Source organism: Bos mutus, chromosome 11 (genome assembly GCF_027580195.1).
Source record: "Bos mutus isolate GX-2022 chromosome 11, NWIPB_WYAK_1.1, whole genome shotgun sequence".
NCBI classification, from domain to species: Eukaryota; Metazoa; Chordata; class Mammalia; order Artiodactyla; family Bovidae; genus Bos; species Bos mutus.
This window is the reverse complement of record NC_091627.1, coordinates 5,515,459-5,637,354: the sequence shown is the minus strand read 5'-3', so window position 1 is coordinate 5,637,354 and position 121,896 is coordinate 5,515,459. Positions and strand designations below refer to the sequence as shown.

At 45.3% G+C, this 121,896-nt stretch overlaps 1 protein-coding gene and 2 non-coding genes across 4 annotated transcripts; 2 read left to right on the top strand and 1 right to left on the bottom strand.

The window, feature by feature from the left end:
• The first annotated feature begins 789 nt into the window (after window positions 1-789).
• On the top strand, window positions 790-89,864 carry NUP214 (nucleoporin 214). Of its 2 annotated transcripts, none has more exons than XM_070378830.1 (36): window positions 790-973; window positions 3,326-3,521; window positions 4,166-4,317; window positions 5,679-5,877; window positions 6,775-6,845; window positions 7,369-7,432; window positions 8,059-8,162; window positions 9,801-9,907; window positions 10,528-10,594; window positions 12,805-12,931; window positions 14,768-14,929; window positions 18,556-19,015; window positions 19,929-20,101; window positions 22,706-22,800; window positions 26,027-26,113; window positions 26,321-26,470; window positions 28,149-28,307; window positions 29,822-29,925; window positions 32,146-32,328; window positions 33,561-33,646; window positions 33,740-33,823; window positions 35,586-35,846; window positions 36,878-37,039; window positions 39,164-39,263; window positions 49,042-49,117; window positions 50,583-50,661; window positions 53,454-53,541; window positions 55,692-55,753; window positions 58,437-60,251; window positions 62,012-62,082; window positions 77,288-77,441; window positions 81,753-81,905; window positions 86,261-86,432; window positions 88,202-88,341; window positions 89,209-89,233; window positions 89,721-89,864. In XM_070378830.1, the coding sequence occupies exons 1-36, from the start codon at window positions 929-931 to the stop codon at window positions 89,752-89,754; spliced, it is 6,267 nt and encodes a 2,088-aa protein (XP_070234931.1). In that variant the 5' UTR covers window positions 790-928; the 3' UTR covers window positions 89,755-89,864. The 2 variants fall into 2 exon arrangements, with proteins under 2 accessions (XP_070234931.1, XP_070234930.1); XM_070378829.1 differs by having other exon boundaries at window positions 791-973; window positions 77,285-77,441.
• TRNAG-UCC (transfer RNA glycine (anticodon UCC)) lies at window positions 62,773-62,845 on the bottom strand. The gene has a single exon. It is a non-coding gene; the product is annotated as a tRNA-Gly (tRNA).
• On the top strand, window positions 67,889-68,019 carry LOC138990054 (small nucleolar RNA SNORA48). Its single transcript, XR_011466228.1, has one exon. It is a non-coding gene; the product is annotated as a small nucleolar RNA SNORA48 (small nucleolar RNA).
• Window positions 89,865-121,896: the final 32,032 nt, after the last annotated feature.

The following is a 121,896-nucleotide window of genomic DNA, read 5'->3' as shown; positions in this document are numbered from 1 at the left end:
TTGACTTTTCTGTGCTTCTAGTTGCCTCATCAGTTAAATGGCAACGATAATCCCTAGGTGACTAGGACGTCTTGAAGATTCAATTACACATGGCTCAGTTGGTAAAGAGACCGCCTGCAATGCGGAAGACCTGGGTTCAATCCCTGGGTTGGGAAGATTCCCTGGAGAAGGGAAAGGCTACCCACTGCAGTATTCTGGCCTGGAGAATTCCATGGACTGTATAGTCCATGGGGTCGCAAAGAGTCGGACACGATTGAGAGACTTTCACTTTCACGGGCTCTTGCTCCAGAAATGACTACCTTGAAAAAAGTAAACAAAGCTGATCGCTGGGGTCCTTTAATCTCCCCTTTCAGCCTTCAGAAACACCAGGGGCGAGGCCCCGTCCCATCAACTTTCTGAACAACTTTTCCTTCCACACCCCGTCCAAAGCCTTTCTCAGAAGCTGCCCCTTGGAAATACTTGTCAAGTTCCTAACACCTTTGAAATCGAAACTATTAATAACCACCTACATCCAAAGATTACTGTGAAGCCTCAACGAAACGAGCGTGGATATCTCGCGCTTGCACTACAGACTAAAGGAAACCCACACGAGGCGAACCCACGCCACCTGCAGACGACAGCGGCGGCCGGGGAGCAGCCGGGCGCAGGCGCAGTGACTGCCAGGCCACGCCTCCTACTCTTCCGAGCCGACCAATGGGAGACGGCTGCTAGGAGGCGGCCGCGCGACTTCAGAAGGTCCCCTCAGCTTTCCTCAGCCACGCCGCGGATCGAAATGTGTGCCGTCACCAAAAGCGCGCCGGAAGTGCGAGTTGTGCAGCTCGTCGCAAGCTCTGAGGGGAGGAAGTTGGCCTCGGAAAGACCTGGGCTGCGTGGGCCAGGCCGCGGGCGGCGGTGGTGGTGGCTCCTTTCACCAACTGAGGGCCGCGCGATGGGAGACGAAATGGATGCCGTGATCCCTGAGCGGGAGATGAAGGTCAGGTGTTGGCCAGGGCCTCCCACCCTTCCTTAATCCTGGTATTGCCTTGGCGCCTCCCTGACCCGGGAAGCGCGGGTGTCCGCTGCCCCGCCTCCTGGCTGAACGGTGTGAGGCGATGCAAGTTCTTGTTACCGCGTCCTGGAGCGCTCTGCCGTGCAGCGGGCGTGAAAGCCCCACGGAATGTACTTTCCGCGTCCCCTGTTGGTCTTGCGCGAGCTTCCTGAGTTATCGTAGTTACTTTAATGTGGTCGTCGGAGTATGGGAATAACTGTTGTTTATTGAGCGTTTGCTTGCATGCCAGGCACTGGTAACTATCACAGCGACCCTAGGAAGTACTTGTTAATGTAGAAGAGCAAATAGAGGCTCGGAAAGTAACTTACCCAAAGCCGCCTTTGACGGGCGGACTGAAATCTAGGTTGTTGTGAGCAGTTTTAAAGATTCTCTCCTCTGTCGCTGAACTAGTTCAAGCCTGTAACCCAGGCTTGCTTAACGCAGAGCAGGGATCATCCCTTATCCTACAGGCGCTTTTGTTTTTGTTGTGTTTAGTCGTTCCCGACTCCTTGGGACCCCATGGGCTGTAGCCCCCTGGATTCCTCCGTCCATGGGATTCTCAGGCAAGAATACTGGAGTGGGTTGCCAACCTCTCCTCCAGGGGATCTTCCTGACTCAGAAATTAAACCCATGTCTGCCGCCTTGCAGGCGGATTCTTTACTGTCTGAGCCACCAGGGAAGCCCACAGGTCCTTTAATTAACTAGAATTGGAGGTCCGTTTTTGGTACTGGAAATCCTCCTGAAGTCAGGAAACTTGAGAGGATCAGATGATCCCAATTTCAGCTCAGTTCAGTCGCTCGGGCATGTCCAACTCTTCGACCCCATGGACTGCGGCACTGCCAGGCTTCCCTGTCCATCACCAACTCCCAGAGCTTGCTCACACTCATGTCCATAGAAAGGAAATATTAATAAGTCATGGGAAGATTTTAGGCATTTGAACAACAACTCACTGAAATGCATTAGGAAGTAGTAATCCATACCATGTTAAGAGTAGAAGTCTCTTCTTGAGAATCTCTGCCAAGGGTGACCAACCCAGTGAGAGTGTGCCCTGTTCCTCATGTAGGTTGGGGCAGAAGGATAAAAAGGTTTTAGAACCACAGACTCAGAAAATGGTGGTCTCACATTGAGTTTCTGATTACCAAGACCCAGAGGTTATCAGGATGAGAATTAACAAAAAACTGAAAACTTTATGGTGCTGGAGAAGACTCTTAAGAGTCCCTTGGACAGCAAGGAGATCAAACCAGTCCATCCTAAAGGAAATCAGTCCTGAACATTTATTGGAAGAACTGATGCTAAAGTTGAAGCTCCAATTCTTTGGCCACCTGATGCGACTGACTCGTTGGAAAAGACCCTGATGCAGGGAAAGACTGAGGGCAGGAGGAAAAGGGGGCTACAGAGGATGAGATGGTTGGGTGGCATCACTGACTCAATGGACGAGTTTGAGCAAGCTCCAGGAGTTGGTGATGGACAGGGAAGCCTGGCATGCTGCAGTCCATAGGGTCGCAAAGAGTCACAGTGAGTGACTGAACTGAACTATGGTCTCACCTGGAAAGCCGTGTGGATTTCTCATCACCATATGCAGTTGTAATTAAGAAGATTATTTCAGTTACTCTTTTACCAAATATGTTTAAACCTCACATCCAAGTAAATTAGTATGTGGGGATCCTGTAGAAAACACCGTGTAGTGTAGTGAGTAAAAGGCGCTCGGTCGTGTCCGCCTCTTTGCGACCCTATGGACTATACAGTCCATGGAATTCTCCAGGCCAGAATACTGGAGTGGGTAGCCTGTCCCTTCTCCAGGGGATCTTCCCAACCCAGGTCTCCCGCATTGCAGGTAGATTCTTTCCCACCTGAGCCACAAAGGAAGCCATAGGAAACACTGTAAAGGTACACAAATGAAGGCTGAGAAAGGCTGTCTTTGGTTTTTATGTCTTTTAGAGTGTAAGCAAAAGGAGACTTACATTCTTTTCACTAAAACCTTGATTTAAAGATAGGTTTAGAGTTGAAGGGGAAAAAATATGTATAGTACAACTTAACGTGTGCATGCTCAGTCGCATCCAACTTTTGCAAGTCCATGGACTGTAGCCCACCAGGCTCCTCTTTCCATAGAATCTTCTAGGCAAGAATATTGGAGTGAGTTGGCATTGCCTCCTCCAGGGGATCTGCCCCACCCAGGGGTCAAACCGGCCACACAGTCTTTACTCGCAGGGTAATATATATTTTGGTGTACCAGAATATGACAGATAAGCTAATGTCCTGTTTTCCCTGAATTGATCTTGTTTTGACCCTGCACCATAGGATTTTCAGTTTAGAGCACTGAAGAAAGTGAGAATCTTTGATTCTCCTGAGGAGTTGCCCAAGGAACGCTCAAGTCTGCTTTCTGTGTCCAACAAATACGGCCTGGTCTTTGCTGGTGGAGCCAGTGGATTGCACGTTTTTTCTACTAAAAATCTTCTTATTCAGAATAAACCTGGAGATGATCCTAATAAGATAGGTAAGTTACTTGGTTTACGTTGCATGATAGAGAGAGGAGCATAGTGAAGTGCTAATGTCATTTGCTTCTCAAGTTTACATAGTAAAAGTAAAACTACTCTTAGTAGTTTTGGGGGTCCTGAGGTTGACCCCCAAGAAGAGGAAGTGCTAGATGGGCTGCTGGAAGCCTTCCTGGGTGTTCTCGCTGGTCCTTTGTATTTCTCTTCTGATGACTTGTTCCTCTGAACTCAGAGGGAAGAACGGCTTACCTTTGTGCCACACATTTTTTTTGTTGTTCAGTTCAACTTGGGTTCTGGCTCTCTAGGAGAAGAATTTTGCTGCATGGCCTTTTAGTTGTCACGACAGCATCATCCAAACACATGGGAACGTGTACTGTTTGGAGCATTGTTGCAGAAATATGGTACAGGACTAGATTGAACCAGGGCTGTGGTCACAGTTGGTTTCCCCAGGCCGTATGAGGGAGAGTCCCTACGATACTCAGTGCAGCATTAGCCATCTGTAAGGAAGCTGCAGTGCTTCTGCACAACGTGGTATCAGGGTGCGTACGTTTATGTAGATGCAAGAATGGTTTCACATAGACCTGAATAGAGTTTGTGGCTTATGCTTCAAACATTCCATTTTCTGCTCTCTGTTTTTTGTTTTCAGTCGATAAAGTTCAAAGCTTGCTGGTTCCTATGAAATTCCCGATACATCACCTGGCCCTGAGCTGCGATAGCCTCACACTGTCCGTGTGCATGACGTCCAGTGAATATGGTTCCGTTATTGCTTTTTTTGATGTTCGCACATTCTCAAATGAGGTACGCTGCCGGCAGATTCTAGGGACTTAGGAAGAGTGCCTGGTATTGAATCATAACCTAGAAGTTCCTGGTTGACCTTTGAATTCTTTTTCTAGATTTGAATTCGGGTTTTTAAGAGGTCCTTAATTATAGAATCATAAATCAAGATCTTTGCGATAATAGGGACTTCAAGAAATTATTTTGTAATACCATCTGCCCCAGGGTGCTATCATTTCTCATTTACACTTGAGACAGCCAGAGCTCAGGGACTCTAAGTGACTCGCCTGAGGCCACAGAGTTAGTAGACAGTGTCAGAAGTTCCTGCATGCTGGGTCTCTGGCCTCCTCCTGCAGTGTTCTTCCATCCCAGGCTGTTTAGTAATGGTAGTAGTAAGATTGAGTGTTTGTATTGACCGCATGCCAGGCCCTGTGCTAGTGCTTTGCGTGCCGTGTTTTCATTCACGCCTGCCCCTCTTGGCTCTATACTAGCCTTATACACTCGGTATCATGGTCTTCATCTCAGAGATAGAGAAACAGGCCCAAAGAGTTAAGTAACCATCCAAGAGTACAGCAGTACTTGGGGGGTTTTGTTTGTTTGAGGCACTTTTTTTTTTTTTTAAGTAGAAAGGAATTTCTTTATTCCTCTCCTGGGGAAAGGGGGATGCAGCAGGCTCGTGCCCCTGAAACACCATGCCTCAGCTCCAAAGGCTTTGGCAAGGAGTTTCGCAGCAATGGCTCAACGGCGGGGTTGCTGATAGAAGATTAGCGTGTGTGCGGGGCCTGCACGCCTTTAATGTGGCCTCAGGTGGTCTCTCTTTCTTTCTTGTTTTATTAAACATTTAATTTTGTTTTGGGATATAGCTGATTAGCAATGTTGTGATAGTTTCAGCTGAACGGTGAAGGGACTCAACCATACATATCGAAGCACCTTTTATATCATTAATCTTTCGTTAGCCTTCGACAGCAGATCGTTCACTGAGGCTATTTTGGAATTTTGAAGCCTGCTGGGGCTTCTGCATACCAATTAAAATAAGCTCAGTATTTTAAGATGAACACTCTCTAAAATTCAAGGACCCAACACTATTAAGAAGCAGAGTCTCAGTTTTTATTTTGTTTATGCTCTTTATCCATTATTTTGCATTTGCATATTCCCTGTTGAGAGTCCCTCTGAGTATGCTACAATAATTGATGGCCATTTTCAAAATTATGTTAAAATTGTCTGTAACAAATAGACTGTTGTGTAGAGCTACAGTTTTTTTTCATGGTCATGGGGAAAACCGAACTGTAATTTGAAAAAGCTTGCATATTCAATAATTTCCTTGGACCATTGAATGTCTCTGTATTTATCTGTTTATTTTTGCCTCTGGGCATTTGTTTTAAAAGGCTAAACAGCAGAAACGTCCGTTTGCATATCATAAGCTCTTGAAAGATGTGGGAGGCTTGGTGATTGACATGAAGTGGAACCCTGCGGTCTCCTCCATGGTGGCAGTTTGTCTGGCCGACGGCAGCATTGCAGTCCTACAAGTCACAGAGACAGTGAAAGTGTGTGCGACCCTTCCTTCCACAGTAGGAGTAACGTCTGGTGAGTAATGACGTCTTTTACTCTGTAACATATGGTAATGGTCATCTATTTAAAAATTAATCTCTGAGGAAAAAAGCAAATGGGGCTCTTTGTCATACTTGTTTTTTTGGTAGAAGTGGAGAGAGTGTATTTTATTTCTGTAGTTACTGTCCTTGAAGCCACACAGCACACATGATTCACCTTCAGTGTGCATGGGCTTTCTGGTGAAATGTTTGGGTATAGAAATGTTTGGTTTAGAACTGTGTTGTTGAAATAATTATTTTGACCTAAAAGATCAGACTCTGAAACGGTCATTTATACCTTAGGGGGAAAACATTAGAAAATATCCAATAGAAGCAAGAGAAAGATTTCTTGATATTTGAAAACCTTTTCTACCCTCCTCGATTTATCTAAAAATTGGAGTTTTCTGCACTTTACAGCTTTCTGGGCAATATTCCATTGAAAAAGCCTTTTTAGCAACTGATTCAGTGGCCCAGTAACAAATCACAATTCAACTGTGTCATCGACATGATGTTTCTTTTTTTACTTTGCCAAGTAAGGATGACCCCACAGTCTTCCATGGACTGACAGAAAGAGGAACACAAAGTGGTAATTGTTGTCATTTAGTCGCTAAGTCATGTCGGACCCTTTTGCAACCCCATGGACTGCAGCACGCCAGGCTCTTCTATCCATGGGATTTCCCAGGCAAGAATACTGGAGTAGGTTGCCATTTCCTTTTCCAAGAGATCTTCCTGAGCCAGGAATCAAACCTGCACCCCCTGCATTGGCAGGTGGATCTTTTACGCTAAGCCACCAGGGAAGCCTGAAGTGGTGATTACATGGCTGTTTTGGTACATATCTCATGGTTTGCTCCATTTTCTTCAGTTTTTAATTGGTAGTATTTTCTTCTCTGTCCAGTGTGCTGGAGCCCCAAAGGAAAGCAGCTGGCTGTGGGGAAGCAGAATGGAACTGTGGTCCAGTATCTTCCTGTAAGTCTTGCCTTGGGCTTCAGAGCGTTTTTATCAAGTAACTGTTTTGGGGTTGGTTTGGTAGTATTTTTGCTGTTTTTTCCTATTAAAATATAATTTATGTTCATTGCAAAAAATCTGTCTGTACCCAAGAGAATGCAGGAAAGAGTTGTCGCGTGTCCACTCTGTCATCCTTTTCCTGTGGTCTTCCAGAGATAATATTCATGAATACTCTTCAGTATAAATTGGCAGAGAATCTGTGTATGTCTGATCAGACCTGGTTGAGAAGGAGAGGCTCGCGGGCAGTGCCGAGGCCCGTGCTGTCGTGTGTTCCTCCTGTTCTCTGCAGGGTACAGGGTGGTGAACGTGGCGGAATAGGTTTGAGGTTCAGGTTCTGTTTCTTCTTTACCGTTTCAAAAAGTTGTTACATGAAATTTGGTACATGTTCTTTTAGGGCATTGGCCTGTAAAATGATAATACAGTTGTTGGATTTGCGGTCTGGGGATTGCTTTGTTTGACACTGTTTTTTTCAAATCTCTTTCAGACTTTGCAAGAAAAAAAAGTCATTCCTTGTCCTCCATTTTATGAGGCAGACCATCCCGTCAGAGGTAACACATCTGCCTTTCTTACTAGGCTGACGTCTAATGAGGCACTGTCTGTAGTGCAGAAATGTTAGACCGTGTGAGGTGCCTGCATACCGGCTCAGGAAAGTGCTGGTGTCCTGTGTGAAAACTGTCATTGTTTCAGTTAGCTAATTAGGTCTCGATCCCTGGGATGGGACGATCCCCTGGAGAAGGAAATGGCAACCCACTCCAGTCTTCTTGCCTGGGAAATCCCCTGGACAGAGAAGCCTGGTGGTCTACAGTCCACGGGTGGCAAAGAGTTGAACATGGCTACATGACTGAGCACAGCGTACACACACGATTAAGTCACTGTAACGGTAATTCTCTAGTAGGTACCTGTGTCACGTGGTAAATGACGTTAAATGGATCCTGACTTTTTTTTTTTTTTAATTAGAATTCTTCATTATTTGCTTTGATTATCATCTGCTGGGGGTAAAATACCCCTCTGGAATGAATTTGGGCTTTTTGAATCTTTGTGAATTATATTTAGTGAAGTCTAGACCTTTTTAAAAGCTATAGTAGTTGGATATTTATCTATGAGCTGATAGTTTTATAATGTACAGGGGTTATCCCAAGCACAAAGGTGGTTTATTAGGATGTGTGTCTTTCAGTTCTGGACGTTCTGTGGATCGGCACATACGAATTCACGATAGTGTATGCCGCGGCGGATGGGACCTTGGAAACGGCTCCAGATGTGGTGATGGCTCTGCTCCCGGTACGTGTGAAAGGGGTGTCTTGATTATTTGAGAATTATAGAAGTCTTCTAATAAAGTTAGAGGCTTTAGGCGTCTCTCTCCTTTCCTTACTGGCAGTGGTACCACTTGAGGTGTGAGATTTTTTTAATGCTGCACTAGGGGCCTGAGGACCAAAATGGTGGTGTCCACTTAGAGCACGTTCTATTGTTGAGTCACATGGTGAAAAAATCCTCAAACTTTAAGCTGTAAACTGTGAGTTGTGATAGGTGTTAATCTGATGAAGTCATTTTAGAAAAGCAAGAAAATACCTTGATTTTCAAAATTCATTCACTTTTTCAGCGACTGAACAACAAAGTGTGTCAATATGCAGTGGGACCATTTTTAATCTTTGCCAATTGGATATGAGAAAAAAGTGCCTCGTTTTTATTAACTCTTTTGGGTTCCTGACAATATCAAATTTTAAAAATAAGTTTGTTAAGGTGCCTTATTTCAAGATTCAGAGAAGGCAGTGGCACCCCACTCCAGTACTCTTGCCTGGAAAATCCCATGGACGGAGGAGCCCGGTAGGCTACAGTCCATGGGGTCGCTAAGAGTCGGACACGACTGAGCGACTTCACTTTCACTTTTCACTTTCATGCATTGCAGAAGGAAATCGCAACCCACTCCAGTGTTCTTGCCTGGAGAATTCCAGGGACGGGGGAGCCTGGTGGGCTACAGTCCATGGGGTCGCTAAGAGTCGGACACGACTGAGCGACTTCACTTTCACTTTTCACTTTCATTCATTGGAGAAGGAAATGGCAACCCACTCCAGTGTTCTTGCCTGGAGAATCCCAGGGACGGGGGAGCCTGGTAGGCTACCGTCTATGGGGTCACACAGAGTCAGACACAACTGAAGTGACTTAACGTAACGTATTTCAAGATTAAGATTTTCTATTCCCAGGGATAATACTAACACTAGCATTTGCTGAGTACCGTTTATGTTCCATGCACTGGATTAGAAACTTTCTATGTATCCTTTCATATCTCACTTAAAACAGCCTTTGATGTAGATTTTTTTAGGTTCATCATTTGTTGTTGCTGTTCAGTCGCTGAGTCGTGTCCAACTCTCTGCGACTGCTTGGACTGCAGCACGCCAGGCTTCCCTGTCCTTCACCATCTCCTGGAGCTTGCTCAGACTCATGTCCATTGGGTCGGTGATGCCATCCAACCATCTAACCCTCTGTTGTCCCCTTCTCCTCCTGCCTCTGATCTTTCCCAGCATGAGGGTCTTTTCTAGTGAGTTGGCTCTTTGCATCAGGTGGCCAGAGTATTGGTGCTTCAACTTCAGCATCAGTCCCTCCAGTGAGTATTCAGGATTGATTTCCTTTAGGTGTAGGTCCATCATACATAGGAGAAAGCATTATCAGAGAAGTTGAGTAATCTATCCATGCTGAAGTGATAGACAGGTTTGAATTCAGTTTGGTCCATGGCCAATGTTTCTGTTCTTTGTATTGTCTTTATAGTGTGTCTATGTATTTTGAGTGTATTTTCTTTTTTTTTTTTTTAGTATATTTTCTCATAAAACTTAAAGGATTTTATCTTTTGAGATTCTTAACTTTGTAGGATTAAAGAAAAATCACCCATGAGGTTTTTTTTTTTTCTCATTCTGTTCAATGTAGAAAAAAGAGGAAAAGCACCCTGAGGTGTTTATGAACTTCATGGAGCCCTGTTACGGCAGCTGTACGGAGAGGCAGCATCGTTACTACCTCAGCTACATTGAAGAGTGGTGAGCTGTGGGCGAGGGGGCACACCTGAGCCATTTTGTCCTGCTTGTTCTGCTTTGTCTCCTCTCTGTGAGAGAGGAGAATAGAGGTTGGAGATGCCCTAAACATATATTCAGCTCATGTTGGATAATGCCTTTCTGACTACTACATCTGTTTCCCCAGTCTTGAATTACATAGCGTGAATACACACTAAACTTAAAAATCCCATTTTCTCAATAAGTCCACTGATGACTTAAGAAAATACAGATATTTAAGGAACATATTAAAAGTTTCCCTCTGAGCTGAAGTGTCCCTTTGAAAGCTGGATTTCTTGAAACAAAGCTTCTCTTCCTTCAGTTAGGTTATTCTCTCCTAAGGGTGGTATATTTGCTGGGCTCTGAATTGATTCTGTAGTGTCTCCCCTTTGTCTTAAGTAAGGAGACAGTTGGCTGAGTCTCCAGGGCTCTGACCTATGAACTAAAAAGTAAAGCTTTATGTCCAAAATCTTACCTTCAACGAGGTATAAACGCTCGCCTTTCTCCTTGACATCTAGAGGGAAGCTTTGTAGGTGTCACCACTGACTCAAGTCAAGGTACAGCTATTGCGTTTGAATTTAATGGCCTTCCGGTTTTATTCTTTGAAGGGATTTAGTGCTGGCAGCATCCGCGGCTTCCACAGAAGTCAGCATCCTCGCGCGACAGAGCAGCCAGGTAAATGTTTCTCTTTTGCCACTTTTCTGTGATGTTGTTCTCAGAGATTTTGGAGGGTTTAACTGTGAGGTTAAGATTTAGCTGAAGTCACACCCCTTTTATTGAGTTTCCGGATGAGAGCACAGCTTAAAAAAGCTGTTGGCCAAATGGCTCGGGTATTGTGTTGGACAGACTTGGGTGTTAGATTCAACAGTTCCTTCAGTGTTATCTGAAGCCCTCTGTTTGCACCCTCCATGAATACCTCATAACCATGGTCATAATCAAATGTATTCCAATAGGAGTGTACCTGGGTGTGTAGGAGGCTTTTTCTGCTTTGTTCTGTTTAACTGTCTTTATTTTCTCCTTATTACTTGAATCTGCCTCTTCTATTCAGTGAACTATAACCCATCCTTGACTATGGAAGAGACATGCAAGTCAGACCAAACTGTGACTCTTCAGAAATACCTTGTTTGGAAAACCACCAGAAAGCTAAAAGCATCTGTGTAGACAAGCCCCATCTTCTTCTGCTTTGTGCTCCTTGCAGGCCAGAGTGGGCTGAGGTTGTCATGGTACACTACCCTTATGCAGAGTGACTACACAGGAGACACAGCTCCTCAGCCGAAAACTTTCCCGTTTTAAAAGTCTACCTGGAGTTTGAAAATGTTCTGTGCATCCTGTGCCTCTTCAACCATTCAACATTTATCCACCCTTCTCTTGAGTGGCAAGGCGGCCCACCATGAGTGCTTAGCTCTCAGAGTCCAGCACTCTTGATTCGCTGCTCTTGGGTTAACTTCAGTAACAGTCTCCTGATAGCACAAGTATTTTGTGTATTCACACATTAAGAAACTCTTTGATTTTTGCTTTTTATCAGAGTAATTTATGTTCATGGTTGAAAAGTCAGGTAGTGGAAAAGGGCTTATACGTGAAATATCAGCCCTTCCCATCCTGTCCTGGTCTGTCCCGTTCTCCAAAAGAGACTATTTTTAACTTGTGGTCTCTCTCTCTTAATGGTTATCTCCTTATCCCGAAATAATAATCTACTGCATCACTGGTTATCGATTGTTAACTTTAAATTATTGGCCATGATGCAAATGAGGATTTAGCTCACATGTGGCCTTTAGACTTCCCCGTCCTTCCTTTCAATAGGATTAAAGCACTGTTTTAGTCTCTTCTACTTGTTACCTTTGAACTTTAAGTGATCATTTTTACCTTCGATTCTTAAGGTTTTACCGCGTACACTGTGAGAGGACCATCTCAGTACCCACCCTTGCCTTTGGCACACCTGCTCCACGCCCACCTTTCAGCTGTTATCACCTGCATCTCATATTCCACAAAACCAAAGCTGAAATTGGTGTATTTTGCCCTGTAGTGATTAGCAAGCAGTCTTTGTTTTGTGTATTGTTGTATTGCCGATTGTTTTTCAAAGTTGGAACCCATTTCATTTACTAACGTTATTGTGAACGTGACTGTTCACTTCATGCCTAAGGCTTGGATCACGATTGTTTTCTTTCCTGAACAGTTTTTTTGTTTTTCTCTTTCTCGTTGAAAATTATTCCTCCTTTAATTCATGCTGCCCAGTTTTGAAAGCATTGAAAGTTAGACAAAATGTCCATGATTTTTAAAAACCAGGAGTCATTTGTTGTAGGGAACAGATCCCACGCAAGCAAACATGAGCCAAAGGGGAGTTTATTGGAAAGATGTGGTGGCTTCTCAAGGAATCCAGTGGCAGGAAGATTGACCAGTGTGAGGAAATACACTGAGAATTAGGAAGACGAGCTGAGGTCACCTTCTGTCTCTGTGGTCGAGTGAGCACAGGGCATCCAGCAGCTTTCTAGGCTGTGTGCTCACGGCCGCAGTCATTGTCACCTGGCGCTCCTGGTCCCCATCCAGATTCCTCAGCGCAGCTGCTGACTGGCTCCATGCGGCTGTTAGATGGTCCCCCTGTGTCAGGAGTCCACTTGGATGTGGAGGACACGTCAGAGAATGTTCGTGATAGTGATATTTATTCACCAGACAGGAGCTTTGTACACCAGGAACAGATAGAAAGACTTGGAAAAGGAGCCCCTTGCTTTCTGCGGGGTTCATAGCTTTTAGACTGTTTCCAGATTTTAGAGTCCCAGGGAATGCAATACTAAACCAAGTGAGTTCCCTTTTTCTCCTTTCCTGTTTGAACAGTGCTGGAGAAAGCTCTAACCAACACTGTATCTTCTTCTACTTGTTCTTTTTTCCAGAATAGTTGGGAATCTTGGCTGTTGGAGGATTCTAGTCGAGCTGAACTGCCTGTGACAGACAAGAGTGATGATTCCTTGCCCATGGGAGTTGCCATAGATTACACTAACCAAGTGGAAATCACCATCAGTAAGTATAGTCTGTCATAGCTAAGCTACGTGCAGAAATAGTCTTCTTCCCATCGTGGTTAATATTCAAATCCAGCTCTACATTTTCACGATGGAACTTTCTCTGCCATGCGCTTTAGCTTGTCGTAGCGTGTCTGTGTAAAGAGTGAGACAGTGTGCACTATACCACACTCGTCTGATTTAAGTGGATATTCATTGACCGAGGTCACACACTCTGTGTGTCTCTGTGTATGTAAGAATATGGCTAAAATACAGAACACCGACTTCATAACCTTGTTTCTTTGCCCCTCCCGGTTTCCCAGGGCCTCCCAGGCAGGTGGTGTATCCCAGTACTTGGTTCGATGGCTTGGATAAGAAAATGGAGGCCTCAAGCACAGACTTCCAAATGGGGCCTGAGCATGTGCTCTGAGTCTGTCTTCTCCCCTGCTGATATCTTGGCAGGGCTGCAGTCCCATGAAATGTGAACGTGAGAAACGGATCTAGAGAGCAAGCTAGTGGTTGCGAGCAGGGAGAGGGAAGCCGGGAGGGGCATTATAGGAGTTGGGGAGCAGGAGGTACGAACCGCTGGGTGTGAGACAGACTACAGGGAGGCGGGGCACGCGGCCAGTGTAAGTGGGGTGTAACCTGTAAAACTTGTGTAAAGAATTAAGAGAATTAAAAAAAAAAGAGCCAAGGAGACAGTATAATGAAAAGGCAGCGGAATGGAGTGGAAAAAAAATCTATAAAGCATGGATCTGATAAGGGGTTAATACCCAAAATATATAAGGAACCCATGCAACTCAATAGCAAAGCGAAACAAATAACCTGATTAGGAAATGGACAGAGGACCTGAATAGACATTTTTCTAAAGAAAGCATACAGATGGCCAACGTACATTAAAAGGTGCTCGACATTACTAATTACCAGCATAGGGAACTCTGCTCAATACTCTATAATGACCAAGTGGGAAAGCAATCTAAAAAAGTGGATGTGTGTGTGTATATATATACACACATATATATATGACTGATTCACTTTGCCATACAGCAGAAACTAATGCAACGTTGTCAATCAGCTACGCTCCAATAAAAACTTTTTAAAAGTTTTCACCACACACACAAAATGGTAACTACATGAGCTGAGCGATGTGTTTATTAGCTTGACTGTGGTAGTCATTTCACAGAATGTGTGTCCTTCAGATCATGTTATACACCCTAAGTACATAGCCATTTGTATTTGTCAGTTTTATGTGAATCAAAGTGGGAATGTGTATATATATTTTTAAAAAGGCATATACTATGTGCCTCATTTTAGAGAGGTATCTGCATCAGGCACCACTGAGTTCCTTGTCCTTTCCCTGACCAGACTGTTTGGTCTGATTCACTCAGTTACTTTTGATTCTCACGAAGACTTAATTGACAACATACGTGCTTATCATTCAACTGTGAAGGACTGTAAAGTAATTGGACTCACTTTGCCATGTCCTTCTGTGCGTTTTCCCCAAGAGTCTCTTCTGTCATTTTTCCTGGAGACTCCTGTGTTGGTCGGGGGAATGCTGAACCTGTCTCCCTGACACCAGGACACACACGAAAATCAGAGCTTTGGGAGAGTCAGAGCCACTACGCAACTGCTGGTGTTGCTCTGTGCAGCTGGCAGTACACTGGCTGGCTGATCGCAGCTCTGCTTTAAAGAGCAGATTCATAAGGGCTGTTCAGATCCAAATCAGAGTGAACCAACCGCGGCTTGTGTGCAGATGAGTCCAGTGAGACCCCTTGCACTTCAGGCTGTCTTCGCCTCCCACTCAGGGGCCCTTCCGTTGACTTGGCTCTTCTATTACCTTGGTTTTCTTTTTTAACAGATGAGGAGAAGACTCTTCCACCTGCTCCAGTGCTTATGTTACTTTCGACAGATGGTGTGCTTTGTCCTTTTTACATGATCAATCAAAATCCTGGCGTAAGGTCCCTCCTCAGGACACCGGAGCGGCTCTCGTTGGAAGGAGAGCGGCAACCCAAGTCATCAGGTGTGTGCCTCCACTGCCCGCTGCACCCCGGTTGTGGCCAAGAGGGGGTCCTGCAGGCTCGAACAGGAGTGTCTGCTGGGATGAACACTGTGAGGTCGCAAAGTGTTATCGTTGTCAGCCAGTCTGTCTCTTCAAGGCAGGACCAGTCTTCCCCTTGAACAAATGCACATACTTTCTGTCTCTCACCCCCAAGCTTTATTCACCAACCTTTACTTTAGAGAAAAAGGAAGCTCAACCCGATGGATCCCATTAGGTAATTTACTGACAATACCCTGTTGTAAGACCCCACATTATATGATCTGAAACCCAACATGTTTAATGTGAGAAATTGGTTAAGTGATTGTACATCCATACAGTGAAATGCCATGTAACAGTTAAAAATGTTATATTTATTAACAGAGAAAGGGCAGAACGTGCCATGAAAGAGCACTATGATTCCTTTTTTTGTGAGAAAAAATATACATTAAAAAACAACTTGTAAGATACTAAAAGGTAGATAGTGGCTACTGGTGAGAACATAGAAATTTTCTTTTCTCTTTGTATTTAATTTTCTTTAGTTCCTCCCCCCTGCACTCCCCCGTCCACCCCCGAAGGTATCGCTTAAGTGAAAGTGAAGTAAAAGTGAAGTCGCTCAGTCGTGTCCGACTCTTAGCGACCCCGTGGACTGCAGCCTACCAGGCTCCTCCGTCCATGGGATTTTCTAGGCAAAAGTATGCATGCATATAAATGCCAGTCTGCATTTTCAGCATTTTCTCAATGACAGTCACCTGTGAGAACAAAATAAACTTTTTTAGAAGGTCATTGTTTCATATTTTGGAATTTCACTTGTATTTCTCTTTTTGAATTCTGTGAGTATATAACTAGTAAGCTTTTTCTCTTCTAATATAGTTTTTAAAGCTCATAGTGTAACCAATTCTATATCTGGTAAGAAATATGTGGACCAGTGGGTTTGGATATGGTTGAGAACACTTAAGAGTGTCTTACCGCACTGCTTCCCAGTGCAGAGTGAATTGTACATCATAAATAGAGCCGCTTGGATACTTGGGCTCCTATCAACTGTCAGTGTGACCCCAAGTAATATACTAGGTGCCTTGCATAGACTGTATCGGTGCTGTTGTGTTGGAAAATCTCAATACAGTGTGTACTCTTGAGTTGTTTTCTTCCCTTTAAGTGGTCCTGAGTCCCCTGAACTCCCTACGCCCAGTTTCTGGGTCCATATGTAATAAGCAGTGTGCCCTGTGAAGTCAGGAGCCTGGGGAATGATGTTTGTTTCTTTTTCTTTCTTTCTTTTTTTTAAAATACTTATTTGACTGCTTCAGCTCTTTGTTGTGGCCTGTGAAATCTTCCGTTGCAGCCCACGGTCTCTCTAGTTGAGGCACACGGGCTTAGTTACTCTGTAGTATGTGAAATCTTAGTTCCCCAATCAGGGATTGAACCTGCACCCCCTACATTGCAAGGCGGATTCTTTACCACTGAACCACCAGGGAAGCCCCAGGAAGTATTCATAGATTTACTTGTATTTATACTTTCAAAGAAGTGTGAACATTTACTTGGGGTTCTCTGTTTTCAGAAAGTGGCATTTTTATGTGCTAAATCACTTCAGTCATGTCCGACTCTTTGAGACCCCATGGACTGTAGTCCACCAGGCTTCTCTGTCCTTGGGGATTCTCCAGGCAAGAATACTGGAGTGGGTTGCTCTGCCCTCCTGCAGGGAGCCTTTCCCGACCCAGAAATCGAACCTGCATCTCTTATGTCTCCTGCACTGGCAGGGGATTCTTTACCACTAGTACCACCTGGGAAGTCCAGCATTTTCATGGTTGTATCCTAAGCATTTCATTCTTTTAGATACAGTGAGGATAGACTGTCATCTCTGACAGTTTGAAAGAACCAAGACCTATAAATATTTGGATTGAAAAATATTGCTTTCTTAGTTATTTGGAGATTAATTTTGGAGAATTTAGAGAATTAACTTGTTTATAGAAAGTTTGGAAAATAGAAAAAAATTTAAACTTGTCTTTTTTCTTCCAGTGGTTTTTCATAAACGTCTTTCTTCATAGTTGTGATCATATTATATACATAGTTGGTATGCAGTTCATTTATTTAAATTTTAAGTGTTTTCCAGGTTCTTATGCAATTCTTATGATTTATTTAAGAATGTTTAATATTCTGTTGAATATATTTTACCATTGGGTTGTATTAAATATTTTTCATTTTTTAAGTTATTTCATAGGCATTATTCTTAGAATTGGGATTACAAGGTCCATTTTTTATGATTTTTTTGAGACTTAATGTTTTCTCAAAGATTGCTAAATTAGGTACCTGGTAACAAAAAGTTTCAGGTTTATTTTACCCCTTCACCTAGAGGATTATATGTATTTATATTTTGGTAATTTAGAGAACCAAAGTATGCCTCATTTAATTTGTGTTTGACTAGAGAGAATGTATATATTTTCTTCCTGTGAATTAGATTCCCAGCGTTTACCTGTTAAAGTCTCAGGACCTCCCTGGTGTTCCAGTGGTTGGGACTCTGTGCTTCCAATACAGGAGGTGTGGGTTCAATCCCTGGTGAGGGAACTAAGATCTCACATGCTTCGAGGCATGGCCAAAAAATTTGAGAAATAAATGAAAAATTTAAAGTCCCCAAAGTTTTTGTTGTTGCTTTTATATTTTTGTTTTTTTTTAATTGGTTAATTTTTGACTGCACCGGGTCTTCACTGCTGCGTGGGGTGAGCGATGCTGAGTTGTGGTGGGCAGGGGCTGCTCTTTAGTTACGGCGCTCGGGCTTCTCATTGTGGTGACTCCTTTTGTTGTGGAGCCCAGACTGTAGGGCACCAGGGCTTCAGCGGTTGTGGCGCATGGGGTTGGTTGCCCCAAGGCATGTGGAGTCTTTCCGGACTAGGGACCCAACCCGTTTGCCCTGCACCGGCAGGCAGACTCAACCACGGGACCATCAGAGAACTCCTCAAAAGTTTTTTAAAATCTCAATTTTTATTTAAAAAATAAAACATATTACTGTCATCTGCAGATTTTTTTCAGTATACCTTTTGGTTGTATGCCTATTTTTGTACTTAGTCAAATCTTTATCTTTTGTGATTTTGGGGGTCACTTTTAGGTTTACCGGCTTGTTAGACACTTGGACTTAATTCACTTTTTGCCGCCTTTGTTTTGAGATACAGTTTTATATATCCTTTTGTATATCTCAAAACAAAGGAGATATATCTTTGATTAAACTGGAGTTGTTTTAGTGACTATTAAAAGACGTAGGTCTGAGTTAAAGTTTTTTCCTGATAATAAAATATTGCAGAATGACTTACTTTTCACTGTGACATCGAGAAGTGTTTTTTCTATATTACTCAAGTTGATGTTTATGAAGACCTGTTAGTCTAATGTCTTTCTGCATTTTATTTTTCCTTCAAAGTTTTAGATATCTTGCCATATGGAATGTTTGCTATGGAAAGTTCAACATCAGCTCACATTTCTTCTCCCCACAACTTTTGGAATGAGGACCAATTATTTCTGGCTTCCTTCTTCCACCAACCCTTTTCCACTTGCTTCCTGCGATGTGAACCTCCAGTGTCATGGCGTTAACTTGTCTCTTCCCTTTTCCTCCCTGTGTTTCCTTGCAGGAAGTATTCCCACTACCCCCACCTCCCCTCAGGCCCCGCAGAAGCTCGATGTGCCGGCCGCCGCGGCGCCTGCCTCTGTGCTGCCTTCATCACAGGCCGCCCCCACCTCCACCTTCTCTCTGCCGTCAGCTGTGTTCTCCTTTGGTTCTTCATCTTTGAAGTCCTCTGGTTCTGTCCCTGGGGAGGCTCCTCTGAGTTCCAGTGGCTCTGACGGGGCCAAAGCAGCCCTGGTCTCTGGCACTTCGCCCTTCCCTTTTGCTCCTCCTTCTCAAGCCTCCCTCGCGCCCACGCCTGTGGCCTCTCCCATGATGCCCTCAGCTGCTTCATTCTCCTTTGGATCATCGGGTTTTAAGCCTACCCTGGAAAGCACACCAATGCCAAGTGTGTCAGCTCCAAATATGGGAATGAAGCCCACCTTCCCACCGTCAGCTCCTGCAGTCAAGGTCAACCTTAGCGAAAAGTGAGTAACACTTCAAGTTTGACAGGTAGAGATAGCGCTTGTTTTTCACTTTCATGTGGGATCTTAGTTCCCTGACCAGGGATCTAAGTTCCTCACATTGGAAGGCAGATTCTTAACCACTGGACCACCAGGGAAGTCCTACGTGTATCTTATTTTTTCACTTCTGTACCTGCTTGTTTTGTTCTCACCACCAGAATATAAACCTTTTGAGAAAAGTAGCCCTTATACCTTGTACCCTTTCACATAATTGCCATTGAGTATAAATACTACCAGCTTCCCCTTCCACTCTTCTGTATCTTCCCTTGTTACTGTGGAGGGGATGCCGGCCGCTGTCACTGTTGATAATAAGTTGTCATGCAGCCACTTCATTCTGAAGGTTGCCTAGTATTCCATTGTGTAACACTGATTTATTTCACTAGTCATCTGATACTGTATACTTATATTCTTTACAGACATTTGCTCTTCTAGGTGAAACTTACTTCCCCTTCCTAGCAGACCGTCAGCATCCCAGAGATAGTAACCTGCTCTCATCTTCCATTTTCCTTCCCCAGAGATGATCATCCCACGAGTCCTCAGTAATTTCCTTGACAAAGGGAGGGTACTAAACTCTCCAAAGTCCAGTTGAGTCCCACCTTCTCTTTTCACTCGGCCTGATAGGATAGACAGTAAATGTTTTATATCATGGTAAACTTAGTTTTGTCATCATATTAAGTATTATTTGATATTTTCATTCCAAATAAGCAGATGACGAATGTTTCCATGCAGCCTTCACCTTTTGTAAGAAATAGCTAAACATTTGCCCTTCCTAAAGGCAGAAGAGTCTAGGAAGTTACCTTTTGATGATCACTCATTACGGTTGCGAACAATCCCACAGCAGCAGGCTGTTCTGACCCACTCGGGCTGCCGTTTTCAGGTTCACAGCTGCAGCCACCTCGGCTCCTGTTCACAACTCACAGAGCACAGCCTCGATGCTGCCCTTCTCGGCCTCCAAGCCGGCTTCCTCTGGACCTCTCAGCCACCCTGCGCCCCTCTCGGCATCATCCAGTTCGTTGTCATCCAAGTCCTCAGCCACTCCGTCTGCATCAGGTATGATTTTAAGCAAACATCTTCAAAGCTCAGTCCCGAATTCCCAGATTAGCATTTCTCCAAGTTATTTAAAAATCCTAGCCAACATGGCTGGACTGGATTCCTTTTTCTTGCTTCCTGTAACTCACACTGAAGTCCAGTGCCTTTTGTACTCCAGTGTGGAAAAATTCATAGTGGCTTCAGTGCTTGTCTCTGTCTTGTGGGGCATTTGTCTTCACGTAGAGCTTGCTGTCCATGGAGGTCAGTCACCAAGCAAGTCTTGAAGACACATAGACGATAAGGAACCTGCAGAGGCTTTCTGCTTATTCCTCTGGTGACTGTCCTGGATTTTCACACTCAGCCCTACCATAAGCAGATTTTTTAAATAAAGATCATGATAATGGTTATATCCAGGTTGAAGTGCATTATACAGCTCAACGAGCAAATGTACCCACCCTGTCTTTTTCTTCTTTCAAACCTCGGAAAGGCTGCATATTATAATCTGAATACCATTCCTTTCCCTGAGAGTCAGCATCATGCACTGCTCCTTTATGTCTTTCTTTCTTTTTTAAATATGAATTTCTAGTTTGGTGAGCTTGGATTTTTTTTCTTTTTTTAAGACAAATTACTTTTTGGCTGCACTGGTGTTTGTGCTTTGTGCAAGCCCTCTCTAGCGGTGGTGCGCGGGCGTCTCATCACAGAGGTGTCTCTTGCTGCAGAGCGCAGGCTCTAGGGCACGCAGGCTCCAGTGGTTGCAGCACACTAACTCAGTTGCTCCCCAGCATTTGGAATCTTCCTGAACCAGAAATTGAACTCTTGTCCCCCACATTGGCAGGCAGATTCTTAACCACTGGGCCACCGGGGAAGTCCTGTGTCTTTCTTTTTTAATGTAAATTTTTTTCTAAAACATTGGAAAGTTAATCACAGATATGAAACACTTCACCCCTAAGAACTTCAGTGTCTCTCTCCTAAAAACAAGGGCACTCAATACATTATCACACTAAAGAAATTTAACAGTAATTCAGCCTGTAGCCCGATTCAGGTTTCCAGTGTTGTTCCTGTAATGTTCTTATAGCTTTGTTTTCCCCCTTTGTTTTTCTAAAAGCCACTCAAGGGCTACACGCTATATTCCGATTTTGTCTCGTTAGTCTCAAGCAGTCTTACCGTTTTTGTCTTCCTCAGCATTAACATTGGTGAGATCAGGCCAGTAGTTTTGTGGACTGTCCTTCAGTGGATTTGAGAGTTTCCACACAGTGAAATTTACATGAAACATTTTGAGCAGTAACACCACATAGTTGATGTGTGTGCCACATCACGTGATTTCCTTTTGTCCTGACATAAGTGACATCATTTCGCTCACAGTTGTGGTGGCGTCTGTCAGATATGTCTCTGTTTTTAAGTTTGTTGTTTGCTCATGCCAGTGATAATACCCAGCCAGACGTACCTGCATAGCCATTTGGTGTTTGAGTGCCAGGAATAATTTTATCTTGGTAGATACTGAGCAAGCATTGAGCTGTATAAATTCCTGAAATCCCTCTTAGCTTGATCAAGGACTGCCTTGTAGCATTTGTCAAAGTCACCTCATTCTGGGACTTTTCACCAGATTCTGGCAAGTACTTGTCTATGACCTGAAGAATTAACAATCCTTTTCACATCTCTTTACACTTTAGGGTAGAAGAAATGTACCACACCGCATATACACTTTCTCCCTGTCTGCTGCTCACCACCCATATCTCCCTACTGCCATTGCTGTTATTTAATTCTTAATAGTTTGGTGGCTCCTGGATCATTGGATTGTACTCTAGACCCACTGGGGGAGTCCCTTCTCTCACTGTTTAATCTGGTTCTCTTGAGATGAGGCTTGGATACAAGTTTTTGGTATATTTGTTTTTTAAAAGCTCCTGCTGCTCAGTCACTTCAGTCGTGTCTGACTCTGTGCGACCCCATAGATGGCAGCCCACCAGGCTCCCCAGTCCCTGGGATTCTCCAGGCAAGAACACTGGAGTGGGTTGCCATTTCCTTCTCCAATGCATGAAAGTGAAAAGGGAAAGTGAAGTTGCTCAGTCGTGTCCGACCCTCAGCGACCCCACGGACTGCAGCCTTCCAGGCTCCTCCGTCCATGGGGTTTTCCAGGCAAGAGTACTGGAGTGGGGTGCCATTGCTTTCTCTGTTAAAAGCTCCTAGGTGATTCTTATGTGCAACAGACTTGTCCTAGAGGATTCCAGGAGAGTCCCGAAGGCTCTGTGAGTTCTTCCTAGGGATGGGAATTGTTGCTCTCATGGTCTTTAAACTTTGTCCCCAGTTCCCAGAGGTCATCAGGCTCCTCTGTGAGGATTAGGGATGGGCTGAGGGGACTGCCTCCTGGGCCTGCACACCAGTGCGCATACCTGTTGTCGGAGACACTCCAGTTTACCTGCTTTACAAGGGAGCTTCCTGTTTTAAAATGTTATGTGTGTTTTTTAGGTATTTGGAAACCGTGGATATCTCTTTTGGTAACCAAGATCATAAATGGAGGCCAGGGACAGTGAAAAACTTATTTTATTAGATTTGAGGAAAGGATATTCGTGGTGGAAGAAATAATGGGAATGAATACTGTTTGTTTTGACTGACCTCTTGTTCTTACAGGGAGAGCTGCTCAGGGCAGTCCAAGTCCGGTGCCCTCAATGGTCCAGAAATCACCTAGGATAACCCCTCCAGTGACTAAGTCAGGCTCTCCTCAGGTATGTTTAAACTCAGCCTGCAATACTGTGTTTATTAATTTACTGCCCCAAACATACATGTTTATAAAGTGAGTTTTTTTTGGTTTTAGAATTCACACCTTTGCAAAAGTATTTCGGACTATGTGATAGGCAGTACCAAAGTGGGAGCTATGAATGTTTGTAATGCCTGCTCATAAAAGCCATGTAATGCGACCCTAGAATCTTAGGCCTGTTCTCTCTGCTGACTCCTGAGCTTATCCATGCTATGTCCCATTTGTGGAACCCTACTCATGTCTGAAGACTGTAGTACACCACCTGATTTTTTTCTGTCATTCCCAAAGTAATCAAGAAATCTCCCACTGCCCTCTTTTTTTTCTGCCTTTCCATTACGACTTGGTTCATTTTATTTAATTTTTTACTAACATAGAGTACACATAGGGGGAAGGAGGATACAGGTGACACATATCCACCTGGATGAATTGCCACCAGCTGAGTACACCTTGGTATCCCACACCCAGAACAAGAAACAGACCATACTGGGGTCCCTGAGTCCCCCTCCTGTGAGCCCTTCTAGACATTACCCTTGCCAAAGAGGTCTCACTGTCATGATTTCTAATAGCATAGCTTAGTTTAGCCTGTGAGTATCTTCTGTAGAATGGAATGATTCAGTATACATTCTGGTATCTGGCTGTTTGGCTCAGTGTTATGTCTGTGAGGTTTTTCCGTATCGTCGTTGCTGTCTGGAATTCACTGGGCGACTATTACTACAAGTTTCATCCCACCCTTGATGGACATTTGAGTAGTTTCGAGGTTGAAGTCATTGTGAATCGTGTTGTTATGACCACACCAGTTGATGTCTTTGGGTGAATATGTGTATGCGTTTCTAGCAGTGGAATTGTTAGGTCATAGAATATGCATATATTCCTTCTTAGTACATTCCCACTAGGCGTATTTGAGTTCAGCTGCACATCCTCACTCAGAGAAGGCAATGGCACCCCACTCCAGTACTCTTACCTGGAAAATCTCATGGGCAGAGGACCCTGGTGGGCTGCAGTCCATGGGGTTGCTAAGAGTCGGACACGACTGAGCGACTTCACTTTCATTTTTCACCTAAATGCATTAGAGAAGGAAATGGCAACCCACTCCAGTGTTCTTGCCTGGAGAATCCAAGGGACGGGGGAGCCTGGTGGGCTGCTGTCTCTGGGGTCGCACAGAGTCAGACACGACTGAAGTGACCTAGCAGCAGCAGCAGCAGCACATCCTCACTAGTTTTGTAGTTTACATTTTTACATTTTTATTTTTAATGTATTTTTATTTACATTTTACGTTTTTATTGTTGTTGTATTTTGTGGTTTTAATTAACATTTCACAGATGACTAGTAAAATTGAGCTTTTTTTCATCTGACTATCTTCTTTTCAGTGGTGTCTGTACAAGTCTTTTACCTGTTTTTCCATTGGGTTGTTTTTCTTATTGACTTGTAAGAGTTCATTCCTAATTGGATATGCATATGCATGTGTAAACACATAAACATATAATACAAATACTTTCTCACTCTCTGAATTGCCTTTACCTTCCCTTGAGGTCTCTTTTGATGACAAGTACTTAATTTTAATGTAATTTAATTATTTTTTTAAGATGAGTACTTTTTGTGTTCTGTTTTGAAAATAATTTCCTGTTTCAAGGTCAAAAAGATATTTTCCTAAAAGTTTTATTATTTTACTTTTCGTATTAGATCTACAGTCTATCATCTCAGTTTATTTTTATAGTTTAAAGAGAATTTTCTGTCCATTTCCCGCTTGATTATTTGAGTGCCCTCAGAACAGGAGTCGTATCTTTTCCTCTGTCTCTCTCCCAGTCTGCTTCCTTCCCCACCCCAGCACATACCTGTGCAGGCTTCACAGGAAATGCCCAGTTTACAGCTGTAGCTTTTGGCATAATACGTGACATGTGGCATTTATTAAATAAAGCTGTTCTACTGAATGCTTATGCAACCTAAAAACTCTTCTATATGTTCACTGGTGAAGGTAACAAATCACTTGAAGGTCCTGTCAAGTTATAACATCTCTAAAGCAGAATTCTTTTTTTTTTTTTCCCATTATTTATTTATTTGGTTGTTCTGGGTCTTAGTTGCAGCATGTGAACTCTTAAGTTGGGGCTTGTGGGATCTAACTCCCTGACCAGGGATCAAACCCAGGCCCCCTGCAATGGGAGCACAGAGTCTTAACCACTGGACCACCAAGGAAGTCCCAAAGCAGAATTCTTGATCTGTATTTCCCAGGAACCTGGCCTTGTTCTGGTAGTCCCATCTTGAAAAGCACTAACCTGGCAGTTTGCTCCAGCCCCTGGTGCGGAAGTCATCCTGGATCCCTCTCTGTAATAGCGCCTGCCGTGGTCCACACTAGCAGAGGTCTTGCCAGCTCTGCTCTGTGGTGTGTTATTTGTCATAAATCCACATCTCTGTCCCTGTTGATATTGAATTTCAGGCCATTATCATCTACCCTCAGTAGCCTCCTGACCACTCTGTTTCTTCGCCTGCCTGTCACTGTCATCCATGCTCTGTTGAATAGCAGGAGGACTCTTCTAATATCATAAATCAAAGGATAGTTTCAACTCTCCTAAAACTCCACTAGTAGTTTTCCAACACACAATAAAATCCGGACTCCTTGGTATAGTCTTCCATGACCTCCCTCTGCCTGCCCCCAACTCCCTCCCTGACTTCATGTGCCCACATTCACTTTTGCCCCGAACTTGCCAAAGTCTTTTTCTGCACTTGCTTTTCTTGCTGCCTGGAGGTGCTTACCTAAACTTGCCATAGCTTTCTCCCTTACTTCATATCTCAGTGCAGAGACAGTGCTCAGTGAAGGCTTTTGGGCCATCTCATCTGAAGCAGTGTTTTCACTTTTATTCTCTCTATATGTTCCTGTTCATTTTTTTCGCGTCACTTGCTGCAATTACTGAAGAATTGTTTACTTCTGATTATGTCTTGTCCCAGTGGAAGGTGAGTTCCGTGAGAGTAGGGACCTTATCTGCCTTGTTTACCTCCATCTCCACTGTCTAGAACATGCCTTATACCAAGAAGGTACCCAGCAAACACAGGTTCAAAAGACTGAATGGTGGAACGGTAACGGTATTGTGAGAGTGCTACACCTGTGGCAGACACTGAGCCACCTACTCCAGGAAGCCATTGCTTGTAACATCTTGCTTGGGGTGTGGGACGCATTTTTAAACCTTTGCCTTTCATTTCAGCCAAAATCACTTCAGCCTCCTGTTACAGAAAAGCAGGGACATCAGTGGAAAGAGTCAGATCCTGTGATGGCTGGAATTGGGGAGGAGGTAAATTTGTTCCTGCAGATTTTTTCCAGAAATAGCTCTGATAGTGAGACTTGAATGGCTCTGGGTGCTGACTCCTGTGTGACTGTTTTATTCTGGCATTGAGCCTTGGCGTGTCCTGGGAGTCTCTGCTATTAGTGGGCCCAGAAGCCGTGACAGGACTGCCACACCATTCAGACTGAGTCGTCTCCTCATTTGTGGCCTTGACAGATCGCTCACTTTCAAAAGGAGCTGGAAGAATTGAAAGCCCGAACATCGAAAGCCTGTTTCCAGGTGGGCACATCTGAGGAGATGAAGATGCTGCGAACAGAATCAGATGACCTACATGCCTTTCTCTTGGAGATTAAAGAGACCACAGAGGTTTGTGTTTTTGATGCTCTTCCTAAGTTAAACATTGTCATCCTGATACTCCATGGGCATATATATTTTCTCTCTTAAAGGACACTGGTAGTGTTTTTTATGTGGACGAGTGGCTCAGCCAGGAATGCCTGACTTCAAACCCTGCCTTTTGTTTTAGTCGCTAAGTCGTGTCCAACTCTTTGTGACCCTATGGATCGTAGCCCGCCAGGCTCTTTGGTCCATGTGATTTCCCATGGATACTGAACAATAAACTCTGTGACATTGTGCAAGTTATTCTAATAGCTCTATGTTTTATTTTTTTCATGTGGAAAATGGAATAATAAGTACTTTGTATCCCATTGGCACAAGGCATTCCATTAAAGTTTATTCTAGTTGTTAGTTTAGTTTAGGTATATTTGAAAATTTACTAGCTTTTTTTCTTGGTATAAAAGCAAACTTTAATGAAGATGTTGTGGGCATTTACAGGAGAAAACTTACTGTCTTTTATAGTCAATTGTTAGGTTATAAAGTGTTAAGTTTAAGAAAAAAGCAGGATACTCAAGAGCATATACAATGTAAAAATAACAAATGTTTGCTGTTCACTGTATTATTTACTGTGTTACTTTTTTTTTTTGGCTGCTCAGGGTCTTAGCTATGGCATGTGGGTCTAGTTCCCCAACCAGGGATCAAACCCAGGCCCCAGCATTGAGAGCTCTTAGCCACTAGACCACCAGGGGAGACCCATGTGTTTCTATTATTACTCTTTACTATGTGCCAGGCATCTCAATATTATCTCAATGAATCTTCACAGCTTTTCTGTGTGGTAGGCACTGTTGTTCTTTCTGTTTTGCAAGAACAGGAAACCTAGGCTTAGAGAGATGAAGTGTTTCCCCAAAGTCACCCAGTTACTGAGTGATGGTGCCCGGATCCCAATTCAGACTGCCTGACTCCAGAGTTCTTGTCTTAAATATCGAGCTTGGAAATAGGAAAGTTCTTGAGGGTGGGGGAGGGGTAAATTGGGAATTTGAGATTAAGAGATACACACTCTATATATCAAATAGATAGACCACAAGGACCTACCATATAGCACAGGGACCTGTATTCAATATCTTGTATTAATAATAACCCATAATGGAAAAAAATCTGAAAAAGAATTATATGTGTGTGTGTATATGTATGTAAAACTGAATCACTTTGCTGTACATTTGAAACATTTTAAATCAACTATACTTCAATAAAAATTTTAAAAGTTAAAAAAGGAGAATTCTCCAAGGTTTTAGCAGTGATCATCTTTATTTATTTATTTATTCTTTATTTTTCGACTGCACCCTGCAACATGTAGGATCTTAGTTCCCTGACCAGGGATTGAACCCACACCCTTGGCAGTGAAAACACCAAGCCCTTCCTTACCACTGAACTGCCAGAGAAATCCCAGTGGTCATCTTTAGATGGAAGGATTACCAGTATTTTTATTTTTCCTGAGTTTCTGATCATTAAGGTTGTATTTTTTTAATGAGAAAGGAAAAAGAAAAAAAAAATGAACGTTAGTATCTTTCTTTCCAAGCAGAGAAATCAGTTTTGGCTCTGTTCAGATGTTCATCTTGTTAAATATTTGAGAAGCACCACCTTGATCTAGCAAGAAAGGTTTATTTCTCAGAAATAGCACTTTTGTATCAGCCCATCCTTGTACCTTTTCTAGTCTCTTCATGGAGATATAAGTACCCTGAAGACAACTTTACTGGAGGGCTTTGCTGGTGTTGAAGAAGCCAGAGAACAGAATGAGAGGAACCGTGACTCTGCGTATCTGCACTTGCTCTACAAGAGGCCACTGGACCCCAGGAGTGAAGCTCAACTCCAGGTAGGAGAACCTCACCAGAGCTGCCGAAAACAGACACCTAGACGGGCACGCTTCTCTGGAAGGTCCAGGTTTGCAGGACTTCCTGGACAAAGTTGTTCATTTCCTCTGAGTGCTAACCCACTTCATATATACCTCCTTGACTGTAACAAAGAAAACAGCACTTTCCCCCTTGAGGTTTTTTGGATCAACAAAAACATAATTTTTAATTAAATCTTAAGCATGGTAGAAAGTAGCTGTTGAAAAAGATATATTTAGAAATCAAATCAGGAATAATAATAATTATTAATGTAACAGCTATTTATTGGCCTGAAAAGAAAAGGTGTTGTTTTCTGGGAAAGAAGGTTGGGAGAGCATTCAGAAGAAACAGCATGAGTTCATGCAGAGATACGGTCACATTTGAAGTGTCCATAGTCAAGGGCCTTCCTCTAGTCACAGAGTACTGAGTTGAAATTTGTGTTTGATGCTAAGGTTACTGCTGCTTCCTAGAATCAGCCTGACTCTTTTAAGTGACATTGTCATCTTCAGTTAGGGCACATACCCTTGTCCAAGAATGATTTTGAAAATACAGTTAAACACAATAAGATCTTGGTACAGATGTAAAAGTATTTCCCAGTGTATAGTACTTCATCTTCATTTGTATACACATTTAATGTAATGCTTCATTTTCATTAGTGGAATGCTCTATTTTATTTATTTTTTTTACCAATTATTTATTTATTTATTTATTTTTTAATTTTTGAGAGTTAAGTTATGGCGCCGTAAAGGTTAACACTAGATCACAATTTAAAGAAAATTATTGAAGGCCTAAAATGAATTAATAGGTAAGACTTTTAATAATGGTAAATTCCATTTCTAGTACTGATACTATTCTTTGTTTTTGAGAAATGACTTTACCCCCACTGGTGAGATGACTTATGCATTCTATTCTGTGAATAGATAGGTGCAGAATTATTTTCAGTGCTGTTTTGTAGGATAATTTTGTCTGTATTACAGTTAATTTCATGGGTGGGAGAGCAAAATCTAAATGGGTGTACTGTTGGAGTAGCAGAGTACAATGGAAAATTCCTAGGCCATGTGGAGCTACTTTACAAGAGCTGAAAAATGAGAACTAAGCCAGAACATCGGTTCCCTAGAGGCCCTGGGCTGACACACCCTTTCTGTTTCCCTTTTCTTAACACTATCTCTCTGTCACACACTTTAAAAGTTGGGTTTCTCTAACATTCTAATGATTATTTGTTGTTATTTAGTCACTAAGTTGTGTCTGACTCTTTTGTGACCCCGTGGACTATAGCCCACCAGACCCATCTGTCCATGGGATTTTCCAGGCAAGAATGATAGAGTGGATTGCCATTTCCTTCTCCATCTGGTGATTATATTAAAACGTGTTATGTTTTCCTTATTCCTTGTGGTTCTCAGTGTAAAAAGACTTCAAAGTCATTTTAACTGTTTTGAGACACAATCCTGCAAACTCCTAGAAAACCGAGTCATTTTGCCATTTCATTTTTTTCTTGCAGGAAATTCGGCGCCTTCATCAGTATGTGAAATTTGCTGTCCAAGATGTGAATGATGTTCTAGACTTGGAGTGGGATCGGCATCTGGAACAAAAGAAAAAACAAAAGTGAGCGAGATCTCTCACCCACCATCTTGATAGTGCTGTGGCCTTTTAAAAAGATCGTCTAAGAGGGTTTCTGAAAACCCTACACAGGTTCTTTCTCTTTGACACAGTCATTATACATCAAGAAATTCTATGGAATAATAACATTGTTCACAATAATACATAAAAGAATTTACAGCACAGTTAATGAGAGTGAAAAATTGGATTCAGCCTAGTTATGCAAAAGTTAAGAGTAGCTAAATCTGACCACATTTTTCTCTTAAACAAAATACTGTGTAACCGCTGAATCTCATATTCTCAAAAAAAAAAACATGTTAAATATCTTTTCTGAGAAGGCAATGGCACCCCACTCCAGTACTCTTGCCTGGAAAATCCCATGGACGGAAGAGCCTGGTAGGCTGCCGTCCATGAGGTCTTGAAGAGTCGGACATGACTGAGTGACTTCACTTTCACTTTTCACTTTCATGCATTGGAGAAGGAAATGGCAACCCATTCCAGTGTTCTTGCCTGGAGAATCCCAGGGATGGGGGAGCCTGGTGGGCTGCCGTCTATGGGGTTTCACAGAGTCAGACACGACTGAAGTGACTTAGCAGCATACAAAATATATAATTGTGTAACTGTAATTATTAGGTACAGCATATAAAAAATGAAAAAGTTAAGACATGAAGTCATACTAGATGACCTCAGTGTGGAAGTCTAATGTAAAAAAAGGCTGGTAATAAATCTATCAGAATACTCATTTAGAGCTGCAAGATGGGATTCAGAGGGGTTTTTCTTTTACACTTTCCTGTATATTCCAGATTTTCTTTTGCAGGAAACATTGCTAATTAGTTTGGATAACTAAAAGGATGAGAGGAATGACAACAGATAGAGGAAACCCTTCTCTTGTAATCTTCTGTCCATGGATGTTTGGTTTGATGCCTTGTGTTTTCCAGAAGGAATAGAATGCAGTACATTGTGAAAGCAATAAGGTGATGTGAAAAACAGGTCAGCCCTCCAAATGCTAGATTTCTGAAACACCTACACTTGATCAGTGTGATTAGCCTTGTAAGGAAATAAACAGGAAATGATCTGTTTATTTGTTTACAAAACTGTGAGGTCACAGACTTAAGTAGGCAGCCCGAGTGTTATGTCAGGGGCAGGGGTAGAATGTGTTTAAAATCCAGTAAACAGAATTTAATAGATGATACTGTACAGCGTGGAGAAAGGTTTTGTGCCTAACCTGAGGAACCTCAGAGCCTAGGTGTGGTAAGACAGAGGTGAAAATTGATCTTCCCAACACTGGCAGGGGCAGATTCTGTGGCCTGGAGCCCTTGTCCCTGGGGGCAGCTGGCCCCCTTTAGAAGAGGTTTCAGAGTGCACTCCCCTGTTGCCAAATTCATGTTCCTCCCCAAGTGAGAGAATGGCTTGACCTGACTGCGTGAACGTTCTGCTCAGCTTGACGTTGGAATACTGTTGTCTAATTAATACGTTGACTTTTTAAAAAGTGCATGAGGCTAACAAGAAAAGCCAGGCTTTCTTCTCCTTTAAACAACCCCATGGATTTTCTATTAATACTTAATGTGCCTTTTTTAAGTTTCCTTCCTGCAGAGTTCTGATTCTTAAATCTATACGGTTTGCTGGAACGTCTCTCTTTTAGACCCTTCTCTAAATATTATCTGGAACCCCACTGAAATGCCTTTTAAAAATGTATGTTGAGCTAATGACCTTGTCACCAGAAAGAAAGGGACCATTGTCCTTTTCTCCTTTTAATTCTTTTGGGTGGCGACCACCGGCTGCCAAGTCGTGTGCTGTCCTCTGTCTCTTGACGGCACTCTGAAGATCAGCTTTTTTTTTTAATTAATGAGTCTGTTTTTGGCTGTGCTGGGTCTTCACTGCTGCATGCAGGCTGTCTCTAGTTGTGGACAGTGGGAGCGACTTTCCAGTTGTGCTCGGCTTCTTACTGAGGTGGCTCCTCTTCTTACGCAGCACACGTTTCGTTGCTCCATGGCATGTGGAATCTTCCCGGACCAGGGATCGAACCCTTGTCTCCTGCATTGGCCGGTGGATTCTAAACGACTGGACCACCAAAAAAGTCCCTCTTAGTAACTTCTTGATGTTTCTTTCCCACTAGTGGTTCTTCATTTTATTATTTTCACTGTTACAGTCTTTTCTTTTCTTTCCAGTGGAAATTTCTTTTATTTGAACCATTCTCATACATTCTTTCCTCCTTGCTCTAAATAGGCGCCTGCTTGTGCCAGAACGAGAGACACTGTTTAATACTCTTGCCAACAACCGGGAAATCATCAACCAACAGAGGAAGAGGCTGAATCACCTGGTGGATAGTCTCCAGCAGCTCCGACTTTACAATCAGACCTCCCAGTGGAGCCTTCCCTTGGATGTTCCCTCCCAGAGCACCACACACAGGTGTGCAGGAGAACACGTCTGTTAATGCCGCGTGCACTCAGTAAATGAGGTGGGATGAGTGAATAAATACACAGAGCAAAGTGGACTAGTTGTCGAGTAGTTTAGATGTGCGTTTGAAAGTGACTCTGCTGTCTTTCATCTGTGTGATTGTGGTCAGATTCCTCACCCTCTCTGATCCTTTTTCCCTCTGCCAAAAAGTGGGGCTAACAATAGCCTTCTCAAGTAGCTCAATGGTAAAGAATACCCCTGCCAATGCAGGAGACGCAGGTTCGATCCCTGAGTCAGGAAGAGCCCCTGAAAAAGGAAATGGCACCCCACTCCAGTATTCTTGCCTGGACAGTCCCATGGGCAGAGGAGCCTGGCAGGCTACAGTCTGTGGGGTCGCAAAAGAGCTGGGCACGACTGAGCACTCGTGCACTCAGGGAACTAACAATGTGCACCTCATGGGGTTACTGGAGGGTTTAAGTCTTTAAAGCACCTAGTAGTATGCCTCGGAGAAGGCAATGGCACCCCACTCCAGTACTCTTGCCTGGAAAATCCCATGGACGGAAGAGCCTGGTAGGCTGCAGTCCATGGGGTTGCTAGGAGTCGGACATGACTGAGTGACTTCACTTTCATTTTTCACTTTCATGCCTTGGTGAAGGAAATGGCAACCCACTCCAGTGTTCTTGCCTGGAGAATCCCAGGGATGGGGGAGCCTGGTGGGCTGCCGTCTATGGGGTCTCACAGAGTCAGACACGACTGAAGCGATGCAGCAGCAGCAGCAGTAGTAGTGTGCCTGATGGAACAGGCCCTTGATAGATAATAGCTGGTACTATAGTCATAGCATTATTGTTTAATTGAAAATTAGCTGTTGGGATTAGGTTGATCAACTTGTCTGGAAACTCAGATTTGTCATTTTGCAAGTGTGGAGATTTCAGACCCTGCTTAGACAGTTTACCCCTGAAGTTACCAAAGTGGTAACTGCCTTTAGTCTAAATGTATAGATTTTAATTGCCCTTCCTTCTAGAGCCCTGTTGGGGTTGTGTTTGCTCTGGGGTGGGATGTGATAGTGAGACTGTGATCATTTTCCCTTTGGGTTAATTCGTTGTTTGGTCAGATTTTCCATTTCCATTTCAGGATGCTCTCATCTCTTGCCTTTGTATTTAGGAGGATAATGTGTCATCACCATTACCATGAGTCCCAATTTCTCAGATCATAGGTGGTTCATATGTAACATTGTCCTCTTTCAGTTTTGACAGCGACCTCGAAAGCCTGCGCAATGCTTTGTTGAAAACGACTCTAGAGGCTCACCCCAAACCATTGCCTAAAGTACCAGGTAAGTGCATTCTCCCCAGTCTTTAAACTCTGTTCTCTTTCTGACCTTAAAAACCAAGTTTTAAGCATTTACGGGTTCACGAATTTCTTGCAGCTAAACTGTCCCCCGTGAAACAGGCACAACTGAGAAATTTCTTGGCCAAGAGGAAGACCCCACCAGTGAGATCCACTGCTCCAGGTAGAGGAACCCGGGCCTGAATTTTTAGGATAAACTGTATAGTACATTGTGTGGGAGTAGGATGGGGTTTGTGTGTGTGTGTCTGTGCGTGTTTTTCTTTGGTTCTTAATGGGAGATAGAGGAAGTGTCTCCAGAATCTGTCATCCATCTGCATATGGGATTAAGAAGAAGCTTATACATAGTCAACTCGGGGTGGTTGTTTTGGCTTTTACACTGTGTTTTCCATAGTCCTCAGGTTCTGTGGCAGTGATTGCCAAGGATTTGGGGGGAAGCTGAACTGGTTCCATGGGTCCTAGCCTTCACTTTAGCTAGAAAAGCTTTACTTTTCTGATTCGTGTCGGATTTTGAGTAAGGCTGCATTTGAAAAAAGACATGCTCAGTAGACACGCGTGACTAGTGGCAGTCTAAAGAGAAATGCAGACATAGGGCATGCAGGTGCTGGTGGTTATGAATGGACTTGCTGAGGGACTGTGCTGCACGTTGACTTGCCTCAGAACACTTCGGTGTGGTGCTGTCCAGTAGAGCTTCCTGCAGTACTTGTGATGTTGGATCTGTGCTGTCCAATACAGCAGTTAACCGGTGGCCATTGGGTACTTTAAGGGGGATGGTACAACTTAGAGTTCAAATTTTTCATTTGTTTTTCATCTAAATAACCACACATGGCTGGTGGCTACCAAATTCACATTGCAGCCTAGCAGTAGCCCTAGTATGTTTTTTAATTAAAAAAATTCTTTTGGCTATGGCTGCCAGGCAAGACCACATGCGTGGTTTTCACTTGCAATTGTTTATATTACGTTTGAAAAAAGTGAACCCGTTAGTTGCTCAGTTGTGTTTGACTCTTTGCGCCCCCATAAACTATATAGCCGACCAGGCTCCTCTTGACCATGGGATTCTCCAGGCAAGAATACTGGAGTGGGTAGCCATTTCCTTCTCTAGGGCATCTTCCCGACCCAAGGATCGAACCTGGGTCTCCTGCATTGCAGGCAGATTCTTTACTGTGAGTCACCAGGGAAGCCCATGTTACACTCACATTATGACACGTAAAATCTTGTAGAGTGATGTGTCCGTAGGGCAAATAAGTCAGTAAGTATTAGCAATACTTTTTAAATAACTTGAGGAGGAGAGAGGGCTGTTTTTTGCTTGATTTTGGTGTTTCCAGTACACAGACAGTTACATGACTTCTGAAATTCATGGTAGAAAGTAACATGGCATAAAGCCTTGCCCTGTAGTTTATGGAAGGAGCAAAACAGGGAAAGTGAGAATCGATTTTAGTGATTTTTTTTTTTTTAAACTAATTGTCTCATTCAAAAGAAGCATTGGATTTACCTGGCATTGTTTGAGACCCTCGGAACTGAGGATGTGATGTCTTCTCCGGTTTGTATTAGGCCTGTTCTTAGAAGTTTGTTGTTGGAAGGCAGGGACACCATTGTGACTGCCTGTTCACTCTGCTGTGGGAGTTGGTTGCTTTTCTGAGGTGGCGTTGTTGCCCGTGAACTTCTGCTTTTACACCAATGTGCATCCTGTCTCCCACCTCACATTTTTTTTGCCTAACAGTCAAAATGTTCTTGTCCTATACAGCTCAGTTTTGCAAAACCCATTTAAGCAAAGACTATCTTTGTTCACGTTCAACTGCAGCTGCTTCCACTTAAAATAAGTAATAATTAAGTCGCTTTACAAATTGGATATTTCTCTAGCGACAGTGAAAATTACATAGCTTTTGGACTCGAATTGTCTCAGTTATCTTTTGTTTTGGGCTCTGTAGCCAGCCTGTCTCGGTCAGCCTTCCTGTCTCAGAGGTATTATGAAGACTTGGATGAAGCCAGCTCAACATCATCCATTTCCCAGTCTCTGGAGAGTGAAGACACACGGACATCCTGTAAGGATGACGACGCAGTGGTCCAGGTCCCCCGGCACGCTCCCGTGGTTCGAACACCTTCCATCCAGCCCAGTCTCTTGCCCCAGGCAACTCCTTTTGCTAAATCTCACCTGATTCATGGTTCGCAGGGTATGATGGGAACTTCAAGTAAGTAAACAGTGGGACCAGAAACAATCTTTTCCCTAAGAGGTTCCTAACTCATGAAGGAACTGTGGCTGGGTTTTATTACTAGCACATGCAGAAGTGGTGGGTTCTAGCCCATTTCTGCTGCTGCTGCTAAGTCGCTTCAGTCGTGTCCGACTCTCTGTGACCCCATAGACAGCAGCCCGCCAGGCTCCCCCATCCCTGGGATTCTCCAGGCAAGAACACTGGAGTGGGTTGCCATTTCCTTCTCCAATGCATGAAAGTGAAAAGTGAAAGTGAAGTCCCTCAGTCATGTCTGACTCCTAGTAACCCCGTGGACTGCAGCCTACCAGGCTCTTCCGTCCATGGGATTTTCCAGGCAAGAGTACTGGAGTGGGTTGCCATTGCCTTCTCCGCCATTTCTGCTAATCCTTTAGAAATTACGGACAGAGTCAAGAGATGTGTTCCCCTTGAAAGTGGTTGGTGGGACACTGTGAGGAAGAGGAGGCGCTTCAAGGCTCACGCTGTTGCCCCTTTACGTGGAAGACAGTGTGTGCCTTTCTGACCTCGGCTCATTTCAGCTTGAAGCCATGTCCTGTCTCAGGGCTTACCAGCCATGGTGCTCATTATCTCTGGTGGCTTGTTGACGGGACCTATGTTAGGCTGTTAGATCTTCAGCTCAGAGTGTCAGGACTTTGTACTGAAGTGACTCCTAAGTAGACCAACCTAGGCATGAGGTACTAGAATGGAGAGATTTGTGAGAGAAGAGCTAACCATTCATTGCTCTGTATGGGCATAGAAGTTATATCTCACTCAGTGTCAGAGGAAATGATCATGTAACATATTTTCTCCAGTAGAAGTGGGCAGACAGCATCCAGCATCCTTGAAAGATAAAAGTGCCAACCTGTCAGTTTGCCAGTATTTTCTGTTAATGCTTAAGGATATTAAATCTTCGCATTTTCCCTGCAACCTAACATGGAGAATTTACCATTTTAATTTTTGTGTGTGCTTCTGTTCTGACCCACTGTATCACTTAACTTTACTTTTTCCCTCAGTGTCTACACCTGCTAGCAAAATTATTCCCCAAGGAGCTGATAGCACCATGCTTGCAACAAAAACAGTGAAGCATGGCGCACCTGGCCCTTCGCACCCCATCTCTGCCCCGCAGGCGGCCGCCGCAGCAGCACTGAGACGGCAGATGGCCAGTCAGGCGCCAGGTAAGAGCACCGGTGCAGGGGCTGATGCTGAGCTGTCTGAGCCACAGGCCAGGACATGGGGGCCAAGAAACGGCGGGCCCTTCGCTGCCTTTCAGAAAAGAGGACTGATGTGACAGCTCTCGCCTTCGCGGGGAGACTTCTGAGAGGGCAGCGACTCAGTTGGAAACTTGCCCTTAAAGGGCTGTATAAGATCTACCATGTTCAGTTAAGTTCATTTGCATCATTTCTTTTTAGATTCAACACAAGGATTCATCCCTGTTTTTGAATAATGTCTGCTTTAAGCCCCAGAATTAATCTTTGCTGTTAGATCACCTAATAATGTTAGAGTTGTCTCGTAGTATTTTAAGGCTCCGAGCCACCCTTTGCAATGAGTGTACGTGTGCCCATTTTGCTTTTGAGTAATGCTCGGTTTGGAGAGGCGAAGGTCACCAACCAATATGTAACAAAGCCCAGACTCCAACCCTGTGTTCTTTGTACTGAAGTACAGCTTTTTCTTAAGATTGCAGTTTTAACCTGGAAACGTGAAGCTCTAAGGAACTAATCAGCTCTTGCATTTTGTCAGTGGTTTGTGGCTCTCCATAATCTTCTACATTAAGATTTCTAGGTAATTTGCCTTGGAACTTCAGTTAATCAGTTTTTACAAGCCAGTGCTTCTCAACCAGAGGCTTTTTTACTCTGCCTGCTTCCCCTCCAACAGTTGGCAGTGTTGCTGCCCTGTAGTGGGTAGAGGCCAGTAATGCTGCAAAGAAACTGCCAAAAGCACAAGAGAACCCTACAACAAAGGATTATCCATCCCCAAACGTCAGTAGTGCCAAGAGTGAGAAACTTGGCTATAAATCATATTTTTGTTTTAGCTGAATGAAGTTTTTTAGTTTTATAACATATGCCAATTTACACTAAAATTTTAAAAGATGGAAAAGACATGGTGGTTTGATTTAGCCAAAAATAGTTGCCGTTAGATGATTATAGATCTCTAGGGAAAGTTCAGATTAAAACCCTTACTAAGACATCTCAAATAGATATGAAACAGCAAAAACAAGAGAACTTTTTAAGGTACTTTTGAGCATTCTGAAAAATATAAGAAACCCTTGATGTTGTAAATATTAGTTGGACCAAGCAGGATCTTAGCATTGTACTGAACAGATCCTAAATCAAGCTGATTGATTATTTATCAACTTCTAGTCTATCAGGATTTAGGATTAGTCCATTCTCAGCAGGAGGTGGTGTGATCTCTATTATCATTTCAGAAGACATTATTCAAAAACAGGTTTCGAAGGTGTGGGCACCTGTGAGTGTTAAGGATGAAGTATGTGCAGTCATAAGCAGGGCATCCCTGGTGACTCCTGAAGGAAGGGGTGAAGTGAGCTGCCATAGAGCCACCATCCCACCTGGGCTACAAGTTCACCTGTGCCCCACAGTAGTTGGAGAAGATCCAAAAGCTTTGCTTAGGCCTTCTTAATAGTTATTTATAACATGTCATAAAGTCCTGGGCTACAGTTTTAAATTATAAGACACATACAAAAAAGGTATGAAAGCTGATAAGCCTAAGGTAAGTAGGTGTCAAATCAGTCCCTGTTACCATTCCTTAATTCAGGCCTTTTGGCCTCCTTCTCCATTCTGGTTCAATCTCCATTTTTCATATTTTATTCACTGTGTCTGTCTCACTAAAGCATGAACTTCTTTAAAGAAGAAACTATATTTTAGACATTTTTTGTATTCCCAGCACCTAACAGAGTCTGACAGTAATAAGCTCATGTGAAAGAGTGGTTGAATGAATGAATGCACGGTGGAGGCAGAAACACTGGTAATCCTCTAGCTGTTTCTGCCCTTTTCTAGGACAAGCCAACAATATGGCAAGCATCTCAGCTCTGCTCTATAAAAGCTGGCTGGTGAATTCCTTTTTTCTGAACTAGTACATTTGATTAAATTGCACAAGCTTCATTGAATGATCTTTATGAAGGGCGTAGGCCAGGTGTTCTATTCAGCACAGTGCTGCAGAACTACCTAAATTTCCTTTATATAATAAGTTTGTGTTCTGCTTGTGTCCTAGTTATTCATTAGACCTGGCTAGAATTTTGATCCTGTATTGCAATTAACGTGCCTTTCTCTTCTCTATTTAAATAGCTGTCAGTACGTTGACTGAATCAACTTTGAAGAATGTCCCTCAAGTGGTAAATGTGCAGGAATTGAAGAATAATGCTACAGCCCCCTCTGCAGCAGTGGGGTATGTTACTGCCTCATTAGCGTGTTTAAGCCAATGAATCATTCTGCATAGCGTAGGGCTGCCTGCAGGGAGCAGCAGTGCTGTTGTCCCAGTGTGACTTCTTCCTGCAGAACTTGAGGTCCCAAGAGGAGCGGAATGGACAGCTAATCTCAGGCACACAATTGGGTTTCAGGAAATTGTCCTCTCCAACTGGCAGTAACAGTTGCCTCATAAACTTTCAAAGTCTTGGTGTTACGTACTCAGTGTGCCGTTTGCCGTATATAAGTCTGCATGTGGTACACGTTACAGTTATTAAGTCAGGTAAGGTGGACGGTTTGATTTATTTTTTTAAATACTCTTGGGGCTCCTGAGTTGACACTTCAACTCTAACGCAGACTATTGATTGTAAAAACCCAATGATGGTCTCTCCTCCCTTCCTTCCCCTCTCCAGGCATTCGTGTTTTTTCAAGTTTCTCATATTGTTTGTATGAAAAAGCAGTGGTTTAAAAGGCAGAAGCTCTGTTTGGAGACTTCCAGTTTCTCCCATGCCACATCTAAGAGCTGGATCATTGCTGCCAGAACTGACTTTTAAGTGTGAATGTGTGTTTAGAATTCAAGGCATTGACTCCCTCCCACTGGTGTGGGCGGCACGGTTCATAGAACATGCCCGTGTCCTGTTGCTCCCAAGTATTTTGTAGCCAGGAGCTGTGCAGTGTGGCTCAGGGAAGAGTTGAGGGCTGTATCCTCAGTTTGAATGTAGAGATCATGAGGACCAGGGTCATTCAGGGAGTTAGTGTCTGGTGCCTGTGACTAGTCCAACTGCAAGAAGAACAGCCACTAACCCTGTGTTTTTTCCAGTTCACATGAGCCCTCTCCTCCCCCACCCCAGGTCTGCTCACTGTTCTGTTTTGGCTTTATCAAGTGGCCCTACTTCACTAGTCCACTGGCCTTCTCTTTTTTCCACATTGGCCCATTTATCAACACTGCCAGGAATTTCTTAGTTATCTCAGGGCCATGCTAACAGCCAAAAACAAGCCTAGCTTTCCTATCTTATAGTGACCTTGAAGCTTCGGTATGCTGTTTAGACCAAGATGGCATTTGTGGTTGTTGTGAATTTCTCAAGGGAAAGAACTATGCATTAGAGTTTGGGAATTATAGCCAGATTCCTAGTGTAGGGTAGGCAAGGAAAAGCCACCGCAAGGCAGAATCTTACATAAGACAGGAAAAGCCAGCTTAATGGTGAAAGAAACATGGTCTGGTATTTCTGGAATATTTTAGCTGTTCTCACAATATGTGAGAAGCACCTCTTGATGATTTCCTTTATCTTATCTCAGGCTGTGTTTTCCTCCAGTGATTCATCTGAGCTAATCATCGATATGAGCTTTGTTAAAGGAGCAATTCTGGGTTTGCCCTTTTTTCTGACTTAAGAAAAATAGGCATAGAAGTTTAAAAAGAGTTGAAGAAACTCTTCTTTTCTCCACAGAATTGGACTCTGGTTATTATTTAACTTGTATGCCCACCATGGCACCTGGAATGTTGTTTCTTTTTATTATTCTTGTTGAATTCTTGTTGAATAATAGGTGAACTAAGCACAGTTGGTAAGTGGAAACTGATATTTACCACCTTCCCTAATAAGAAAGCTTGAGAGGGAATTATACTCATTATAAAATCACTTACTTTCAGATTCTGTTAAGCAGTAGTTTCCTGAGTGTTTTTTGTATTTGCTTGTTTTGTTTTTGTTTTTGGTGGCACCTCACGCCTTTGTGGGATCTTAGTTCCCTGACCAGGGTGGAACCCATGCTTCCTGCAGTGGAAGCATAGTCTTAACCACTGGACTACCAGGGAGGTCCCTCCTAAGTGTATTTTAACTGTTTAATTTTGCATTTCACTTCTCCTGAGTAACATCTTAAAGAGATTTATTATAGGATGAGGTTATATGTTTCTGCCATTGATATAGCTTATGTTCACTGGCCTCACCCCACTCACCCCTTATATTCACTGACCAGCCATCCTGTTTGCAGGAAGAGGGCTTATCTGGGGCACACTCATGCTAGTTAGACTCCTCTCCAGCACTCAGGCCCTTGATTCAGCAGATTCCCAAGGGGTGTCTGCCATGAACATGATAACGCCCTGGGTATTTGGGGTCCAGTAGTCAGTAAGACCAGAGAAGGCGATGGCACCCCACTCCAGTACTCTTGCCTGGAAAATCCTGTGGACGGAGGAGCCCAGTAGGCTGCAGTCCATGGGGTCGCTCAGAGTTGGACAGGACTGAGCTACTTCACTTTCACTTTTCACCTTCATGCATTGGAGAAGGAAATGGCAACCCACTCCAGTATTCTTGCCTGGAGAATCCCAGGGACAGGGGAGCCTGGTGGGCTGCTGTCTATGGGGTCGCACAGAGTCGGACACAACCGAAGCGACTTAGCAGCAGCAGCAGCAGCAGTCAGTAAAACATACCAAGTCCCCACGTTCACGACACTTAGATGTTAGCAAGAAGGCAGCCCTAAGCTACCCATTTCACATCAGTTATTTAACTGTAGTATAATGAGTTTGATGAAGGAGAGGTACAGGGTGCTAAGAAGGCTCACAGTGAGGCAGTCTGGGGCTGACGAGGTTGGGAAGGAAAGATGTTTCAGCTGGAAGTTGAGCGGTGACCAGAAGTTGCCAGGCAAAGTGGAAGAAGAGTGTTATAAACAGGAGGTGCAGGATCTGTGAAAGCCCAGACCTGGGAAAGGGCAGAGCAAGTCTGAGTGCAGGTGAAAGGCCAGTTTGTCTAGAGTTCTGGCAGGAAATGGAAGGTAAATGAAACAGGGCCAAATGAGGTGAGAAATATGGTGGAATTTTTTATTGGTTTGTTGTTTTCCAAAACACACCCAGATCATCATTCCTTTCAAGAATTTTGGCATTCGTTTCTTCGTTCTTTCTACAAATACTTAAGTAGCATTTTATATATGCCACACACTGTTGTAGGTGCTGAGAATAACACAGTTAACAAAACAGACCCTGCCCCCCAAAATCCCCAAACCCTGCCCTAGTCACAGAGAGACAGATGACAAGTAAAATTCATCTAAATACAGTATTTTAGAAGGGGATAGGTATGACGGAGAAAATTAAAGCAGAAAAGGGGTTTAGGGGCTTTTGTCCAGACATGGTTGCAGTTTTAAATAGAGGCAAAGAAGGTGCTTCTCCTACGTGACTAATGACTAACATGTCTCAGAAATACCAGACCATATTTTTTTCACCACAAAACTGGGGATTCTCCTGTCTTATATGTTGATAATACTCTGCCTTGCAGTGGCTTTTGACATTTTACATTTGAATAAAGACCAGAGAGCAGGCTCATGAATATCCTAAGGAAGAAAGCCCCAAGCACCAGGCCTGTAGTGAGAGCTTGTCTGGCAGGTTCAGGATGAAGCCAGGCAGCCCCTGGTGGCTGGAGGGAAAGAGGAGGAGAGTGGGGTAGGGCCGGGTTACAAATCCAATAACATCTGGTAAGCCTGGTTGAGGACCTAGCTGACAGCTGGATGCTGAGTAACCTGATCTAATTTACATTTGCTTTTTTAAAGCAATTTTAGCAATTTTTAAAAATACTGGGCCATAATTAACACACAGTAAAATTTACCTTTTTGTAGTCTAAAATTCCACGAGCTATGATAAATGCAGATTATTTTGTTGACCTGTGGGTTTGGCAGGAAGTTTCTGGTTCTTATATTTAGAATAGATGAGAAGGGCTGGAATGAAGAAGAATAAAAAAAGGGAGAACAGTTAAGAAGCTTTTTCTTTTTTTATTGTGGGTAAATATATGTATAACAAAATTTATTATTTTAACCATTTTTAAGTGTCCAATTCAGAGACATTAAGTATGTTTACAGTGTTGTATAACTGTCACCCTATCTGTTCCAGAACTTTTTCATTATCTCATACAGCAATTGTACCCATTAAATATTAACTCTTTATTCCACCTTACTTCTAGTCCCTGGTAACCTCTAATCTACTTTCTGTTGCTAAGAATTTGCCCTATATGTAGTATTTGTCCTTTTATATCTGGCTTATTTCACTCACATTTTTAAGATTTATCCATGTTGTGAAGTGTTAGTCGCTCAGTCATGTCTGATTCTTTGTGACCCCATGGACTGTTTGTTATCCACCAGGCTTCTCTGTCCATGGAATTCTTCAGGCGAGAATACTGGAGTGGGGAGCCATTCCCTTCTCCAGAGGATCTTCCAAATCCAGAGATTGAACCCAGGTCTCAGGCATTGGAACAGATTCTTTAGTGTCTAAACCACCAGGGAGGCCCATGTTGTAGCATATATCAGAATTTCATTCCTTTTATGACTGAATAACATTCCACTGTATATATATATCCTGTTTTACTTATCCATTCATCTGAAAGTGGACACTTGGGTTGAGTTGACTACTGTGAATAATGCTGCAGTGAGCATTGTTGTACAGCCCTGAGTCCCTGCTTTTCAGTTATTCTGGGTAATGTTTTAGGAGTAGAATTGCTGGAGCATATGGCAGTCTACTTTCTGAGCTAAGTGTAGTTCAAACTTTTCCAAAGTAGCTGCACCATTTTACATTCCCAATAGCAATGTATGAAGTTCCAGTTTCTCCACATCCTCACTAATATGTGTTATTGTCCATCTTTTTGATTATAGCTATCCTAATGGATGGACACGGTATCTCCTTGTGGTTTTGATATGTTTCCCTGTGACTAATGATATTGGATGTCTGTGTGCATATTAGCCATTGTGTCTTCTTTAGAGAAATATCTCTTTAAATCCTTTGCCTGTTTTTAAATTGGGTTCTTTATCTTAATTGTTGAGGTGTCATTTTCTTTTCTTTTTTTTTTTTAATATTTATTTTTATTTATTTGGCTGCACCAGGTCTTAGTTGAGGCACATAGGATCTTTGATCTTCGTTGAGGAAGATTTCTTTTTAGTTGGAGCATGCAAACTCTTAGTTGCAGGATATGGGATCTAGTTCTCTGACCAGGGATTGAACCTGGGACCCCTGCGTTGGGAGCAAGGAGTCAGCCACTGGGCCGCCAGGGAAGTCCCAGGGTGTCATATTATTTATGTAATCTAGATTCAAGTCTCTTATCAGATATATGATTTGCAAATATGTTCTCCCATTCTTTGTGTGGTTTTCACTTTCTTAATGGTGTCCTTTGAAACAACAGTTTTTAATTTTGATGAAATTCAATTTATTTTTTTCTTTTATTGCTTGCACTGTTGGTGTCTGTTATATGTTTAAGAAACTATTGCTTCATGCAGGATCATAAAGATTTACTCCTGTGTTTTCTTCCAAGTTTTGTAGTTTGAACTCTTACATTTAGGTCTTTGATATGCTTTGAGTTAATTTTTGTAAAATACTGTAATTTGTGGTCCAATATCTTTCTTTTGCATGTGGATACCCAGTTGTCCCAGGGCCTGTCTGGTGGCTCAGTGGTAAAGAATCTGCCTGCCAATGCAGGAGACATGGTGCCATCCCTGGGTTGAGAAGATCCCCTGGAGAAGGAAATGGCAGCCCACTCAAGTGTTCTTGCTGGGAAATCCCATGGACAGAGGAGCCTGGGGAACTACAGTCCATGGGGTCGCAAAGACACGGCTTAGTGACTGAACCACCACCACCCAGTTGTGCGGCACCATTTTTGGAAAAACCTTTTTCCCCTTGGATTGTCTTGGTACCCTCGCCACACTGATTGGTTTTCTAATGTTAAACCAATCGTCAGTAATAATGTATTCAACTTTTTAATATATGGTTGGACTCAATTTGCCAAAATTTTGTTGATAGTTTTGCCTCTGTCTTAATGAGGGATATTGGTCTGTAGATTTTCTTTTCTGGTAATGTCTTTCTTGCATTTTAACTTCAGAGTAATACTACCCTTATAGAATGAGTCAGAAAGTGTTCCTTCCTCTTCAATTTCCACTAAGAGTTTCTGTAGCTTGGTTACTATTTCATCCTTAAATTTTTGTAGAATTCACCAGTAAAGTTATTTTGGCTTGGAAATTTCAGTTTCTTTAGTACATATATGACTGTTAAGCTTATCTACTTCTTTGGTAGTTTGTATATTTCAAGAAATTCATTTCACTTGACTTGTTGAATTTATTGGCATGTTTTTCATTAATAGTCACTGATTATCATCCTTTAAATGTATATAGATTTTATTTTCCTCTTAATAGTAATTTGGGTCTTTTTTTTAACCTCATCAGTCTAACTAGAGTTTTATCAATTTTATTGATCTCAAAGAAGCCAGCTTTTGGCTTCATTGATTTTTTTTTTTCCCCTTCTTGATCTTTATTTCATTTTCCTGCTTACTTTGGATTTTATTTACTCTTCTAGTTTCTTAAGGTGAAAGCTAAGGTCATTAATCTGATGCTGCTCTCTTACAACACAGGCATTTGGTGCTATAAAGTTCTGTCTAAGAACTGCTTTGGCTACCTCCCACAGATTTGAATGTTATTTTTTCATTTTCATTTAGTTCAAAACATTTTGGGTTCTTTGTATACATATGGGATATTTAAAAGTGTGTTTCTAAATAATTGGGCATTTTCTTGATATCTTTTTGTTATTGATTTTTAATTTAATTTCATCATGGTTAGACATGTTTTGTATGACTTGAATTCTTTAGGTTTTATGGAGACTTCTTCTATGACCCAGAACTGGGGTCAACAAGGTTTTTCTTTTTTAAAGGCCATACAGTAAATAATTTAAGCTTTTGGGAGATACAGTCTCTGCCTCAACTACTCAACTCTGCCATTGTAGCCTGAATGCAGCCATAAACAAAACGTAAATGAATGGGCATGGCTTTATTACAGTTCAACTTTATTTACAAAAGCAGGCAGCTGGTCTATTGTTTCTAGTTTGCCAATCTTTGATCTAGAATGTCAGTCATCTTGGTAAATGTTCTGTGCCACTGCTCTTATTGGGTGGCATGTTCTATAAATGTCAATTAAAGTACTTCAGTTCAGTTCAGTCACTCAGTCTTGTCCGATTCTTTGCGACGCCATGGACTGCAGCACGCCAGGCCTCCCTGTTCATCACCAACTCCCGGAGTTTATCCATTGAGTCAGTGATGCCATCCAACCATCTCATCCTCTGTTGTCCCCTTCTCCTCCTGCCTTCAATCTTTCCCAGCATCAGAAGCTTTTCAAATGAGTCAGCTCTTCCAATCAGGTGACCAAAGTATTGAAGTTTCAGCTTCAACATCAGTCCTGCCGATGAACACTTAGGACTGATTTCCTTTAGGATGGACTGGTTAGATCTCCTTGCAGTTCAAGGGACTCTCAAGAGTCTTCTCCAACACCATAGTTTAGAAGCATCCATTCTTCGGTGCTCAGCTTTCTTTATAGTCCAATTCTCACATCCACACATGACTACTGGAAAAACCATAACCTTGACTAGATGGACCTTTGTTGGCAAAGTAATGTCTCTGCTTTTTAATATGCTGTCTAGATTGGTCATAACTTTCCTTCCAAGGAGTAAGCGTCTTTTAATTTCATGGCTGCAGTCACCATCTGTAGTAGATGATGATAATCTTCTGTCTGATTATTCCATCAGTTAATGAGAATAGTGTTGGTATTTTCAAGTGTAGCTATGGATTTGCTTATTTTTCTTTCAGTTCTAGCTTTTTTTTTTTGCCTCATTTGTAGTTCTGTTGTTAGTTGCATAAATGTTTAGGATTGTCACATACTTTTGATGAAATGGAGGTAGATGTATGTTACAGTGCCATTTTCTGCCTGTGGTCCTTTGATTTCTGTTTTCAGTTGTGGAACAGAACATTTCAGGTGAATTTCTGATGATCTCTTCTCAGGTGCATACTGCTAGTAGAATACCGTCATCCAGAATATGATAATTCCAAGTTTGGTGTTTGCATCTCCTCCTGAACATGTCTAGCTGTTGATTTCCATTGTTTTGGTTCATGATCATGTACAAGTCTTTGAACACATTTATTTAGCAGTATACTGTCCTTTTCTGCTTGCTCCGTTAGATCATGGTGGATCTGACTTAATCAGTTCGTTTACTAGCTGAGTGCATGAACAGCATTTATTTCTCTGCTGGGTCGTCATGTGGCCCAGTGTGTAAATACTGTGAATCCTATTTTGCATGTTTGGGGATTTAGGACACCCAAGAGATTTACGGCTTTATCACAAATAAACAGAAGAATAATTGCACTTAGTCTGCTTCATGCATGATTTAATCTACCATCATATCATAACTAAGTTTGAGATATAAATGTTCTAAAGTCGGGTAAATTGCTGCTTTTATTTTTATTCGTAGTTTTTTTTAGCTCATCTTTGAGAAAGCATGAAAGATTTGTACCTCCCTTGTGACTCTCATGAGCTGCAGTCATTTTCCCACCTAAGGTTGCTGTGTCTGCCCAGGGATTTCTCAGTCCCAGCCTCTCATGCATACATTCCTTTTCTTGTTGGAGTGTAAGCAGATGGGGGGGCGTCCCTGTGTACCTGCTCGGTTGAGTATCTCGGGGGACCAGTGTGCATTTCTTCAGAGAGGCGCACATTTGTAGTTGCTTCTCTCTTCAGTAGGAAAATAAAGAGGGTTTTATTGAAAACAACTGCATTTTTTTTCCTTCTCTCTGAATCTAATAAAGTTTGGGAAGATTTTCGTGTTATTCCAAGAGAGTATCCTGAGGTAACTGTAAGATTATTAAGATGTTTGGTAATTTTTTCCCATAAAGCATGGGTTTATTTTTGTCTTTTCTCTCACAAGTTAACTTTTTAATGGAAAATTGTTAATCCTCCTTAAGCGAAAGTTCTGAGAAATAAAACCAGATGCTACAGTTGTTACTGCTATACCTATCAGTCAGAGGAGCTCTGGACAGAGGACAGATACATTGATGAAAAGAGTTGCTCCCTGGAGCCACGAATAGAGCTTTGTGTTGAACAGGGGATTTTTTTTTCCCTCACATATTTACACTAAGTGGGCTTCCCTGATGGTTCAGTGGTAAAGAATCTGTCTGCAGATGCAGGAGATCCAGGTTCAATCCCTGGGTCAGGAAGATCCACTGGGGAAGGAAATGGCAACCCACTCTAGTATTCTTGCCTGGGAAATCCCATGGACAGAGGAACCTGGCAATCCATGGGGTCGCAAAGAGTCAGACATGACTGAGCAACTAAACAACAGCAACAACAAAATTAACACTAAGTAGTTATTAAAATAACAGTTCCATGCATACTATGTTCACGGATAACAAAAGATGGTGAGAACTCTTTCTACGTAGACAGGATGCACTTTTCGTATTGACACTACAACAAAAGTGCAGGTTGGGCACGGAGCTGTGGTTGGTTTAACTCTCCTGTGTGCTGACGTGGTGAGCTCTCGGGGCTGGTTGCTATGAGAAGCTGAGAGCTCTGCTTTGAGAAGATCATATACACCCCGTCGATCCTGATGAACATTTTCTGAGACTTGGAAAAGAGAATCAGGAATTTCCCACATGGTCTGGAATGGTGGTGGGTGATGGGGAGGAGGTGGAGAAAGCTTTCTCTGCAAATAAGAAAAAGATCTACTTCTGAATATCCATAACTTTTTTTCCTTAAAATTTCAGGAAGAAGATACATTTTAAGGTCATTGCTTTGACTTTTGCTAAAGACCAAATTTCATGTAAAGAATTTATTCTTCAATCAGAAACATGTCAAATGATTTTGATTAGGGTCTGAGACATCTGTGTTCTACCCCAAAACTGGTATTACCTTTTTGCACAGAAGGTGGCTCGGGGTTGAGGATGAATTTCCCCCAGTCATGCCTTGCTCCTGAGCGCTTGCTTTGTGTTTTCCAGTTCTTCAGGGCCATACTCTGCAGCCAAAACGCCTCACCCGGTGTTGACTCCAGCGCCTGCCAACCAAGCTAAGCAGGTAAATTGCTGATTTTTGCTTTGCTAATGTGACATGCAGTGACTGTCCTTGTAACTGAAGACAATCTGGTACTAAGTCCCCGCACTGTTTATTTTTTATTTTACTTTAAAAAATTTTTCCCACGTCTTTTAAATGAACTCTGAAAAAAACCTGTGATCCTTTCCCCACAATTTATGATGGTTTTGAGCTAGTAGGTCAGTCAGGACCCGATGATGTCTTTGTTGACCATGTAATATTCTGCATCTGGTAATCTTGGGTCATAATTCTCTGTATGGAGGGTATCTGTATGGAGTTCAAGTTTACTTTCATTTGTCTTAGTTAACCCATACAACAGCCGTATAGACAAGACAGATGTTCAGCTACGTTTCACTAATGAAGAAACCAGGGCTCAAGTGACTGACGCAGGCTTCCACCGGTAGTGAATGATGGAACCAGGGCTGGAACCCATCTTGCAGCTTCTCCCTGCCCACTGCTTTGTTCATTGGACCTTTCAGTATCAGCCTCCAGGGAACAGAGTCTTCTGCTTTCTCCTATCATCCCTGTTTTTCATACTTTGCATCTTCAGTGATGTTTGTTATGTCTACTTGCAGGCTTTTGCCTGATAAACATGGTCTCTTACAAAAATAGGTTATATTGTAGACACTTAAACAATCCAGAAAAAAATAATAGGAGATGGCGGAAAGGCAGATCAAGCCCTCTCTGAAACTTTCCCTAAAAAAACCTGGTTTCTCTGCTACTCAACTCTGTCTCTAGAAAGGTCATTTTAGACTGTGTTTGAGATTGACCCTCAGAACTTGCCTAATGTGAGTTCTCAGACATGGCCGTCTCCTCCGTAGTTTGCCCTGACTTAACATGGCGCTTCAGCAGTTCTCAGACGTGGCCGTCTCCTCCGTAGTTTGCCCTGACTTAACATGGTGCTTCAGCAGTTCTCAGACGTGGCCGTCTCCTCCGTAGTTTGCCCTGACTTAACATGGCACTTCAGCAGTTGGCACTGGTCTTTCTCCTGGAGCTTCCCATCTTCACCTTGGAGGACACGTGGCGAGGCACAAATCGTAACAAACGAGAAAAAGAACATTGACTGGAGATGGAGAAGTTGGGCAGTCCGGCTTCTTAAGCTTACTATGAGTTTTGTTGAGAGCCAGGATGTATTTCATTCATTTACTTCTTCCTTCATTTGTGTTTCAAACACGCTGATGCCTTTCATGTGCTGAGCAGTGCGTTAGGCGCTGCGGACGGAACTGCAGGCTCGGCAAGCAGGACCCTGTATTCTTGTGCTTGTGGAGTATCCCCGTCTCTGAAGTGATATTACATTTAAACATACTGACCTAAATTGAAACTGAAGAACAAAACTTAACTAAATAGAAGTGTTTGTGCTTGCTTATTTTAAATTATGTTATCATTTCACATGTTCCTTTATTCCAGAGACTGTTTTGTAGGTCACATAAATGTTTTCCTCCTATTACAGGGATCGCTGATAAATGCCCTAAAGCCATCTGGGCCCCCACCAGCATCCAGTCAGTTGTCATCTGGTGATAAAGCTTCAGGTCAGTTTGCACTTTTGTTTTAGTGAAAATAAAAGGTGAAAGATGTTTTCCACAGAAGAATTTAATTGTTCTAGATCACAAAGGCAGTTAATGTGAAATAAAGTAAAGACATATTTGAAAAGCCTCAGGGGATGTAGAATCTCCAGAAAGTGCCCTTTGGCAGCCCTGTAGACTTCTGAAATAGGAGAGCAGTAGGAGAAAGCCTGCCTTTAAACGTTTTTCCTAAAAGAAGCACCTGCCTTGTTGGATATCGAAGTTTTGAGAGAAGTGGATCCAAACATTGAACTCTTATTTCTTCTACTAAAGGGAAAGAAAAACTCTCTGGGTTTTTAAGGACAATTCAAAAGCCAGTAAAATATAGAAAGTAAAATGGATCCGTTACAATATAAATGGAGAGCCTCCCTGGTGGTTCAGATAGTAAAGAATCCACCTGCAATACGGAGACCTGGATTCGATCCCTGGGTTGGGAATATCCCCTGAAGGAGGGCATGGCAACCCACTCCAGTATTCTTGCCTGGAGAATCCCATGGACAGAGGAGCCTGGTGGGCTACAGTCCATGGGGTCACAAAGAGTGGGACATGACTGAGTGACTAAGCATAGTACACGATAAGAGGATATAATCCAGTATTGAAAGACTGTAGCTTCACATGCTTCCAACACTCAGGCCTCTTCACTGAAATTAGCCTTTACAGTCACCATAAAGTGCTCTGAGCAGGCATCCTTGCTGGCCTGAGCCCACCTCATGCAGAAGCGTGCTTGTGCATCCAGCCTAGCTTAATGTAGGCCTCTTCTGTTGGCTCCTGTCAGAGCCCACTTCACTTGGCGTGTGTCACTTTTTGCTTCAGGGCTCTTGTGCCACCCACAGCCCAGCATTCTCCCTGTGCTCTGAACTCCAGCTTTTATTTTGATTCTTGCTCTCAAGTGGGTCTTTAAGCTAATAAATTCTGTCAGAGATGCTGAACTTCACATGAGTAGTCTGCCTACCATAATCTCTACATAGTCATGCTATCATCCCAACTTCCTCTGTAGTCAGAAGCTTTCTCATTGCATATTGGGTTTATCCTCAGTAAATATTCCTTACACTCAGAAGAAAATCATTGTGTAGCCAATGCTGTATTCTAGAATTCAGACTAATGCACAGTTTTTATCATATAAGCCTTCCATGAGAAGGCCGTATGTAGCACTTCTCGACTAGGAGCTAAAACTTTAACTTAGAAGCGAAATTTTAGTGCAGTTGTCAAAGACTTTTGAATCATTTAAGATTCAAATTAAGAAGTTTGTTTCTATTTCTGGCTAATATTTTAGAAGAAAGTTTGAAAGATTATATATCCTAACCTCTTTCAAGGATTTTATTGGAGAGTTTTTTGTCACTCTTGAAATTAAGAATCAAGAACATCTCAGGGGCAGTTAGCATGACTTGGAAAGAAATTTCTAAGATTCGTCATTCAATGATGATTGTGAAACATTCGCTCTCATTGCTAGATGTCCTTCTGTTTCTACTTGCCAGAAACAGACTTTTTTTGAGCAGGAAAATTTCCCTGAAAAACACTATTTAAGAGTTTGCAAAAACTTCTAACAGCAACAAAAAGTCATCTCTGAAACCTCTATAGAATAATTCCCGTATTAATTAATAATGGAAATACCTTCATTGTTTTCCTGATTTTAAAACTGTTACAGGACCACAAAAAGTCTATGGTGTGGAACTATATAATGTAGAAAATGTGTAAGTTCCCTATTCCAGAGATAACAGCCCTCAAAGAATTGATGTGTATCTGTTGGTTTCTTTAAACAAAGATAGCCATATCCTGTATATACTGATCTGTAATCTGTCCCCTCTCCTCCCTCCCCCCAGGAAAATATCATGTTTATCTTTTCAGATCTGGTACAAGTCTGCCTCTCTCATTTTAATCCATTCGCTGTACAGTTGTACCCTGTTAAGTTTTTACCAATACTCTGCTGATAGTTCAGATTGTTCTTAACTTTTCAAAATTATAAGTGAGGCTACATTAGACATCCTTGTACACATCACATTGTGCTATAGTAGTGTTTTAGATAATTTTGCAAATCTTTACTCCATACTTATATAAAGAGAAGATGCTTTTTCGTATTGTTTGGGTTGGTTTGATTTAGGCTTCTCAAATATCATTCCCCCAGCCCCCTTCTCCTTTTAGAAAGAGAGGGAAAGGTGGGGGAGAGAGTGTGGGTAATGCCCCAGCCTGTTAGCAAGCAGCCACAGTACACCAGATGTGGGGAAGATGACGGATTACACTTTAACTCTCCACATTTCTCTGTGTGACAGCAGTCGAGTTACCTCTGTAATAAAAAACAAAGAAGCAGACCTGTGATTAACTAATAGTAATACAAGAAGTCTCTGGAAAATACAGAGATGCGGCAAGAAAGCCAATAGCCGTGAAGTTGCTACTCAGAGATATTTCACATGACCTGTTTCCCCTTGGAGTTTCTTTTCCTTTGATATATATCACATTTCAGTATTTGCAAAATCTACTTTTAAAGCCTTAGATTTGAACTGCACTCCAGTTACTTTGAGGTCTTTCCTGGAAAGGTAAAGTGGCATGCCTTGGTTTGAAATTGACAGTGATGGAGCCAGAGAGCCCATTCAGAGACCGTGAGCACGGCTGAGTCCTCACTCGCCCCTTGACTGCCGACCTACAGGAAGCACGTGACCTGGGGCTGCACTTTGCACGGCACTACGCATTCAGTGCCGCAGAGAATTAAACTAAAATGGTGTTTGGTTTTTTGTAATGCTCTTATTTTTTTCCCCTAATTCCAGGACCAGTGGCAACCAAGATAGAAACAGCTGTGACTTCTACCCCGTCTACTGTTGGGCAGTTCAGCAAGCCTTTCTCATTTTCATCAGGGTCAGTTGTGAACTTAAGTTTTGTGGCAGATCACCAGCATCCTTATAGATTGCTTCTCAAATCTTATAGTCAGTGGGTATACTTATATGAAGCCAGAGTTCTTATCTCCACAATGACACATTTAATGATAGTGGGAGTAGCTTAGTGTCCTAATATAAATCTGTTTCCCCTTTTCCGTTCAATTCTATATGTGTGTTCTTACTGACTTGTTTGTTTTGTTGTTTAGGATAAGGCTTGTTTGGGTAGTGGGTCTGTGGTTGCTCTAGTTTATCACACAGATCTTTTCATTCTGACACCATCTGGCAGCTGGGTGAGACCTTGGATTGGCTTCGCTGCCCTGAGGGGTCATGTTGTACTAGACTGCTGAGCAATCAAAACAGTGGCCATTTAAGAATTTGGGTTTTATATAGATGTGCGGAAGTCCATTTCTGTTTCATTTTTTTAAAAGTGATGATGTCTGTACTTGTCAAATTGAGTTACTTTTAAAAACAAAAGGGTCTTCTAACCCTCAGTCCAAAGGAAGTTCTTATTAACGTTGGAGGGGGTGTACCTTTTCACTATGCTGTGAACACTCATCATGAAACCGGTGAGAGTTGGCAGAGCCTCTCTCTGCTTGGGGTGGAGTTAGTCTCTGTGTGGCTGAGATAAATACTCATCCAAAGATTGTTTTCACCGTGAAGGGTTGCACATTCAGTTCCGTTAGAAAAGCCTCAAGCTCTTCCAGTTTATGCTTTGTAACTGGAATCACACTAACCACAGTCTCTTTTCCCTGCTGTGAGTTTGTTTCTTGAACACCCTTCTGCCTAACACATTACGAGAAAGGAGGGTGTTTGAATAGAATTTCAAGGGGGACATTATATATATTTTCCTGTAAATCATTATGTTTTCTACTCCCCAAAGGTAGTTTGGAGCACAATTTTAGAGAGTAGGTCAGTTCCAGGAGCTATTGCATCTTTTAATTAATCTTTACTTCTGTGAACCTGATAATCTTCTTCCCGTCTTTAAAATAACCTGCAGAGGTTTGGGTCATGGGTCAGTTGCTTACCTCTGTTACATCAAATTTCTTTACCAGAGTTGAGACAAAGAAAGAGATTTGTTTTCTTTTTTTTTTAAGGTGAAAAAATATTTAACACATCTTAGGTGGTCTTGGACCATTTGATGAAGCCAGTGACGAATTTAAAAAAAGAAACCTAACTCTACTCTTTACTGTTACTCTGTTTGATATGCTTGGCCCCTTCTGTTTTAAAGCTTTTTATCAGGTTGGCCAAAAAGTTCATTTGGGGTTTTCCATAACATCTTACAGAAACACCCAAATGAACTTTTTGACCAATCCAATAGTTTTTAATTTGCTATTTGAACTTTTCTCAGAATGAGTACTCCATTCTGGCTTAACTGGTGCTGGGTTTTCTTCTTTGGCTGTAGTGTCTTCACTCACAGTGTGAAGAAAATGTACAGAAAGAGAGGAGAGGATGAAAAGAGTCGGAAAGGTTTTTGAGGGACGTTTCCTGGCAGCCTAATGGTTAGGGTACAGCTACAGCGCTTTCATTTCTGTGGGCTGGGTGCGGTGTGGGTCAGGGAAGTGAGATCCCACAAGCCACTTGGTGCAACCAAAATTTTTTTTTTAAAGTTTTTGAACCAAATTTCCCAGCCAAGGACTAAGCGTTTTATCCGAACAGCAGAGACGGTGGCTTCCATTTCATACTGTCTGTTGTCTCCCCCAGTGGCATGTGCTGTCCTGATGTGCTCCCTGGGTGGGTCATAGGCTCCTCCTCATCTAGCCCGTCCCGTCTCCCTCACTAGGCAAGACACCCGCTCTGGCCACCATCCCAAGGCACAGTCCTAGTGCTCCTTCACTTTCCTTGAAATAGGTCCCCACCCCCTCTACCATGGAAAGCCTGGATGTTCCGCCAAGGCCTCCTCACTTGCTGCTCCCCTCTCACCTCACGCACAAATCGCTTCCCCTCCCCACCACCCCAGCTTTGAGAGCTCTGCTCTGCTGCTTCAGAGTCAATGTGCTTGTTGATATTTATCTATGGATTGCAGGTCCCTGGAGAGTAGATTATGTGAATGAATTATAAAATGTACTGTTAAAAGGGCAATGTTGTGCCTTAAGTCTGTTCATTTTTAACTTCTTTTCTTCCACCCCCTAGGACTGGCTTTAATTTTGGGATAGTCACACCAACACCGTCTTCTAACTTCACTGCCACACAAGGTACAGTCTCTGCAGAGTCGCCTCACTTTGGTGTTTCCCTCTAAACAAGTGCAGGTTTGAGGGGGGCAGGTTGGTTGACATTTTACTTGCTGCCGCATCTTGCTTAAAGTATCTGCAGTGAACTTGGTGTTGATATTATGCATTAGAAATAGGCTAGATTTTAGAAACTAGGGAATGACTTTTGTCTTCATAGTTAAAAACTCAGAAAGGGTTTGCTTTGAGAAAGGCAAGGCTGTGCTTTAAATGTGAATGTTTACATGCAAATTAAAATTTCTTTCTCCATCTTTGTCTTATGGTATTTAAAATTATATCAATTTTTAATAATCATAATATGTAGTGAAACTATATGTAACTTTGTTCTGTATTTTCCCAGTTTCCTGTAAAGTGTTATCATACTTCCATAATTTAAAAAAAATTTTTAAATGAAGTCAAAATTGTATCAATTTGTAGGTTGAGATAGGCAATGGTAAAGAATCCACCTGCCAAGGCAGGAGAGACACAGAGATGCTGGTTCGATCCTTGGGTTGGGAAGATCCCTTGGAAGAGGAAATGGCAACCCACTCCAGTATTCTTGCCTGGGAAATTCCATTGACAGAGGAGCCTGGTGGGCTACAGTCCATGGAGTCCGACAGGACTGAGTGACTGAACACACACACAGTACTACAGAAATGAAAGACTAAACGCATCTTTTTTCCTTGATAACCTATCAGGAAGCACACTTGTCTCGTGCATGTCGGTGCATCTGCCAACATCTGTTGTTGCTGTTCAGTCACTGCGTCGCGTCTAACTCTTGCAGCCCCATGGACTGTAGCCCGCCAGACTCCTCCTGTCCATGGCATTTTCCGGGAGTTGGTTGCCATTTCCTTTTCCTGGGGATTTTCCCGACCTGGGGATCGAACCTGAGTCTCTTGCGTTGCAGGCAAATTCTTTACCACTGAGCCAGCTGGGAAGCTCAGACCGACATCTCCCAGCATGTTTTTAATGTTTAAAAGACTTTGAGGACCTATTAGAAACCAGATGTATTTTTTAAGTGCCTTCAAGTTCTCAGTTCAAAGTAAATGAGTTTACTTCTGTTTTAAAAAGAAAGCTTTTATTATAAGTGTTTATATTTTTTATTAAAGTAATATGTTCTAGAATCACACATTGTACCCTTAACCATTGCAGTTCTATTTCCTTTTGGGGTTTTTGCTTCTACCTTTTCATTTAACACAATCCTTGTGAGTTTTCCAATATTAATGAGTCTTGTTTAAATGTCTTGCGGATGTGCCATAATTTATTTAACCATCCCCCTCTTGGACGGTTCAGGCTTTTTCCAGGTTTTCCTATAATAAATAAGACAATGACCATCTTTCAACTTTTCCTTCAGCACCTATTTTTATGAGTGCTTTTCTTTGTGTCAGCCCAAGTGATGAACGTTTTTTGGTAAAAAAGGGATCTCTTAAAATCTGCTAGAGGGATATTCGGGAGCTGAAAGCATACCAGACATCCTAAACCCAGTCTTTGTGCGGCACTTAAAAGGTTGTTGATTTCATTCTATCTTTTCTGTCTGGAGCAGTGATTCCTAAACGGTTCTGCCCACTTAGATGTGGCAGAATACCGTTGAGGCCCACTCCTCTCCCCAGTCTCACTTTCTAAAAGAAAAACAGCTCAATGGTATAAAAAGATTGGCAAGAACAAAATAATTGTCAGAAATCCTAAATGAAATACATTAGGAATAAAACACAACAGAAATTCCATAACCATTGTCATTAATACCAGAACAGACAGCAATCCAAAATCACAAGCAACTCAGTACAACGCCAGTGACACAAAGCGGGGTTTCTGGAAGCTACCTGCAGATAGCAGGGCCTTTGCAGTGCTCCCAGGCGTTTGTGATAGCCAGACTTCTTAAAAGTCTGGCACTTGCAACAGACCAGTTTCCGTTTATAAATATCAAATTTTAGTCTTCTTTGTTGACCACTTTTTTGACCAGGCTTTGTGAGTACTTTACCTACATTTTATTTCATCTTTGCAACAACTCTATGAGGTGTGGCTATTATTATCTGTCTTCCAAATGGAGACACTGAAGCCCAGAGAAGTCAATTAACTTTTCCAGAGTGGCACAGCCAGCAAGTGGCAGAGCCCTCAGCCTCAGCCCCTCATGTCCTTGCCCAGCAGACCACAGTGCCACTGTGAGAGCACTCTGTGAGGAGAGCACTAGGAAGTAGCCCTTAATTGTAGGTAAGAAAGATGACCTGTGGCTTGACACTTTGTCCATAAAAGCAAAGGAAAAACTACCATATGGAATCAATTCCTTGTCTTGTCAAGAAGAGGTCCATAGGCTAGCATGTGCTGAGAATGTTATTCCTGAGACACACACGCGGGAGGAAATGTGCCTGAGGTCTTTTCGTTTCTCTTGTGGACAACTAGGTTAACTTCAGGTACTCTAGATATAGGTGTGTTTGTTGTGACTTAATGGTGATAAAAAGAACGTGCGTTCGTCTCACCTCAGTGAGACAACTCAGAGGTCATGTCCCCACGGAGAAGCACACATTCTGTCCCCGTCAAGGACGGTGCTGTCAGAACAGGCTGTCCTGATGAGGTCAAGTGAGGAGAGAGGCCCTGGCTTAGAGAAGTCAGTGAGGCTGTGATCGGTCATATTTTGTGACAGCCAACCCATCTCCTAATTTCTTTTTCTTGCCAGGGTCAGCACCCCCCACCAAAGAGTCAAGCCAGCTTGATGCGTTCTCCTTTGGCGGGGGAGGCAAGCCTTTCTATGAGACCGTTCCTGAAAGCTTACCTTCCACGGGGACGATGACATCAGGTAGCACGGGAGCAGCTGGTGCCACGCCAGGAGAGTCCGCCCCATCCAGCAGCAGACCTGCAGCCCCTTCTGGAATTTCTCTCTCCACCCCTGCTGGCAAGCTGGAGGCGCCACCGTCCAAGCTGGGTGAGCTGCTGTTCCCAAGCTCCCTGGCGGGAGAGACTCTGGGAAGTTTCTCAGGATTGCGGGTCGGCCAAGCAGACGAGCCCACCAAGCCAGCCAGCAAGGCGCCGTCCCCAGGCGTGACCAGTGCCGGTGCACAGCCCACCAAGACCCCTGCCGCCCCCTCCGGGTTCAGTTCTCCCAGCCCTGCGGCGCTGGGGAAGCCTGCAGAGCCCCCCGAGTCCACCTCTGCGGCGGCACCAACAGCAGCAGCCAGTCCCAGCCCCAGCAGCTCCTCAACGGGCGTCTTTGGCAACCTGCCACTCACCAGTGCAGGCTCCTCCGGGGCGATCAGTTTTGGGGGCCTGTTTTTCAGTGGTAGCAAGACCAGCTTTTCATTTGGAGGCCAACCAACGAGCAGCACAGCACCCTCCTCCACCCCGCAGTCCACCGCCACGCCCCTGCCCACGTCACTCCCCACCTTGCCGTTTGGCAGCCCCCTGAGCTCAGGGTCTGCCCCCACCCTGCCCACGGGCTCTGGTAAAAGCTCAGAAGCAGCCGCGTCATCAGCTCTGCCCGAGAAGCCAGGCAGTAATGAGGCCTCGGCATCAACTGCCTCCCTCCTGGGGCAGCAGCCACCAACCCCGCTTCCCCAGGCTCCGCTTCAAACTCCCGACTCTGGGAAGAAAGAGCCTGTTCTTACCCAGCCTGCCGTCAGCAGCCCTAGCACCGAAGCGGCCAGTACCAGTGTCCTGGTGTCTACGGCTGAGGCTGCTCCAGCAGCCCCTGGGGTCCCAGACGTCAAGACGGAACTGCCGTCCCCAGGCCCCACCGTCTCTGTGCCTGGGCCAGCCACCATCTCAGCACCTGGAGCCTCAAGCAGCATCCCTGTGGCCCCAGAAACATCCAGACCTGCCACCACCTCCAGTGCTGTTTGCAGTGCTGCTCCAGGCCCAGCCACGGAGACCCCGGTGTTTGGGATGGCCACTTATGACTCCTCTGTCTTCACTCAGCCTTCCGCTGCCAGTTCCAGCTCGGCTTTCAGCCAGCTCACCAGCCACACAGCCACCGCCCCTTCGGCGACCCCCATGTTTGGGCACGTGGCCGCCAGCACTGCCCCCAGCCTGTTTGGGCAGCAGACAGGCAGCATGGCCAGCACAGCGGCCGCCGCGCCACAGGTCAGCAGCTCAGGGTTTGGCAGCCCTGCCTTTGGCACCTCCACCCCAGGGGTCTTCGGACAGCCGGGCTTTGGGCAGGCCCCGGCCTTCGGGCAGTCGACCAGCAGCCCCACGAGCAGCTTTTCCTTCAGTCAGCCTGGGTTCAGCTCTGTGCCTGCTTTTGGTCAGTCCGTGTCCTCCACCCCTACGTCCACCAGCGGGAATGTCTTCGGAGCCTCTTCGAGCACCAGTAGCTCCAGCTCCTTCTCTTTTGGACAGTCATCTACCAACAACGGAGGTGGGCTCTTTGGCCAGAACAACCCTCCTGCTTTTGGTCAGAGTCCTGGCTTTGGGCAGGGAGGCTCCGTGTTTGGTGGCACCTCGGCCGCCACCACAACAGCATCATCCTCTGGCTTTAGCTTCTGTCAAGCTTCAGGTAAGAACTTACAGGAGATTTTTCCTTGGTTGTCCTCCGTATATGAAACATTTGCAACAAGTCTACATTGCTTTGGAAATGAAAAGGAAGTGAGGGAAAACAGAAGAGGTTCTGTAAAGTCTGTAAGAGGGCTTGGACACTGGCGGCCCTGGGCGTTTCTTTGGTCTAATCACTGTGGCTCCAGTCTTGCTTCTCCGCAAGTTCTCCACCAGAGTGCCAATTTCATGGGGGAGAAAAACAAGTTTAAAGTCATGGCAAGTAATGAATGATTCATGAGTATGAAATGTTAAATTTGGAAGGTGTTTTAGAGGTCATTATGTCCAAAACTGTCAAGCCTGGAGGTGACTGATCTAATGTCTTTCGGTGCCAGTGGTGGAACCAGACCCAGACTCCAGAGCTCCTCACCCTAGCCCTTTGTTTCATTGTCTTCTGACACCATCTTGCATCCTAGAAGAGCAGATAGTGACATTTGAAAAGTTGGGTTTTTTTTCTATTTTCAGTATAATTTTTTAAAAATCATTTAAGTTTTATAGTTTTTTCAAGTAAAACATAATCCTCACTATTGCATGTCCCATCTTAGCAGCTGCTTTTACTCCAAAAACCAATAGATGGGACACTCCCAGAATCTTTTCTAATCTTCCTTTCTCCATGGTTATCTTATGAAAGGCATTTCTTTAGCAGTCAGGCTCAGAGGGTGAGGGGGGAATCAAAGGTCATTGACTTCTTGGTGGGCAGGGTTACAAACAACTGCTAGTTCATTCCTTTGATGAGAATGTATTTGAAGCTGGCTCATAATTTATTAGAAAGGAAGTCTGTTCCTTCCTGTCTTCAATAACTATTTGCTGAACTCCCAGTATGTTCCACTACAATAAAGGATGCAAGACACAGTGATGCCCGAGAGTTTTGAGATCCACCTAGTGCCTTGTGCAGAGGCTGGTCAGCCTGCTTGAGTGATGGGAAGTGTGGCGGGTTGGTCTAAAGCACAGGCAGAGACAAGGCCTTGTGGGTCTTAAAAGAGAATAGGATATTTACCTATCTCTAGCGCATCTTTTGTTCTGCAGTCAAAACTTGAGAATCCTTGTCTGCAATCAAAACTATTTCAATACAACCGAGAACCTCTGAAAAACTCTTCCTTCCTGTGATAACTAGGAGGAAAGATGCCTGCACAGCCTCCTCCAGCTGTGATTGAGGCACTGAGACCTGCCTGAGCTCCCCTACCCAGGCCAGTAGCAGGAATTAAGACTGGAACTCTTGCTGTCTAGCTCCTTGTCTGGGGCTCTTCTGTTACAATATATAGTTCTGCCTGGTTTCCCAGGCCCCGTTCAACCCAGCACCTAGAAGGAAGATAAACAGCTCTGAAAGAATCTGGCGCTTGAGATTAGAGGAAACCAGAGAGTAGTCATACTCATGATATTAAGTCAGTCATTGGAAACACTTCTTAGCAGCTATGAGTCTAGGGAAAAGCTACTCAGAATCCTCAACCCCACCCCCTGGGGTTTGGTAGAGACAAGGATTCAGTCCCTGAGGCTTTGAGACTTTTTTTTTAACTGTTATAAAATTTCAACAGTGAAAAAAAAGGTTTCAAAACTATTTGCCCGTAATTTTCTCCATTTCCTTGGTAGGGAAACAGATTTTACTCTTGAAATGATTTATTCTGAGGTACTTTCACATACCTGAATGGCATTTAAAAACCAAAAAACAAAACTTTGATGTATAGAAGTTTCATTCGAATTAAACTTCTGTTTTCTTTTATTTTATAGGTTTTGGGTCTAGTAATACTGGTTCTTTGTTTGGTCAAGCAGCCAGTACCAGTGGAACAGTCTTTGGCCAGGTAATGTGGATATTTGCCTCTATTCGGGCCAACACAATCAGTCCCGTTTGCGTTGTGCCTGTATATAGGATGTAATGTGTTGTGTGTCCAGCAAACAACGCTGAGGTTCTCAAGCTCTGCCTTCCGTAGCTTCATTGGGGGCACAAAAGTCTCTGCTTCTGATTTGAGAGAATCATTCCAGTGTTGATCCTCGTTTGAAAGTCCTCTCGGAAAGTGTTTTAAAGCACATTGCCTGGTTTCTGTCAATCTTCTGCCTATTGTGACGTCAGGGATTGGCATCTATGGCCTGTAATCGAAATCTGCTCCTCGGCCCATTTTTTTTTTGAAGTGGTTGTTTAAACAATAATAAGAATATGCAACAGAAATTGTGTATGGCCCCTGTGCTAAGCAACATGTAGTCCAGGAGCTCCTTTTGGTGATTGTCTGGCTAGTGGTTATCTGTGTGCTGGGCCTGGTTTTTAGTGATGCACACACATAGACTTAAAATCATCAGTGCTTGAATAAGGCAAGTGCTGTCATTATCCCCATTTGACAGATGAGAACACTGAGAACCCAAAGGGGTTAAATTTACTGTTATAGAAGCCAGCTGCTTTTACTTTTGTTTGTTTGTAAATATTTGTTTATGTACTTGGTTGCTTCAGATCTTAGTTGTGGCATGCAGAATCTTTAGTTGCAGCACGCGGGACCTAGTTCCCTGACCAGGGATTGAACCTGGGCTCCCTGCATTGGACGTGCAGAGTCTTGGCCGCTGGACCACCAGGGAAGTCCCCAGTCCAGCTGCTTTTATTTATTTATTTGTAATTAATTATTTTGGTTTTGGTTGCACTGGGTCTCTGTTGCTGCTCTTGGGCTACTCTCTAGTTGCAGTGTGCAGGCTCCTCATGGCAATGGCTTCTCTTGTTGCGGAGCACAGGTTCTAGATACACAGGCTCAGTAGTTGTGGCGCAGGAGCTTAGTTGCCCCCCTGGCATGTGGAATCTTCCCAGACCAGGGATCGAACCTGTGTCCCCTGCATTGGCAGGCAGATGCTGCTTTTAGATCAAGGACCTTCACAAGGAGTCCTTCCGAAGAAAGGTGCTCTGACATATTGGAAATGACTGACTTTCTAAAGGTAGAATTGACGTTTGTGCAGAAGCTGGAGAAAGTGGTGGCCATGTTATATGCTTCTTCCAAGTCCTCAGTAGGAGATTTTCTTTTTCACCTTTCTCCTAAGAAGATGGGCTCTGCCCTAGTCAGTGATCTTTGACAGAAAGAAACAGAACTTTTGATTTTCAAGTTCCCCAGTGAAAACAGCTAAAAATGGCTAGATAAACCAAATAAACCATAGATTGGAAAGCACTTATAAGCTAACAAGGTATTTTACCACACCTTATTAGAGGCGAAATGGGAACTTGTAGAAGTGAGTGGCGCACAGAAGCCAGTTCTGCCCTGAGAGCATCACTAGTCTGAGAGCACTCGGACTTCCTGTGTTACCAACCCCAAAGGACAGAGGGGCAGGCTTCACTCTCCCGGGCATGTGCAAAGTGGGAGGGCTGAAGAGCCCCTGTCATGGTCAGCTGTGACTGCACCTCTCTGGTCTTGTAATAAACACGCAGCCTGACCTGCTCCAGGGATGGTAGTGTCTCCAAGACGTCTGGCGGGACAGCACAGGCCACACTGAAGAAGAGTGACTCTAGGCCTCCAGTAATTTTTAAGGACATTGATTCCCACACGTAAATTCGTCACAGCAGGAAATAAGGAGCTATGATCAAGAGCCAGAACAAACATGAGACACACATTTGCAAAGACTCCCTAGAATATAAAACAGCTGTGTTTTACATGTTGCAAGAAATAAAGGACAAACTTGAAAATACCAGTCAAGAATCAGAAGTTACAAGAAGAGTCATAGCAGCTTGGAAAAAGAAAGGAATAGAACTTCAAGGAAACTGTTACAATTAAAATTTTAACTCAGCAGATCAGACCCAGCTGAAGAGAATAGTAATATACTAGATCACAGATCAGAGAACTTTCTCTGTGAAGGACCAGATAATGAATATTTTAGACTCTGAGAGCTTATACTGCTTCTGTCGCAACTACTCAACTCCACCGTTGTGGCACAAAAGCAGCCACATGAGAGACTGAGGACAGTTATTTTCCCATGAAGCCTTATTTATAAAAACAGACGGCAGGCTAGATTTGGCCCATGGGCTGGAGGTTGCTGACCCTTGAACTAGAAGGTCAGAGTAGGTTATCTGGAATTCATCATGGAGAGCATAAAAGATGGAAAATACAAAAGAGAAAGCAAAAACGCTAAAAGAGAAAATCTAATGTACATTTAATCAGAAGGAGAAGAAAAAGAATGTATGCTATTAGAAGAGAAAAAGATAAGATTTCTAAAACCAACAGCAAATAGTAACCCATAGATTCTGAAGTCCAACATATACCAAGCAGAATGTATAAAAGGAAATTGAATCTAAGACCTGCCATAGTGAAACTGTGGAACTACCAATATAAAATATTAAAAGCACTCAGAAAAAGGACAGGTTCCCTTCAAGGCAGCAACGCTTGGACTAACAGCAGAGTTCTCAATGGTGGCAATGAAAGCCAGACATAACCTATCTACCCAGAATTTTTGAACCCCCCAAAAAATCTGTAAAATGCAAAAAAAAAAAAAAAACATCTGTACATAATGAGGTGAAATCAAGACACTTTTCGGGCAGATCCTGAGAGGATATATGCCCAGCAGACCTGAAGGAAATTCTAAAGGATATTCTTCAGGCAGAAGGAAAATGTGACCTCGCTAAAATTACAGCTTTCTTAATTTTAGGGTAAAACAAGCCATGAAATAGGAAAATTGTAGCCTATATAACCAACAGAGTAATCATATTCAGATATAAACAATACAAGTCAAAAGGAAAAAAGACAACTGCACCCCCACCAGAATGGCTAAAATTGAACGGCTGGTGGTACCCCAGTACCTGGGAGGAAGCAGAGCAGCTGTAATAGAAACACTCACAGCAGGAGTGAAAGTTCATAGAATCACTTTTCTATCAAAACTAGATACATGGAACACCTGTGTATCTACTCCAGATAAGCAGACTGTATCTACTCTAGATAAGTAATGCACAAAATCAGAATGCTGATTAGTCTTAGGACATAAAAAGTGAGGTCTGGGGGAGCCACCCAAAGTACTAACAGTGTTTGATGTCTTAAATGTTGAACATCATAAACACTTATATGCCAAAATTCATTGAGCTTGCTACACATAAGATTGGGACAGCGGAGAAGCGCACTGGCTGCGACGGACCACAGAAAGACTCTGCACTTGGACATTACCAGATGGTCAACACTGAAATCAGATTGATTATATTCTTTGCAGCCAAAGATGGAGAAGCTCTATACAGTCAGCCAAAACAAGACCAGGAGCTGACTGTGGCTCAGATCATGAACTCCTTATTGGCAAATTCAGACTTAAATTGAAGAAAGTAGGAAAAACCACTAGACCATTCAGGTATGACCTAAATCAAATCCCTTACGATTATACAGTGGAAGTGAGAAATAGATTTAAAGGACTAGATCTGATAGAGTGCCTGATGAACTATGGATGGAGGTTCGTGACATTGTACAGGAGACAGGGATCAAGACCATCCGCATGGAAAAGAAATGCAAAAAAGCAAAATGGCTGTCTGGGGAGGCCTTACAAATAGCTGTGAAAAGAAGAGAAATGAAAAGCAAAGGAGAAAAGGAAAGATATACCCATCTGAATGCAGAGTTCCAAAGAATAGCAATAAGAGATAAGAAAGCCTTCCTCAGCGATCAATGCAAGGAAATACAGGAAAACAACAGAATGGGAAAGACTAGAGAGCTCTTCAAGAAAATTAGAGACACCAAAAGAACATTTCATGCAAAGATGGGCTCGATAAAGGACAGAAATGGTATGGACCTAACAGAAGCAGAAGATATTAAGAAGAGGTGACAAGAATACACAGAAGAACTGTACAAAAAAGACCTTCAAGACCAAGATAGTCACGATGGTGTGATCACTCACCTAGAGCAAGACATCCTGGACTGTGAAGTCAAGTGGGCCTTAGAAAGCATCACTATGAACAAAGCTAGTGAAAGTGATGGAATTCCAGTTGAGCTATTTCAAATCCTGAAAGATGATGCTGTGAAAGTACTGCACTCAATATGCCAGCAAATTTGGAAAACTCAGCAGTGACCACAGGACTGGAAAAGGTCAGTTTTCATTCCAATCCCAAAGAAAGGCAATGCCAAAGAATGCTCAAACTACCGCACAATTGTACTCGTCTCACATGCTAGTAAAATAATGCTCAAAATTCTCCAAGCCAGGCTTCAGCAGTACGTGAACCATGAACTTCCAGATGTTCAAGCTGGTTTTAGAAAAGGCAGAGGAACCAGAGATCAAATTGCCAACATCCGTTGGATCATTGAAAAAGCAAGAGAGTTCCAGAAAAATATCTATTTCTGCTTTATTGACTATACCAACGCCTTTGACTATGTGGATCACAATAAACTGTGGAAAATTCTGAAAGAGATGGGAATACCAGACCACTGACCTGCCTCTTGAGAAATTTGTATGCAGGTCAGGAAGCAGCAGTTAGAACTGGACATGGAACAGCAGACTGGATCCAAATAGGAAAAGGAGTACGTCAAGGCTGTATATTGTCATCCTGCTTATTTAACTTATATGCAGAGTACATCATGAGAAAAGCTGGACTGGAAGAAGCACAAGCTGGAATCAAGATTGCCAGGAGAAATATCAATACCCTTAGATATGCAGATGACACCATCCTTATAGCAGAAAGTGAAGAGGAACTAAAAAGCCTCTTGATGAAAGTGAAAGAGGAGAGTGAAAAAGTTGGCTTAAAGCTCAACATTCAGAAAACGAAGATCATGGCATCTGGTCCCATCACTTCATGGGAAATAGATGGGGAAACAGTGGAAACAGTGTCAGACTTTATTTTTGGGGGGGCTCCAAAATCACTGCAGATGGTGATTGCAGCCATGAAATTAAAAGACGCTTACTCCTTGGAAGGAAAGTTATGACCAACCTGCTGCTGCTACTGCTGCTAAGTCGCTTCAGTTGTGTCCAACTCTGTGCGACCCCATAGACGGCAGGCCACCAGGCTTCCCCGTCTCTGGGATTCTTCAGGCAAGAACACTGGAGTGGGTTGCCATTTCCTTCTCCTAGATAGCATATTAAAAAGCAGAGACATTACTTTTCCAACAAAGGTCCGTCTAGTCAAGGCTATGGTTTTTCCAGTGGTCATATATGGATGTGAGAGTTGGACTGTGAAGAAAGCTGAGCGCCGAAGAATTGATATTTTTGAACTGTGGTGCTGGAGAAGACTCTTGAGAGTCCCTTGGACTGCAAGGAGATCCAGCCAGTCCATTCTAAAGGAAATCAGTCCTGGGTGCTCATTGGAAGGACTGATGCTAAAGCTGAAACTCCAATACTCTGGCCACCTCATGCGAAGAGTTGACTCATTGGAAAAGACTCTGATGCTGGGAGGGATTGGGGGCAGGAGGAGAAGGGGACGACAGAGGATGAGATGGTTGGATGGCATCACCGACTCGATGGACATGAGTTTGAGTGAACTCCGGGAGTTGGTGATGGATAGGGAGGCCTGGCGTGCTGTGATTCATGGGGTTGCAAAGAGTCGGACACTACTGAGCGACTGAACTGAACTGAACACACAAGATTTGTGAACTCAATAGAAAATGGATGAGAGACTTCTTAAAAAAGGATAGTGTTAGTTACACAATTTTGTGGAATGTACTTAATGCCTGAATCATACAGGTAAAATGCTTAAAATGGTGCACCCTACCTGGTTGGTGGTGCCTGTCTCATACGAGCCAGGGACAGAGCAACTCCTTGTTTATCTGAGCTTGGCGTTTGGCCTGTGCCCATGCCTGGTGCATGCCCTGGACACATAGTGGAGGGGAAGCTTAAAATGGGAAGTTTTATATACATTTTGCCACAATATAGAAAAAGAAATAAAATATTTTTTGAAAAAGGATAGCCAGAGGACCATAAGTATATTCAACTGAATTAGTAACAGAAACAAAAACCTCAAAGAGCTACCCTCCTGGAAGACAGCACACGTTTTAAAGCCCAGCAATACCAAATGCCAGCGAGCGTGCAAAGCAGCAGAGCTTACATACACTCTTAGTCGGTGGTATGTTGGCACAATCACCTTGGAAAATAGTCTGGCATGATCGGGTAAAGCCCTGCAGTTCCACTCCTAGTTTGTTCTGTAGAGAAACTCATCTGTGCACCGGGATACAGTGTAATAAAAACTACAGACTGGAAGCAAGTCAAATGGTTATGGATATACCATTGGGCAGATAAACTTAGATTATCCTGTAATAGAATGTTACTACATTGTGAAATATGGCTGTGAAAATGAACACATTAGAGCTGCATGGGTGACTTTCACAGGCCTTAGTTTTTTCTCTCTCTCACAGGCATACTTTGAGCCAAGAGATTTAAAGCCTATACTGTGATAAACTCCATAATGGTTATTCCCCCACCCCACCACCACTTCATGTTCTTCTTTCACAGAAATTAGGTTTGCCATTGGAAAGGCTGGAAATTCAAATCAGTGGGTTTTTTTTTTTTTTTTTTCCTATCATGGCAGGGGCCTTATCTGTTATAGTCATTACTGTATCCCCAGTGCTTCAGACTATGGGTAGCACAAGATGAGTGTTGTAAAAATGAATGAATTTTCAGGTCGTAGGGGTATTCTCAGAAGACTTTAAGGATACAAGGTAGATTCTGGCCAGGATATAGAACTTCATTTTCTTCATAACCAAGAAAAATCCAGTTAGTATGACTATCACACTGGTTTTACGAGTGTTAGAATTATCTAGTGCTGTTTAACAAATTACCCCCAAATGTAGTAGCATTCTCTAGAGGTTGGCTTGGTGGTTATTTCCCACCTTAACTGGAACTCATGGCATCTATATGTGGCTTCTCTGTGTGACCTGGGCTTCCTTACAACATGGTGGCTGGATTCCAAGGAAGACTATTCCAAGAAAAAGGGAGCCATACAGAAGCTATCCTCAGAAGTTGCAAGCATCATTTATACTGCATCTTCTTATTTAAGGCTGTCACAGACTCCCACCAAGCTCAAGGGGAGAGGACTAAACTTCAGCTCTTGCTCTGGAAGAGCATTTAGGTCTGGAAATATTACTGTGACCATCTTTGGAAAATATAATCTGTCACATGGCCTATCAAGGCATGGCAGAGAGCCTGTCGAATTGATTTCTAGAGAGGGGAGTTAGGTGTAGGTGAGCTTGATGGTACAGCAGCCTCTGGGAGTAACTGTCAGGACTGGGTTTCGAAAAGTGGAAGACAGGCCTTGCTGAAGGAAGTATACTGGCTGGGTAAGAAGCCAGAGGACAGTCTTGGCAACAATGAGGGCAAACACGTGACCAACAAACACGAAAGGTGATCAATAGTGTTAGAAGCGTTAGGAAAATGAGGACCAAAACCACAGTGAGACACCACTCCACATTCACTAGGAAGACTATAATTTAAAAGCAAACCAAAGAATAACATGCATTGACAAAGATATGAAGAGACTGGAACCTTCATGTACTTCTGGTTGAAACAGAAAATGGTACAGCAGTTATGGAAAACAGGTTCCTCAAAAAGCTAAACATAGAACTGTCATCAGTTCAGTTCAGTCACTCAGTCGTGTCCAACTCTTTGCAACCCCATGGACTGCAGCACGCCAGGCCTCCCTGTCCATTACCAACTCCCGGAGTTCACTCAGACTCACCTCCATCGAGTCAGTGATGCCATACATCCATCTCATCCTCTGTCGTCCCCTTCTCCTCCTGCCCTCAATCTTTCCCAGCATCAGGATCTTTTCAGATGAGTCAGTTCTTTGCATCAGGTGGCCAAAATATTGGAATTTCAGTTTCAACATCAGTCCTTCTAGTGAACACTCAGGACTGATCTCCTTGCTGTGCAAGGGACTCTCAAGAGTCTTCTCCAACACCACAGTTCAAAAACATCAATTCTTTGGCGCTCAGCTTTCTTTATCGTCCAACTCTGTCATATGAGCCAGAAATGGTGCTCAGACACATGTTCCCCAACGCTCATTGCAGCATTATTCACAATGGCCAAAAGATGGAAACAGCTCAGTGTTCATCAGTAGATGATTGGATAGCCAAATATGGTATATTCATACAGTGGAATATTATTCAGTCTTCAAAATGAATGAAGTTGTTCTTCATGTCACATCACAGATAGATAAATTGTGAATACATTATGTTAAGTAAAATAAACCATAGATAAAAGGACAACTATTATATGGTTCCACTTATATGAAATACTTAGAATAGGTAAATCCATAGAGCTGGAAAGTAGATCAGAGTCTACCAGGGGCTGGGGGAAGGCGGGACCAGAGAGTGAGTTACTGGTTATAGAATTTCGGTCATGTGATGAAAGAATTTTGGACATAGTATTAATTGTTGCATAACATTGTGAACATAATTAATGCCATTCGGCTGTATATGAGAAAATGATTAAAATGGTAAGTTTTATGTCGTATATATTTTACCTCAGTTTTTAAAACTTAGATGTAATATACCATAACCGTGGAATTTTATACTTTAAATCAGTGAGTTGTGTGGTACGTGCATTGTATCCCAATAAAGTTACTTTAAAAAAGACTGGAGTCTGAAAGACTTGCAGGTTCAATGTAAAACTGCTCTATTCACCCCTCCCACCCTTTGCTAAGAGTAAGCAGGTAAAGCAGAAAGAACTTGCAGTCTTGCGTCCTCCTGCTCCCTAGAACTGTTTAACCCAAGGATGACACTGCAACTCAGCTGCCTCCTGGCTCCAGGCTCCAGCACGTATACAACAAATAACCCAAATCCTAAGCAAAGACAGTGCTGGGCTTACCAGGGGTGAGTTCATTCTAAATCTGTGAACCATTAGCTCCTCACTTTAGGACAGAGATGAAAGAGTGGTCTCTCACTCTCTGGGGAAATTATTAGCAGTCCTCAGTCACCACAACACTGTTCTTCTATGGTAAGCCTGCTGTACCTAACAAAAAAATTTTGTAATGTATGAAGAGGTAAAACAAAAAGGGGGACCTGCAGTCATATTTTAGAAATCATCAAAAAAATAATAATAACCTTCAGATGACCCACGCATTGGAACAAGCAGGTATAATAACTATTGTGCTCAGGTATTTACAGGAAAATAAAAGAATGGTTGAATAAGGAATCTGAGCAGAGAAATGGGAATTACGAAAACAGTCAATCCGTATCTGAAGTTTCAATACAGTATCCAAAATAGAAAATGATTCGTTTAACAGCAGAGGGAATACTACAGGAGAACAATGAACTTGAAAACATGTCAGTAGAAATTACCTAAACTGAAGCTTAGGGAGACGGAAAAAAAGATTGGACAGAACATCCGTAACCTGTGCAACAGTGTACGGCAATTCAGCGAGGTGTCATCAAGAGTCCCGAAGGAGAGGAGACAGAATGGGAGAGGAGAACATTTTTTGAAGAGACAATGGCCAAGCTTTTTCTTATTTGTTGAAAAACTGGAACCCACAAATGCAATAAACTCTGTGACTCTGAAACAGAGTAAATATCAGAAAACCACCCTTGAACACATTTAGTTAAACTTCTGAAAACCAAATACAAAAAGAACTTTTAAAGCAGCTAAAGAAAAAAAGACTGATGACATAAAGAGAAATATTGTGCAGTTAATAACAAGGCATTAAATATATGACAACCATAGCAAAAAAGCAAAAAAAAAAAGTTTGCTACCCTGGAGTAAATCAGTGCTGCTCAACTGGTGTCTGTTTCCACCCCTAAAGGAATTTCACAATCACAGTGTCTGGAAACTTGTTTGAGCTTCATGAGTGGGGATGCTACTGTAGCCATCTAGCCAGGGATGCTGCTGGACATTCTGTAGCCCTCCAAAGAATGATGTGGCCAAGAATGTCAGTAATGTCATTGTGAAGAAACCATTAGAAAGACAGAGATTTTTCAGAACATGAACCATAAAAGAAGAAACTGAAAAGTTTGTTGGTGTTTAGTCACTAAGATGTATCCGACTCTTTGTGACCCCGTGGACTGCAGCACAGCAGGCTTCCCTGTCCTTCACTGTCTCCTGGAATTTGCTCAAACTCATGTCCATTGAGTCAGTGGTGCTATCCAGCCACCTCATCCTCTACAACCCCTTCTCCTTTTTCCCTTACTCTTTCCCAGTATTGGGGTCTTTTCCAGTGAATCGACTCTTAGCATCAGGTGGCCGAAGTATTGAAGCTTCAGCTTCATCATCAGTCCTTCCAGTGAGTATTCGGGGTTGAATTCCTTTAGGATTGACTGGTTTGATCTCCTTGTTGTCCAAGGGACTCTCAAGAGCCTTCTCCAGCACCACAATACAAAAGCACCAATTTTTTGGTGTTCAGCCTTCTTTATGGTCCAACTCCCACATCCATACATGACTACTGGAAAAACCATAGCTTTGACTATATGGACCTTTGTCAGCAAGGTGATGTCTCTGCTCTTTAATATTCTCCCTAGGTTTATCATAGCTTTCCTTCCAAGGAGCAGTCTTTGAATTTCATGGCTGCAGCCTATGTCATATCTGTAGAATTACTGAAACTTAAGAACCAGCCAGGAGAAATATCAGTAACCTCAGATATGCAGATGATACCACCCTTATGGCAGAAAGTGAAGAACTAAAGAGCCTCTTGATGAAAGTTAAAGAGGAGAGTGAAAAAGCTGGCTTCAAACTCAACATTCAGAAAACTAAGATCATGGCATCCGGTCCCATCACTTCATGGCAAATAGATGGGGAAACAGTGGCTGACTTTATTTTTGGGGGCTCCAAAATCACTGCAGATGGTGATTGCAGCCATAAAATTAAAAGATGCTTACTCCTGGAAAGAAAAGTTATGACCAACCTAGACAGCATATTAAGAAGCAGAGACACTACTTTGCCAACAAAGGTCCATCTAGTCAAGGCTATAGTTTTTCCAGTGGTCATGTATGGATGTGAGACTTGGACTATAAAGAAAGCTGAGTGCCAAAGAATTGAGGCTTTTGAACTGTGGTGTCGGAGTAGACTCTTGAGCGTCCCTTGGACTGCAAGGAGATCCAACCAGTCCATCCTAAAGGAGATCAGTCCTGGGTGTTCATTGGAAGGACTGATGTTGAAGCTGAAACTCCAATACTTTGGCCACCTGATGCGAAGAGCTGACTCATTTGAAAAGATCCTGATGCTGGGAAAGATTGAAGGGGGGAGGAGAAAGGGACGACAGAGGATAAGACGGTTGGATGACATCACTGACTCAACGGACATGGGTTTGGGTGGACTGGGAGTTGGTGATGGACAGGGAGGCCTGGCGTGCTGTGGTTCATGGGGTCGCAAAGAGTGGGACACGACTGAGCGACTGAACTGAACTGAAGAACCAGCAAGACCAAACGTGGACAAGATGTAGAGCAACTTGATCTCTTAATGCACTGCTGGTGGGAATGCAAAATGGTGGGATCACTTTGGAAAACCATTTGGCAATTTCTCAGTAAGTTAAATATACACTAATTTTTATGGTTAGCACTTCTAGGTGTGTACCCAAAGGAAATGAAAATATATGTTCACAGGCAGACTGGTATCAGAATGTTCCTAGCAGCTTTGTGATAGCCCAGATGTTCATCATGAGGAGAATAGTAGACCCTGTCATCCTCACGCAGTGGAATACTACTCAACCGTAAAAAGGGAAGGACAAGGCCTGCAGCCACGTGGATGGACCTCAGAAGCATATGTTGGTTCTAGCCAGGTCAGTTAGGCAAGAAGATGAAAGAAGTATCCAGAGTGGAAAGGAAGAAGTAAAACTATATATGTTCAGATAATATCATATATATAGAAATCCCAAAGGAATCCACTAGAGGACTACTAGAAGTAATAAATGAGTCCAGCAAGTTTGTAGGATGCAAGGTCAGTGTATAAGATTTTAATTGTATTTATATACATTTGCAACACACATCCAAAAATGAAGTTGAAATTAAGAAAACAGTTCTATTTCCAGTATCATAAAAAGGAGTAAAATACTCAGAAATAGACAGAAGCACAAAACATACTCTGAATACGCGAAAACATTATTTCAAGAAATGAAAAATGATCAAAATAAATGGAAGGACATCCTGTATTTATGGATTGAAAGATTTAGTGTTGTTAAAATGGCAATAGAGAACCAGGGCTTGGAAAATTAACATTCATGCAGGAATTCAGTAATGAGTAAGAAAGACAAAAGTGGCTGTGTCCATAGAGCTTACCTTTGATGGGAAGTGGGGGGATCAGTCTTTAAGACAGTTTAATTTCAGGTAATTTTAAGCACTACGAGGAGAGGAACTTCTCTGATAGTCCAGTGGTTAAGACTCCACGCTTCCTATGCGGAGGGTGCGGGTTCAGTCCCTGGTCGGGGAACTAAGATCCCACATGCCGTGTGGCGTGGCCAAAAAAAAAAAAAAGCAAAAAGAGTCCTATGAAGAGAACAAGATGATGTGGTAGTGTTCAGGGAAGCTTATTTAGGTCCCATAGTCGGGAAATGCCTTTCTGAGAAGGTCTCATAAATATCTCTTTTTACATTTGTTTCTTTGATTTAGGATCAAGTCAGGTTCATTCACTGAGACTTGGTTGATAGGTGTCTTCAGGGTCTCTGATTGCCCTTCCATGTCTGTCCTTCTTTTCTTTTTCCTCAGAATACAGCTGTTGAACACAGCAGGCTGTTGGTCCTGTTAAGATCGCCACACTCCTGTTCTGATTACATCCCTGTGGTGTAGCTTCTGAGTAACTTGCTCCTCTGTCCCTTCCTGTGAAATGGTGCTTAGGTCTGGAGGCCGGATGAGATTCTCAGGGTTTTTGGCAATTTTTAAATTCTGAATCTTGAACACTGACTCCCTCTTTAATGATGTAAATGTACTGTTAGTTTTTTGGATGTGGTAAGTTTGTTACGGTTTCTGTTTTGGAGCTTTACACGGTGGATGGAATGATAAGATGTCTGCTTCATACTGATCGAGGATCAGGGGCAGAACATGGGGCTATGGGTGATGCTCAGCTGGCTGTGAGTCATGGGTGAAGCTAGGTGGTGAGGACGTGGCTTCATTGTGCCCCTCCATATGGACTTGCGAGGTCTTCCATAATTTAAAGTTCTTAAAACTATTGACTGTAATTAAAATGAATGGGCTATTCTAACCCACTTCTGAGGATGTAGTTTAACTCTCAATTCACATTCACTTCAGTGAAGTGTTACCCACTTCTACTCATTTCTACAGTTCAGTTCAGTTCAGTCGCTCAGTCGTATCCGACTGTTTGCGACCCCGTGAATCGCAGCACACCAGGCCTCCCTGTCCATCACCAACTCCTGGAGTTCACTCAGACTCACGTCCATCGATTCAGTGATGCCATCCAGCCATCTCATCCTCTGTCGTCCCCTTCTCCTCCTGCCCCCAATCCCTCCCAGCATCAGTCTTTTCCAATGAGTCAGCTCTTCGCATGAGGTGGCCAAAGTACTGGAGTTACTCATTTCTACAGATAGCCATTTTTTTTTTAATCATATTTTTTAAAATAGAGTGAACCATCTGAAGTTGCTGGGGTTTGTGGGGCTTTTTGTTGTGGGTTTTTTTTTTTTTTTTTCCTGTAGGGCAAAAAAAGGTCTATCTATTGGCAATTTTCCTGTTTCAGCTGGATTCATGGAAGTCAGCTGAGAAACCTGGTATTTTCTGTTTTCCGCACACATGCATATTTGTCATGTCTTCGTTCCTTTGGAAGTCAGTTCACTAGTTATCAAAGCCTGTGCTCTTATAATTGGATTTCATTCCAAGTTTTAAAAACCAGTCGTCATTAAATGGGTGTAGTAAACAGTTTCTGTTGTTTTTGAAGAAGTTTAAAGGGGCGGCGGGGAGAGACAAGCAAGTACCTTAAGTAGGTCGCCCTCAGGTAAAAATGAGCCTGTCCTGTTCCAGGCACAAAAGAAGGCGGGGGATAAAGGGTGATGCTGAGAGATGGGCGGGACCAAAGCATGTAGTTTCTTTTCAGAGTTTGTAAGAAGAGTGGAGTGACTGGACTGCTGTTTTCAAGTGTTCTAGCTGCTGTGTGAGCGCGGGTCACGGGAGCAGCACGTTGGTGGACCTGTCCTGCGGTCCAGTCTTGGGCAGTTCAGACTGAGGGAAGGGACTGCATCCCCCAGAGCAGGGGCACGCTGGGAGCATGTCTCAGCGACCGCCCGCTAGAGGTTTGACTTCTTTGGGGGATTAAATAATTACTCGTAAAGCCCTTAGAAAAGTGCCTAGCACAGAGCAAGTGCTCAGTCGTTGGTTGGTTGTTAAAATACCAACAGCCATTTCTGAGCATATCAGCTACATTTGAGGCACTTTTCTAAAGGGCACTACATTTCTAGCTGATTTATGTCACTCAGTGTTTGGAGGTGAGCAGTTTACTTTCCCATCTTACAGAAGAGGGGCTTTGGCACCTCTCCACCTGCCCACCCCTAGAAGGGGGCTCCTGTTAGGTTCCTGTACCACCCGTCTTCCTTAAAGAACCAGTTCCTCAACAGAAGTACATGTGCTGGATCCAGCTTTGTGTCAGCATGCGCCCTACATTAGCAGCACCCTCAGAGTGTGAGATTTGCAGATTTGGACAGAATTCAGCTGTGGTCATCATTTCAACAATAGAGCTAATTTAAGCTTATTTCTGCAGCACTGGGAAAGTCATCATGAAATAAAAGAGCACAAATTGGGAGAAAAGACAGTGTAAATCACTGATAGTCGGTTGCTGATGAGTTCAGCCAAACACAGGATGAATGAAAATAAGTGTTGCCCATCATAACCTAGAAATGTATTTAAACCTTCACATTTGGGGAGCTCCCAAGGGTTGGGTTTCCCTGCCCCAGGAAGCAGGGCAGGTGAACTGTTCGGGCTCCTACCTACCACGAGTGATGTTTCCAGAGAACTGGCAGTGTAGAATAACTGAGAGCGTGTGATTGTAGGGAGCCTTCCCATCCAGAGTTGGGCTTCCTCTCTGGTCGTTGGGACGCCTGCACCGGCACTGACCAGCGCTCCCTCGCTCGTCCCGTCTGCACAGCTGTGAGCGCCTGCTCTCTGGCCGGGGCCTGCCCTCTTACGTGGCCTCTCATCCTCCCGGCTTCCTGTCCCTTTTGTCTTCCAGCAGTCGTCCTCTTCCAGCGGCAGCGTGTTTGGGTCTGGAAACGCTGGAAGAGGGGGAGGCTTCTTCAGCGGCCTCGGAGGAAAACCCAGCCAGGATGCAGCCAACAAAAACCCGTTCAGCTCGGCCAGCGGGGGCTTTGGGTCCACAGCTACCCCAAGTAAGTTCAGAAACTTTCCTGGTCTCTGGGTCCCCTGATGTCATTGTCATTCTCCTGGCAGTATCAGAGCTTCAGTAACAAGGGTAGCAAGGGAGGAAAGGTCTGGAAGGCCCACTTAAAATCTCTCCCCCAGAGCAGTGCGGTCTGTTTTGATTTTGTTTTTTATTTGGGGTTTTTAATGAGATGTCCTATATAGCCATGAAAAGACATCAGAGCTGCAGGGAGAGAGGATCTATGCACTGAGCTACTCCCATCGTCTCTCCCAAGGCCCAAATTGCTCTGTTTCTTAGGATTGAGATGACTTGAAATGAATGCAAGCAGACAGGCATAAAAGAGAGCAGCCGAACAGGCTGGGTGTGCTCGGAGGAGCATCTGGATTTTCATTTGTGTCGGACTCGCTTTGAATTTGCTTTAAAATGCAGCTACTGTAGAGAAATGTCACACAAAAGTTGAAGCCATCATTATTTCTCAGCTCTTACACTTTTGTCTTATTTTCAAATGAAGCTGTGTCTTTGTGCTGGCACTTTCTTATTCAGCTAATTCCTTGTTGATCTGTCGATTCGTGATTGGAAATGAAAGAAATTTGTTTGTTTAAATCTTCTAAAAAAACAATATTGTGCTGCTGCTGAAAACTGAGTTGGGAAGTCAGGCACCTGTCAATCTTCATCTTAGCTGCTCTCATTAAATATGCGCCACCAGAAGCTTCTCTCATCTGTGTGATCATTACATGATCACACTCATTGGGAAATGATTACACTCATTGGGAAAGACCCCGATGCTGGGAAAGATTGAGGGCAAGAGGAGCAGGGGACGACAGAGGATGAGGTGGTTAGATAGCATCACCGACTCAATGGACATGAGTTTGAGCAAACGTAGGGAGATAGTGAAGGACAGGGGAGCCTGGCGTGCTGCAGTCCATAGGGCCGCCAAGAGGTGGACACGCCTGAGCGACTCAACAACAACAAGGCATCGAGCCCAGTTCTCCAGATGGGACAGAGGTTTCCTTGATAATGAGGCTCATGTAGTTACAAGCAAAACTCTCTTTCCTGAGACTCATATATTGACAGGTCAGTTATTTTGATGTCACTGTTTATCTAGTAATATGTAAGGAAAGGTTGTAGTAAAGATACACACACATCTTTAAAGTTGCAAAATTATATAATCAGAAATTTTTGTTCTGCTAGTAGGAATTTAGAACCTAAAACAAAGGGATCTTAGAACTCGAGTTCAGTAACAGTTTTTGAAAACTGTAGGGTGGATTTCCTTTAGGGTTGACTGGTTTGATCTCCTTGCTGTCCAAGGAACTCTTAAGTCTTCTCCAGCGCCACGGTTCGAAAGTATCAATTCTTCTGCACTCAGCCTTCTTTATGGTCCAGCTCTCACACCTGTACAGGACCTACTGGAAAAACCATAGCTTTGACTAGATGGACCTTTGTCAGTGAAATGAAATCTCTGCCTTTTAATATGCTGTCTAGGTTTGTCATAGCTTTTCTTCCAAGGAGCAAGCGTCTTTTATTATTAAAGTGTCTTTAATTTTATGGCTACAGTCACTGTCCACAGTGATTTTGGAGCCCAAGAAAATAAAGTCTGTCACTGTTTCCATTTTTTCCTCACCTCTTTGTCATGAAGTGATGGAATCAGATGCCATGATCTTAGTGTTTTGAATGTTGAGTTTTAAGCCAGCTTTTTCACTCTCCTCTCTCACCTTCATCAAGAGGCCCTTCAGTTCTCCTTTGCTTTCTGCCATAGGGTGGTGTCATCAGTTTTAGATGTGGCCATCCCCACTTTACCAATAAAGATTTGGATTCAGAGAGAGGGTGTGGGCTTCCAGAGGTAACAGCCATTAAGCAGTGTAAGGAGGATTTCATCCAGGCGTGTGTGTAGAGCTCTGATCCACCGTGTGGCCTCCTGAGATCTTCCAGCCCTGCCATGGAATGGAACTCCTCCCTGTGCACCTTGTCTGATGGCCCTCATGCTTGCTTTGCATGGCATTCATTGAACACACTCCCCTGCAGATAGATATCAGAGCACAGATTGCGCAGCCAGCAGCTCCCTTGGTAACATTTAGACCCCGAGCTGCCTAGTCCTGGAGCTGCCCTCTTTAGCCCTGAAAAATAATTGGAACTAACTATGCAATGATCTCAAAAGACAAGCTAGGGACATGACTGGTGCTTGGTGCTGGAGTGTTCTGTATCCGAAGCTCACACTGCAAAGGTTTCTTCTCTCTTTCTTCCCGGGAGACTCTACCTAAGACACAGGTAAACCCTGGGGCTATGTGCATTATGTGTGAGGAAACCATGACTCAGGAAGGCTTAGTCCTTTCCCGTCAGTTTTTAGGTTTTCTAAGCCAAGGCTGACTGTACCACTCATTTATCCCACTGTAATATCTTTGAACATCCTAAAGACCAAGGAGTCTTAAAGAGATAAAGGGATAAAGAAGCCCAAAGGCTTGTAAATGTTCTCTGACCTCCCTGGAATTCAAGTTTTCCAACACAGTCCCAGTAAAATCATTTCACCTCTGTAGATGAAATGGCTAGAGGAGATCTAGCCTCTAATCTTACACTTGAATTTGTTTGCTATTTGGAATTTTTGCCTTGTTAGCACTAACAAAGTCAGAAAATCGCTACCCTCTCTTCTTGAAATACCAAATGAAAGGAATGGCTGGGAAGCCTGGTTTTTGTTTCCAGTGTCAGGTGCACCGCCATTGAAGGGATCTAATGTAATCTTCAGTCACCTCGGATCAGGAAAGGATCAGACTGCTCAAGAGGGCATTTTGCAGGCTCCGCTAGGGGATATGTAGTCCCCTGGGACCATATATGATGGTGATGAAAAGGAATTTGCTACCCATGCATGCTGTCAGTGCCTGACATGCTTATAGCCAAGCTCTTAGACTGTCAGCAATAGTTTACAGAGCAGGTGACCATGCCGTGGTCTGGGGCTGTGTGTTACTGGCTCATGGAAATTAGAGATGGTTGGGTCCCTGAGATGAGGCTCTGCACTTGCTGGATTGTGGATCAAGAGCATTGAAACTGGAAGTGTTAACAGACTTGCATCTCACACTGAGGTTGGATTGGCAGCAGAGCAAGAAGAGAGGCCCTGACCTTGACAGGTTAATGGTGGACCCCCTCTTCAGACAGCTCGTCTTGGAGAGTCACCCTCCACGCTTCTCCCATCCGTCACCCTCCTGTGAGCATCTGTCTGGCCCATGCAGGTGTCTGTACGTCTCTCTTGGTGACATGCAGTCAGCTCTCCATACCCACACAGAGCATGTCATTGCAGCCTCCTGTCCATGCCTGTGTCTGAGCAGTGATCCTCTTTAAAGAGAGCGGTTTGCTGCCTTACTGTGGGTGCAAACTCACTGTAATAAAACACCCATCACAGCAGGGTGGGGAAATGTGAGTCATCCCTCCCCGCTTCTCCCAGTAAAGGGTTAAAGAAAAATTCCTGTTACATAGCATGCTGTTTGTACTCCCCAGGAGCTTCCATGTTTTTGACTTTTGGCAGGTTATATGTTGCCTGGCAGATTTGCAGTACCTATAACAAAAAACTTGACCCCCATCTTGATTTTTAGGAGCTCGATTCCTTTTTTCCTTTAATTCTTGGAGCCGAGTCAGTGTGTAGCTGAGGGAGCAACCCACCAGATAAGCATCTAAAAGGTCAAGGGCTTACTCTGAATCCCTTAGAAAGATGAAGTGAGAGTGGAAGTCCTGTTCTTCAGAATAGCCCAAGCTTCCATCCACCCAGGAGGAGGAGCAGTGGGATCTTTCTTATTCTGCCTGCATTCTCTGTGCAGAGCCAGCAATGGCAGGCATGTAAGAGTAGAATTGGAAGTCAGCGTGCTCAGTTTGAATTCACTCTAACTTTGTTTTCTCTAGTTTTGACAAAATTTGAAGTTGGTCTTCATGTGAGGAGATCCATGAACACCAGCCCTGTTCTTCAGAAGCCGAGTCTCGTGTGGCCACGGGGTGGGCCCTCTGTTGGACACATCTGCTACCTGTGGGCTCACAGGTGCATTTCTGCAGAAGAGCCCTTCCTTGGAACCTGTTGCCTTCCTTTGTTTTGTGCCTGTAACGTCATATCAGGAAATCCTGAGCCTGGGCACTAAAGTGATTACAAACTTGTCATGAAGATACACACACATCAAAGGAGGTTTCTGTCTCACTGCCACCCAGCATCCTTGGATCCTAGACTTCTCTGTCACTCCCTTCTCCCCAAACGCCTAGTGAAATTTCTTCCTTCTCTGTTTTGAGGAGTACGTAAGGACATCTTTCTCCCTCTGACTTCCCTCACACATGTTCTTCATCTCTTCAGATACCTCTAACCTGTTCGGAAACAGTGGAGCCAAGACATTTGGCGGATTTGCCAGCTCATCATTTGGAGACCAGAAGCCTTCTGGCACTTTCAGCTCTGGAGGAGGAAGCGTGGCCTCCCAAGGCTTTGGGTTTTCCACTCCAAATAAAACAGGTACTGCTCTGCCTATTTGCTTTGCTTATTGTTACATGTGTATTTAATGTGCATAGACTTCTGGAAGCAGAGCTCTCCAGGCCGGTTTTCGAGGGAGGTGACTTGGAATGTTGATGAAGATGCTCTTCTGCCAGATTCATTCTCTTCATTGAGCGCCTACTACATTCCTGATGCTGTTCTCTGTCTCCTGAGACGCACTAAGCGCAGAATGCATGCCATGCAGCCCTTAACAGAGTTTAGTGTCTTTGCAGGGAAGAAAGCATTGTAGATATTTACAGTTGCATTTAACAACCAAAGAAGGGAGCCTGTAAGACTGTAGCTTGAAACATAAACAAGAAAGCATCCTGAGTCATATTTGCTTGGGTGCCCATTACCTGTGATGGGTAAGACAGATGGTCCGTGTAATCTCTTAGGTCTGTATCATTTTGTCTTTCCCAGGTCACTTTTCTTTAAACTTTTTATCGAGTATAATCACATAACTATACCACATGCTCTTGTATGTATACAGTTTTCATAGCATAATGATACAGCCCAATTAATTTTCACTCTTAGAATATGCCTACCTAGGAATAAAGAACATTGCAGTACTACTTTTTATCCCAGCATTACTTTTAAAATGTATATTTGTAAACTGTGTCGCTTTTTTTTTTATAATCATGTATTATTATACTTGCAATTAAAGATTTTAAAGAACAGTACATATTGACCTGCAAAAAAAATCCTTCATCTCTGTCAGCTGCCCCGTCTATCCTATTTCTATGTCTGAGATCTACAGAGGGGCTGCATACCTGCCCTTGTCTTGTGGAAAATTGTGTGAAAAGATTTTTGGGGGCAGGGAGGCTTAACCTGCTGAGAAAGCAGTTCGTTAAAGCAAATGCCCCACAGGTGAGCAGACAGGATACTTCCCCCAGGTGTGTGTTGGGGACTCTCTGTGGGGATCGTAGAGGAAGGACCCTCCCGAAGGAGCAGCCGCCTGGATGCCTCTGACGGGGGAGCGTGGCTGCCCCGAATTACTACCTGGAATCCCACTTTTCAGAACCGAAGTTGCTGCGGTGTCCTAATGCACTGGGCACCTTTACTCAGCCCTGTGCCTGGCGAGGGTTAGTCTTTGCTAGCTTTTGATGCTCTCTCCTAGAATCTGAAGTGGAGTAGGAATGAGCACCACAGCTGCATTTTGCAGCTTTGAGTGATTTAAAAACACTTCCTGCAGAGAGAGATTTAAAAACAAAAGGGCTGCAAATCTTTTGGTCCCAGTTAACAGGGCAAAAGCAGAGACATTACTTTGCCAACAAAGGTCCGTCTAGTCAAGGCTATGGTTTTCCCTGTGGTCATGTATGGATGTGAGAGTTGGACTGTGAAGAAGGCGGAGCGCTGAAGAATTGATGCTTTTGAACTGTGGTGTTGGAGGAGACTCTTGAGAGTCCCTTGGACTGCAAGGAGATCCAACCAGTCCATTCTGCAGGAGATCAGCCCTGGGATTTCTTTGGAAGGAATGATGGTAAAGCTGAAACTCCAATACTTTGGCCACCTCATGCAAAGAGTTGACTCATTGGAAAAGACTCTGATGCTGGGAGGGATTGAGGGCAGGAGGAGAAGGGGACAACAGAGGATGAGATGGCTGGATGGCATCACCGACTCGATGGACGTGAGTCTGAGTGAACTCCGGGAGTTGGTGATGGACAGGGAGGCCTGGCGTGCTGCGATTCATGGGGTCGCAAAGAGTCGGACACGACTGAGCGACTGAACTGAACTGAACAGGGCAAATAGCACTTGACTAAGATAGTTTAGTTTATTAATCATCAAGACCTTTTAATTTATCTTTTGAGGAACCTGATCATGTTTTCTTCAACTCTTGTGTCCTCTCTGTTGTTCCTTATCCTGGGGTCACGTCCCAGTTGAGTTGAGAACTTGACCCTTTTATTTTTTCAATCTGAGAGAAAATGCATCCACCCACTTTTCAGACTGGTTTTTCCTATTTGATGACTTGCCCCATGGAACCACCTCAACTGAGGACTCCAGGAATTTCAGATTGTGGGTTTGGGTAGGTCTCTAAAAAATTCCAGAAGCAGCCCTCCTCCCTTGAGTACAGTTGCAGTAAAAAATAACACCACTGGAGATGATTTGAACAGAGGACAGGAAGTGGGACAGACTGACAGTGACCTCCTGCTGCCCCAGTCCACTGGGTTCACTCCATGTTCTGCCGCCGGAGTTACTGGCTTTGGTGGCAGTGGAGGGGGCAGAGTGGTGGTAAGGTAGCTGGGTGGTCGTGTGGTCACCCTGCCTTTGTTCCCATCCAAGCTCTGCTGCTCACCAGTGGCTCAGTCTAGACATGGGGCATCTTCTCTGAGCCTCAGTGTCCTCGCCTGTGAAGTCAGGGTCGCAGGTTTACAGGGAGGATTGAAACTGGTGAACAGTACCTGGCACATGGAGGACCCTCAGTAAATCGGATATCTTATTGAGTACTAAACTTCTGTCTCTTCTGGAGAAGAAAACATGAAAGCGTAAGCATCTAACAAAATTGGAACCCTCAGCATCAGCAGTGAGTTGTCCGTCTCCAACAGTGAAGCCCGGGTCCCCGTTCACTCTCTTCACTCCTTCTAGCTGTGGCGTGGGTCTGTCGTTTTGGGGCATTGTGTGTGCCCGTGTAATCTCCTCTCTCTATCCAGTGAGTGTACTTTCTGTATCGTGGTGACTTCTCATTTTTCACTCACCTTCCACCAGGAACTCTGAACAAGATTGAGTACAGAGTACTAGGTGAAGGTCTGTGTGTCCAGAAGTGTAACCAGACCCATGATCAGTCTTAAATAATTCAACTGCAAGGGTTTTTTAGCACTTTTTTTTTTTTCCAGTCTGTTATATTTGTAACCCAGCAGTCTCCATTATCATGGCTTGGAATTTCACTCGAGGTTTTAAAATACAGACTGTAGACCCAAACGTGAGCCTGAACAGAAATCGCCTTCTCAGTTGTGCTCCTGCTGTTCCCGGTGAATGAGCAAACGACCGAACCACAGAGCAGCAGCTAACTAAGGCATTCAGCTGGCAGCTCTTCATATCCAGCATTTGCTCCTGCCTGATGCAGGCGGCAGAAGCTTGTGGGTGATTACACTCATAATAAGAAGGCCTGGGTGATCCCTCTAACACCGGGATTCACGTTCCACTTGGGCGAGAATGAGGGCCCCATCTCCCTGGTCCAGTTGCCTCCTGGCTTGGCCTGGGCCACCATTCCTCCCTTCAGAGCACATCTCTTGTACCGTTTTGCTGTGTTCTGTTCAATAGACGCTCAGCGAATGTCTCTGCTAATGTCCTAGAACGGTGTCAGCAGAGTCTTGGGGTTTGGGAATCCTCCTCGGGGGCAGGAAGAACAGTCAGGCAAGGGCCTTCTGTCTTGCCGCCTGACAGGCATCTAGCAGTCGGGGGAGGCGGCCCCAGGCACACCTGGCCCTTCGTGTTCAGCCACCTGCGGGGGTGCCGCCCCCGTGGGCCTGTGTCCACAGGAGCAGCAGCGCTGGGAGCCTGCCCTCGGGCTGGTAGACTCAGGGCTCGCCTTGCCCACTGCTGGAGGGTTTTGTCTCATTCATACAGCAGCCACCCTCCAGACAAGAAACACAGTGTGCCTTTTCTATTGAGGAGTAGTTCCTGCCTGCAGAGAGAGAGCTTTTTGTTAGTTCTTCTGTGCAGGGGGAGGGAGACTCCTGAGACAGACGGAGAGGCATCGGGCTGTAAATAAGTAACGAGCGCCTGGCCGAGCGCCAGCGCCCCGCGGCGCTGTGTCTCCTCGGAACCCTGCTCGCAGGTCCTCCCTGAGAGGGGACCGTGAGCCTCTAGTTCATGTTTTTGTGAAGCTAGGGACCTTGCCTATGTGATGATAAGTAATAAACTCTGACCATTTTGACAACTGGGTAGAGATTGAATCTCTTGAGTGTGACTTTTCAGTGGACTCTCAAAACGTAGCAGGGCGCCGGGTGGGGGTCTGACGTGGCCTAGCTGGTTTTCCTGGCAGTCGGACCTCACGAAATGTGGAGCTAACGAGTCCAGCTTGCCTCAGGAAGGCCCGGGGATCTCAGACACACACGAGGTCTCCTGGGTTCTTAGAACTCCAAGTGTGCTCCTACGTGGACCGCAGACCCTTCTGCTGGAAATGGAGGGGTGGCGATTTGGCTGGGTTTGGGTTTATTATTTTGCTGATAGAAGGGGTGTTGCCCTTTGCTATAATTTTTTGAATTTGAAGTTCTAACGTATTTTCCCCTTTCTCCTTCTTCCTCTTTTGATTTGGTTTCTCACTGCTCATTGTCTTCTCTTCCTGTCTCCTCCTTTCTTTCTCCCCGTTTCTGTTTGTTTGCCTCTGTTTTGCTCAGGTGGCTTCGGTGCTGCTCCAGTGTTTGGCAGCCCTCCTACTTTTGGGGGATCCCCTGGGTTTGGAGGGGTGCCAGCATTCGGTTCAGCCCCAGCCTTTACAAGCCCTCTGGGCTCGACGGGAGGCAAAGTGTTCGGAGAGGGCACTGCTGCCGCCAGCGCGGGAGGATTCGGGTAAGCCCCCCGGGAGAGGCCAGAGGAAGCCCCCAGGCTCGGGTCAGCAGAAGCACTGGGGCCCAGTACTCCTGTTTTGAAAAGAAAATTCTTCTGTTTCCCCTTTTCTTGACTAAGCTGAAATTCCCTTCCTCAAAATCCGCAAACCAGTCATTCCAGGATTCCTGTTCTCTGCAGGGATAAGGCTAGACTCTGTCCACTACTTGGTGGGCATGAGCCGTATTCCTGTCCCCTGGTAGGTGGCTGGCAGAGCCCTGAGCTCCCAGCAGAGATAAAGGATTGGTTAAGGGAAGAAAAACAGTCTCCCCTTACTGCAAGATTGCCCCTCGTGTGGTGACTTCTGTTAGGAAATTCTGAATAAACCGTTTTTACCAAATTCTTTTCTCTTGGGATTGTTGTCCCTGAGCAGACAGCTCCTTAAGTCCCCTGCTCCACTGCAGACCCCCCGCGTAGGACAACAGTCCACAGTCCCCGGGCCAGCTTCCACAGGCACTATCTGGGCCCTGGACACATTGCAGAGTCTCCATGACCGCTCTGCCTTCAAGGCTGCTCTTACTGCTTGGGGTATATCCTCACTTGAAAATGCCATAGTAGAGATTTGCTTCAGAGGGCCCCAGAAATTCAGTCTGGTTACCAAAACCCCAAGGAGAAAATAGCCTTCACCACATCACAAAATCCCAGTAAAATATATGTGGTGATGACTACAAAGTGTCTTATTCGCAGGAAGTATGGATGTCTGAAGTTACTGTCTGCTGGGCCTTTCACAGCCCTCAACCCTGGCTCAGGACTCATAACACTGCAGAGCTGGCGGGTGGGGCCGGGCCATTTGGGAGCACTGTCAGGGCACATGGGATGAGTGCTGGCAAGGTGGGAGCATCTTTGTCTTGAAAGTAAACTCAAATGGAGCCCTTCCTCACACCCTCCTCACCTCTCCATGAAAGAGGCTGGTGCGGACATGCTGGCAAGTTTCAAGGAAAGTAGCGAGTTGATACATTGCTTCTTGGATTTCATGTAGAGACTGATGGGTCTCTTAAGCTGCTCCGGGGAAGTCAGGAAACCCGAACTTAAGGAAAGCTTTGAAAGGAGAGTTGGGGTCGATTTAAACCAGTTTTCTGGCAGGTTCTGACAGATACTGCTCTCTGCAGTGACCGCCCAGCACGTGATATTGCAAAGTTGCCGGAAGGTTTGTGGTTGACTGGGAATCTTGAGGTTTTTATTTATTTATTTGAAACCAGCTGTTTTCTTCGCTAGCAAAAAAAAAGGATTAGGTTCTGCCCTGGCCAGGGGCTCGCCCACATAAATCCTGACTGGCTGGTTAGTTCCGAGTTGTCCAGCAGAACCAAGCACCAGTTTTGGTGTGACATCTCCGAAAGAGCCCATCGCCGTTCTTCAGGTCCCTGTCGTGAGTCTGTCTCTGACCCCGGCTGACACCTGAGAGCTTCCCACAGCCATGTATGAGAGGCCCAAGGCATGGGTGAGATTAGCCCAGGACCAGTGACGTGGAAGTTCCAAACAGCAGAGGAAAACCCAAACATGGACAAGTGGGGTTTCATACTGCAGCCCTTTATTTTTCTTCACGAAGCTGAGGCAAAGGTTTGCTCTGGGCTCTAGCCTACTTTTTCTGAGAGGCTGCCAGTTTAAACCAAGCTTGTCACTTCGAATCATGTACGTCGCGCATCCTGAGACTCAGGAGTGGGGCCGGGGCTGTCGGGCAGCAGAGTGGCCGTGTGGCCATGCTAACCGCAGTCTCTGCTCTCACCGGGACGCAGGTTCGGGAGCAGCAGCAGCACCACGTCGTTTGGCACCCTTGCCAGTCAGAATGCACCGACTTTTGGATCGCTGTCCCAGCAGTCTGCTGGGTTTGGGAGCCAGAGCGGGGGATTCTCAGGCTTCGGATCAAGCGGAGGAGGTGGGCAGCCCAACCACTCCCTTCACTGTGGTCTCTCCTTTCGTTCCTTCAGTAAATGTCTGACAACCCTCACCCCTACCCTGACCCTCCAAAAGAATGAGTGATTTTACCTGGCTATTCAGTCTGGTACTTGAAAAGCTGAAAGTACTGGAAAGATGCAGTTTTCTTTTTGGGTTTTAATTAGGCTTGTTAACACTGTGCTGTTTCTTACCAAATAAAGAAATGGCTGACTTGACTTTTCTCTCAAGATTTGAGGACCCCAAAAAATAGCCATTCTAACTAGACCTTGACTTAAAAGTCTAAACCAGAAGACTCAAAAGATATAGAAGAAAGTAAAAATAAAGAGGTAGAGACCTTACAAAATGTCTTTCATTTGTTTGACACCCTACTTCTTCAGATAGTAGAATATCTTTGCAGCACACTTACGAGATGCAAAAGTTAGGTATTATTAATTATTATTTTACAAATGACACAGAAACCGCAAGGGGCCAGTCTGCTCAAAGGGCTAGACAGACAGCAGCAGGGCTGCCCCTTGGACCGAGTGTCTTGCTGCTCTGGCCTCAAGGAGAAGAGAGCCAGTGGATGGGGAAAGTAGAAAAAGCACGCTTTCTTGATGAAATGAGTTCGTGTGGCATCAGCAACACTGAGAGGAGGCCTGCCATGACCCTCTGCTGGCCACGGTGGAGGTGGGACAGACCCTGAAGCAGCCAGCAGACCGCGCCCCTTCCTGCCCCCACCCCCTCCCAGCCTGGTCTTGCGGGAGGAGGGCTTCCTGTGGAGACACGGGGAGGGGACCAAGGCGCCCTAGAGACCACCTTTGCCTTTCGGGCGTCTGTGTTCTAACTGCACCCTTTTCCTCTTTTTCAGGATTCACCTTTGGATCTTCTAACTCGTAAGTACCCCTCTTCAGTTTTGAGTCATTAATAAGGGTGGAGGCCTGTGCAGTATGTGAAAACGGTAGTTTTGGTCTCTTTGTACAGTTTGGTATCTATTTTTCCTGTTTAAAATCTTGTCCTGGAAACGGCATTTCAGCAGCAGGTTTTGGGCTATGTGGACTTGCTGCTCTCAGTAGGCATGTAGCTGGAGGTTCCAGGCCTGGCCTTCTCCCGGGCCGTGTGTAAGAGAGAGGACGGTGCCTTCTGCTGAGCAGAGCCTGGAAGGCAGAACCCGAGAGATGCTTGTCCTTATTTCCCTGTTCATTCTCAGAAGCTCCCTGGGCTCCGAGCCCATCCCCAAGTCCTGTTTTTCTGTCCTCACTCTTTGCATCTGCCTGACACTGGAAATTCCGAGTCCTGCTCTTTGAACACAGGCAGTTGCATGAGCTCCAGAGCCCTTCCTGGAGCAGGAGCTGACCTGCCTCTCCTGGCACTTCCTTGCAGGTCTGTCCAGGGCTTTGGTGGCTGGAGAAGCTGAGTGGGTGTTGGCGCTCCTTTCCGTCTCTGCGACCCAGTGCGTTCTCAGCTCCCCTTCTCTGAGAAACCCTGCAGCAGTCCTCTGAACTGGATGCTCTCGTTGAAATACACCCCCCCCCAAAGAAACAGCAGAAACCAAACTCCAGAGATGCCTGCCTGCGTGCTCTGTGTTGCGTTTTGTGTTGGTTGTCCCCCCTGCTATTAAACTGTTCGGTCTGTATCCACACGGAATGTGTATGGGCCTCCTCCAGTCACAGCCAGGAGAGAGGTCCCCCATTTCTGGGCTCTGAGGAGCCTGCACTGCCTGCCGGCAGCCAGCAGCATCTCTCTGCAGAGGCGGCCTCCAGAAGGGTCCGGCGCAGGCTGTGGCCAGGCCGGGGCTTCTCCCAGACGGCCCCCCAGAGAGAAGAGGTCGCGTGCCAGCCAGCACCTTTCTGAGGCCGTGACTTGCTGTCTCTTCTTCACACCTTTCTGCTGCTGGGCATCAGGTCCCTCGAGGTGCCAGCATGGCGACTAGTTGGAGGGAAAGAAGCTCACCGACACGGGCATTAGCCGAGTCTCGGAAGCGGCACGAGCCCCTCGGAGCTCAGGCAGCTGTGAGGAGCATGGAAGCGGCAGGGCCTGCAATGGTGGCGCTGCCCTGGGAAGCCCTCAGCCCCTCTTCCCGACTTGGCTGTGGGCGCTGAGCATCCCACAACTGATTCTCACACTGTGGCGAGGAGGTGGGCAGTCGATTGAGAAACCGCTTTCACCTCCAGCAGGCGCTGGTGACGTGGGCCCCTGGCTCCTGTCTGTGAACCGCAGTGCTCGCAGACCTGGGTAGACCCAGGAGCTGAGACGACATCGCTGCTGCCCTCGGCCACCACACGCGTGTGCTAGCATGGCCTGGAGGTCGAGTTCAGTCTCGTTGAAGTGCTTGTGAGGCAGAGTTCTTCAGATCTGGGCGTATTTAGTTCCTAGGCCTGTGACACCCTAGGCGGTTGCTGACAGACAAGGACTGCCTCGCACCAAGCGCAGGCAGAAGCGTATGTTACCTTTCAGGCTCAGAGTGGGACAGCTTGGCCATTAGCAGGGGAGGGGGGGAAAGGGACAATTATTTAGATTTTCGTATATTGGAAAGTTGTATTTTGAAACATTCTAATAAAAGTTTTCCACGCGATTTAGTGTGTCACGTTGCAGCCAGCATGGCCTCGCTGCTAATGTGGGCTTGTCGGGAGGGTAGAGCTCGGTGAAGAGCCGGGGCCACAGCCTGCCCTGCCAGCTCCTACTCTGCCAGGGGCTGTGGGTGACGCACACCCACAGGCCCCAGGCCGGCAGCTTCTGGTTCAGCCGGACTGAGATGGGGCCTGGACACCTTGGGCTGAGGTCGGCGGCTCCTGCCGCTTGTCAGAAGAGGAGTCTGCCGGCGCAGCACGCTGGGTTTCAGGAGCCCCAACGCAGGACTGGGTCCCTGGTGACTTCCCCTGTTTTCTGTGCAGTTTGTGAGAGAAGAGTGAGCGTCTGTTCGTCCGTTGTGCTAAAGAGGGCGTCTGCCTCCTTCAGAGAGCCTGGACTTCAGTCCTTTCATGGGGACCCTTTTGGTCCTCGAGGAATTGAAGAGCTCGTCTCCACCTGTTCTTGCGGGAGGCCCCTCAGCCACGGAACTGGTTGCCAGACGTCCACGTGCCCGGCCCAGGGTCCTTTGCTCCTGCACGTGTGCTCCTAACTTGTACGCGGGGCCATCTTGAGACAAAGGACTTTGTCATGGTGCTGGGCCGGTGGGGGCCTGGCTTTCACCGAGCAGCGTGACTGAGTGACAGGTGCTGACCTGCCCCAGCATGTCCCCCTGCTGACTGGCACCCACACAGAGCCATCTCCTGCCATTCTGTTTCCCCCCCAGAGGCACTTTTTTATAAATAGAAGCTGGTTTGGCCTAAACCCTTGACCTCAAATTCTCTGCGTAATCCCCCATCGAGGTGGCATGTGACATCTCTCCAGAAGGCCGTATCAGCTGTGCTCAGCCAGATAAGGTCCCACACTCACCAGAGGGCGGCAGCCCTGAGGAATGCGCGGCTGGTGTGAGAGCCCCTGCGAGTTCCTTTTTTGGGGTCAATTTCACTGGTAGGTGGCAGGGGCCATCTCAACACGCAGCCAGCACGCATCCCCTGAAACCCAAGCTCCCAGGATGTCAGGTGGGGAGTGCAGCCTGCCCAGGGAGGAGGTGGCGGGGTTGCGCCTTTCCCAAGTAGGGGCAGACAGAGAGCAACCTGTGGAGGGAGGGGGGTCGTGTCCCAGTGAGACGCCCAGGACGGGGGTGCCCCCAGCTCTCGCAGAGCGGCTGGTGGCAGCAGAAGGTGGGCAGTCACAGCAGGCTGGCTTTGTATCTCTGCTTGTGTAACTCAGGAAAGGCAGGAAGGAAGAGGAGGATTGCAGTTTAATGAGCTAGGTCATGTTTTGCTGGACTTTATCAGACCTAAATGTCGCTCATTTATAACTGGTGCTTCAGAAGGCAGTGCAGTGATAGAGGCCAGAAATTGAGTTTCTCAGGGGCCAGACGAACCCAACTCACAAACTGGACGCATGAACCAAGTCCCTTTGCGTGTAGCTGTGGCCGTAGAATCCCCAGCACCTGAGCGGGTGACCCCTCCACCCTATTCCCCCCACCCCGCCCTGTCCCCACAAGCATCCTGGTTCTGTCTTCAGCTCTACTTTCTGTCTCTGGCAACCCCCAGAGATGTTTCTGAGTCAGGTCTCTGGCGCTGTGGAGAGGGTGTGGGCGTTGCAGGCTGATCTCAAACCCTCACTGGCTCCGGGACCGGGACCAGTTTTCCCTCTTAGTGTTTCTCGGCAGTGAGATCCCAACCTAGGGGGCCCTTGTGAGGATGAAAGGAGGGTCCACCCCTGGAGCACCCAGCACAGAGTAGGTTCTCATTAAACGGTGGCTCTTCAGCCTACAGACCTCGCCCTACATCCCAGGTAAACAATTTTGGATAGATCCCCACGTCAGCCTCATCTGGTTTGTGATGGGCATCTTCCACCTGTCTGTCCAGCCCTAGGCTAAGCAGATAGGGGACCACTCTGGCTGAGGGGTCATCCCTGCTTAACAAAGCTCTAACGCAGGTGGGTCCATTTCCACCTAAGGTGCTCGTCCAGCAGAGCTGAGTTGGTCCCTTGAACCTGTTTCCAACAAGCTTCACAGGTGATTCCCACGAAGATGGTCCGTGCTCCACGTTTAGAGACAGTAAATACTTTCTCCCTAGGGAACATTCAAAAGAGACTCTCATTCTCATGGTCATGAGTCCAGGGTGAGAAATCGAGTACCATGGAATGACAAGGAACAACAGTAGCGTTGACAGATCTCAAATCAGGTGCAAATCGCCAGCCTTTGCCATTAGGTTTTCTGGCTGGCAGAGTGAGAGTGTTATAAGGGCCAGTGCAAGGCATGATGAGCTCTTTCTTTTAATGTAAGCTGATATCAAGAGGTTTTTAGAAGGTTTGGATGAGAAATTGGCCACTCTAATTAAAGGACATGATTTAGGTTGGTCTGTGTTACATACAAATGCTTTGGTCATGCTGGCAGACCAACTTTTCAAAACCATTAAAAAGAAAGAAAAGGACACCTCTATAAAAATTATGAGCCTTCACTTGTGCCAGTTAAGTAATCAAGGTCCGTCAGTGGTTAACAACTCTTGGTCCGATCCATAACTCATAAAGAAATCTAGTGTTTGCTTTTACTGTTACCAACTTGGTCACCTAAAAAGGGACTGCAGAAAATTTTTAAAAATCGAGGACAGACTAGATTTCAGACCAGAATTTCAAGTTAAACAAGAATTAGGGGAAAAAGGGATTTAGGGCTGCTCTGAGGAAACCTGGAGAGTCTTCCCCCTCCTCCTTTCTAACATCCTTGGGGAAGTAGAAATGAATATACAAGGAGAAACGCTTAAAACCTTAGTAGATACAGGAGCCACCTTCTCAGTTTTAAACCCTACCAAAATCAAAGGCTCCCGCCCCCGGAGTAATACCTCAGTGCAAATAGTGGGAATTTCCAGTGCACCCATAAAGGCTTTTAAATCATTACCTTTAGAGTTTTACTTAGCAGAACTTCAAAAACATTCCTTTTTCCTAGTAGAAAGTACCCCTAGTCACCTGATAGGTAGAGATTCGTTAGAAATATATGGCACCCAGATTTCTTTTACTCCTAAGGGAGAAATGCTTTGAGGTCTGAAAGATCAATCAGATTTCTCTCTTCATATAATGTTTATAGCCCATGATAAAGGTGATGCAGAGCAAGGAAAACTGCTAGGCTTAGTGCCTAAAGAATTACGGGCACGTGATCCTACTGACACAGGGAGAATGCGTCCCGCATCACCATTAACATTACCATAGACCAAAACAACCCCTGCCCAAGTCATCACCACCCACTGAAGCAGGAAGCGTTAGAGGGAACCCTAGTGGTGGTGGTTTAGTCGCCAAGTCGTGTCCAGTGCTTGCCAGTTCTCAGACTGTAGCCCACCAGGCTCCTCTGTCGATGAGATTTCCCAGGCAAGAGTAGTGGAATGGATGCCATTTCCTTCTCCAGGGGATCTTCCCAACCCAGGGGTCGAACCCACATCTGCATTGCCAAGTGGGTTCTTTACTGCTGAGCCACTAGGGAAGCCCATAGAGGAAGTAAAACCCTTGATTATCAGCTTCCATTAAGAAAGGCCTCACTAGCCCTGGTAACACTCCCATCCTGCCAGTTAGAAAACCTATTGGCAAAGGTTGGAGATTGACACAGGATTTGAGGTCTAGCAACGCTATTTTTATTCCTTGTCGCGCTGCAGTACCTAACCCCATACCTTACCGTCCTATATCCCTAAAAACAGTGACTTCTTTTCTGTGATAGATCTCTACATACTGAAGTGCATTCTTCAGTATCCCTGTGAATCCCGATGATCAGTATCCTTTTTTTGCCTTCACTTGGAATGAATGGCATTATACATGGACTCTGATGCCAGTGGGCTCCACTGAAAGCCCCACTTGCTTTTCTCAGGTATTAAAAGCAGATTTAGATGATCTAGTTTTTCCTCATATATCAGTCTTGATACAATATGTAGATGACTTGCTGTTGTGTTTAAATTCCTTAATAGATAGTCAGCAAGACACCCTGTACTTGCTCCAGAAGTTAGCTTCAAAAGGACATAAGGGGTCCAAAGAGAAACCAGTTGGGCTTCCCTGGTGGCTCAGACAGTAAAGGGTCCATCTGCAATGCAGGAGACCCGGTTTGATCCCTGGGTCAGGACGATCCCCTGGATAAGGGAATGGCTACCCACTCCAGTATTCTTGCCTGGAGAGTCCATGGACAGAGGAGTCTAGCGGGATACAGTCCATGGGGTCTCAAAGAGTCAGACACAACTGAGTGACTGACACTTTCACAAGGCTAATGTAAAGAATTCAGGACATGTGATATCTAAGGGTGGCTTTTAATTGATCTAGACAGAGTAAAGTGCATGCTAGCCTTCCCTGCCCCGAGAACAGAAAGACAACTGAGAGGCTTTCTAGACCTTGCAGGCTACTACAGGAACCGGATTCCAAACTTTTCCCTAGTAGCTCAACCATTACATGATTTAGTTAAACGTTTAAGACCAAACTGAACCTCTTTGCTGGGAAACAGAACATTCTAAAGCTGTGGAGACCCTTAAGGGCCTCCTGGTAAAGGCCCCAGCCTTAGGACATCCAAATTAGGATTTACCCTTTTTCCTTTGTCCATGGAAACCAGAGTGCTTCACTAAGGTATTATCCCTGCGGCATGGCGGCTCCTTCCAACCAGTTGATGTTACAGCCTGCAGCCAGATGCGGTAGCCAATGGCCTTCCTCTGTGTCTCCAAGCTGTCAGGGCAGCAGCTCTGATGTGTTGAACCACAGGAGAGAGAGTTCTGAGTGACCCTCTCACTGTCTTTGTTCCACACTGTGTGGGAGCCTTACTAAACTCTCAGCAAGTCGATTAACTTCTCATAAGAGTGTCCTGCTCTCACCAAACATGACTCTCCACAGGTGTAACAAGCTTAATCCAGCCGCCTTGCTCCCAGAAAAATTGGATGAGGAAAAGCACTATTGTATTGTCGCAACTAACAGTCTTCTACTTCCTAGGATTGACCATGGAGAGAGTCCAATGAATAATCCTAATCTTATTTTATTCACTGACGGTTCATATTTACGAGGACCTCACGGAGAATACCAGGCTGGCTATGCTGTTGTATCTCCAGTGTCCATCCTCGAAAATGGTCCTTTGCCTAATGTCTCTTCCATCCAACAGGCTGAGTTAATAGCACTGACCAGAGTGTGTCCGTTGGCAAGAGGAAAGTCTGCCAGTATCTACATGGACAGCCGCTGTGGTTTGGGAGTGGCACGTGATTTTGGTATGCTTTGGAAACAAAGAGGGTTTCTGACATCCTCAGGGCGGCCCATCAGACACGGGAAGCAGGTTGCAGAGCAGGGAGATGCCATCCTGCTGCCGTGCGCCCTTGCTCTCGTCAAGACCCCGGGTCACTGAGCGGCTGACGCTGCTCAGGCCAAAGGAAACCCTTCAGCGGATGGTGCCACCAAGACCGCAGCCTCTCGTAATCAACAACCAACTAACCACTGCCTTTTCCCTTTCAGTCTCCAGTAACCCCACTAACACATTGTTGAAGTTTCAGAGAACAGGAGCAGGCCAAGAAAAAGACACCTGTATACAGAAGCGGGGGAGGTTTCAACCGCAGCAGAGTAGGCGCAATGGGAAACCTGCCCTTCTGTTTTCAGCCCAGTATCCTGTTTTACGATACATTCATGAGTAAACTCCTTGGAACCCAGATAAGATGGTGTTGTGGGGTAAACACTATTTCTGGACGCCTTTCTTTACCACAGCTTGGAAGGTCTATTCAGGATGCGATTCGTGTCCAAAATATCACCCAGGAAAGGCCCTTCGTGGTTCTCAGGGAGGTTTGCCGTGACCTGCAAGTCCTTCTGAAGTATGGCAGATTGATTTTAGAGCAGAAGCCTCCCTTGCAAGGTTGTCAGTATGTTCTTGTCATGATCTGTGTGTTTTCACGCTGGGTTGAGGCATTCCCCTGCAGAAGGGCCACGGCACAGTCAGTCAGGAAGCTGCTTTTAGAAAGAGTGAGTCCCATCTGGGGAATCCCCCCAGAACTACACAGCAACAGAAGGACTCATTTTATTGGACAGATTGTTAAGGACATTTGTAAAATTTGGCCTATTACGCAACATACCCACTGTGCCTATCGCCCCCAGTCTTCTGGGTTAGTAGAAAGGGAAATCGAACAAATGAAGACTCGGTTGGCTAAAATAACGGTTGCTTATTCCTTTCCCTATCCTGCGACCCTTCCATTGGCTTTCCCCAACCTCAGATCCACTGCTTTTGGCTAACATCATTTCTCTCCCTTCGAGATTATCACAGGGAGACCAGTGAGAACGGATGAAGGGTTTGTATGATCCTGTATTACTAAAGGGAGATACAGTACATAATTGCAAAGTTTTAATCAAATTATTAGCAGGACATCCTAAGCTTGCTTCCGAAGCTTATCACAGTAATCTGTCCTCATATGAAGATCAGATGTCCCGTGACTTACAACCAGGAGAGTATGCATACTGGGAAAGACAAATCTAAAGGGCTCCCTCCTAGATGGAAGGGCCCTTGTCAGGGTCTTTTAACTAGCTCATGTGCAGCAAAACTGAAGGGTATTGATTCTTGAATTCCTGTTTCCCACCTAAAAAGGGCTCCTGAACCAGAATGGTATGTAGCAAGAACTGCTGACCTCAAACTCACTTTAAGGCGTCGTCCTAATGAGGTAGAAATACCAACGCCAGGACCCAACAAAAAGAGACTGCTACCCCAAGATGCTGGACCTGACCTGTATGATTATTCGTAATGTTTTCTTCTCAGTTTCTTGGACTCTTACAGATGAATCAAATGGACATGATCTTATGCAGATTTTAAATCAGATTGTTGGCTTTGTGGTCAATTGCCTGCATCCCGTACTTCTGGTTTACCATGGTGGGTTTCTCCCTTCCGAGGCTCTGATTGGATGGTTCTTAGAAAGTTTATTTTAGAAGAAAGGAATTATAGTTCTGTCTGGGCCACCATTGATATCACTAGATGGGACCCACTCACTCGGCCAATCAAACATACCTATTCTGACCCTGGCCATATATACGGAATTTCGCTTTAGGTTACTCAAGCTACATCAGAACAACAAGCTAAATTTCAGTCAAAAAATGTAAATTCTGTGCTCTCAGGAGGGACCCTTCCCCAGTTGTGGGATGGATTTGTCTGGCTAAAACACCAGGCTATTGTTGTAAGTTCTCTAAAGGCTCCCTATGCTGGGAACAGTCAAATCATACTAACTAGCCTAAGAACACTAGAAAATTAGACTGGGTGCCTTATGAAAAATGCCAGTATATCATTTCCCTTAAAGATAGTGATTGGTACGGAACAGATTGGATCAGACAACCAGAAATGTGCTGGGTGGCACCTGCCAGGACCCAGTGGCTCTGTGGGTCTAATCTGTGGCCTTGGGTGGCTGGGAAGGTGTACTTTAGGGTTCCCTTGGTCTCAGGGCCCCTTATGTACAAATTTAGATGTAACTCCAGCAAATTTACCATCCATCCGAGCCTGACGAACTGAGGGATCTGTGTTCTACCGGCATGATCATTTGGCAGCTATTTTTGTGCCTTCCCTAGGATTGGAAGATGTAATTTCCCACATTGAAACCTTAACAAAATTCACTCAGAAGCCTTTAAATGATAGCAACCAGGCTATTAGCCTGCTAAATTCTGAGGTCTCTATGATGAGGAAAGCTGTCTTACAAAATCAAATGGCCCTTGATATCCTCACAGCATCTCAAGGGGGCACCTATGCCAAAGTTCAATCCGAATGTTGTGTTTACACACCAGGCAAATCATCTAATGTAACACATTTAATGACTCATCTGAAAAATCAGATGGCTGCCTGAGATGATCCATTTCCTAACCTTGGTGATCTTTAGGGAAGATGGTTTGGCTCTGGAAACCCATGGCTTAAATCCCTGCTTGTAACTTTAATAGCATTACTAGCTGTATTACTCACAATTTTGTTGCAGCAAAAATAGAAGTGGAATTTTTCCTGAGAACGAGGAAAGTAAAGAGAACTGTGAGCAGACTAGAGAAGAAGCAAATGGGCCTGAAAGAGCTGATCACTCCTGGCTTTACTTTAACTGTTACTAATCTGTGCTCTAGATCTCTCAAAACTAACCTGCACCCACTGCCCTAACTCCGCGTGAGTTACACCCTGCACCGACCTCCCCCAACTCTGCATGTTGCACCCTGCACCGACTCCCCTAACTCTAGGCAGATTACATCCTGTACCTGGTGCTTACCTTCCCCACGCTTCTTTGCAGATCACCCCTGTAGCTTTTTGCATTTTAGAAAGAAGGACGCAATACCATAAACCAGAGACAGACCCACGCACCGGCCTACCTGATGCCAGCTCTGACCATTTTGAAACAATGCCAGAAGAAGAATGAAGACTCACTGCTTTGCGCTTATCACTTACCCCCGACCACGAGCCCTGTCTGTGCGATCCCCTCAGATTCCCCATGGTAGGCGCACGGTTCTTGAGGCGCTAGCCTGCTGCATTCTCCCTTCAGCCAGCTGAGAACTAAAGCCATCTTTCTATTTCCTCCAGACCCTGTCTCCATAATTTTTTATTTGGTGGGCAGAGAAAGCCAAGATTTTGGCCAGAACTATTTTATAAGATTGTTGTCGAGTTTCCCTGGTGGCTCATTGGTAAAGAATCTACCTGCTGATGCAGGAGACATGGGTTTGATCCCTGATCCGGGAAGATCCCACGTGCCCCAGGGCAGCTGAGCCCGTGGACCACAACTATTGAGCCTGTGCTCTAGAGCCCAGGGATCACACCTCCTGAAGCCCACACGCCCTAGATCCTGTGCTCTGCGACAAGAGAAGGCACTGCAGTGAGAAGCTCGTGCACCACAGCTAGAGAGCAGCCCCCACACCACAAGTAGAGAAAAGCCCGCACAAGCAGTGAAGATGCCCCACGCCAAAGATAAATAAGATTATTCAGAAAAACAAAAGATTGTTGTCTCTTGCATTACACGGTGTGTAACCAGGCCCCTGGCCAAATTAATGATGGCTAAACATCTTGAGTGCAGCACTTTCACAGCATCATCTTTCAGGATTTGAAATAGCTCAACTGGAATTCCATCACCTCCACTAGCTTTGTTCATAGTGATGCTTTCTAAGGCCCACTTGACTTCACATTCCAGGATATCTGGCTCTAGGTCAGTGATCACACCATCATGATTATCTGGGTCGTGAAGATCTTTTTTGTACAGTTCTTCTGTGTATTCTTCGGAGAAGGCAATGGCACCCCACTCCAGTACTCTTGCCTGGAAAATCCCATGGATGGAGGAGCCTGAAAGGCTGCAGTCGATGGGGTCGCTAAGAGTCGGATACGACTAAGTGACTTCCCTTCCACTTTTCACTTGCATGCGTTGGAGAAGGAAATGGCAACCCACTCCAGTGTTCTTGCCTGGAGAATCCCAGGGACGGGGGAGCTTGGTGGGCTGCCGTCTATGGGGTCACACAGAGTTGGACACGACTGAAGTGACTTAGCACTTAGCAGTCTGTGTATTCTTGCCACCTCTTCTTAATATCTTCTGCTTCTGTTAGGTCCATACCATTTCTGTCCTTTATCAAGCCCATCTTTGCATGAAATATTCCCTTGGTATCTCTAATTTTCTTGAAGAGATCTCTAGTCTTTCCCATTCTGTTTTCCTCTATTTCTTTGCATTGATCACACAATAGCACTCATCTCACACGCTAGTAAAGTAATGCTCAAAATTCTCCAAGCCAGGCTTCAGCAGTACGTGAACCATGAACTTCCAGATGTTCAAGCTGGTTTTAGAAAAGGCAGAGGAACCAGAGACCAAATTGCCAGCATCTGCTGGATCATCGAAAAAGCAAGAGAGTTCCAGAAAAACATCTATTTCTGCTTTATTGACTATGCTAAAGCCTTTGACTATGTGGATCACAATAAACTGTGGGAAAATTCTGAAAGAGATGGGAATACCAGACCACCTGACCTGCCTCTTGAGAAACCTATATGCAGGTCAGGAAGCAACAGAATTGGACATGGAACAATAGACTGGTTCCAAAAAGGAAAAGGAGTACGTCAAGGCTGTATATTGTCACCCTGTTTATTTAACTTATATGCAGAGTACATCATGAGAAACGCTGGGCTGGAAGAAGCACAAACTGGAATCAAGATTGCCGGGAGAAATATCAATCACCTCAGATATGCAGATGACACCACCCTTATGGCAGAAAGTGAAGAGGAACTAAAAAGCCTCTTGATGAAGGTGAAAGCGGAGAGTGAAAAAGTTGGCTTAAAGCTCAACATTCAGAAAACGAAGATCATGGCATCTGGTCCCATCACTTCATGGGAAATAGATGGGGAAACAGTGGAAACAGTGTCAGACTTTATTTTGGGGGGCTCCAAAATCACTGCAGATGGTGACCGCAGCCATGAAATTAAAAGATGCTTACTCTTTGGAAGAAAAGTTATGACCAACCTAGATAGCATATTGAAAAGCAGAGACATTATTTTGCCAACAAAGGTCCATCTAGTCAAGGCTATGGTTTTTCCAGTGGTCATGTATGGATGTGAGAGTTGGACTGTGAAGAAAGCTGAGTGCCGAAAGAATTGATGCTTTTGAACTGTGGTGTTGGAGAAGACTCTTGAGAGTCCCTTGGACTGCAAGGAGACCCAACCAGTCCATTCTGAAGGAGATCAGCCCTGAGATTTCTTTGGAAGGAATGATGGTAAAGCTGAAACTCCAGTACTCTGGCCACCTCATGCGAAGAGTTGACTCATTGGAAAAGACTCTGATGCTGGGAGGGATTGGGGGCAGGAGGAGAAGGGGACGACAGAGGATGACTTGGCTGATGGCATCACTGACTCGATGGACGTGAGTCTGAGTGAACTCTGAGAGTTGGTGATGGACAGGGAGGCCTGGCGTGCTGCGATTCATGGAGTTGCAAAGAGTCGGACACGATTGAGTGACTGAACTGAACTGAACTGAAACATCTTGAAGAAACAGATCACATGTATAATAACACAGAATAATTGTAACAGTGTGATTCTAGATATGGGAAGAAGCAACAAGGGATAGATCTCCTGGACCATAATAGGTTAGTAGATCGAGGATCCAGAGAAGCTTTAATATCAGAAAGTGAAAGTGTTAGTCTCTCAGTCATGTCTGACTCTGTGACCTCATGGACTGTAGTCCACCGGGCTCCTCTGTCCATGGGATTCTCCAGGCAAGAATACTGGAGTGGGTTGCCATTTTCTTCTCCAAGGGATCTTCCCAACTCAGGGATCAAACCCAGGTCTCTTGCATTGCTGCTGCTGCTGCTGCTGCTGCTGCTAAGTCGCTTCAGTTGTGTCTGACTCTGTGCAACCCCATAGACGGCAGCCCACCAGGCTCCCCCGTCCCTGGGATTCTTCAGGCAAGAACACTGGAGTGGGCTGCCATTTCCTTCTCCAGTGCATGAAAGTGAAAAGTGAAAGTGAATTTGCTCAGTCGTGTCTGACTCCTAGCGACCCCATGGACTTCGGCCTACCAGGCTCCTCCGTCCATGGGGTTTTCCAGGCAAGAGTATTGGAGTGGGGTGCCATTGCCTTCTCGCTCTTGCATTGCAGGCAGATTCTTTACCATCTGAGCCACCAGGGAAGCCCTTTGATTATCTCCCAATGAGCCTAATCCAAAAATTAACACCCAGAGTGACGCATCAGTAAGAACTTTTGCCTGATATAGGATGAGCCTCCCAGCACTGTGGGGGACAAAAATGTGTCACGAGATGTCTCCCAAATATTGATCGAATTCTGGACTAAGGGGAGGAACTGAGAAGTGGAGTATTTCCCGCCATATCAGTTGACAACGAATATCACAGTCACCGCAATTGCAGCTGCCAGGGAAGGTGAGCTGGTGAGCCCTGAGGGACTGCAGGGAGGAAAGAACACCTGCCATCTAGCAGCCGTCAGACCGCAGCCACTCCTCCAGCGAGCCCGGAGGAAGCTCAGAATGTGAAAACACAGGAAACTGGCCCCAGATGGCTGAGGCGCATACAAAAGGGGTGATTTCAGAGCGCCCAGACGCTTGCCTCCTCCCATACATAGAAAAGCACTAAATTCCTTAACTTAGGAGATCTGGTTTTCTTTCATTCACAAAAATACGCTTGACATTCAGACTCCCTCCCGGCGTTAAGTCCTAAAAATCTCCACCAAGTAAAGCAGAACCCTCAACTTTAAGGTTGCATGTTATTGAGTCAACAGGGCTAAAGGATCTTTCTGAAATCATTGATGAGAAGCACCGAGTTTTAAGTTTCAGCTGCGTTTTGGGCACCTGCTCAGAAGAGAAGGCACAGGTGGGCCGTCACCTCCTTCCCCTGGAGGCATTTCTGACTGCAGCTTCGGTGAGGTGTCCCCGGTTAACGGGCGCAAGGAGGCCCCCTCCCCGACTCCATCCCGTCTCCCACACTGCTCATTCCCACTGTCTCTTGTCTCCACGTCATCCTTTTAGACAAAGTACCGGAGGAGGAGGAGAGGCAGCTCTGTCATGCTTTCCTCTCCAGTTCCATCAGCCCCAGGGTTCCCACTCAGTCTCTTGAAGCCCCTGTCTGGGCTTCCAGGCACCGGCCGGCCCTCCCACTCCTGCTCCTTCTGTTAGAAGGTGTCACCTGCTGAGAGAGAGCAGGGTGGGTGTACCTTCTGGCCCCAGGTTCTTCCAACAGTCCCTTCCTCCTCCTACCCTGGTTCGCTGATTTGTTCTTTACTCACATGGTCGGGGCGGGGGGGGGAGGGGGTGGGGTGCGCGGTAAGCAATCAGACTGAGATGGTTTTAGCCCCCAAACCTCCGCTATCTTCAGAATGTTTCCTGTGGGAAGATTGTGCATGCGGGCTAAGTCGCTTCAGTCGTGTCCGACTCTTTGTGACCCCACAGGCTGTAGCCCTCCAGGCTCCTCTGTCCAGGAAATTCTCCAGGCATGAATACTGGAGTGCGTTGCCATGCCCTGGATCTTCCTGACCCAGAAATTGAACCTGCATCTCTTATGTCTCCTGCATTAGGCAGACGGGTTCTTTACCAGTAGCGCCACCCAGGAAGCCCGGAAAGTTTGTATATTCATCCAAAACATAAAGGGTTCTGTGGATCAGATAAGTTGGGGAAAAGAGTGAACAGAACAAGATTTAACAGATCTTTATATTGAAGGACTCTTTGTGTGTCTTTAATATGCAAATTTGCTTTGTAAATCAATAAGATGAAATAGTCTTCCATTTTCCAAACATCGTGACCGTGGAACCTTTCTTCTGGAACCAGGTTCCTTGGAACTCATCTTTGCTTCGTCTTGGGTGTCTCTGGACAAAAGCAGAGCTTATTTATTTCCTGAGGGCTGTGTTTCCGAGACGTTCCTCTCTCGTATTTGATGATAACGGGAGTGAGAATTCATTCAGTGATTACCAGGCACTGCCTGTCCTGAGTGCTTCTCGGACATTTTCAGGTGTAACTTAAACGTCTTTCAGATGAGAATGAGGCCAAGTGAAGAAGCAGTCTGCTGAGTCCCAAGCATGCGTAGCGGTGGAGCCAGAAAGGAACCCCAGGCGGTGCTTCCGGCCTGCCCCACCCCACAGCCCCCTGCCCTCAGCTGGGCCAGGCTATCATCACTGGCTCTCACAATCGTTCTTCCTGAAGCTGATCACCCCTTTTAGAAGAAATGCCTGCCCAATTGTGCCAAGGGCCCTGCCAAGCCCCTCACACGCCTGTCGTGTGCACCCCTCAGAACGACGTTGAATGTGGACTCCAGTAAACGCTCTTCGTGTCGTGTAGTCACTGGCTCCAACCTTGTACGTGATCATCTGTCAAAGCTGCAGCCCCCGGGGAGGCGGGTGTGGGGGCAGGGGCTGAGTCCGTTGAGCCCGTGTTGGCACACGCCGTCCACAGATGGGGACTTGCCAGCCGCTTTCGGAGGAAGGTGATCAGACCCTGGAGGAAGCAGCTGGCCCCACGCCCTCTGGCCGGCTAATCCCCTCCTTCCTGCACCGTCTCTTCCGGGGGGTTCTGGCTTTGAGGCTTTCCAGAGTCCCCGGGGAGGTCAGCCACAGACCCACCGAGGCGGCAGTGGCTCCATTGTTCAGCCCCTCCCTCTGTGCTTATAAATAGAATCCCATCCATCCCACAGCCCCGGCCGGAGATTCTCCACATTGTTTGTGGCCCTGGATCGCCAGCTGCAGAGAGCAAGTCTGTGCAGGCGGGGTGGGGTGGGGGGCTGGCCGGAGCCTCGGGCCCGCTTCGCAGCAGGCCGAGCTCATCCTCCTTTGGGTGGTTTTCACAGCCATGCCTGCCATCGAGAAGGTCCGAGAAGAGAATCCTTACCGTGGCCTGCGAGTCACACATGCAGGCCTGCCTACCCCGGCAGCCCCCTCTTGCTTCACCACCTTCCTCTGCAGGCCCTCCTGCACTTCCTCTTCCTCCAACGGCCGGTGGGCCTCCCTGCCTGCTCAAGGCTCTTCCACACTCGTCTCTGCTGCTGGGCCCTCCACTCACCCTGCAGGTCTCAGCTTGAATCTTTCTGCTCCCCCACCGGCGGCCCCCGCCCCGCCCCAGGCTGCCTGCCCTGCTCAGATTCAGCTGTGTCCCTCCCTGCTGCCATTTTGAGGCCCACATCGCAGTTACAATTATTCGTCGGTCGAACGCGTGGATTGTTGGTTTGTCTGGTCTGTTCCATGCCTTCTCCCCCCGCACCCCCAATTTTCAGCTCTGTGTGGGCAGAGGTCTTGTCAACCTTGTCTGTCCACAGCCCCCGATCGGGCCAGGGTGGTAGAGTCAGAAGCTGTGGGCAAAAGCCACCCAGGATGACTTTCCAGGAGCAAATAGGAGTTCCTTCCCCACCTCCCACCCAAAGCCAAAACCCAGCAGGGGAGGACACGGGGGTGGGGGCAGGGCTGCTGTTCAGGAGTGTGGAGCCAGCTGATCACACCAGGGCCACACAGCGTCCCCCAGCTGGGGGCCTGGCTCTTGGCTCTCTGCGCAAGCTGGCTGGAGCCCCCCACAGGCATCACTGCAGTCGCTGGCCCTGCGATCCCCACCCTGCCCGGTGGCCCCCGGGTTCTCAGCATCCCTGGACAGTGCTCGCTTGGGGCTGGACTCGCTGTCTGTGGCCCGCAGCAGGTGGCATTGGGGGGCACAGGCCAGACACAGAGAGGTCTGGGTACAAAGCTGTCCTCCTGAGACTTTCCAGCTGGAACTGGTCGTGTCCTCCGGCCAAGTTAGAAGCAGGCAGAGGCCGCACGCCTCTCGGAGCAGGTGTGCACTAGGCCGTGCCTGCGCATCACCGGTGGCTTCCCGGGGAGATGCGAGAGACCCACGAGCTGTGGCAGCCCAGCTCAAGCAGGTGAGCCCCCGTGCCCGCCGCCTGCGCCCCCCACCTGGGCACAGCCTGCCATGCTTTTATCTGCTCTGTCCCTAAGGAAGGACAGGCCTCAGGCTGAAAGATACTCGGCCCCTGCTTCCGCCTGACTCATTCTGGCGCAGGAGGGTGCAAGCCTCACACACACACACACACACACACACACACGCATGCACACACACCTGTCCAGGCTACACACACACACACACACGCATGCACACACACCTGTCCAGGCTACACACACACACACACACACACATCCAGGCTGCAGGTTCCCTGCAAGTAAGAGCCGCCAGATCCACGACTCACACCGCCATGCTCCTCTCCAGCCCCACTCCTTGCTAATCTGCCCATCCCAGAGCCCTCCAGCTGGCCCGGGGGGTGCGGGAGGAGCAGGAAGGGCCGCGGTGCCAAATTTTGAATCACTGGCTGCAGCTGACAGAAGGAGCCGTGTGAGCCGATGGAACAGCTTGGCTGTCACCACCCGGCATTTTCAGAAGCACTTAGAATTCTCAAGTTCTGGGCTGTTTTGCTTTCAAATCGCTTTCATGCTCTGCGTTTTAGGGAACAAAGATGTGCCCCAGTGTAGGGAAATGAAACTGCTATAATTGCAAGTTTCTACCTGCAGCGCAGCCCAGACCTCTGCCACCAGCCCTCCTGCCCAGGGCCCACGAGGGCCACGCTCCTCTCTTTGATCGAGTAGCAGCAGTTGCTCCAAGCTGCACTCAGGCCGGCTCCTCGTCTCCCCTTGGGGCTTCGAGCAGCTGATCCGCCCCCTGACCCCTGACTCTTGTCTACAGCTGCGGCTTTCTTCATCTTGAGTCATTCTGGAAACAGGAATAAACATCATCTCTGAGACATTCAAGCCAAGTGGTGAGTGTCGCAGATGGTGGCACTGGCGGTCGCCGTCCACAAGCATGTACTCACGTGTCCTACTTCCTCTGTGCGTCTGCACAGCCGATCCCTCGTTAGACGGCGCACCCGTCACGTTTCCTCCTGATGGGCAGTGGGTCCGACTGCTCCAGCCACAGGCCCTCTTCTCACCAAGTGTGTTGCTGGCTGTGGGATGTGTGTTCTGGGCGGAGGCAGGCCCTCCCGTGGCCTTGGCACGCAGCAAAGCCAGCCCCGGCGGGACTCAAAAGAAGCGCAGCCTTTGGGGGCTGAAAATGGTCATGTTCGATTCCATCCTCAATACACAAGGGAATTCAGACCTAAAAACAGGAAGAAAGTGACTCAATCCAGCAAGTAGAGTTTATTGGTTAAGATCATGTGGACACAAGGAATTCTGGGCTAGAATTCCATCCTCGCTGTGTGACTTCAGGCAAATCACTTAACCTCTCTGAGCCCCAGTTGTTTCACCTATATAAAAAGGGGAATGATTTTTAAAAAGGGGAGGAATGATAATATATTTGTCCAGATTTGTTGAGGATTAAATGAGACATTATGTGTAAAGCTGGTATTATTATCCTCACTTATTAGACTGAGCGCAGCAGCCTGAGTTCCCCATACCTGACCTACTTCTCATTTACTGCACATAAGGAGCCTTGCGCTCAGTATATGACAATAATCGAAGAGCTAAAATGAGTCTGTTGCAAGCTCTGAGGCTCTTCTCTGCTAGCTGTTTATACTCCACAACAAATGAGCTTGACTGCCCAGAGCTAAATCTTTCTCAGAGCATTACAACTCAAAAAGATATGTGAGATAGGTCAGCTTGTGCAATAGATGTTCACTGGATAAGAAAAATAACCACAGTCAAACTGTGGTCAATGTTTTATCTTCACATTTTCAGCCACGGGCCCTGAGAATCAATTATTCAAAGTTGTATGCTGGGACTCTAGCTATACATGGGTCCCTGTGGTCCTGGAAGGTGTTAGGGGGCAGCAGGAACATGTGGCCCATCTGAGACTCTGGCTCCACAGGTGCCTGTCGCTCAAAGGTGCAAACCGTGGGTCCCTAAGTGCCTCTGGGTGTCCCTAATGCCCTCTCTGCACACATTTCCCCAGTGAAAGTGAAGGTGAGATCTCACTTTTCATTCATGCATGTTAAAGCCAGCTCTCTCAAAGTGCACTGGGCCTGAAATTGGAAACTGCAAATACACAGAAATTAAAATTCTGCCCCGAAGAAGCTTCTAGTCTGACTTTTGTAGTAGAGATCAGCCTTTTCATGATGGTGTCCATCCACTCTCTCTTGGATATAAAATCACAATGTACCTCGGACTTCTCTCAAACTCATTTCTCTTGGAAGTGGCTCTTCTTGCCTATAAAGGAGTTGTTTAGTCGCTCAGTTGTGTCCAACTATTTTGCAGCCCCATGGACTGTAACCCACCAGCCTCCTCTGTCCATGGGATTTCCCAGGCAAGAATACTGGAGTAGGTTGCCATTTTCTTGTCCAGGGTATCTTCCCGACCCAGGGATCAAACCTACGTCTCCTGTATTGGCAGGCGGATTCTTTACCACGGAGCCACCAGGGAAGCTCTATAAAGGAGTATTTTGTGCCAAAGTTATTGGATTAGGGAATTTGGAACAAGAAAGGACCCCAGCTCTGCTCATCATTTAATGTCAATCAGGGCACAAGAAGAACTGGCCTGAGCAGATAGAGCTAATCTATGCAAGTAAATTGAATTTCCAATTGGATTCTTAATCAAAGATGTTTATTTTGTCTTACCCGCTAAACTTCTGTCAAGAACAAATAGAACAGTCAGAGTACACTCAGCTTAGCTACCTGGTAACGGGAAACAGGACCATGGGGACCTGTCTTACGGTGGTCCGTTGCCACTTGTAAGTTTATTAATGCTGTCCGACAGTGACTCCTGTTTGTTTCCTGGCACTAACACCAGATTGGATGGGTAGGAGAGGGCAGAGGACTCGAGGGGAAGACAAAACCACTCATCTTTAAAGTAAACCTGTTTCAACCTGTATGCCAGAGCTATGGACCAAGTTCCCAAACCTCTGGGCAACATCCTCTAGAAGGGTATGTAGGTCTAAAAATGGAAGTTCGTCTTCAACACAGAATTCCTTAGATTTCCTTCCCGTGCAAGGAAAATGACTTAGAAAAGGTTACCCACATGACGTATTCCCAGCTGAAAGCATGGGGGAAATCTACAGAGAACCCTAGGTCCCTGTTGAGACGTGTAGCTATCATGAGACTTTCTACTGCATCACAGCCTGTCAAGGGAGTGGGGATTCTTGAAGTTTGGGGGAGGGCCAGACTTTCTTCAGTGAGCATCAGCACTGCCTTGAATTGGTCACGGTTTTCAGCTGCTACTTACGAGTGAGTTCATAAACCTGAGGATCACTGTTGTCCTTGTGGATGGGTCATTATATTCCTATGAAACCACTGCCGTAATGCCTTTTTCAAAAAAATTAGTCGATGCCTCTAATTCTTGGTTGTTTCAGAGTTCTTTTCCTCTAGAAATTGTAGAAATGCGTGACACCGGCCCACAAATTCTTTTTTATTTCCAAGGATGCTGACTTTGTCTATTTCCAGGAAGATGAATTACTAGATACCAGATTTACCTTCTTTCTGAAACAACTAAAAATCCAGTCAGTTTTCAAGACAGTTGACAGCAATTGGCAAGTGACAGTGATCCCTGAGATTCAAGGAACAAATGAGGTGAATCCTACAACCGCCCCGGTTTCCTGCCTAGGGAACATTAAAGGGTCACAGCACCAGAAAGGAGCATCCGGGGGGGCCCGGTAGTCTTTCTGCATTCGTAAGGTGAAGTGTCAGAGAAGACAGAAGTGCACAGGGAGAATTCTGGACTCTGCCAAGGGTATCTCTCCAGTATGAAGCACTGATCAGCACACACATGTGAGGAAATCCCGTGTCTGGAGAAAAAGCAGCATGAAAGGATTAGAGACAAAGTCCTAAGGACTCCAGGCCATAAACTAGTGCTGGTTCCTATCAAGCAAAGTGGAAAACCTCATTATTCACTTAGCATTAGATAATACACTCAGAAGGGTCTTACCTCAGTAGTAGGGGGAAATTAATCCTAACAAAGCCACTCTTATCTAACAAAGCTTAGAAGCAAGACCCAGATAAATAAGATCACTTCCAGATCCCAGAACTAAGCTCAGGAAACTCACAGGAATACAAAATACCCAGTACGCAATGAAATAAATTTCACAATGTCCAGCATCCAATCAAAAATTACCAAGTATGCAAAAAGAGAAATGTGAGCTGTTGTGAGGTGAAAAATCAATTGAAACTAATCCAGAAGTGACCCAGGTGATATAATTAGTGGTTAAGAATTTTTCAATCATTATTAAAACTGTATATGTTTAAGAAGCTTTAAAACAAAAAAAGACAACATGTTAAATAGGGGCATGGAAAAGACCAAAGTAGAGATGAAAATTATAATGTCTGAAATGAGAATATCCTGGATGGGATGAATACAGTATTATACACTTTGGAGGAAGATTAGTGAACCTGAAGACACAGCAATAGGAACACCCAAAATGAACCACACAAAGGAGGCTGAGAGAAAATTGAAATTGAGCGTCAATAAACTGAAGAGCAACCTCAGGCAGCTTAACGTATGTGTCATAAAACTCCCTGAAAAGAGAAGAGAGATGAGGGAAATACAAACGATATCGGAAATGTTAACTACACGAGTAAATATAAAAATTGGGGAGGGGTATTTTTCAAGTCTCTTGGACTATTTAGGGTCCATCAGCTACAGGTTAAGGATGTAGTACACCTCACGGGACTGGGGAAGCAGAGACGCACTCCGGGGGCACGAACCAAATGGCATAACAAAGAGTTGTAATCATAGACCAACAAACAGTTATAGCTCATAAGCCAACAAAGGGGATAAGATGGAAACATAAACCAGTCGAAAAGAAGGCAGGAAAAGAGCGGGGAAAGTAACAACAACAGAAACCCATTTGGATCTGGTTTTCTTTATGGGAAAGTTCTGGATGATAATGTCATTTTCCCATAAAGAAAAATCCAGGTCCAAACAACTTTCCTAGTGAGCGCCAGCAAATACTTAAGGAAAAATAATGCCAATTGTACACCAACTCTTCTCAATAGAAATCACAGAGAATGGAATACATCCCAATTTGTTCTATGAGTCTAACACTACTCAAATAACAAAACCCAAAAAAGATATATAATTTAAAGGACACCTACAAATATCACTCATCAATATAGATGTAAGAATTTTTAACAACATTTTAGGCATCAACTCCAATTTATCTATCTATATAAGATAATGATCAAGTGGGATTTATTCTAGCAATTAATTGTTTAACATTTGAAAACCAATCAATACAATTACAGTAACAGAGTAAAAAAAAAAATATATGATCATCTCAATAGATATGGAAAACACATTTGATAAAATCCATGGTCTAATTCTGACAAAAATTTTCAATGAAGTAGAAATTTTAAAAAAATCTCTTTGACTTGATAAAGGGCCTCTAGAAAAAAAAGCCCACTGTTAACATCATACTTAATGGTGAAATAATGCTTTCACATCAGATTCAAAACAAAGCAAGAATTCCATTCTTACCTCCTCTGTTCTATGTTGTACAGAAGTTCTAGCCAATGCAATAAGGCAAGAAAAAGAAACAAAAGGATCCAGATTAAAAGGAAGAAGTTAAACTTTGCTGCTGCTGCTAAGTCACTTCAGTCGTGTCTGACTCTGTGCGACCCCATAGACGGCAGCCCACCAGGCTCCCCCGTCCCTGGGATTCTCCAGACAAGAACACTGGAGTGGGTTGCCATTTCCTTCTCCAATGCATGAAAGTGAAAAGTGAAAGTGAAGTCACTCAGTCGTGTCGACTCTTATCGACCCCATGGACTGCAGCCTACCAGGCTCCTCCATCCATGGGATTTTCCAGGCAAGAGTACTGGACTGGGGTGCTATTGCCTTCTCCTAAACTTTGCAGATAACATGATTTTCTATAGAAAACTCCATAAAATCTATACAACTACTAAAACTAGTAAGGAACTTTAGCAAGGTTGCAAGACATAAGGTCAATGTAAAAAGTCAACTGTATTTCCACATACTAACAATGAATAATCAAACATTGAAATTTAAAAAGCAAATACCACTTACAATAGCATCAAGTGTATGAATGACTTAGGTATACCTCTGACAAGATTTATGATACAAGACCTATACACTGAAAACTACAAAATATTGCTGCATGAATTTAAATAAAAGGAGAGATATATATGCATGAATCAGAAGACTCTATATTGTTAAGGGATGTTAATTCTCTCCAAACTGATCTACAGATTCAGTGCAATCCCATGAAAGTCACAGTAGGCTCTCTTTTTTTGAAGCTGATTCTAAAATCCATATTGAAGTGCGAACAACCTATAATAGTCAAAAGTGAAAGTGAAAGCCGCTCAATGTCCAACTCTTTGAGACGCCATGGACTATACAGTCCATGGAATTCTCCAGGCCAGAATACTGGAATGGGTAGCTGTTCCCTTCCCCAGAGGATCTTCCCAACCTAGGAATCAAACCAGGGTCTCCTGCATTGCAGGTGGATTCTTTACCAACTGAGCCACAAGGGAACCCCAAGAATACTGGAGTGGGTAGCCTATCCCTTCTCCAGCAGATCTTCCTGATCGAGGAATCGAACCGGGTTTCCTGCATTGCAGGCGGATTCTTTACCAACTGAGCTATCAGGGAAGCCCATAGTCAAAACAACATTAAAAAAGAAAAAGTTAAAGAAGTTAAGCTATTGGACTTCAAAAGTTATCGTGAAGCTATGATATTTAAAACCATTCCACACCAGTGTCAAGATAAGCAAATAGATCAATGATACAGAATAGAAAGCTCAAATATAGATGCATACATATACAATCAATTTATTTTTGACAAAGATGAAGAGGCAATTCAATGGAGAAAGAATAATCTTCAGCAAATGATGCTGAACAATTGATAGTATATAGAAAGATAATTTCTATTAATTGGTCATGTGCTCTGTAACTGAGCTAAATTTGCTTATTAATTCTATTATTGTGTTTATCTCTCTGTGTGTGTATGTAGATTTCTTTGCATTTTCTGCACACACACACATTTTTCATTTCATAGCAAATAGTTTTCTTTTTCCTTAACAACTCTTTGCACATTATATTTTTCTTTCTTTTTTGCTCTATGCACAAGGTTGAACAGAAGTGCTGAAAGTGGACATCTTTGTCTTGTTTCTTCTGCCCTCCAAGCGGCCACAGTGATATGTCATATGGCTGAGCCTTGGCCGTGGAGAGCTGGGGTGAGGTGGGTGGAACTAGCAGCCGAAGGGTTTTCTGTAGCACCCGGGTTTCTGGATTCTCAGGCTGAATTTTCAGGACCCCTGTCCAGCTAACAGGGAGGCAGTGCTTCTTCCTAGGGTGTCTGTCTCCCTCAGAGCCCCCAAGGGAAGTAGATGGGTTGTGAGCAGGATTCAGACCTTTTTGGGCTCCCTGGCCATCAAACCCATCGATTCTGCCAACACTGCACCATTTTTTACATCTGTCGTTCCTATGGGATCGTTAGCTTCGTTTCATGAGGTAGGGTTGGGGAGCTGGATTCTCCTCCTCCATCACCATCAGCGAGTGGAGGAATGTGTCCATGTGTCAGAACTGCCGTGATGTATTTCTGTGTTGGAGCCGTGTGTCAAGAGGACACCTGTGGAAGGTGGATGGCCCTGGAGACTGTCATGCTGAGTGAAGTAAGCAGAGAGAGGAGAAGTACTGTGTGATATCCCTTATATGTGGGATCTAAAAAGAAATGATACAAATGAACTTATTTACAGAACAGAAAGAGACTCAGTGAAAGAGAACAAACTTAGCGAACCTAGAACTTAAGGTTACCAGGGGTAGGGGGTGGGGGAGAAGGATGTGGGAAGGGATAGTCAGGGAGTTTGGGATGGACATGTACACACTGCTGTGTTTAAAATGGATAACCAGCAAGGAGCTACTGCATAGCACAGGGAACTCTGCTCAGTGTTATGTGGCAGCCTGGATGGGAGGGGAGTTTGGGGGGAGAATGGATACATGTGTATATATGGCTCAGTCCCTTCACTGTTCACCTGAAATTACCCAACGTTGTCAATTGGATATGCCCCGATACAAAATAAAATGTTTTTTAAAATAAATAAATAAAACATATATGAAAGAAAAATGAAAAAATGGATAACCAGCAAGGACCTACTGTATACACAGGGAACTCTGCTCAGTGTTATGTGGCAGCCGGGATGGGAGGAGAGTTCGGGGGAGAATGGAGACATGTGTATGTACGGTTGAGTCCCTTTGCTGTTCACCTGCAACTCTCATATCTTGCTAATTAACAGCCTTTTAAAATTTGCTAATAGGTACAGGACAGAGATGCCTAGCGGACTACAGTCCACGAGGTCCCAGAGTCAGACACGACCTAGTGACTACACCACCACCATGGCCTTGTTGAATCAACTGTACCGTGATACAAAATTTAAAGTTTAGGAAAAAAAGAGGACAGCTTCAGAAGCCTGGTCAGCTTCCCCTGGTGTATCTGTGCTGGAAATGTCAGGCTGTTTACAGGGAAATCCCTTGGCCTTGCAGGTAACAACATCCTAAGGGCTGCCTCAGTCCCTCAACCCACCTCGCCGGCTGCCAGGCTTAATCTCTGAGGCCCCGCCATGCAGAGCTCCCCACTGATCAGAGACACCAGAAGTCCCAAAGGGAACTCCTTTTCCACTGCTGACAGCCAGATCTGCAGCCAAAACAGAGCGATGGCTGAAAATCAGAAATCAGGGCAGATGCCCCGGCCACTGACCCACAACGAGGCCATCGGATGACCAAGTGGGAACACCCTGGCCACTAGGTCCCATCCTGTCCCTGCCACCTCTTATGATGGGCCGTGTCCAGATTAAAAGAACCAGGGATGCTCAAGGTTCACCTGTGAGCACCCGCCCCTGAGGATGTAATAAAAGTGAAAGTGAACATCCCTCAGTCGAGTCCGACTCTTTGCGACCCCAGGGACTATACAGTCCATGGAATTCTCCAGGCCAGAATACTGGAGTGAGGAGCCGTTTCCTTCTCCAGGGGATCTTCCCAACCCAAGGATCGAACCCAGGTCTTCATTGCAGGCAGATTCTTTACCAGCTGAGCCACAAGGGAAGCCCAAGAATACCGGAGAGGGTAGCCTAGCCCTTCTCCAGCGGATCTTCCTGACCCAGGAATAGAACTGGGGTCTCCTGCATTGCAGGTAGATTCTTTACCAACTGAGCTATCAGGGAAACCCTGGGTGTAATAAAGGACCGTCTCAAAGGTCACTCTGAAGTCCAGGTTCACTATGGCACTTGGGAAAGGGCTTCCTCATCCTCTTACCTTCTACGTGCATCAAAATAACTTCATTTCATGGAGAAGAACCTTTTATAGGTAAGTGAGTTTTTCAGGTAAGAAACATTTCTCTCTTTAAGCCCTTGGATCTTTTTAATTTAACCAGTTGGAGGGAACTCTTTCAAAGTGGACCGCACAGGGACTTCCATGCACAGCTCTAGATCTGCCCATGTGTTGATGACTCACTGCGGGCAGCAGGGACTGGGGCTGTACCCTGGGACATGTCCACCTAGTCAGGACCCAACGAGGAACGGGTCAGACAGAAACGCTTTAAAAAGGAAGGAAATGCGGACACCCGCTCCAGTGTGGATGAACCTTGAAGACAGGATGCTATGTGTGATGATAAAGCAGACACAAAAAGACAAATAATGTATCATTCCACTCATCTGGAGTGCCTAGACTAGTCAGATGCATAGAGACAGAAAGAAGGGTGGTTTCCAGGGGGTGCTGGGGAGAGGAGACTGGGGAGTTGTCACTGAACGAGCACAGAGTTTCTGTCGCGTAAGATGAAAGAGGTCTGGAGACAGACCAGTGAGGGCTGTGCCACAATGCAGGTGAAGTGCGATGTGAATGGCACAGAACTGGATGCCCGAAAAACGGGTAAGGAGGCACACCATACGTGTGCACGTTCAGCCCCTTTATCCGTGCCGACTCTTTGCGACCCCAAGGACTCTAGCCCGCCAGGCTCCTCTGTCCATGGGATGATCTCAGCAAGAACACCCGAGCGGCTTGGCACTTCCTCCTCCAGATCGATCTTCCTGACCCAAATATCGAACCCGTGTTTTCTGCATCTCCTTTGGCAGGCCGAGCCTTTACCGCTGAGCTACCTGGGAAGACCCCACGTGTATGTTATCGCAATAATAACAGCAATCAATAACATGCCATTGGCCTTCTTAGCTAAGGATGCTAACAGTGCTCGGGGAGGATAGCCCATAAGCCAAGGTGAAGGCAGTGTTCTCCTGCAGGCCCACAGGCGTCTGAGCTCAGGACCATGGTGAACGCTCTCTGTAGCCTTCAGTGCCTGGGGCGCACAGGGTAAAAAAGCCCACAGAGCCGGGCAGGCGCAGCCAGGCCGGCTGCCCATCCCAGGGAGGCTGCCCAAGGAGGGGTGGTAGACTTGGTGGAGAGTTGTCTTTTTATTGCTGATTTAATTTCAGTTACTGCTGGTTGGCCGTAGTTGTCTCTTATGATCCTCTGTGTTCCCGGGGTGTCGGTTGTAACTTCTCTTTTTCTCCTGATTTTATTGAGTTGGGCCTCTCTCTTTTACTCTTGATGGGCTGGCTAAAGATCTACCAGTTTTGTTTAGCTTTTCAAAGAGCCAGCTCTTTTAAGTTACATTGATTTTCGTAATTTTTTGGTCTTTATGTCTGCTCCAATCCTTATGATTTCTTTGCTTCTCACGTTGAGCTTTGTTTGTTTCCTAGTTCCTTCGGTTGTAAAGTTTGGTTGTTTATTTGAGATTTTTCTTGTTTCCTGAGGTATGGCAATAAACTTCCCTCTTCTCTCTAGAACTGCTTTTGCTGCATCCCACAAAATTTTTAATAATTGTGCTTTCATTTGTCTCCAGGTATTTTTTGCTTCTTCTTTGATTTCTTCAGTGATCCATCGGTTGTTTAATAGTACATTATTTAGGCAACACATGTTTTTGTTTTGTTTGCAATTTATTTCTTAGAGTTGATTTCTAGTCTCCTTGCATTATGGTTGGAAAAGATGCTTAATATGTTTTTTTCTGTATATCTATTATAGATTTTTGCTTTGTAGTTACCATGATAAGGGGTGTGTGTGTGTGTATATATATATATGATTTATTTCTATTAATAATCACACATAATTATTTTAACTTGTTGACCTCTTAATTGCAAACCCATTTTAACTCTGCATTTTAGTCTTCTCCCCCCATGATTACTGGTTTTGATATCATATTTTGTAACTCTGTTTGGTGTATCCCTTAACTCCTTATTGCGGATATAAAGATTTTATTACTTTTGTCTTTTAACCTTCCTACTAGCTGTGGACATGGTTGCTTTGCTACCTGTACTCTGTACTTGTCTTTACCACTGACCTTTTCCCTCTGTAATTTTCAGGCAATGTTTCTAGTTGTGTCCTTTTCTTTTTCATTTCTTGGAATGAAAAAGAAGTCCCTTTGACATTTTTCGTAAAGTCGCTCTGGTGACGCTGAACTCTTTTGGCTTTTGTTGTTATTTAGTCATTAGGTCGTGTCTGACTCTTTGCGACCCCCTGGACTGTAGCCCACCAGGCTCCTCTGTCCATGGCGTTTACCAGGCAAGAATACTGGAGAGGGCTGCCATTTCCTTCTCCAGGGGATCTTCCTGACCCAGGCGTCAAACCCGAGTCTCCTGCATTGACAGGTGGGTTTTTTTTACCACTGAGCCACCAGGGAAACCCCTTTGAGCTTTTGCTTATCTGTAAAGCTTTTTACTTCTCCATGAAATCTACATGAAAACCTTACCAGCGAGAGTATTACTGGTTATAAGTATTTCCCTCTCATCACTTGAACTGTATCATGACACTCCCTTCTGGCCTGCAGGGTTTCTGCTGAAAAGTCAGCTGTTAGCCTATGGGAATTGCTTTGTACATAACTGTTGCTTTTTCCTTGCTGCTTTTAATACTCTTTTTTTTTAAATCATTTTTTAATGCAGTGTATGTCGTTGAGGCCCTCTCTTGGTTGATCCTTTTGGGAGCTCTCTGTGCTTCCTGGACCTCCATATCTGTTTTCTTTCCCAGGATAGGGAAGTTTTCAGTCACTGTGTCTTCAAATATGTTCTCTCCTTTTTCTGGGACTGTTGGTATGCATGATGTTCCAGAGGTATCTTAAATTGTCCTCATTTCTTTTCATTCTTTATTCTTTTTGTTGTTGTCATTCAGATATTTAGTATTCTGCCTTCCAACTCACTGATCCGTTCTTCTATATCTTCTAATCTACTGTCAATTCCGTATTCTGGTGTATTTTTTATTTCAGTTACTGTATTCCTCAGCTCTCCTTGGTTCTTTTTTGTATCTCCTAACTCTTTGTTAAAAGTCTCTCTGTGTTCATCCATTTTTCTCCCGAGTTCTTTGATCATCTTTTTGCTTCATTACCTTGAACTCTCTGTAGGGTAGACTGCCTATCTCCACTTCACTTGGCTTTTCCCCTGGGGTTTCATCTTGTTCCTTTGTTTGCAACATGTTCCTCTGTTGCCTCATTTTTCTTAATTTGCTGTTTTTATTGCCAAGTATCTGGTAGTTTGGTTCCGTTTCCCGACCTTGGAGAAATAGCCGTTTGCAGGAGGCGTCCTACATCTTCCCCTCTGGTCACCAGAGCTGTATATTTTCTAGTGGCGCCCCCTCTGTGGGCGGCATGAGTCCTTCTGACTGCTGAGTGTGGTCCGGTGGGCGTGGCTGGCCCCCAGTCTGCTTGGTTGCCAGGCCCTGCCTGGGTGGCGGCTGCCAGCCCCTGTCGCCAAGTCCAGGTCACAGGCTGCGGTATCCCAGCGGGGCGGGGGGTCCTGGTGTTGGTGCTGGCTCACTAGTGGCCAGAACCAGGCTCTGAGGTGGGTGGTCCTGGGGCCAGGGTTCCTGGAGGTACTGTCACCCCTGCTGGTGGGCGGGACCGATCCCTGAAAGGGCTGGACGCAGGTTCTAGGTGCCCCAAAGTGGGTGCTGGCCCACCAGTGAGGGGGGCTGGGTCCCCAGGTGGCTTGCTTGAGGGGTCCAAGGTGTCTCAGAGGTGGTGTGGGCCTGCTTTGCGGTGGGGTGGGGCCCAGGCCTGGAGGGGTGGGCTGCAGGCTGCAGTGGTCTTGGGGCTGGTGAAAACTGATCGTGGGTGTGATCAGGGCCCAGGAGATTCCAGGACTAGTGCCAGGCTACTGGTGGACAGACCCTGGTCCTGGGGTCTCTGGCTGCAGGGCCCAGGGGTCCCAGAGCTTATATCAGCCCACCGCTGAGTGGGGCCCAATCCCAGGGCAGCTGACTGAGGGGCCCAAGGTGTCTCGGCACTGGTGGCGGCCTGCCCGGTGGGGAGGGCCAAGGCCTGACTCCTTTCAAATGACCACATGTACCCTGGGTCTCCGTGTGTGGGAATCCTGTGTGTGCCCTTTAGGAGCAGAGTCTCCATTTCCCAGAGTCCTCCCAAATGTACGACGCCCCGCTGGCCTTCAAGAACAGACGTTCTGGGGGCTCCTCTTCCCATGGCAGACCCCAGGGCTGTGGAGCCTGCTGTGGGACTCAGACCCCCTCACTCCTTGGGGGAATCCCTGCAGCTGCAATTATTTTCTCATTTGCGGGTCACCCAACAAGGGATATGTGTCTTTCCTACACCCCAACTCTGTCTCTGCTTCCCGCCGCGTCCCAGGGCTGGTGCCAGGCTGCCAGTAGGTAGAGAGTCCTACGGTAGCAAGTTGTAGGACTGTAGTGGTCTTGGGACTGGGGTTGGGCCTCCCACTGGTGGGCAGGCCAGGGCCCAGGGTTTCCTGAGTTGAGTACTTGCCCACTCATCTGTGAGGCTGGTCCCCAGGCTAGATCTGGCTTGCTTATGGGCAGAGCCAGGGCCTCAGGGACTCTGGGATTGGTTCCTCCCCACTGCTGGGTGGAGCCTAGCCTTGGAATCCCCGGCTGCCAGGGCCCTACGAGCCCTGAGTCTAGTGCCTGTCCTTTGAGCCCATCCCTTGAGCCTGTCCACCCTGGTGGACAGGGCCTTGTCCAGGCACACTGTAGGCTTGAGGGGTTTTTTCTTACTGTGTTTATCTCGCTGCACCAGATCTTAGTTGTAGCACTCAGGATATCTTCAGTTGCAGCAGGTGGGATCTCGTGTCTCGAGCTGGGATTGAACCAAGGCCCCCTGCATGGGGAGTGTGGGGTCTCAGCCACTGGACCACTGGGGAGGTCCCAGCTCAGGATATCTTAAGGCAGCCTGCCTGCTGGTGGATGGGGCTTTGTCCCCACCCGGCTCGCAGCTTGGCCTGAGACGTCCCAGGCCTAGGGACGACAGGCTGGCGGGCAGGGACAGGTCCTGGCACTAATGACCTCGGGGAGGGTTCCAAAATGGCATTCGCCAGTGCCAATGTCCACACGGGCGAAGAAGCCCCGGGATCCGCAGCCAGCACCTGTGTCCCCAGGGTGTGCTCTGGTCGCCTCCTGCCTCTCCGGGAGGCTCTCCAAGGTCAGCAGGTGGTCTGATCCGGGCTCATTTCAAATGACTGCCTCCGTCCTGGGTTTCCGCGTGTGAGAATCCTGTGTGCACCCTTTAGGAGCAGAATCTCTATTTCCCAGAGTCCTCTGGGCTTCCCAAATGCACAATGCCCTTCTGGCCTTCAAGGACAGAGGTTCTGGGGGCTCCTCTTCCCATTGCAAACCCCAGGGCTGTGGAGCCTGCTGTGGAATTCAGACCCCCTCACTCCTCGGGGGAACCCCTGCCGTTGCAATTATTTTCTCATTTGCAGGTCACCCCCCCACTCAGGGGTACGTCTGAGTGTCTTTCCTACTACACCCCAACTCCATCTCTCCTTCCCACCTCATCGTGATTCTCTCCTTGTATCTTCAGCTATAGATCCTTTCGGCTAGATTCTGGTCTCTCTGCTGAATGGTTCTGGAAATGGTTGTTCTGGAATTTTCAGTGTTTCCCTTGTAGGAGGGGCTTCCCTGGTGGCTCAGTCAATAAAGAAGCTGCCTGAAATTCAGGAGACCCAGGTTCGATCCCTGGGTCAGGATGATCCCCTGGAGAAGGAAATGGCAAGCCACTCCAGGATTCTTCATGCCTGGAGAATTCCATGGACAGAAGAGCCTGGAGGGCTGTAATCCATGCGGGCCACAGAGTCGGACACAACCTGGCAACTAAGCACCATAGCCTGGTAGGAGATGAGCTCAGGGTCTCCCTACTCTGCCATCTTGGACCAGAATTTCGTTAAGCAATCATGTTTATCCCCATTCTCCGTACCCACGCCCACATATTCTGCTCAAGGTCATGTGGCCCCAATGAGCTCACTGTGACCCTCTCTGCCTCAGTGGCTGGGATGGAACAGGAGCTGCTGCCATCTGCAGAGACCCGAGAGCTCCTCCCGACACGCAGGGGGTCTGGTACACGGCCTCCACCACTGTCCTTCCCGGAATCATCTCTTGGTTCCCAAGTGATGGCACGTTCCGGAGAGCTGCTGCCACCGCTGCACAATTAACCCCAGGCATAGCCAAGCACCCCCTGTCCTCTCTGCTCCTAAAATAACGAGCATTCCTTCCCCAGGCTTGGCTCCGGCCACCATCTCTCCAAAGGGGTCCTCACCAACCCACCCCGGGGGGCTCTCCCAGCTCCGACTCTCCAGGCAGTGCTGCTTCCCCACCCCACTCTCACGAGGCT

Coding starts and splice junctions, on each gene's coding strand:
- NUP214 (XM_070378829.1), top strand. CDS start 929: ATGGGAGACGAAATGGATGCCGTGATCCCTGAGCGGGAGATGAAG. Junction 9,908..10,527: donor CTCAGCTACATTGAAGAGTG/GTGAGCTGTGGG, acceptor TATTCTTTGAAG/GGATTTAGTGCTGGCAGCAT. Junction 86,433..88,201: donor GCCAGCGCGGGAGGATTCGG/GTAAGCCCCCCG, acceptor ACCGGGACGCAG/GTTCGGGAGCAGCAGCAGCA.